Raw genomic sequence first — 138,054 nt, 5'->3', positions numbered from 1 at the left:
ATAGAGCCACACAAATACAGTGGGCTGAGACTGCAAGCCGTATTTCATGATTAAAAGACGCACACCTGTGCATCAATGCCTTATGACGTCATGAATACCATGAGGTCATGTCACTGATAAGTCAAAGTGTCCGTCTTATTTACCCTAACATCTAGGAACTAGTGTTCATTTCCAAAATGATGTTCTTATTCTGTCAATTAAGATAAATATGTTCGGTTTTGAGATACAAAAAGCATATATGTATGATGTATTATCACCCTTATTAAATATTCACTAAACTTTATTGCTTTCCATCTAATATCCATGTTTATGGCAGTAGCTTATATTTCCATGATACATCCTGCAAGACACGAAGTTAGTATTTATAAACCATACAGGTGTTCTGCTGTTGGATCAGGCGTTCTTTGAGACAAGCAATCTGCCGCGAGTTGCTCTGAAGTGATGTTGAGCTGGAGGCTAATGAACAGATTGGGCTAATCAGGATTTTCAGAACACGTAGAGTGAGTGACATTTGTAGGCTTGCTGGGATTTAGGCGTGCCGGAAACCTCTGTTCGTGGGGTCGAATCCAGATTCGCCCTGACTAGCTGTGTTGGTTTGTCAGCACCATATCCATGCTCGTGGGTTTCACGTCTAAGACATGCATCACTTTGGGCTTTCCTCTCAGATCAGGCTGACACGCCGTGATACAACAGGGATAAGGTTCAAAGCGGCCTAAACCTAACTCACTCACTTGGTCTTCTGCCTCCTTCTTTGGCGCTCTTCTCGTTGTTATTTGTATTCTGCACTTCCGTTGGCATCCTGCCCTCAGAAGAATAGTTTTTAGAATAGGGTTGTGTGTATGATGTAACGATTCGATACAGCTGTGGTTGTGAAAAAAAACCGAAAGCGTTTTTAAAATGCATCCCTGCTCTATCTTGATTCATGACATCATATTGACCTGTCAGATCACTCGTATAAGCTCCGCCCAGCAAAGTGCGGCAGTTCCTACCGCAGATGCCCCTTTAAAGGATTCTATGAAACCCTTTTTAAGAAGATAAAGCGCAACTTTGCACGAAGTATTCCATCTTACTGTTTTGACGACGCATGGTGCATCATATTCTTGTTTACCGAACTCGTTTACAGAACTATTTGCAGGACGTATTATTGTAGGGCCTGGAGGACCGTAATAGCTGATATATTATGGTAATCATAGATCGTTCGTATGACAGACGCAAGCCGAAATGACCAGAAAGTTGGAAATTTGCATGCACACATGTGTGGTGGCCAGCTGTAAATAATAATTAAAACTTTGATCTTTGGCATTTTTGTTTAATGCCGCAATATACCATGTGGGTCACGACGGCTATCTGTAAATAACGAGTCTAGAACTGACAAGAGGATGATTGATATCATGAGCATCGACCAACGCAACTGAGATAAGATTATATGTAATCAACCGAGTCCATATACGGTATCAAACTCAAAACAGATTCATGAACACCTTCGTAGATGTTCCGTTATTTCTTTCTACCAGCATCATTACATTTGACCATTCCCGAATACACATGACGTCAGTTTGTTTGTTTGTTTGTTGTTTAAGGCCGCACTCAGCAATATTCTAGCTATATGACGGCGGTCTGTAAAATAATCGAGTCTGGACCAGACATTCCGGCGATTAACACCATGAGCATCGACCCACGCAATTGGGATTGATGACATACTTCAACCAAGTCAGCGAGCCTGACCACCCGATCCCGTTGGTCGCCTTCAACGACAAGCATAGTCACCTTTTACGGCAAGCATGGGTTGATGAAGACCTATTCTACCCCGGATCTTCACGGGTCACATGACGTCAGATATGAGGGACCATATTATTCTTTAATCGTCCTGGGCCCGTTCCGGTGTAAGCCTATATGTTGAACTGACCCTGGTTTTACTAGTGTATCAACCAATGAACCTAGACATCGATATGAGTGCATGGATACTCAGTGAGCAGCTGTATGACCTGCAGCCAAAGGTCACAGGGGTCTGTAACCGAGGATTACAAACCAGTGGTTGATGACACACAAGTAATGAAACACGCTACCGGGATGATATACGATTCCAGCCAATAATTACCTCTCAAGTTTTTGTTTTTTGGTTTGTTATTTAACACCGCACTCAGCAATATTCCAGCTATAGGACAGCGGTCTGTAAATAATCGAGTCTTGACCAGACAATCCAGTGATTGACATCATGATCCACGCAGCTGACCACCCGGTCCCGTTAGTCGCCTCTTACGACTAGCATGGTCGCCTTTTACGGCAAGCAACCGCCTCCGTGGTCTAGTGGTAGAGCGTCCGCCCGGAGAGCGGAAGGTCCGGGGATTGATCCCCGGCCGCGTCAAGACGTTTAAAGATGACACTTGTTGTTACCCTGTCTGGCGCTCGGCATTAAGGGGCTAAAACAAGGACTGGCTCGGAGTCAGTTTATACTGTGTCTGAGTGGGGTATTCATGTTAAACTGCGGCATGGTATCTCAGTGTGCTAGCACTATAAACCGGCATCAGTCCGGAGTAGTACAAGCAGCCACACAAACACACACACGTTCATGCATGTCGCTATATAAGTGCAATAATCTTGGACATGTTAAACCCCATTCACCTCACCTTTTACAGCAAGCATGGGTTGATGATGACCTATTCTACCCCGGATCTTCAAGGGTCTCACCTCTAAACAGGGTATGGGAAACACTGTGCTGGGTACTAAAAGCACCGGAACGTAACAAGAAAGCAATGCCGAAATAATATGTGTGTATGCGTGTGATCTGTATGGTGTGTGTCACACACCTGATCCCGTTAGTCGCCTCTGATGGCATGGGTTGCTGAAGTCAAATTGGTTACCCGCCTCTTCACGGGGTTCATCCGCAAAGAGTGAGTGAGTGAGTGAGTATGGTTTTACGCCGCTTTTAGCAATATTCCAGCAATATCACGGCGGGGGACACCAGAAATGGCCTTCACACATTGTACCCATGTCGGGAATCGAACCCGGGTCCTCAGCGTGTCGAGCGAACGCTTTAACCACTAGGCTACCCGACCGCCTCTCATCCGCAAAGAAGATACAAGGTGCAGCAATACAATGGGGCTAACGTCGCGTTCAATATTATTGCACTAATAGCGACTCGGGTAGACTCAAACCTTCCGTGATATTGGTCGCGGTGTCGAAGTGTCGAAGGCTCCATAACAAGCTGTGCAGAGTTACGTCCCTTGTTCGAGCCGGGAACCGCTTGTTGTGGGTTTAAATCTAAGATTGGTCCCAATTTATTCAGCGCGACCTTCGACCAGTGTTTCTTTAGGTTTCTTCACGCATAAAACTGGCACGCCGTAATAACTCAAAGTCACGCATCCAATTAGATATCTGTTTTGTCCTTTCAGTGACCGAGTAAATGTGCCGTTTTAACTGAGGAAATCTTAAAACTTCTAGTTCACTCTCCTACATTAAACTGACACACCGTTATATCATTGAGATAGGTCAAACCAACAAAACTTACACACGAGAACTGAAGAAATTAATTCCGGAATATTGATTTGTAATACTGTAGAAAGTCTTTCTTGACCCTACAATTATGAAGCTCATTTCTGGTGTCCCCTGCCGTGATATTGCGGGCATATTGCTAAAAGCGGCGTAAAACCATACTCCCTCACTCACTTTCTTGACCCATTAGCCAAATAACAGAAATATACTTTGGTTGGGGGAATTCGCGGTCGTCATCGGATGTGATTGTTCAGATGCTTTTGCAAATGATTTCACAGATTTTCCTTGTTTTCAGACTGAAGATTAAAAATGTGGAATATGTTTTTAATATTTAATATTTTCGCTAGATTATTTTGCTAATATTGTTCATATTGTCATTAATGACCTTTTCATCCGTTACAATATCTACAACGGCTAGCCATGCGTGATTTACAAGATATACTAGTATGCAGAGCTCTAGATAAGCCTTTGGTTATTTGAGTATTTTACCAAGGGCTTTTGATTGGGAATCCACAATTTTTTTAGCGTTTTCAATTTTCTTTACCCACCTGTTTCTTGAATGTAACTTTTGTTAAGTGAATCGCGATCGGCTGATACACACTCATATTATCTAATAGTTGTAATATACGCATTTCTTATATATCAGAATTTATAGTTTTTGTTGCGTATTTGATTTGCGTATTCAGTATATTTTATAAAAATCAGATACTACTTCTCGCTATCGCTAAACAAAGATCTAAGGACATCCCATTAAGGGTCACGTCAGAGCGACCTTTCATCCGACCAACCAGGGCGTCGCTTACCAGATCATGAAAGTGACAGTCGGAATGTGTTTCCTAATCATGCAACCTCGAAAACGTCGACACGGGGTATTCCGAACGACAGTTACGACTCGTTCGACTCATCCGTCAAAATAATCGTCTATCTCTCGCTTCAGTGGGAAAAACATTTAAACGAAGGAGGCGTTGAACAGTATGTGGGAAGCATTGCTATACAATCTCAACCATATATTAGACATTCCGGAATGTTCGTTTGTTCAGTTTTCAAAATTTTAATCGAAAACTGTCAACATATTTTTCAAACGTAATCTGAAGTCGCCAGGTCACGTTTCGTTTCCGGAGCATAACTCAGAAACCGTTCATTATTTTTTCATGAAACTTTGCAGGTCTGTCAAGTACATGCTGAACTGGTGCCTTTTGCTATTTAGAAATTTTAGAAATTTTTATTTTTTACGTTTCCATGGCAACAAAATGGACTTAGGCTCTGTGAGGGTAGGGTTCGTTTCCGGAGCATAACTCATAAACCGTTCAATATTTTTTCATGAATCTTTGCAGGTTTGTCAGGTACATGCTGAACTGGTGCCTTTTGCTATTTAGAAATTTTCGAAATTTTTATTTTTTTTACGTTTCCATGGCAACAAGAAGGACTTAGGTTCCAAACTCTTCTTTTTTTACAATTCCCATGACAAGTTCCACCTCGGTTAAAAAAGGTTAGGGTTTGTTTAGATTTAATTATGTCATTTATTCTGCAACAGGGCCGGGGGATATAGCCACGTTAGTGGCAAACTCTTGTTTGTCATTTCAGTCGTCGGTCAAAGTTCGCGAAAGGTCGTTCTGACGTGACCCGTAATGGGATGTCCTCAGATCTTTGTTAGCGGCAGCGAGAACTCAGGTCAGATTTTAATGAGATTGATTGAATGTGTATTTTACGCAAATATGGAGCTTATCTGGAGCTCTGATATATGCAACTTCAATACATATTTTTGAAAGGAGTGCAAGGGCTCTGTTCTATTAGCGTGTAAGTGACTTGCTGTTTGTGTATAACAACCATGTAGACCTTGTAGGAAAATAGACTGTTAATGACGTCAAAACCTTGCCCTAATTGGATGTTCGTCATATCCCTTGAAAAAAGAATCTTGCAGATAGCAGCATTTATCATAATAATAGATAGTGTTATGGATGTGATAGACCAATCCGAAAAACTAGGTATCACGAACCGATAATTATAGAAATGAGGTCACCTTTCAGGATCTTCTTTTAATCTCCATACATCGATTCCACGTCTGTTTGGCTAATAAAATATTGACCAAAGTTCCCAGTAAGTTTAGATAATAACCATAGTTCGTTATAAGCATATAAACAGCATATATACATCAAATGGCCGGGACTAAAAAATAAGTTCGTTATATCCGTCAGTTCGTTCTAAGCGTGTTCGTTATAAACGTAGTTTACTGTAGTTTGTTTTATGAGGTATTGGTGGTTGGGTGACAAACATGGCTGCAAATCATTTGGCACTGTTTTATAATTGTGTTGGTTCATTCAAACATTGTATTCATAGCCGGTTTTTAAAGTTCCTTTATTGAGCGAAATTACGACTATTAGCAACTCTCTTTCTTCGCGTACTCGAAAAGCATTGAGACAGTCTCGAATGCTACGAGATCACTATACAATGGATTACGTCACATTTTAGCATGACAACTGACTCCACCATGTGAGGAAAAATCAACGGGTTTTCCGTTTATATATATTGAAACATATTGAAGTCAGTTCACATTAATAAAGAAATGAACAATAATAGCTTCACAGAATTCTTATTTAATCATGAACAAATTTTTTCAAGACAACCCTACGATATCAGTGACGTGGTTCAAAGCAAGTAATGCACCCCAAGTCTTGCATATCCAGTTATCAGCCAATCAGAAAACAGTAGACCGTTATTAGGCGTGGCTTACTCTTTGTCGGTTTATAGAAACATAAACGCAAAATATATTCCTTCGTTAGTCAATCAAATGGCATGAACTGACTTGCAATTTATTTATAACATTTCTTTCCATTCACTTTACGTTTAGTATTGGTGTATTTTCATGTTGTTTTTTTTGGTTCTTTTTCAAGTGTTACCAAACACCAAACCTAACGAGTGAAATATCTCCGTACAAAACCTATTTTTGAGTGTTAATATGGCATCACCAAGGGCTACAATAGCACGGTTCTGGTACCGTGAGCACATATGACACACCACTTTTCTGAACAAATATCTGTCAGCAAAATACTTATATGAATATATCATAATTAAGTCAATCGGTTAATGACCGATACTGTATGCCATGCCATTCAACATCTTCCCGAGGCAAAAGAGTTAACTCACTTTAAAAGTCCAGTTTCCACTTTTAAAGTCAGTTAACTCTCTTGCCTCGGGAAGATGGCCATTCAAGGGTTTAAACAAACTCGGCCACTTTTACTTGTTTTGTGATTAATGTCATGAACCTCCACACTGATCTCACGACATTTGTGACATCATTGACCTCGATTGTCCGGCATATAATAAATACGCATTGTTACGTGTTGATTCCCAAATTCAAACGCGAAGGTTAACCCTAAAATCGGCAAGTACAGAAATATGTTGTGAAATCAGCAAATAACCGCAAAAGATTAATGAATATTTAACAAATTATATTGAAACACGCAAGTTTACAATCATAAATGGTAATACAATGAGTCAAGATATATGGCAGCAACAATAATTAAATGTGGCACATGCTCCGTACAAGAATCCAGGAAACAGTTGAAACAGGCAGAAAAGTAGCTAATTCGCAAGTCAGATCGTAAAGGGTTGGACTCTTGCTCTTGGATTGGTACAACCAGCCTTCTAGAAACTGTTTCCTAATGAAACATCTTGAACGATGTAATCTATACCAGCGTCGATAGTCAAAGTAGGACAACTCTCAGCCGTCGTTAACAAAATCTAGAAAAAAACGGCACTTGACATTTTACGACCGTTTCAATCTGCTACCACTAATATAATAATCACCACAAATAGACTTAATACATCTACTGCCTCATAACACCATTATCTTTCATGACTTTTGGAACGTGATTCCCAGATAATTAGTCTAATTTGATTGTACAACTATATTAGCCGTAAAAGGCGATTATGCTTGTCGTTAAAGGCGACTAACGGGATCGGGTGGTCAGGCTCGCTGAGTTGGTTGATGCATGTCATCGTGTCCCAATTGCGTGGATCGATGCTCATGATGACAGCGATGGATTTCCTGGTCCAGACTCTATTATTTACAGACCACCGTCATATAACTGAAATATTGCTGAGTGCGGCGTTAAACAACAAACAAAACAAACAAAATCATTCGAATCGTTCTCAAAATGAGGCTGTAACAGCATTAGATCCAGGATGCACAATAGAATGGAAATATTCTAGACAGGATATAGTCGAAGATGCAAGAGGGTCTCTTCCCCGTGATTCCTACATTGTATTATCACTGCATGGCTCAATAAAAAGAACAGATTAACATTGTAAATCAATCTATAAGTTGCGTTTCTTTATTTCTTCAGTAAAATGTCTCTGCTTCTGCCTCGACCATATTTGCTAATTCCGAATGTGCAGGAAAGTGTTCGTCTATTAAGCCTATTAAGAATCTGGGGAAAGGAAGTGACACTAGTTTTGTAGAATAAATCGCGTATCACTTTTATGATTTTAAAAGCGGTGCCAATGCAGCATCTGTGAAACGCAACACTAAAATACATTAGTGTTACGCTCATGTTCCAGGACGGTGTACGTTTTCACATTCGTAGAGATGCAGCACTATGCGACAGGACAAATAAAAATGTGCTTGTACAAACACTTGTCATTCTACCACTAATAAAATATTTACAGATAAATTAAAACTAAGAGCAAATAGTGTTAGACTGAACTAGAATGCATGTATTGATTCCTCTATGACATCAGTTTGGCTTTAATGTATCTGCAAACTGCAGAGACCCGGGTTCGATTCCCATCATGGGTACAATGTGCGAAGTGTTCCTCGCCAAGATATTGCTGGAATATTGCTAAAAGCTTATATTGTAAAACCATACTCACTCACTCTAATAATATGGAGCAGAGATTATTTGAGACTAACAACAAAACTGGGGGAATTACGGCGTATCTGTGAATGTGATCATTCATATCCCAAGTGAATAAATTGTGTAAACCACTGGCCTTTGGCAAATATGACAGGTAATCCATAATTCCGATTTCAATGGGGTGATTTTTTATACATTGTACCTTTAGTCATATATTTAGTAAGAAATGGAAAAAACCGAATGAACATTCAACTCTCCATAGTAAATTACAGCTTCCTTCCTTCCTAGTGGTAGAGCGTCCACCCGGAGAGCGGAAGGTCGTTGCATCGATCCCTTACCGCGTCATACCAAAAGACGTTAAAAGGAGGTACCTGTCTGGCGTTCCGTATCAAGGGTCTAAAGGAAGGACTTCTCGGTTAGGAGTCAGGTTTCTGTGTCTGAGCAGGGTACTCATGTTGAAACTGCGGCATGGTGTGTTAATGGGCTATCACTATTAAATCTGCATTAGTCCGGACTAGCACAAGCAGCCACGCATACAAACCCACACACACGTGCATGTACGTCGCACTATAAATGCCTTCATCTTGGACGCGATGTTAAACCCCATTTCACCTAACCCACGTCCTTGCAGACGGCCACCACTACAGAGTAGCATATGTCTATTTGTTTGTTGTTTAACGCGGCACTCAGCAATATTCCAGCTATATGACGGCGGTCTGTAAATAATCGAGTCCGGACCAGACAATCCAGTGATTGACAGTATGAGCACTGATCCACGCAATTGGGATACGATGACATGCATCAACCAAGTCAGCGAGCCTGACCACCCGATCCCGTTAGTCGCCTCATACGACAAGCACAGTCGCTTTTCACGGCAAGCGTGGGTTGCGTGGGACCTATTCTAGCCCGGATCTTCACGGGTCGACCGAGTCGCATATGTCTTAGTGTAGTCCTAGTTGTTAACTGTCAAGGCGATGTTTTCAGTTTGTGAGTCGGTTAAAATTTATTCACATCCCTTATATTTCAGCCGTGGTGTAATATGGTTTCAGTTTGTGACGTCGTGAACAATTAATGACGTCACATCGTATTTTATCAACGATCGAGCAATATTATTATATCATTATATGGGTGTTTTCATATAGGTCTTGTTATGGGTCCAATACAGCCTGCCTCGGCGTTGCTTTAGGCATATGACTAACCGAAGACCTATAACAAGGCAAATATGAGAACACCCATTTTATGACATATTTATTAATTGATTACCTGAACTATAAGTTTCCAAGTATTAATTGACTTCCTAAACTGTATGTTTCTTAGAAAAAAGGATCCACGCTCTTACGGACTGTGATGGCGGCAGTCTATCGTCTTGTCGAGCTGCAGAGAGTTTTTCATGTTAAACACATATATTGGTCGTAATGCTGAGATCGCTTTGTGAAATAAGTCCCCGACTATTATCAGTTACATTCTGGAAGAGAAGTGAATGATGTCCGGGAATACCTGTGACGAGCTCTGAGTTAAAGCTAACTGATTGTAAAATTAGCGATTTTATATAACTGAACACCAGAAATTGTTATTTGGGGTCCTTTGGGAGCTTTCCTAATGTAAGCTGGTGTCACAAAACAGCTGGTGATAAGCCAATCAGACCATTCTCGGCACGGCACAGCATGTAATAGAGAATGGCCATCAGTGAGAGGAATTGGGACCCATAACACGAATTACGGTCCGAGCAAGCGTTTCTAAAAGGTTTGGTTCATATATTGTCACCAGGGACCTATTTTCATCATTTTCACACCTGTCTGGCGGGGTCATATACTCTGGTAGATTGCCTTAATTGCCCAACAGATCAATACGTTCTATATCGGCCTGTGAAAAACAATGGACAACCAATATGATGCACATGACTGACCAATGTCTTCAACGCACCCAAATCACGATCACGTCTGCTTCTAAATCAAGAGTTTATGTGATTAGTTTTGACTTCTGTTCACGTCACTAGCAAAACAACATGTCATGATGTTATGAAAGCGCTAAACATAGAAATGTATATTCGAGACTCGGATAGGCGAGCACATTACACATGCGCAGTTTTGTTAAAGAGATCATCTCTCAAAAGGTCAACTGGTTTTGACCTTTAGTAAAATCGTCAACATCTTTTCTTGCAAAGATCAGTGCTCCCGCGTCATGCAAAGCTAACGATGGAACGACATGTGACCAGACGCTGTAGGTTGCAAGCTCGGCTAATTCTCGTCTGTAAGTGTAGCGGCTGCTCGTCACAACGCGCTGCCACCATCTCACGATCAATAGTCACCGGGGCGATATGACGTCACAGCTCGTGCTCGCACCAGTAGAACAATACCTTCTAAATGGTTATGACGTCATTAGCTCGTATTGGGACTATCTTGTAACATTTCCGTGTTTTTCTGGGAATAACTCTTGTGAATCGGTGCCGTGCAAGTCTGAAGGTCGGCAGGAGCGACTCTAGCGCGTCTGATATGGCGTGGTACATGGAGGCGCACGTCACAAGGTTGACAAACACATTAGCGTCGACAGTGAACAACTTAATTCCAAGAACAATATGGACATATACAACAAAATGCATGCTTTGAAAATAAGCTGTCTCATTTAATTTTGGGTATGATGTCATCGTGATCCAGAGGTTTATCATGGTTATCCCGGGGTTACCATAGCGTATCTTTTATTTTATTTTACAGGCACATTAATTGTATCTCAATGATGACAAAATGGAGAAGATATTGGACAAGTCCAATGCTTCCGTTACCGACTGGACCAATGACAGACTTGCAGCAAGATGTTTACAGTTTCAGAGCAACACACAACAACGTACATAGATTTTGGAGTTAAACGTATCTACATTCGGTTTACTGTTTATTCAATCACATGGAAACATACTAAGGATTTAATGAGGATTTTAACAAAGCTAGCTAAAGGAAATATATTTTAAAAAACAGGAAACTTTAATTTACTTACCCCCTATTTTTCTCAAGTTAGCCCGTATATATATTCGTGTGTCCTTGAAAATGCCACGAGCCCGCGGCAAGCATGTGTCGTTGTGTGTCGCCTGCCCACGGACAATGAGTGTTATTCTTCTAATAATAACCTGTGCATCTTTATTTATGTTACGGCTGCCAAATATCAACATGTTTACTAATTCCGACATCAAATGTCTGCCATGACTTCACAACGCGCTGATGACGTCAGAGACCTCGATTCAGTCACTGATCAGCGTACGTCGCCATTTCGGGAAATATGAACATTGATTTGTTGGCGGTAATAGTTTTAAATAGATGCGGGTGTCTGATTTCTAGATCTTGGAAGAAGGACATCGGCTCAGCGAAGCCCAGACAGACCGTGGTGTTGTCAGACATGTTTGAATGAACAGCTAGTGTCCTGATGCTCACCTACATATACACCTGCATGGTGGCGGAGTGCACCTATACCATATACAACAGGCATGGACGATTCTCACTCAGACAATTTTTCTAATCGATCATTGCAGATGCTCGTTTGGAATGCTTGTAATGGCGTAAATGTATACACATCATATATTCCGTGTGGGGATTCCGGTTGTTATTGTTGGTTTGTTGTTTAACGCCGCACTCAGCAATAATCCAGCTATATGACGGCGGTCTGTAAATAATCGAGTCTGGACCAGACAGTCCAGTGATTAATATCATGGGGAGTCCGGGCCAGAATTAATCACCAATATATATAAAAAGCAACTAAATGTGAATCGTGTTTTTGTTTGTGTTTTGTTTAACGCCACACAACATTGTTCCAGCTATATGACGGCGGTCTGGAAATAGTCGAGTCTGGACTAGACAATCCAGTGGTTGACATCATGATCATTGTCAACGCAACTGGGATACGATTACGCAATGAAACATGTGACCGAGCCTGGCCTGCCAATCTATGTAGTCTCCTCTTACTACAAGCAAGGTTGGCGCGGGTCGATATTCTTATCCGGGACCCCGAGTAAGAATGGAGATAGGGTGGTCAGGCTCTGTGGCTTGATTGTGTGCGGCATGGGACATTGATCCGGCTCATATATCAGCCACTAGCGACAGGCCGCCTTTAGAATTGCCTTCGGAGCGTAAAACAAAACAAAATGACAACATGCACCGTTCGATATAAAAAATAAACAAAACAAAACATTATGGTGAGGAAAGCCTAAATTTGGATACGCAAAGACCGGGTTTTGGACAACATAATTTTGATACAATTTTAAACATGGCCGTTATGGCAACCATATTGATTGTTTTTTGCCCATTACCATTTGTGTTCGTATTTGATATGCAAATTAATTCATAATATGCAGAAGAAGTTATGTTTGGTGTAATTTTGATTATTTTTTTACCCTGCTTGATTAGGCCTTTTGGCCATGTTAATTTTTAAAATGACCGCCGTATCAGCCGCTTTGAAAAAGGTCTTTTTTTAGGGCGAATACATTGCCGTTACTTCTTATATCCCTTTTAAATTGTGTATGATGTTGTGCGATGTTACATTTGGTTGTGTATTGTGATACTTGACACATCAATCTTTCACCCAACTTTTCTCTGTGTATCAATATGTAACGTATGCTGTACGTACCGTGAAGATATGTTACTTTCTGGCATATTCTTTTTAACCTTTGTAAGACATTTCCCATCTCATGTAATATACCGGAGTGTGAGTGAGTGAGTGAGTGAGTGAGTGAGAAAGCCCTAAGTGATGCACGTCTCAGACGTTTACCACATTTGGTGAAACCCACGAGCAAGGGTATGATTCCCTCCAAATTTTGAAACATAATCAGAGCTAACCGGAATTCGAACCACAATCATAGGTTTCTGACGTACCCCAGGGACGCAACTCTGCACAGTGAATTGCGACGACTGGTCCACCCGATCCCCTAATATTCCGGAACAATTAATGGTGAGGTTGGGTGCATTCTGTTTTTATTTTTATATTGAATGCAGACATATAGGTTACTTTTTTCAGGGACCGCCTCCGTGGTCTAGTGGTAGAGCGTCCGCCCGGAGAGCGGAAGCTCCGGGGTTCTATCCCCAGCCGCGTCATACCAAAAGACGTTAAAAGATGGTACTTGTTGTTACCCTGTCTGGCGCTCGGCATTAAGGGGCTAAAACAAGGACTGGTCGGCTCGGAGTCAGTATACTGTATCTGAGTGGGGTATTCATGTTAAACTGCGGCATGGTATCTCAGTGTGCTAGCATCAGTCCGGACTAGTACAAGCAGCCACACACACACACATACACGTGCATGCACGTCGCTATATAAGTGCAATAATCTTGGACGTGACGCTTAACCCCATTTCACCTCACCTACTTTTTTCGGTCATTTGTTTCCTTCATCATCCGTTCCGGGTTTGTGTTGAGTTTACTGCTAGTTTTCTATCAGTGACAGCCTACTCATTTCATGGCGGCCCATGTAAATACAACCGCTCAAAGGTTGTGAGTAAAAATCATTTATACCAAATCAAGGAAGGTTAAATGTATTTTTATATTATCTGGCATCAAACACGATAACACGATATTTACCTGTCCAAACAAAAATTGTAAGACCGCCCTTATTCCACTCACTCAGTCGACGGTATACAGTACGGGGTCTAGCTTTCCACGTTGCCGTAATGCTTTGCTTGTCTCCGCCTGCTGAAGTTGGTGTGTGTTGAAGTAAGCGTTCATTCACGACAAATTTGATAATTTTCTACTATGCACATTTCATCTATATCTATGTCATTAGGTCGGTATTTAATCTGTATTTAACCCATATATACACAAGTGCGATAAAAATACACGGCATTCTTACCACGGTGATGTGAATGTCCTGGGGTGTGATAGCTTTGATCTCTGAATAATCAATTGTAGGATGTGAAGGTAGTGTAGCCGACCTCGCGTGGATAAAAAAAACCATTTGACTATTAATGATAGGACGTTTTCATGTAAATCCATGAAAGGTATTGAAGCCTCTTTACGTTAATGTTACTGAGTGCGACTAATATGGTGTGACACGCGACTTCATACAGGTCATGAAACAAACACGGAAGAGTAGTGAGTGAGTTGGGTTTAACGCCGCTTTTAACAATATTCCAGTTATATCACGGCGTGTCAGCTTGGAGGAAAGCCCGAAGTGATGCAGGTCTCAGACGTTTACCACTTCGGTGAAACCCACGAGCACGGGTATGGTGCTGACAAACCTAGAAACATAATCGGGGCAAACCAGGATTCGAACCCACAATCATAGGTTTCTGGCATGTTCAAGGGACGCAACTCTGCACAGCGAATCGCGGCGCCTTAGACGACTGGGCCACCCGTGCCCCCACACGGAGGAGTAAACAGACGAACACATGATACAAATATTCCAGCAATATGACGGCGGGGGACACCAGAAATGGGCGTCAAACATTGTTCCCATGTGGGAAGCGAATCCGGGTCTCCGGCGTTACGTGCAACCACTTTAACCATCAGGCTAACGCGCCGCTCCTCGATATAAGTAAGGAGAGGAAAAGGAGAATAAGAATTAAGGAGAGATTGTCAATCTGAATTCCTTGTTAATGATTGTTTCGTTCCCAATTTTCGTGGGTTTTTTTAACACACTTACGTGAGAACGCCCTGATTTCCCACATTACATCAGTTTTGACCATTTGACACAGAGATCGGTGTCAAATCCAATGTTCATGTATATACTCTCTTTTGCCCAGCAGTTTATGATTAAAGTAAAAACTCCATTAAGAGGGGTACACAAAGTACGTGATCTAGACTACCAGTTGTCGGACTTTCATTTTTGTGGAAGCCTCGGTGGCTGAGTGGGTTGGACTTTGTGTGTGGCGATTAGGTGCCTCACTCTGGCAGTGTGGGTTCGAATTCCGGACGGGACTCAACCCGAAAAAGTACGAGAATCTGTACTTTACTCAGAAAGTGTTATCCCAAATATAACATTTGGTACAACTCCATTAAGGTTACATACGATTAAGATGACTCATTAACATTGTCTTGAAAAATATAGATCTTACTGGGTAACATGAAAGCCGGCATGCCAAATCACAGATCCTTCAACATGCATCGTGCAATCATGACTTTTACCCAAAATGCAACACGGCTCCACGGTTCAACAAGTCAGGAGTCCCTAATGTAAACAGTTGAATAATATGGACGGTGATCTCCGCTCTGCAAGTTGCCGTTACTTTTAGGAAATAGGTTGGGGGAACTAATTCCTGCCCAGATCCTGTTAATCCTATTCAGTTAGGTTATTGATACCGTATTGTGTTGGGCTGTCAAAACAGCCTGGCGGGCCACCAAACCGTGACCTTCAGCTCGACTTATGCGTGGGAGGGAATCCCCCGCATGTGACGGAAAAGGCCGAACACATCCGAGGTGTCTCGAAGAAAAGAAGCACTGTGCGAACTGCCATGTACTTGATGAAAACAGTCACTGAGTGGATTGCTTCTCAAGTGAATATCGGTTCGCATCACAAACATTCACCGCATTCCTGCATGGTTTGAATGGTTTGGTAATCAATGTCAACGAGGAACAAAGGCTCGACCCGTGTCTCAGCCAGCTAGAACAATGTCATTGATATTATTTAAATGACGTTTAGCTTGAAAATATTATGGGCCTGATAAATAAAATAAAAAATAGTTTATTGGTAGAAATGTATCGAACTAACTATAAAATGTATACGAACTAAAACATTGATAAGAAGGAATAACATTATTTATTTATAATATTTAGTATCATCGTGGTATTACATTACGCATGGTAGCAGTACAGTTATTATGTCGATACATACACACGAAACGTCGTATCTTTTTATGATTTAGATACATACAAGCGCGGTCTACAGCAACCCACGCTTGTAAGAGGCGACTAACGAGGTCGGGTGGTCAGGCTCACGGACTTGGTTGATGCGTGTCATCGTATCCCAGTGTTGAGCAGTCTTACAGCTATTTGTTGTGTAAGTTACGTGTGAGAAATATGTGGTTTGATAGTTACTAGTTTTCCAGTGTTGGGTCACCTTTATTTTAAATGTACAATACCATTATGATACCTGCACGCTTCATCTGCATCTGTCTTCCTTCGTGGTATACTTCTTGAAACTCTCACACTATTTATTTCGGTATTTTCTCAATAACCCGTATTATATTGAGTGCCACATTTTTAAGTAACCGTGTCCCAATATAATCAAAGTTAAACCCCCCAAAACGTATTTGTGCTTTTGCTGTAATACTTATATTTCAAGTTTAAATAGCAAACACATCTTATACTGGTATGATTATCAATTTTAATTGTCTTTTGTTAATGAGAAAGGCATGTGTTCGGATATTGTGTTTTTTACAAAATGTGTATTGAGTGATACAGAATAAAGGTTGGTACCCCTTAACCCACACGGGTCACTGTTTTAGGTGTATTATTTTGCAATGCAACCAGTCGGCAAATATGAAATTAAGATTAATACTAATCCACAACTGTAAATGAAAATTTGGAGTCTTACTTGAGTACATGAGTGGGTGTTTTCACCATTTTTGAAATTCACTGCTGTATGTGGAAACCCATGCACACTGATACATGTCTTACAAACTGATACATATCTTGCATGTTCACCACTGTAGTTCAAGACACACGCACAGGTACACGATGCTGTCAAACCAAGGACATTATCAGGAATCTGGGATTCGAACCTTCGACCAACGGATCCTGGTACAACAAAGGGGCACAAACTCTGCATATACTATTGGCTTTTCCGATCTACCATTCCTCACAAAAGCGGTAGAGAGCAGTATGATCTGAATTTAATGAGATTGTCGACGATGGCGAAGTGTGTGGGCTAAGTGCATCCAGGGGAATGGGATTAAGGTGCCATGACGACACTGTATTTTAATACTGGATGAGATTTGGCAGCATCGGAAATATCATATCTACACTATAGACTCATTCCTATTTCAAGACGACTTCAATGGGCAGCTATAATGCAGTGAGTTATTATATTCGTTTGTTGTATAACGCCGCACTCAGCAATATTCCAGCTATATGGGGGCGGTCGGGTAGCCTAGTGGTTAAAGCGTTCGCTCGTCACGCCGAATACCCGGGTTCGATTCCCGACATGGGTACAATGTGTGAAGCCCATTTCTGGTATCCCCCGCCGTGATATTGCTGGAATATTGCTAAAAGCGGCGTAAAACCATACTCACTCACTCACTCACTCCTCCAACACACGACCAACGAATCCTGTCACAACTAAGGGGCGTAGCTCAGCGCAGACGACTGGCATATGTTTGTGACTGTAGTCAATGATTATTGCCATAAATATGTTTTTAAATAACGAAGAGTAAAATACCGTATGAGTATCAGATTCAGATTCTTTATTACAGTATGAGTATGAGTATCAAGTTGATCCGCCATAGCCATTATATAATTGCATAGACGACAAAAGCCTATCGACGTATTGATCACGACATGGATGATCGCAGCTGAAGATGGCAGATATGGTGACTGTCAGCCCAAACTGTTTATATTGATGGGATGAATGGTTGTGTTGTTCTGTTGGCGTGTGATACCCAACTTTGTTGTGCCAGCCACCCTGTCGGCTCATTAAGCTTCTCCGCCCAGATGAAACAGCATGCATCAATGACCGAGGGCTGTTGGTGTTGCGTGCATGACAGGAAATGCGGTAGTTATTCCGATCATATAATCATATAGTTATTATATTCGGTCTCTTTTTTAGCTGGACTTTTTTCAACCATATTTTGCACATCTTGCTTGCGTATCAGGACAACCAGTACCTGTCCATTCTTCTGGTTCTCTGCCTATATATCTATCCACTCGCCAATCTGGCTGCCTATTCGCCTGTACCTGTCCACCTGTTTTCTGTGCCAGTCCACCTGTCTGTCTAAGTGTTTATCTATCCATCTGTCTATCTATATATCTGTCCCTATGTCCACCTGTCCATCTAGCCGCTATCCACCTGTCTATCTGATCTGTTCATCTATCCATCTATCAACCTGTCTATCTATATATCTGTCTCTATGTCCACCTGCCCATCTGGCCACTATCCACCTGTCTATCTGATCTGTTTATCTATCCACCTATCCATCTGTCTATATCCTCGTGTCCATCTGTCCATCTGGCCGCTATTCACCTGTATATTTAAATATCTATCTATCCACCTATCTACCTATCCATCTGTCTATATCCTAGTGTCAACCTGTCCATCTGGCCGCTATCCACCTGTATATTTGTATATCTATCTATCCATCTGTCTATTTTCGAGTGTCCACCTGTCCATCTGGCCGCTATCCACCTGTATATTTAAATATTTATCTATCCACCTATCTACCTATCCATCTGTCTATATCCTAGTGTCAACCTGTCCATCTGGCCGCTATCCACCTGTATATTTGTATATCTATCTATCCATCTGTCTATTTTCGAGTGTCCACCTGTCCATCTGGCCGCTATCCACCTGTATATTTAAATATTTATCTATCCACCTATCTACCTATCCATCTGTCTATATCCTAGTGTCAACCTGTCCATCTGGCCGCTATCCACCTGTATATTTATATATTTATCTATCCATCTGTCTATTTTCTAATATTCACCTGTCCATCTGGCCGCTACCCACCTGTATATTTAAATATTTATCTATCCATCTGTCTATTTTCGAGTATCCACCTGTCCATCTGGCCACTATCCATCTGTATATTTCAATATTTATCTATCCACCTGTCTACCTATCCATATGTCTATATTCTGATATTCACCTGTCCGCCTGGCCGCTATCCACATGTATATTTGATTGTTTATCTATACATCTGTCTAATTCTAGTATTCACTCACCTGTCCATCTGTCTACCTAATTGGTTAGATATCCACCTGCCTACCTTTCCTTATGTCTATCTGACTGTTTACCTCTCAACTTGTCTAGTATCTAACTATCCCCATGTCTGTCCAATTGTTGACACTCAATCCACCCCCCCCCCCCCCCGTCTAAATGACTACCTCTCAACCTGTCTACATGGTAACGTATCCACCTGCCCACCTTATCTATCCCCCTGTCTTCATGTATTAGCTATTTGTTCACCTATTTGTCTATATATCTGTCTACCTATTCACCTGTATATCTAGCTACCTATCCACCTGTATATCTAGCTACATATTCACCTGTCTGTCTAGCTACATATTCACATGTCTATCTAGCTACATATTCACATGTCTATCTAGCTACATATTCACCTATATAGCTAGTTACATATCCACCTGTCTATCTAGTTACATATGCACCTGTCTATCTAGCTACACATTCACCTATATAGCTAGCTACATATCCACCTGTCTATCTAGCTACATATGCACCCGTCTATCTAGCTACATATGCACCCGTCTATCTAGCTACACATTCACATGTCTATCTAGCTACATATTCACCTATATAGCTAGCTATATATCCACCTGTCTATCTAGCTACATTCACTGGTCTATCTAGCTACATATTCACCTGTCTATCTAGCTACATACTCACCTGTCTATCTAGCTACATATTCACATGTCTATCTAGCTACATATCCACCTTGCTATCTAGCTACATTCACTTGTCTATCTAGCTACATATTCACTTGTCTATCTAGCTACATATTCACCTGTCAATCTAGCTACATATCCAACTTGCTACCTAGCTACATTCACTGGTCTATCTAGCTACATATTCACCTATCTATCTAGCTACATATTCACCTGTCTATCTAGCTACATGTTCACCTGTCTATCTAGCTACATGTTCACCTGTATATCTAGCTACATATTCACATGTCTATCTAGTTACATATTCACCTGTCTATCTACCCCCCTGTCTACATGTATTGGCTATTTTTTCACCTATTTGTCTATATATCTATCTGACTACCTATTCACCTGTATATCTAGCTACATATTCACCTGTATAGCTAGCTACATATTCACTGGTCTATCTAGCTACTTGTTCACATGTCTATCTAGCTACATATTCACATGTCTATCTAGCAACATATCCACCTATCTATCTAGTTACATATTCACCTGTCTATCTAGTTACATATGCACCTGTCTATCTAGTTACATATCCACCTGTCTATCTAGATACATATTCACATGTATAGCTAGCTACATATCCACCTGTCTATCTAGTTACATATGCACCTGTCTATCTAGCTACATATCCACCTGTCTATCTAGATACATATTCACATGTATAGTTAGCTACATATCCACCTGTCTGTCTAGTTACATATTCACCTGTCTATCTAGCTACATATCCACCTGTCTATCTAGCTACATATCCACCTGTCTATCTAGTTACATATTCACCTGTCTATCTAGCTACATATCCACCTGTCTATCTAGTTACATATTCACATGTCTATCTAGCTACATATTCAACTGTCTATCTAGCTACATATTCACCTGTCTATCTAGTTACATATTCACCTGTCTATCTAGTTACATATTCACCTGTCTATCTATCCCCCTGTCAACATGTATTGGCTATTTGTTCACATATTTGTCTATATATCTATCTGTCTACATATCCACCTGTCTATCTAGAGACATATTCACCTGTCTATCTGGCTATCTATCCACCTGTCTATCTGACCTTTTTATAAATTAATGCCCGATGTGCCTATGCTGTTATGTTAACACATAAATGTCCCTATGCTCAAACATAAAGCCTCCAGCATGTGTATATTGACTGATCCTTTCATCTGGCACAAGCAGACGACTCGAATGTGCAGCGAGGCGATGCAATGGGCCACACCCATGCAATGATTCGTCACTCGTGTTGCACCACCGTCATTCAACTAAAGCTATTATTTATATTCACTATCAATATACATGTTCTTCGCATAGTCAGTTCTTCAAAATAGGGATGTCCATGTTTGATTAATCCACATATAAACCTTTGCGTGTATGTTAAGACAAGCGATGTATGGTCAATCTTGCTTGTGGGACGGGCGTTCATAGTGATATACAATGGATAAGCATGCTGTACATTATAACAGAACCAAGTAAACTACTCCTTCCTCGTGCATGTACCACGTTGGCATCTTGTTCCCTAATATACACGACCGTGAAATGAAGTACGCTCGGTGTATATTGAGCGTACGTTGTGTAATATATCCGTGTATAGGGTGAATGCAATTTGGAGGGAGGTGGTGGAGGGGTGTGAGTGTGTGGGAGTGTGTGTGACTGTGACTGTGAGTGTGTGTGTGTGTGTGTGTGTGAGTGTGTGTGTGCGCGATTATAGGCTACCTGCAGTATACACCTTATCTGTGCTTGCCATATGATGATGTAGTCTGCTGTCGGGCAAAATAACGTATTCACCTATGTTTGGTTGCGGCTAAAATGAAACAACCAAGAAAAGGTTTTTCGATAATGTATTTGATACGGGTATTGTAGTTGTTTTTGGACCTTCAAGAGTTTGCATTGTTTCGGCGACTGTTTTCAACCTAGTGACGTTTTGATAACGTTTGTAATGCAATTATTTATATCCATTTTTTATGTGTATACTTACTTTTGAGAGGCAATTTATATGTCAAAAGAAATTAATTGCATTATAAAATCTTGAATAGTATTTACATATTGCTAATTATATCTATATTATATTTCAATTGCGTCACTTGTTTTTGTCAAATCAATAAATATCGAAAGTACATATTATAATCAAAAGTCTGGTGAAGCAGACAATATATGCTTGATAGCAGCCTTCCCTAACACTTCAGACTACAATAGATGACATCTGAAACAAAAGCATTGGAAGTATTATTTTCACCGTATCCGACTTCGGGAATACGTTTTTGAGATACGAACTTGCTACTGTTTGGAGCAAGCGCCCCCACAGCAAAGCTCATGATGTCACGCGCGTGAACGCTACTTCCTGTGACGTCACAACAGCACTCGCCTGCCATTTTTCAGTGAGAAAGGCACATCTATCGTACCAGCCAGGTATTCTACTTTCAGGCCAGGATTGGTTGGCCTTTCGGACCTCGTTTTACCATGACAGAAAGTGACAATGTAAACAGAAGCAATTTAACACCATTGTGTAGCTTCTAACACCTTATTTCCCTGACAGTCCCTCAATTTTCCACACCGATTTTTACCGGAGAGTGCATGCTTCACATTGAAAAGTGCATCATCGGATCACATAAACTTCGATTTAGGAGAAAATCCAAGGCGGATTGCACAGGGCAGTTACAGGTAATTATTCGTTATCCGAGAGACCAAGTCTACCCAGTTAGTCTAAAGTGAACGTTTATGCCGCTGTCAGGTGAACGTTAGTCCAAGAAATATCAACAGCCAGCGTTGTTGAGTTGTTCGCTGTCACATGGCAATTCTTTTTATTTCATAACTTCATGCATTGTCATGCTTTTGTCTATGTCTACCTACACAGGTACACTATTATTTGAAAATAGCCATTTGCCTACATAATTCCCTTGGAAAGTAAATCCATTCTTGGCCCAGACCATGATCGTAACGTGAGATTTTAAATGTCAACTTGAGATTTTATGTTTACTTCACTCCTGTGTAAGTGCCCTGCCATGTGTTTACATGCAGAAATTGATGAAACGAAGATGCCATACTTGAATTAACCTATCCCTATTGGTGAAAATGCACCTCAGCACCAATATTTGAAGTTGAATAACAAATAAAAGCATCACAACATCTGATTTTCTTTCCATAGATGTTCTCAAAAACATGTTGATAGTTCTGCATCACAAATAATTTACCCACCAACCTCTACTGGATACATGAAAGTGTATCTGAAACATAATACATTAGTGTCAGTATGTGGATAAATGGGATGTCTATCAAATGGACCAGCACCAAAATGGACATGGCATTTTGATTGGTCAAATTGAACAACCACATTTCTCAAGTCAAAATTGATATTGTGTCATCAAAACCGACCTGTGAAATATGAAAAAAGTGCACCTATATCCATTGATTGTAACACTGACACAGTCTTCTGGTTTATGATGTTCTCACACATTATATGCCTTCAGGTACATACCGTTCTGGTGTTCAATGTTAGTGTCTGATGGATGTGTACTAAGATATGTGAAAGTATTCTTTTTGTTGAGACCATTTCATGAGCCAAAATTTATGATTATTGATCCAGACATTTCATGAGAGACAAAAGACATTCAAATCTAGCTGAAACATCCAATTTTATATTTAGTTATTGTAATAAACAATCGTTTAGATATCAATCTGGTAGTAGTAAACACCAAGCTCTAACCAGACTAACTAATAAGTGATGTTCAGTTAAATTGAAATTCTTTAAAATAAGACTCTGTTTATATTTTAATTACTAATGTAAACATCTTTTCACCCTACTGTTGGGAACCAGTGGTCTAAGGCAATATACTTCACCATGCAGAGTCATGTCCCTTAGTTGTACCTGTAATTCACCATGCAGAGTCATGTCCCTTAGTTGTACCTGGATCTGATCGGCATCATCACCACTAGCTTTGTTACCACTTGTTTCATTATGTTCATCTTGGAAATGATAATTAAGAAATTTACAATTTTTCATTATTCCCCACGATGCCATTCCTACAGACACACACTTTTCATGTTATCTTTTGAGTCTATGAGCCCAAATTTGGATGTTAAAAAAGTGAAACCATGTTCCTGATAAATCATCTGTATTAACAGTTTTAAAGATTATTAATTCATTGTAATGTCCATGTGGTAAGTGGGATTTCTAGATTAACAGGGTTCAGTAAAATGGGGTTTCACTGTTTATGGGCTATTATTGTATGCTGAGTGTTCCAGACAAAGAAATTTTTATCAGACTTGGGCTTTGGACAGTTGGAGACTACTTTCCTAGTAAACTACAGAATCTGGAAAATGGACCATTTTATGTATATAATACAGTATTTGAAAGGTGCCCATGGAAACCTTTATTCGATATCTGCCGTGATCTTTCTGTCACAGTAAGTTTAGGGAAACTACTATGAAGCTCCTTTGGTAATCCTAGCATGTATGATTTGAGTAATTAAAAATCAAACTAGCAGTCAGTGATTACCTTAATTACACAAGAGAATGTCTCAGTTTCACACATGGTGCGATTGACATCAGCTACGTTAGAACTGATGTCTCTAGAGTCTACAGTGTCTAATTGCAACAAGAAGAATTATGAATGAAAATAATAATATTTTGAAGGGTCATTCTCATAGAAACTCTGGAGTTTTAAACCAGAACAGTGTACAACTTCATCATCACTAATGCCGACTACTTCCTGGTTCCATAGATGATATTCACTTTGGATATCCCTTTCGTGATCATTAAGTGGTTGGTCAATTATCAGGAATGATAGCATTGTGTCTCGTTGATTCTAAGTCAACTGTATGACTGTTGAATATATATTTGCTTATTTTTAAATGAAAGAGAAGATCCACTCCATTTTCCCCATTGGCATGATAAACACTTCAGTGAAGAGAACTGATTGCTAATGTTAGTTATGGTGCATATTGGAGAATGTTATGCAACACTGACAAATATTCAACATAGTTTAGTGATCTCATTTCATGATTACCTGAGTTCACTTTGTCTGTTGAAATTCATTGCTATGATTTAATACTGAAGTGTTTGTGTACACACGTACAAATTGGCACATTGTCCCTGTTATGCTTCAGTTTCTACAGTTCTGGTTCCAACATTTAAGAGTTTGGTGGCATGGGTCAATAGGAATTTATATCATTGGTCCACTTGATAACTTAATAAAATTAACATGCTGCATTGTTGGGTCTTGATGTAGGTTGCAGGTAGTATGCATCAATAAAAGTGCTAATTGGTGAAAACTAGTCAGATTGTTATAGTGGTGTCAAATGGTATCATAAACTGACAATAGAAACTTGTTACTGTCTGTCGATAATGTTTCACACTGGATTTCTGAAAGGCGACACAGTTTCAGGTACATATAGACATCAATCTGAATGGCTCACATTAAAAGAATAACCATGAATTGATAGCTTACTCTCAGTGAACTTTCTAAGTGACCTTGAAGAACGCACTAGTGATTCAAGTGACTACCAGAACTTATCACATTTAAGCCCCGGGCCTAATTACAGAAAATAGCACTTTCTCATTTAAAATATGTTATCCGAAATTAAGCGCAGGGCTCAATTTTGGAAGCTAATACTTTCTATCCTAAATAGGGGACACCCTTGTCTGAAAGTTGTTTTAACTGAGAAAATATAAAACATGAATTTTTTTATGAACCGGACTTACTGTTGAATGCACACTAGGATTTGCCTCATGTAGTGCATCACCACATATTAATTTTCGAAGTGAGTAAGTTATAAATTTATGGAAGATCACTCCAAAATAAATGTCCGATTTTAGGCCTAAATACAGAATTATTTCCGTTTTTGGGCCCATGAGCGTAATTACGCAGGGGCCTTAAATACAGGAAGTCCCGGTACTATCCAACTTGCAGTTCCATTGCCAAGGCCACAACATTGAAACCCAATATGGATCTATGGGTTTCAGCAGGTGATGTTTGAGACTGTTTGTTTGCATGTGTAAATTGATCTTTTCAGTTAGACACATGTTAGAAGCTATAGTTGCAAAGGATATACAGTGAAATGTCTTTAACTTGAACTTCATTTACTCAGTGTATGATTTAGGACATTGCAACTTTAAGGTCTTGTTGTGTTCAATTTAGTTTGCAGGGCTTGACTAAGCTGTATAAAACATGCACCAGTGCAACCTATTATTGAAAAGTGAAACCTGGTATGTATGTCTACATGCACCAAGTACATGTCAATTTTTTGGGTGTCTGACTAATCCTTACTTGTCCACACAACATCGTCCTTTCAACACACTCTATACCTCTAAGCTCTGTTTACCATACTACCTCACTAATCCCTGTGTTTTGCGTGTAATTTGTCATGCTTCCTTGGGCTTGACGTCATCAAACTGTGGGTACTTCAATGCTACTGTTAAATTTTACAGCAATATGTGTATTAATGTGACACTGGAAGCAAACTGTCCTGTTTCAACTTCAAATTTATGCGACCAAGGTGCAACCTGGTTTTGTCTGGTGCAACTAGGTTTTCATGTCAACATGCTCCTGGTGCAAGTTAAATCAAGTTCCCTAAATCGAGCTTTGGCTTGGCATTTCAGTAATGATTTATTGGTTTCAGTTTCTAGCCAAAGAAATGATGATGGAAAAGCTATGATTAAAATGTCTCCAATTATTCTAGTTTGTAATTGGGATAACATAATTATGAAATTGAGCATTACATTTTTAAAACGGATAAACAGACATGGCATGTTGCAATGTTTCCTACTACTTTTTAGTAGCCTAATCACCATGGTCACATACAGTCTCAAAGGCTAGCCTCGTGGTGAAAGCTATTGCTTGTCACAGCAAAAGCTGGGGTTACGATTCCCAAAATGGGTAAAATGTGTAAAGCCCATTGCTGGTTTCCCCCAAAGTGATGTTTCTGAAATATTGCTGCAATCAGCCTTACCATACTTTCTTACTATGGTCTAAGTAAGTCTGCACTCAGCTGATCTTTAACTACCGGTACTTCGATACCATGCCACAGTTTTACATGAGTACCCTGGACACAGTACACTGACTTTGAGCGAACCAGTCCTTGTCCAGTCCTCTTATAGCCTAGTATATCTACGGTTTGACCTCCAAATATTGCAACAGAAACAAAACTATTAAATTGTGTATGTAAAACATACTATAAGCCTGGACAAATCTAATCAGGGGAACCAAGTGTATTTTGCTATTAAAATGTGCAATATAAAGTTGAAAACATATGGCGCCAATGGGTTGTCATACAGGTAAAGGGAGATAAATCCTTATAATGTAAATATATCTTTATTATAAATATTAGGGGATGATTGCACTTTAATGTTGATATTATTGTGCAACTGAAACAAATTGTTGTGAATGAGTCTTGGAAGTATAACAAGTTTCCAAGATTTTGGCCCTCAGCATGCCAAGTTGATGAACTTCATGAAGGCCCTTATTTATTTGTTGTGACATTGACATTCTATAAGCTGTATCGTAGGTTCGATTTGTCATTTGCGTAATTGCATGGTACATTGCATGGTAGGCTTATCATGTGATTGGACGTTTCATTTGTTTGTAAACAAACAAACATATTCTGAAATAAGAACAGATGGGCCTTATGCAAGTATTTCGGTGAGCTTTACATATTGTTTTGTATAATTATATTGATGTCTTACTACAACAAGGAGGATAAATATGGAAATAGTTTTTTCACATTTAGTATATTTTTGTCAATAAGAGTTAGTTATTTCATGACATATGTTTATCCAAGTGAGTAGACTTGTCTAAAATGAAACATGAAAAACACATGAATGAACTGTGTAAGATGTGACGATGTGACAGAGGTACTCGGCTGGCTGCAAGGGACTCTGGGTAGGACATTGATTGGCTTCATACAACCGAGGCATATTATTTTATTTTGTAATCTAGGCTTTGATAAACACTTGCTTCTATTAATTTATCCTAGCAGGCACTTAGTATTTTGTTACTCAGCTGTAATAGAAACACACGAGCTTTCTCTTCAATTTGCATCTATTAAAAAAACCAAGACTGAAGCCAGTTTACTCTGCACATTTCACTGTGCGGAGCTCTATTGTTTTGGTTTGAGAACTGAATCGGGCATGTGATGTCACACTCTGAAATTATTTCATGCGTGATTCAACACACAGAACCGTACTGTCCCTTTGAATGTATTACATAAAATAATATCTCGATATAGAGGTACTCACAAAGTGAACTTTATAAATATGGCTTGACAAAGACAGCTTTCGACATTCAAAATTTATGTTGATCTTGGTCCTTCCGTTTCAAACCGTTCAATTCTAATTTGCAACCTTACAACTTTACTAAACAACACTGTGATGTCTGGTTATGATATCATTAATACTAGAATAAATTTACTCGAAAACACTAACATAAAAATGTCCTCATGATATATTTGAATGGAATTTCTGCTAAAGAATTTGCCACGTAATATTTCATGTGATACTGATCATAATAAAAAAATACATGCCATGTTGCCAAAGATTACTGACAAAGTTAAACGTAACACATCACGATGTACTTGACATCTAAATGTTCCCGTAAAATAAATTAATATTTTCTGTTTTGTTTTCGAATGTTTTTTATTTATTAATCGGAATGTTGGTTTTCTTTGCATAAATTACCAAACTTCATGTATATTTTAGACATTGATGAAGAAGCAGAACATTCATTGCATATTTGTGATTGTGAAGAGACTTTCAACAAATCTGTCAGGCAATAAGTATTATCAATTTAGAACAATCTAATATGTAATGATTTAGTGATGTTTCACAAAGCAGATACTATGTAGCAGTTTCTGTAGGTTCAGGCAACCATATATTCATATATTTGATGTCAAGCAAGTATTTATACTAAAAACAAATGTCATTTAGCAGATAGTGTTATGTGCATAACCTATATTGGTCAATTTATGGATTATTTTAGTTGTCAACTGATGCCATTTTGCTATTTAGAAATTTCTTGTAAAAGTTTCCGTTTCCACGGCAACAAGTTTGACTTTGGCTGTTGATTGTGGTGTGTTTGTCCAGACCATATGTCCAAAACTAATCGGTATTGTTTCATGAAACTTTGCACACACAAAGACCAGGTTGTCATCTGGTGCCCTTTGCTATTTAGGGGGAGAAGGGGATTTGTCATCTGATGATGACTTTTATCTTTTTAACAGTAACTTTAACTCAATATAATTTGTTTCAAATGCATCTATGATTATCATGGAGGTCATAGCTTTCCATAATATTGTACATAAAGCAAAACATAATTTTTAACATGTTTAAGGTCTTCCCCAATTTAGTTTTTACATACTTAAAAAAAATAAAAATAAGTTTGGTTGAAAGTAGTTGGAGGTTTTGTTTACTATTCTGCCTGTTTATGACTAGCACCAGGCAGGGAAACAACAAGTATCATCACACACACACACACACACACACACACACACACACACACACGCACACACGCATGTAAGTCGCAATGTAAGTGCAATAATCTTTAACCTCATTTTATCTCACCTGAAGACTTCAATCTTACAAATATTCACTTGTATCACACCAGTATGTGCCACTACTCTGTAGCCAAAGTCTTGTAAAATGTCTTTCAGGCTAGTAAGCTTTGCTTATGAAGGCCATTCATTAACACAGAGTCGACTGAAAATGTTGTCAAGAGACATGTTCGGCCCAGTAAAATCAGAAGTATTTGGTAAAGACTGTCATACCAGGATATTCACTTGTTCTCCAGTCTGTGAGTGTAAGTTTTCTTTCAGTCTAATAAGTTTTGCTGATAAACATCTAACATTAACACTAAAATCTTCTGAAAATGACGCCAAGAGACAGGTTTGGGCCAGCAGAAATTTAGTAGGTTCCTGAGGCCCATAAGGGTTTCTCTTTCTCCTATGGTATTTGAAACTTGGAATCCCTCAAATCTAACTTAGCATAAGGCTAATGGTAAGGACTTCTTGACTTTCATGCTTGATTTTGAACACTGCTTGTAAACTCAAAACAAACTGATCCTTTACCGTCCAGGATTGGATTGCTGATTGAGATGTTGTACTTCAACACTATTGCCATTACTGGACAAGAACATACCAGACAGATAATCAACAGGTTTCACTTTCATTATCTAATTGCAGTAGTTTACTCTATTGATCATTAGGCGAGGGGCACTAATTACATTGATTATGGTATACCGAAAGTGAAACAAGATCAACCATCAGCAAATAAGCATCTAGAACTTGTACAGGTAATGAGCAAGTCTTATTGTAGACCAAGTATTAAGCTGAAGTGAGGTTTATCATGCCCTTTGATGTTTCTGTTGTCTGAAAACAGTTTCTGCCCCAAAACTGAAAGAACTGTTCTGAAGCTATGTGTCAGTATCCTAACTCAATAATTAGAATTCAATCAAGGCTGTGCCAGAGACACACTGAGAATCAGCTGGTTATATCGTGTGACCGGGATGATTGTGTGTACTAATACTGCAGTGTGTATTGTTGTTTTTGTTTTTGGTCCTACAGGCTACTGTGATTTAGTGTTGACTGAAAGGAATAACAATTTTCACTCAAATTTTTCAAGCTTCTCTGGGATTGACAAATGATGCACAAGGTGCACAAGTGCAGATTATGTGTAACTTAGTGACATGTCATGTATTACAGGAAATGGGGTGTGTGTCTGTGCGTGTGTGTGTCAGAGGTTTTTGGTGCACGAATGAACAGAAATATGTACCCTCCGCTAATGTTTGTCATGTTTATGGATGATCCTAACATGTCCTTGTATATATTTTTCATGACCCTCCCAAATGAGTATCATTTTTTATGACCCTCCCCAAGATTTATTGGTGACCATCCTATGCTTCCCTCCTTCCCCTCCCCATGTCCATGTATACTGAACTGCAAAAGAAACATCACCCCAAGTAACATTGCATGAAAAGTTGTCATTTAAATATCTGGGTAATTTTTGTCAAAGTTTCTAAAAATTAACATTACCTTGTCTGAAAAAAATGAAATTTGATGATAAATAAACAAAGCAGATGACAATAAAACTGATCGCCAAGACGGCCATGGTTCTGGCAAATTGAAATGCACATTTCTTGCCCTATAAAGATCCACCCAGATTGGATAATATTCATTCCTTTTTGAATTGCTGAAATGACAAGAAATCAGCGACACAAAGCCCTTTGGCGATTGCCAGCTGGACAAACCGTCCGGCAAATAGCCAATGCATTTTAAGTCCACGTCAGGACCATATACAGGCTCCAGCAACAGTACCAGACCACCAACACTACAGATGACCGACCATGTAGTGAAAGACGAAGGGTCACCACCCGACGTCTGGATTGTCAGATTGTGCGACAGCATCTTCAAGATCGCATTGTTACTGCTGCTGAAACTGCTTGACAGACCATGGGGACACACCAGCGACACATTAGTGCGGACGCAGTGCGTTGACAATTGTCAAGCAGACACTTCCACTGTCACAGGCCACACTGAGGACCCATTCTGACACCACGTCATCGCCGGGACTGTCTTCAGTAGGCAACACAGCACAAGCATTGGCGCTGCCAGCAGTGGAGAAGATTTCTCTTCTCAGACGAGAGCTGTTACTGTATCTCAACAGCAGATGGCAGAGAGAGTCTGGCGACGCTGTGGGGAACGTTATTCGGATGCTTGTGTTGTCGAGAGAGATTAGTGGGGTTGTCTGAGCATCATGGTGTGGGGTGGAATTGGTCTTGCACTGAGGGTCGGCTCTGTGGTCTTCCAGGACATTGGTCCAGGAGAGGCAATGGTGTCACAGCAGTTGGTACATTGATCAAGTCTTGGGACCACACGCCATACCTCATTTGGCACGTCGCGGCAACCACCAGTTTCAGCATAATATCGCCCGTGCCCACACTGCGAGAGCGACAAGAGACTTCCTCCAGGAGAATGGCATTAGAACCATGCAGTGGCCTGCCCTCAGTCCCGATTTAAATCCCATTGAACACCTGTGGGACGAGCTTCAAAGACGGCTGAATGACGTCTGACCAAGGCCGACAACTGCAGCTGAACTATGTCAGGTGTTCCTCAGAGTCTGGGCTCAAGTGCCTATGCCCTTCATCAACCGCCTCATCCATTGTATCAACGTTGCACGGCAGTTATCAATGCACATGGCGGACACACAAGATACTGACTTGTGATGCCATTTTCTCAGAAACTAGTGTTGTGATTCACTTTCAGAACATTTGACACTTTCATCTTTTTAATATGTCTCAAAGTATGTTTACAGTGTTTGGACAAATAAGGTTTCTCATATATCTATCCATGATGACGTTTCTTTTGTGGTTCAGTATATATATATCCATGTGTCCATGGTTGTGATGATTGGGGGCACAGTTCACATCATGGCAAATTCTTAAGTGATAATATTGCCAATGTGTTACAAGATTGAAAATGTGTTAGTATAGTTACTTATAATGTCTTTGCTAATTTGTCTTAAAGAAAATTTCTTTTTTTCTTCACAGTATTAAATGCGAAACATTTTTAATACCATTGCATGCTGGACAATTTCTAAGCGACATATCCCTCATTTGAGAACCTTTTTGAAGAACATTTGCTTTGCGTAACACTATACTTATACTATTGTGAAAAAAGACATTTTTTACATCTTCTGAAAATGTAAATTGTTTATTTTACCTTCAGAAGATATAACTTGTAATAGCTGCTGTTCTTACTGTGGGTTTGTCAGTTAGGAAGCTGACTATATTCAATAACAGGGTTTGAACCTAAGCCCGCTTTCCTAGAGCGGGCACATATTTCTGTGGGCTAGAACAAATTTCTGTGGGCTAATACAAATTTCAAAATTTCCCCACTGTTTTGACATTACAAGGCGAGTAAAGCCTTAGAGTTTATTTCAAACCCTGCAATAACTTGTTCTATTGTTATGCGTTATCTCTCTTGTCATCTGTCGTATTATTGGTAATAAAAGTAATCTAGCGCAGTTTGTATGCCTAAAAGTTATCAAAGAGGGATAAAGTGAACTGTAGAAGACATCTACAGATATTGCACATGTAAACAAAGTGTTCATATGCCGTTTGAGGCAGGTGCATAGCATAGTGGGTAAAGCCTTTGTCCATGTTTGATTCGCCACTTAGGTACAATGTGTTCAGCCCATTTCTGGTGCCCCCCCTTGGTGATATTGCTGCAATATTGCTAAAACCGGCATAAAGCTGTACTCACTCATATGCCGTCTTCATGTTTAACAGTTGTCTTTCTTTTTATGGGTTTTGAGGTTATCCATCCATCCGTCTGTGTGAATTACCTTGATATGTTCTACATGTTCCTGCTAAAGCAAATTTTGGTCAAAAATTGGAGATATTGCTTTCATTGTTTAGCATATTTTCATGACATCCTCCTGTACAATAATAAATGTTATTTATTGTGAAAAAATCAAGTAATGGACACCATTGCAGTTGTCTGAAATAGGGTTTATCAAATCAGCTGAATATCTAGTTTTATCTACCACATGCTCACTTCAAGAGTTCACACTTAAACCTTTGAAGGTCAAGGTCATGTCTTTTGACATATCATTCAAACAGCTTATGACCCCAAAAGCCTGAGGTTCTATTACAGGAATCACCAATCCCGGCAAGTGTGGTATCCTAGACAAAGTCATCTGTTATAAAATTTGGTTGACTTTTGTATGGTGATGGCAAAACGTCAATTGTCAGAGGTTTGGAAACCGAGCAGTGTTTAATATGTAAGAAGAATTTTCCATGGATTTCTCGGATTTTGTTTTCCTTTCAGAAACAGTTTTTAAAATGTAATATGTTTTCAGGTGTGTAGGTCTTAACAGTACCAGACATTAAGGGTGGTCATGGGGTCTTCCATGGTATTCTAATCTAGGGATCCCCTACATGTTTTGACATTAGGGTTATCACTTCATGCTAAATTTCCAACACTGCTTAACATATGCAAAAGCTCTGTTACAACACTTGACATAATGCTAAAATCATAATAACTGTACAAGGAAAAATGGCTTTCATACGTAGAAACGCAAATTACAATGTTTTTTGAATGATTTGAAGATGGCTTTTAATCAATACTTGACGGGAATGAAATTTCACTTTGCCATTCATACAAATACAGGAATCACTTGAACTTTGAGTGATTAAATATCATTTCTTAAGTGCAGTTGCTTCATTTTAATGCTTATGTTTGGATTTATTAAACAAATATTGATATTGAAATCATAAATTAGTATTGTATGTGTTGAATTGAAGCAAAAATGAAAATGAAGAAATATAACTATATGTTTGAACGTTGCATAAGACAACTTCAATTTAATCAGTAATATATCTCCTGGCCTTTGTTCAAATATAACCAACAAAATAAATTATGAAAATATTCAGAGAAATGAAACAATTATCAATGAAAACTCATTGTATCCTATCCAAGCCATAAAGTGGGTGTATGGTTTTAATACAAATTATCTGGTTGAGTACATTATCACCACCCTAGGTTTGTTTCCATGAATAATGGTGAACTGTTCATATTTCTCAAGGATTTACTTGATGCTCTTTCTAGTTTTCATAACATCTAAGATGTGATCAAGGTAGTATTCCATGCACATTTCTTTTGGAGACTGATTACAGGTATCTGTTGATGAATTATGTCATAGTCTTACCTGATTTAACTCAAATATAAGGACTTTTTGATTTCATTAAATCTAGTCGTCAGTATTTAGCTGACTTTGATCTTGTCTGTGGTCTGTCAATCCATTCATCTGTCTGTTTGCACTGAACTTGATAGCTCTTCTTCAAAACTTTTGAACAAATCAAAATAATATTCTTATGTACCTGTCTTGAGATTTTATGACAATTCAGTCACCAAGTTTGACATACATCACACCTTACAGGAGCTCTCCAGTTCTTGTAGACTCCTATAGATATTTGTTAAAGGTCAGTGTCACTACAATATCGAAGAAGGTACTTTTCAGACATGTGGTCGAACAATAAGCAAATTTATTCATGCTTCTACAATATAAAAGAATATAAGTGTACTACATCACTTCTGAAAACTTGTGGAAAATGTGGAAAGTCAAATTAGGACTTTTTTTGAGAGTGCAAAGGATGTAATGTATGAAAATATCACTGGTTTGAAGTTTCCTTGTGCCATTCATACAATAATAGGAATCGCTTTGTTTGAACAGTACATTTCTCAAGTGCAATTTCGGCCAAATGGCTTTTAAATTCATGCCTCATATTTGGAATTTTCAACATGCATAAATTTTTCAAATCATAAATAAGTATTGTATCGCTCTAACTGATACAAAGCAAAGGATTACAGTAACAAGTGAAAAGTTTCATGTTATAACAAAAACACTTTAACTCTATTAGGGGCAGGGGGCCACTGGTTGCACGGGTGATTGTGGGTTCGAATCCCTGTTACCCCTGATTATTTTTCAAGGTTTGTCAGCACAATACCCGTGCTCGTGGGTTTCACCGAAGTGGTAAACGTCGGAGACCTGCATCAATTCGGGCTTTCCTCCCACATTAAGCTGAAACGCAGTGATATAACTGGAATAATGTTCAAAGCGGCGTAAAATCCAAAACACTCACTCACTGTTAGGGTAAGTCGTCTAAGGCACTGCAATTTGCTGTGCAGGTTTGGGTTGTCGGCACCATACCCATCATGGGTATGTGGCTTGTGGGTTTCAGCAAGTAGTAAACGTCTAAGACCTGTAGCACTTTTCTTTCACATCAAGCTGTAGTGATGTGATATAACTGGAATGCTGTTGAAAGTGGCTTGCAGCCTGTAAAATAAGGTATCACAAAATGTTTAGAGAATTTGACCCCAAAAAAATGAAAGCTCATTCTATCATATCTAAGTGTTGGATAGCAATTTTAAGACAAATTTGCATTTGTAGCATGTCCTCATCCATTCTACTTTTTATTCATTGCTATGCAGTTGCATCCCTAAGGCACACCATAAACCTATGATGGTGGGTTCGATTACCGGTCCTGCATATTATGTTTCTAGGTTTGTCAGCACCATGCTGGAGCACCCACATCAAGCTACATTTTTGTGATAAAATTGGAATACTGTTTAAAGTGGCGTTAAACCCATCTTACTCATTTGATTGAATTTAGTGAGCTACTATGTCTCTGGTACCATTTGTGTTTTTTTGTATATAATCACAGTGTGTTAGATTTTATCTCTTTGTATGTTTGTCATTTTTCCTAGAAAACACAGATTTATGTCAAGTATATGTATATATTACTTTGTCTTTTGTTTATATTTGGATTGTAGATCAAACATGTAATTAAGAGATTAACCGCTTTCCTGTGGAAAAGCAAAGTTATGAGTCAAAAGTATTTTCTCTGTTGCACTTTGAATTTGACCAGGTGAGCTAACAATTCTTTGCCTTGCTGATCTACCTGTCTAGCTGCAACTTGAAATCCCGAAAGCATCATTTTGCAAATGCATTATCTATGCAGAGAAAATTTGCCATGTCATTTAAGATATTGAGATTTTGAATCACTGTGGCAAGGACCATATTGACCCTTATTTGCTGCTTGTCATATTGCAGGGCTATTAGCCATGGTGCATGTATTGACCCAGTTCCGTCTGTCGTACTGTTTCCTTACAACTGACTCAAGGTGTGTGGCTGCAGTGTTCTAACGTAAAGCGAGTAATTATGGGCTGCTGAGTGGGGAAATGTGTTTCTGGGGTATGGGAGACTGATCATTGATTTTCTCGATGAACTTAGTCATGTTGACTTAGCCAGATCAGTTGTACGTAGGCAGACTGTGTTTTGATCATGAGTCATGCGCTAGTTGCCAGTTGCATAGACTAGGTAGGGGGAGCTGAGGGGAGAGCCAGGCAGAAGCATTGGTCTGGTAGTTCACACGTCCCTGTCGGTGTGTTTACATCCTTGTCAGCTGACTGTTGAATACACACAGGGACCTGCCCAACTTAGGGTGGCACGACTTTCACATCGCTGGCTGTGTGTTAATTACCATTCCAGGTTCACAGTCCTCTCGGGGCAATTTGTGATCAAATGATTTTACTTTCTTTTATCATTGAAACATTGCTTGTAAGCATTGTTAACAGAATGGTGTTGGTATCTCCCCTTCTCACTTCAGACAAACATCTTGTATATGATAAACAACCGAGTAGCATGCTCACAGTTAATGCAGATAATGCATTCAGTTCTCACTGAACTTGAAAATTGCCATATACTGCTTTATGTGACCTTTGAACTAGAATATGCGATGGGCAAATAGAGTAACTTGTCTTGTTATAGCAGCGTATTTGGATAAGGTTGATTATGTTATAGGTAACCAGGAAGTGTTGGAGTTGCAGTTTGTTCTGTGTTTGTTCCATATGTAACTGAGCATTGATATTGAAGATAGCTTTTGATCACACACCCACACATGTGTAGAAATGTGAATATGAATGAACTAACAGGATTTTCATTGTTAACAGAACTACTGTTCACCTGATCAATATGCTGTGCTGAGTTGGGTCACTTTGGCATGTGGCAGGCACTAGGATCTGCATTGGTTTGCATCCCACATTTGCCTTAAATATTATCCTTTGTCTGTCAATGCAAATGTCTGTGCTAATAGGTTTCATCGAAGTGGTCAACATCTACTATCTGTATTGCTATGGGTCATCAGTTGACACACTGTGATAGAAATGAAATACTATTCAAAGCAGTGTCCGTCAAAACTCCCTCACTCCTACACGTGTGTACTGATATGACTGTTGTTATTCATCACTGAATAAGAATCTTCCTTTCTTGGAATTTACACTGCTGTAAAAGATTAAAAGCAATCTGAACTTGATCGTCAGTTTTATTAAGTTAAATCTTTTTATTTGCCATGATGGTCATGAATATCCAAACAGATCATGATGATGCAGATTGACAGACTTACATATTGACATAATTATGACGAAAAACAATGATATAAAATGAGATGTATGAATCCGGTCCAGTTCTTTTTACAGTGCATATGCACTGAAGTAAATAAACTTTCATGCCAAGATTGTGCTGTTTGAGGTTTGTTGACATCATGGCCACAAGGGTTTAATGTTTAGGTCACTAGGTTTGAAGATGCTTCACGGTTATGTTTGGATATGTCCTTGTAACCCTTTGTAATTGTTTCACATTCTGATTTCTTGATTGTTCATCGACACAGTTCATAAATAAGATCATATCCTAAAAACAATATAACATTATCATATGATTATGGCTTAAAACCGTCATTTGTGTGCGAATGAAGGTTAGGGTCATCCATTGAAATTTGGAAAACTGAATTGTAGATCAATAATAAGACACATCACAATAAAAATGATTGATAAGATACACAAATAAGCTTCATCTGTCAAGTCATTTCGAACAGGAAGCTCTGTATATCCATGAAACTCTTCATACGTATCGAAATTGTTTTCAGAGATTGCTGTGAAAGATGTGTTTCAATGTCTTTCTTTTTAATTGTATAAAGACAATGTCTTTCAGAAGATAACATAAATTGATGCATCTATCTACATCTGCCATTTGCTTTTGGTAAGTGTACAGGTGTAATGGCAGATGTAGATAGGTTCTTGTTTGCTGTTTTTAATGTCAGAACCAAGTGTATTTCCCAACAACATCACCAATACCAGGAAACAAGTACTAATATATGGAGAAGATGTCACAGTACATCCTCTACAATCAATAATGTTTGAAAGTCAGGTAGGAGTTTTGCATTGTATCGTTGGCATTTTCTACAGACTTTCACATTCATGTATTATATACCAAACGGCCAAAGTGGGTGGGAGCTGAAAGATGATGCTTCTTCAGGACTATTGGCAAAACCTTAATTTCTGTATTGAGTTTCTTGAAGCATTGCCCTTTGGCCTTTCAAGCAACCAGTGGAAGCAATTGGAATTGGAATACTGGCAGTACACGCTTTGTTAACATATCCCTCCCACTCACTAACAGATCCTGTTTGCAGACCTGTCTGCTTGCTTGCCATACTGCTTATGATATAATTTAACATTTGACAAGTCTTCTCTCTTGACCTGTTTATGGATTTTCAGAAATTTCTAGGTAAGTGGACTCAGCACCCTAGGCCTTAATGGTTAATTTCAAACAGTGGTTTATCCTGTATAGTTTACAAGAACACTTTCATTGTTGTCATTGTTAATCCATATTGAGCACAGTGTGGCATTGGTCAAAGTCAAATTTTGTTAAGGTTTGTTATCAATATCGATTGATCAGTAATATCATTATGACATTCCACAGCAGTACGTAATTGACAAGAAGTCAAATTGATAATGGTAGAAGCTATAACTCATCCAAGTGACTATATATGGGCAGATGTTTCTCAAGTGACCTTTGTGACATTTGTCATTGGTTGAAAATTGCTTTATTTCTCTAAAATTATCCATATGGATTTTGAAATAAGGGAATTAATTTGGATGGAGTTGTAGTCCATGAGCTGAAATGAACCATGGAAATAATTCAGAGCGAAAAAGGAAAGCAAGCCAAGGAGTGTGCAGTGATTCATAGTGTCATTGCGTGTCAGCATTTGGCCATTATCAAAATATTTGAATTATTTTTCATGGAATGTTACTTTGATAGTGATGAGTTACTTCCCATCCATAACAATTATTGCGATATATAAATATGACCTGCAGTTTAATGGGTAAAGGTCCATAGGGACAATCTGATTTATGTATCAAGAGTGAGCTATTACCAGCGACATACCCTAAATGTCTGTCATAAAAACATTACCCAACCTTCAAGATGTCCACCATGTCAACACAAAACGCCATTTTCTAAAATACAATTAATTGCGAACAATGGCAAAAGACTATGGTATTGTTAGCATTGCTGCCAGTGTGGTTCTGATACACTGAATAACTGGATCCCAATAATGGGATACCAATAACAGGATCCCAAATTGACAGTATACCTAAAAAATCACTCAGTGGTACTTTGATCTCAAATAATTATGAATAAACAAGACGATAACCATTCACACTGTACAGATGTGACACAATTGGAGGAAGTCTCTCGGTCATTGAAACTGATAAGTATTGGTTGTGTTGAAGTGTCCAAATATGTAACTGGCCATTATTCCAATTCAACCTTCTCTGTTCTTTTGATGTACAGCAAACAATAAACAAGAATAACAAGCCAGTAAGATGACAATTATGTCTCTCTCTCTCTATTTCTGCAAGATACCATTATCACTCATCAAGTTTGACTTGAGGTAACAGTCAGATGATTTGTTGTTTCAAATTTGTGGGGTCCGGGGGGATTTTTCATCTTTTGATGACTCTTATTATATTTGGAAAAGTCTCCTAACTCTCACCTCAAATGTCCTTAAGAATAAAGTCTGTTTAGGACAGATGTCCCAAAGAGAGAAATATAAGCAGCTGAATCACTGACTATGTACAACTTTCTATTGCAAATTTGCAAAATTAATTATAATTTAGCAGCATGCTATAGAAACTTGCTGAACAATAACAAGATCTCCAATTTTGATTTAGTATATGGTGAAGGTGATTATTTATCTTTTTGGCTTGTTTGGTTAGTTCTAGTTTGAATTCCATGCATTACTAAACTAATGTATGAAAGTTGATCTTTTTCCGTATAAACTGATAGAAATCTAACATGAGAAAGTTGCTACCTCAGTGACCAAAGGGAGATAACTCAGTTTTGACTTCTCAGTCACTCCTTGACATTTGGAGGTAGGTAATTGAATTTTAGTGCCTACACATACAGGTATATAGTTTAAATGCAAAATTATTATGCACAGAGCATTCAAGATATCTGGCTTGGGTTCTTAAAAGTCTGCAAGGTAAGATGTTGTGTATGTGCTTCAAATGCTAAGAGTCCCTCACTATAAGGTGTGTGTGCATGTATCGTCACACTTTGTCCATTGTGAGTATGAGATGGAGCCAGCCCAAGATTGCAATGAACTGTTTGTTGTGTTGTTACACAGTGCATTGATTGTGTACCTTTTTTTTATTAGACTGCAATCCTGTATTTCTCAGAAATCATTGTCATTTATGAATTTTTGTTGAGGCTTTTGATTCACTATTCTGAGTAATTCACCTTTCATACCTTATTGTCTAATTATTTAGCTCACCTGACAAAGTTGTTTATTTGGTAACTTTAATACAAAATGAAGATCAACTGGACGAATGATTCATTTCTTCTTTTCAGTATTGTTCTAATATTTATTAGTTATTTTTTTCTGTTTCATGTTATGGTTGAAACATTTGCTTTTGAAAATACTTTTGTTTCTGAATCCTTTTCCTAAACTGTTAGTACAAGTCACTTAGATTTCTTGCAAGCAATTCTTGCAGGCAGTTCTTCAGGCACAAAGATCTGGGCCCTGTTCCACAATGTGATTTCAGTGCTATGATGATTGAAACACCAATACTTTGACAAAGACAGTCTTAGCGCTAAGATCGCTTTGTGGACCAGGAACCTGGTTAGAAACATTGGTTAATTGGGTAACCCACTTTTTGTGTCACCTGCTGCCATACAGTTGCAAGGCTTTTGGTTACAGACATCAATCATTTTTTGATGAAACAATTCATGGAGCTGCAGGAGTGCAGGAACTTAATCTCATGTGACCTCATTTCTAAAGCAAAGAAAATCAACCTTTGGCTGTATTTTATGAGGCAAGCTTTTGTTATCTTTTTATCATCTAATATAAGAAGTGTAAACTAAAAGTAAATTGAATAATTTTATGTGGGTCTAATGGGTTTGAACACACTTGATCAATCCTTAATGTGAATCCTCTAATCTTTATAATGAAGCTCCCAGCCTGCATGGTGTCTGAAACAGTCAAACACCCTGAACATTATAGTCAGCTCGGATTCAGTATGCTGTGTCTTAGTGAGGTATTCATGTTAAACTGCGGCATGGTATCTCAGTGGGCAAGCACTATAAGATCAGCATTTGTCCGGATTAGTACAAGCAGACACACACAAGTGCATGCATGACGCTATATTAGTGCAATAATCTTGAATGCGAGACCTTGATACTGCAGTAATCTAGACTTGCCCACTATTATAGACTTGCTTGGGCTTTTTTTATGTATTTGTTTCAGGGTCTGTATGACACTGACTGACTAATCTTGGAAGTGCATGGGGGAAAGATCGGTTCTCAGAGCTGGAAGTGGTAAACTGGTGATATTTTCACAGAACAACCTCATTGAAGATTGGAATATTGTGGAATGATACTTTTCATCTTGTTGATCAGCTATTAAATGGTAGCATGATAAGTGTCAGGTTGATATGGTTGTTCTGTACTAAGGGTGACCCTCACATAGACTGTTGGTATCATGATCATAGAGATCCCATAACTGAACAATTGCTATAAATGTAATGCTCACGGACCTTGACTCAGCATTATGTTCATTGACATGTCTCATAACGCAACCACACCTTTCAAGGATATGTTGGGTGGATCTGGATTACATGCAACTTTTGTCTACTCTTCCAGTGCCAACGTTGTCAACACCATTGGCTTCTGGATGCAATGTGGTGACCAGTCAGACATGGCTTTAAACGTGGCTGTCAAACAAGCTGATGAGTTACATGAAATTGTTTTTTTAATGGTGTCCCCACCAGTATTGCTGTGTAGGTGGTTGGTGATTGTTTGTTTGTCGGTCTGTGTTTCCATGAAGTCATGGTTCTGATGAGATGATCCTTGACAGGTGTGGATTTAGGGCATTGGGATCTATAGTCAACATTTTGTGTTGGCAGAATCTGTCCCTAAATCTACTACTAGAGGTGACACTTTAGGTGTATGGCTATGATGTGCTGACTTGTACCAATCTGAATCATGTCTAAAGCCCAAGAAATATTTGTCATGTTGCAGACCATTGCATTGTTGGACACCAAAGTAAGATCAGATGGTACTCTGTGTATTCTAAACAGTAGTGTGAGTTACAAATGTTAGTTGTATTCAGGACAATGACTTAGTGTTAAAATACCCTAACCTTTGTATCATGAATGCAAACAGCTAGGAGAAAATCATGCGCATAAGTCCATTCACACTACAGGAAGCAACAACAGCTTAGGTAATAACAAAGGTAGCACTGGGGAGAATCCTTGCATTGAAGCAACTCTTTTCACAGAAACTTGATCTGTGAAGCTAGTTATAGCAAAAGCATCTTCTGAGTCACTGCTGCACTGCTGCATTCAACAATATTATGTGGTCCAGCAAAGTGTCTTGGAGGCTGTGTGTCAGGGTGTCAAGGTGCTACTACATCAACATACAACTGATGCCATTGGTATGCTGTGTCTGCTGCAACTATTATGCTGTATGTCTACTTCCACCAGTATGCTGTAGGTAGACCTGTTGCCATCTGTATGCTGTATGTATATCTGCTGCTATCAGTATGCTGATGCCGTATTTCTGCTTCCATCAGTATACTGTATGTAGACCTGCTGCCATCTGTATGCTGTATGTATATCTGCTGCTATCAGTATGCTGATGTTGTATTTATGTTTCCATCAGTATACTGTATGTAGACCTCCTTCCATCAGTATGCTGCATGTAGACCTGCTTCCAATAGTATGCTGTATGCAGACCTGCTTCCATCAGTATGATGTATGTAGACCTGCTTCCATCAGTATACTGTATGTAGACCTCCTTCCATCAGTATGCTGCATGTAGACCTGCTTCCATCAATATGATGTATGTAGACCTGATTCCATCAGTATGCTGTATGTAGACCTGATTCCATCAGTATGCTGCATGTAGACCTGCTTCCAATAGTATGCTGTATGCAGACCTGCTTCCATCAGTATGATGTATGTAGACCTGCTTCCATCAGTATACTGTATGTAGACCTCCTTCCATCAGTATGCTGCATGTAGACCTGCTTCCATCAATATGATGTATGTAGACCTGAATCCATCAGTATGCTGTATGTTTGTTTAATGCCGCATGCAGCAATATTCCGCTACATGACAGCAGTCTGTGAATAATTCAGTCTGGTCTAGATAATCTAGTGATTAACATCATGAGCACCGATCTACACAATTGGGATATGATAACCTGCATCATGAGTCAGCGAGCCTGGCCCCCTAATGTTGTTAGTTGCCTCTTACAACAAGCATATTCTCCTTTTATGGCAGCATGGGTTGCTGAAACCTATTTTGACCCTGATCTTCACGGGTGAGCTAAATGTAGGATTGCTTCCTTCAGTATATATGTCTACTTCCATCAGTATGCTTTGTCCGCTGCCATCATTATGATGTTTGTCTGCTGCTGATAGTATTCTGTATGCTTTAGTCTGTATGTCGTGATCAGCATTGCAGCTTGATGGAGGCAGTGTTAAGGTGGCAACTACTGTCACTTCAGCAACCAACAATTACTGCCATCAAAAGGTTGTAATAGCATTGAAGTTTAAGGAAGTCTGCTGTTCTGAATTTGTGTTCACTGTGCATCTAAAACTATCTTCTGTGAGGAAACCTTTAACGACATATATCAATCTATCATCAATATGAAATGATCAACTTGAGAATCTATGACCTATATCCAAAGTCGTTAAAAAATACACCCTGCGTTGTAGAATGCACACTAAGACCTTCTTTTTTTATTGGAAAGTTAGGTATTTATTAGGTATATGATGTTATCTAACTTAGAAAAATACCCCAGTGTTCTGCCCAAATGGAGAATGTGTGTCAATTATGTACATTGAATTGTAAAAACATGTTTTGATTCTTTTGATGCAAGTTTTGTTCTACCATTTAATTGAGCTCATCTGGTTTACTTTCAAGACATCAGTTGATAATCTGCTTTATAACATCCTTTCAATAGGATATCTTTAATGGCTTGAGTTTATTTTATCAAATATTTTTTATTGACATTTCCTGAAGGAGGGAGGTTAGTCATTTCTTTCTTCATGCTTAAGGTGTGTCGGGTATAAGCTCCCAGTTGAAGTCTTTCATTTTTCTATATGGTTTACATATTGTTATGTTGAAGTTGAATTGTTGTGAAAACCACAAAGCATGGATGTTCAAGTACTTTGAGGGAGTGAAACAAACAAGACGCCTTGGAGCGTATTTGCTTGACAATAAGCTATGAGTTGATTAAAGGGTGTAACCAGAGCGGCATTTTACTGCTACTTGCCTGTGACGGCTCCACCCTTGTCTCCCACCTGTCCTCGTTGTAACATCACATAGTAGTGGTATACAGCAGCTGCCCCATGTTTACACTTAGAATCTACAGGTATGATAGGGATCGGAGAGCTGATCGAGGTGGCAAGGGCACATCTGTTGTATGTCTGTGTGTGACACTCATTGCTTTTAGAGGACATCACTCTATTTTGTTCTGATTTATGTTAATAATTAATTCTTGGAACGAGGGATGTTCTATGGAAACAGACCCAAGCTTTTGTCTTATGTCAGATACATATCCTCTGATTGTCTGAAGAAACTAGGTTAAGGTAATATGACAACATATGTAACATTCGTTAGTGAAACTCATGTCTACGTTGTGGAGGGTGTGCAGGAGTTTATGATGAAGAAAAGATTTGTAAACTTTATGCTGCGTTGCTTTCAATTTTATTGTTGACGTCATATGTATGAGATAAGCATTTTTGTGAGATTGATTTGTGGAGATTATGTCAGTGCATATCTATGTTTAACATATTTATCTTATTTAAATCCAACCTGTGTCCAATATGGAAGGCTAGAAATTAACACTAGCCTGGCTCTAGCCAAGGGCAAGTACAAATTTCCCCATTGATCTAACATTACAAGGGCATTTTGTCTTCACCAGGGTCAGTAAAGCTTTTGAGTTTAGTTCTGGCCCTGAATATGTCCATTTATGCACTGTACTAAGAGTGAATTGTGAGCAACTTTCATGACAGACACTGTATGGAATGTATGAATCTGTGGACACAGAGATTATTTACCGGTGAAAATACTCATGCTTCCTTTCATCATGTACAAGAACAACTTCTACCAATATTGTTCTATTTCTCTGCATTACATCCCTTGAAATGGAAGACAGACAAGATAGTAAAGGAACCAATACATTTATGTGGGCCCTTTTTTTTTTCACAAATAGCATAAACATTAGGATGAGAATGAGTGTGTGGGACCCCCCAATCCCCCCCCCCCCAAATTATATTGATTCGGTTATATTTGACTCCTCAATGCATGCACAAATCTTTCAGATTATCTCCCAACTTTTTCAAATCTATAATGTATACCAGATGTAATTTGCGTAACCAGCTCAATATTTGGTCCCAATTATCACAATTGCAGTGTCATCTTTGTTGTCTTGTGTTAATTGTTTCAGGGTAGTACTATTGGTGCCCCAGCCACTTTGATATTTAAATTGTGTCCTCACTGCCCCTGTGTGATGTCAGTAAGATGGAGGCCATGCTGCCATTGATTCGGTGACATCAGTACTACTTGTGAACAATGAGAACACTGTTTAGTATCCTGTTCACTTGTGACACACAAATCTAATGTGTTCATATACTTTTCAGAAACCTCATATTTTTGTAGACAGGGTGGGTAATAATACAAGTCTTGTGATGTATATATGTTTGTTTCATGCCATTTAGATTCAGACCTAGATAACTGAGATATGACCCAGTACATACCACATCAGTGGAAGAAGCGATATGGACTTGAGATATGGTTTCACATATGTACATACAATATTAAAACATTGTGAATTTATTCTTTTCCTGTCAGGTAAAGCTACTCTGATTGACTCAAGCCTGCCTTGCATCTCTAATACTGATATGTGTCTGTCTTCTGTTCGCTGTCTTTGTTTATGTTGTATTGATTTTATGAGAGGTTTTGCAGGAAAGCTAACACCATGCTGTGATACTCATAATGAACTCCATACAAAGTAACATGAATAAATCATATGCACATACATTTCAGACACAATTATTTTATGAAACGTCGATCATCAACATTGGCCTATTTTTTAACCAGGAAGTCACAATAACAGATCTTGGATTATTTTCGAGTTACTTGACACAAACTAAAATCATTAGACCTAGATGTGCCTTATGAGTTTGTTATGTGAAGTTTACATTTTATACGTCATTGGATGAGACTATTAGCATGATCCTGAATCTGACTCTCATGGGCATAAGAATTACATGTGATGTTCATATAAGTTTTTTCTGTGAAATTATTATAGAAGTGATGTACACAGTGCAGGAATACTTTAATATTCATGGGCAGTCCCTGGTCAAAAAGGTACAGTATCAGTGTTTGATATCGTTCTTCAAATACATTTTATACCCCCATTGGGGATTCCAGGTTAGAATGCTGAGTGTTGCATTATACAACAAAGAAACAAATGAAATATGTTTTTCTGACGTTTGAAAAAGTAAGTGTTTTTGGCTGCACATCTGATAATAAATACATTTACTATCCCTGATGCTACTTATGTGTTCAACTCTTTAATAATGTTAATATAGTACCTTTGAGTGATCATACAGTTCAGTCATGGTGTTCAACAAGTAATATCGCCATACTGACATTGATAAAACTCTCCTGTCGCAGTTGATCACGTCTGTCATTTTGCATGTACTGAAGTCAGTGTATTACAGTGGACTGGAACTTTCTTGTGAGTTAGTAACAGAAATGATCAACAAATGGTATTGTTGTTGAAACCTAATTGTTGTAAATAACTAAACAAGTGAACTTTTACTGAAATGTTACTGAAGGATATTTTTGAGCATATTTCGGTTTATATTATCTCTTGTTTTGGGGAACTAAATGTTTCTATGATACAACTTGTGGTTATGTGGCCATCAGTGTACACTTCGAGGTAATACACTGCAGTGGTGTAAAATCAGATAGAGATAACAGAAAATTATTAGAATTTACTTTTGCTCTGAGTTAATGAAGAGTATGGAAGCTTCATGGAGTGTAGGCAAAACATGCTGTGGCAAACTCGGATGTTCAGTTTCGTATTCACTGTATTCACGTTCATACTGGGGCAGTGGGGTAGCCTAGTGGTTAATGTGTTCACTCTTCATGCCAAAGAGCCAGCTTTGATTCCCCACATGGGTACAATATGTGAAGCACCCTGCCATGATATTGCATGAATGTTGCTAAAAGCTGTGTAAATCAACACTCACTCACTCACTCACTCACTCACTCACTCACTCACTCACTCACTCACTCACTCACTCACTCACTCACTCACTCACTCACTCACTCACTCACTCTGGTCGGTGGGATAGCCTATTAGTTAAAGCGTTCGCCCGCACGCCAAAGACCTGGGTTCGATTCCCCACATGGGTACAGTTTGTGGAGCCCATTTCTGGTGTCCCCCGCCGTGATATTGCTGGAATATTGTTAAGAGTGGCGGAAAACAATACTCACTCACTCACTCACTCACTTGAACTATAATCACAAAATGTTTAATAATACCCATGTATATGATAATAGAGCTCTACAATTTCTATATGCATTATTACAAAAATTGTAATTTGTTTCTCAGGTTAACAGTTTGAAGTCAGTATTTAGCCTCCACAGTACATGATGTTATACATTTGGTCTTTTAGCTATGCAGAAAATGGTTGGTTGAACGTGTCACTGTGTTCTTTAGATAATTGTATGTTATTTCAGTATGTTTCTATGTTAGCAAAGATACAGTTTATGGGAGCACTGAATAGCTTTAATAGTACAGCAGAGTACAGCAACATGACCACACCTTTAGGAGTAAATATGTCTAGAGCAAGACTTCCTGATCGGTATAAGATGATATCTTGAGGATCAGCACAGAGTGGCGTTTACTCATTTTTACGCATCAAGAGGTCGAGGTTGCCTCTTACATGTACTGAACAAGGAAGTAATCAAAGTAAGGTCTAACAAAGGTGCCTCTCATGGAACTGCAGGGTTTGTGTACGCTGGTATGTACAATTGATCAGCGTGTTAATCTACATGCAGGTTAGTGTACGCCCAAGTCTTGACCTGTTAACACAGTTTCATAACAAGAGTAGCACCCCTTCTCTTTTATGGCTCACTTTATTATTAATAACATGCTTAAGTAAAACTTTGATGACCTTATTCTTATACTGTTATAAAAATTATTATGATTTTAAGATTTTGTGGTTGAAAATGTCATTAATTCTGACCTTGAATCTTTTTGTTTTGTTCAAGGTTTCATGATAACTATTTGTTAACTTTTTCCACTCCATACTAGGTTATGCTGTAGCAAGCATTAATCGTTTGTTCCCTTTATAATGTATTATGTATTTGTGTTGAAACAAGCAGTCATGGTCTGTTGGTATTTGTTCTTGGTATGCTGAAAAATGATGGCATTTGAGGGGAAGTATGTCTGTAGCTTGGCCACAACTCAGAGGTGCCATTTATTTCTCCTGTAAGTAATTTCTCATCGACTAGAGGTATTTCTTCGCCGCATGTGTTAAGCATTATTGAACAGTGTGTGACGGCAGGCAGCAAGTGGTTTTACCTTAATCCAAGCATGGTAATATGGGTTGTAATTGTATGCATGTCAGTCGGTTAGGTCAGGTTATGAGGGTAAGTTCAGCATCACCTGGAACTGTTCCAAACCCGTTTCCATTCTTAGAAGTTCCATTGTGAGTGGTGTACACACGATCAGAGTACTACTACCTGGCGCAGCAACTGCTGGGCTGGCTGCTGCTGATGCAGCCACCGTCTGCCAACACAACACCTGCTCAGACCCCTTAAAACATGTAAACACAGCTCCTACTCGCCCTCTCTCTTATTGTATTACTTGTCTCTGACTGAGGCTGTGTATCACTGAAGCTGGAATATAGGTTTTGTGCATATAGAAACCAGCACATTATCATGGTGGAGTGTCGAGGATATAGTGATCACCAGGAAGCCTCATCAATGTGTGACCTACCATTCTGAGCATATTCATCATCATGTCTTTGTGAGTGTGCTGGCCAGAAGAAATGTGTGTTCAAATAAGCGACAAGTCATGTGCTGATTCTTCAAATGGTTGGTTTACTGAGTGTTTTTACAACAATATCTGTCAATTATGTACCTTATATACATTTACCTAAAGATAGAAAATGTGTTTTCAATTTGTTTTGATTGTATGTTTTGTCCAGCCTAGCTCTCTCTTCCTGTATATATGTGACCATGTCCAGGACCTGTTAAATTTTGTCAATGTGTTAGTGAATCCTCAAATGTTGAATATGACAGTGTAGATCTCAGGTGAATAATTTATTTTCTTTTGTTCGAAAAGGGTTCTGAGTGCAAATTGTGTTCATTATTCTCATACATTATTTGATTGATTGCAAACACATACTGACATAGCACATCTTTTAGGGTTCTGCACTTACCTATTGATAACTGAAGTGTGAAGTGCTGACGGCAGAGAAGGATTATTTAGTTACTTTGTGTTTTTTATCAGAAAGGATACACCCAAAGTCATATTAAGTCATGTTAAATCACTCAAAAGGAATAATGAGTGGTTGGGGTAAACAAGTAACTTTTGTGTTCATTGGGTTTTAAGTTTTGTTGCGATATACCAGTTGCCTTTTGATGCATACAGCCTGTAGCACTAGTTATTGTACTGAGTCTGAATACTCACTGACATTACTGCTAAGATTTGAGCTCACACAAGGCACAATTTATCCATTGTAATTGTTTTTATTCTCATCGCAATTAAATTGCAATTTACTAATACTTGTCATGACAAAATTAACTGAGGTTTGACATCTGCTCATATTTATTTCTGTTTAAGGGTATGTGCTGGTGTGTTTTTATTTTAACTCTGCAACATAGCACAAGTATGAAGGGGTGCGATCAGTCATCATAAACTAACAGTCAAATCATCAAAGATTCAGAGTTCAGTATCAAACAAAAGGGGAATTATTTCATGTTTTGCAACAGATCCAGATTTCTTACCTCAAAAGTGAATGAGAGTAGCATCAAGTATGATTTGACCAAAAGGCTACCCCCCACCACCAACAAATACTATGAACTCTGGTTGACAATGGTTGATTACAATTGTTACAATTGGCTGTTGGTCTTGTTTATTGAAATTACATTGTGGTTTTATTGTACAATTTTGATTGGTCATGAAATTAGATCAATATGGATGTCGTCCAGATAGAATTATTGTCTTGTTATTGATCAATCTCTCCAATCACTGCTGTCAGTCAGACATTGACTATTAAGAATTGCACTGCTGTTCTATTTTTGTATCGAATCTCCAAACTATCATATGCATGATAATTGCCTGTTAGGGTTTGTTTCAATCCTCTTCTTTTTTGTCATTCCCATTCACAACAAGAATGATTCTTTAACCTTAGATATTATGTATGTCAATAGTCTATAGCCTTGAGCTCCCTTGTATGAAATTATAACCGAAAATCGGCACATCGTACAATTGTAATGTTTGTTTGGAACATGGTACTTGCACACATCTTTTTAATGTGAACAGCACGCAATGATCATTTAGCTATCAGGTGGCCTTAAAAACACTTTTGTTCAACCGTAAAGAACGCTTATGCAGTGCCACATACACAGCTTGCTGAAAATCAACGTCTACACGTTGTGGGTATGCTGCAAACAAAGTTGCCAGACATTTTAATGTTCGTCGAAACACAATATCATCTCTTTGGAGACGTTATCTACAGCAGGGCGACACTGATGACCTGCCAGGGGCCGGTAACCCAAGTGCGACGTTACGTCATCAAGATAACAATATTCGGTTGCTGCATCTACCGAATCGATTCCAAAGTACCACATTAACAGCTTGGACAGTTCCTGGGTTGAGACCAATTAGTGGCAGAACCGTATGCAACCTGTTCAGGGAGCACAACATCCGCCCCACATATCTAGCGATATCCTTAGTTTGCTTCCACATCACCGTCAGGCATGCCTAGCTTGGTGTAGACAGCATCTGAGATTCAGAAGACAAGACCTGGGCAGTGTTATGTTCAAATGAGTCCAGGTTTCATCTGGAGTTGTGCAAGGGTCTAGCGGCATCCAGGACAACGTTTTAGCAACACTTGCGTTACCCAACATCATCAGTTTTGGGGTGGAAGTGCAATGGTATGAGGTGGCATGACACTACACTTGCCAGTCTTGGGAGATCATGATTCATCATTTTGAATGGCATACGCTACCGGGATGACATCATTTGAGATCATGTTGGACCCTTTGTTCAGGTGTGTAACGTCACGTTACAGCAGGATATGCACACCCACATGTTACACATGTTGTAACAGACAATTTGAGACAGCTTAACATTTCTGTACAGCCATGGCCTGCTGCTTCTCCAGACCTCTCCCCAATGGAACATGTCTGGGATGAGATGGAATGACGGGACCAGAACCAGCAAGCAATGCTATCTCAGTTGGGCCAATCTTTGGTTGACATTTGGAACAACATCCCCCCCAGGCTGTGTGGTGTCTTCAATGCGCCCCTGCTGCCTTACCTGTATCAACACAAGTGATGGTCACACCTCATATTGACATTGTTAATTGGGTTGTTACACCACCCCTCTTGTAAGGTGTGTTGCTGTCTCCTATTACCAGGTATGGGTTTTGTCAATGAATTTGTTATGATAAACCAATGATCAGACAAATGACCAAATATTATTTTGTTGCTTTCAATAACAAAACATTTACAGAACAGCACCTTTACTTTTTCCCACAAGTTTATATATATCTATGTAGCTAGTATTTATGGTATGTGTAATACTTATCAGAGTTAGAAATTAAGGGAGGTCCTGGGGTCCTTGATGTCTATTGCTCGAATTATGTTTGAATCTAGAGACTCCTCATATCTTTAACTTTTGACTTTGAGGTTATGACAAGGCCCCATTTACTTTCATGCTTTTTTAATTTGGATCACTGTTTATACTGCAGGACTTGAATCAATGGCGTATCTCAAATCTTTGGTGGATGGTCCTAGTAAGGGCAGATTTCGAATTGCATTGTTAAATGACATCGATGATGTCATGTATGTAGATTTGTCGTCATGTCTTAAGCTCAACTTAAACAGTAAACAGCTGAGAGAAGGTCAAGTAAAACTTTGCCAGAATCTGATGAAATATCAATAGGATTATCATGATTATGTTTCCTGAATTATAAAAAGATATATTTGTTTGGGTAAGATGTGCTCTGTCAGTTTCTACTACAATATGTGAAGTCCATTTCTGGTGTCCCCACCGTGATATTGCTGGAATATTGCTAAAAGCGGCGTAAAACCATACTCACTCACTCACTGTCAGTTTCTACCAATTATTTATTCTATCACAATGGGCCATATTCTGTTCCGTGAGTTCTCCTTGGATTCTCACTGTTGCTCAACACATGGCACAGGACAGGATATCCTTTCTGTAGCAGACAAGGGATTAAGCCGTCTGCAGACTGTTTTGTCTCCAATTCTTTGTCAGTAACCAGCTGTTTGTCATGGGATGTAGACTTTTTACACTTATCAAGATGTCAGTAATCCAGTATTCACAAGTTTTTGGGGAAGTGACTGATGTATGTGATTTGAGAATGGGGCCTAAGTGGGGCTGTAAACCCTTTTCAGTGTTTTGAATTTATGTTAGATAAGAAATGTAATTGTCAAGAAAAGTGTACAAGTCTCCCTGTGAGTGATAATACAATGACCACAGAACACTAGTTTCATTCCCTCCCTCTTGGAGACGTGTAGTAGTATAGATATGGAAGGTGCCATAGATTTTTTAATTGGCTCTGGATATCTGAATGACATCATTATTGACATGATGACATACAACATTAAAAATGTCATTGACTTCTCAATCTGACGTAAATGAGACAGTCTGCCATGGATTTCACCTTTACCATGGATCGGAGGCTTAAATATATATATTTTTGCATTCAAATTGAGGTTCAGCTGACACTGACAGACAGCTGTTAAGAAGATTTTCAGCAAGGTAGAAATAACATTGTTGTATCTATTGTGTATACTCAGAACTTCCATTATGGATATTGTAGCCAAAGATTCCAGGGTGAAATAATGCACATGTGATGCCATCTTAACTTGCTTCTATACTGCTGATTCTGTAACATTTATATTTCACAAAGATCAGAATTAGTAATGGGAGGACTTCCTTTGTTGAAACTGATAAAGTGAGTTATCTGATCTTGGTTGTTATTGGGGGTGTAATCATTCAGTCAGTGTAATAGTGAACCAGTGGGGACCTCAAGTTGAATGTGTCCCCAACACCCTTTGCTTGTCGATAGATTCCGGGTAAGAATTGGTCCCAAACAACGTATGCTAGTCATAAGAGGTGACTGGATCGGGTGGTCTGGCTCGGAGATTTGGTTGATTGCATGTCATTGTAACCGTAGTCTTGTGAACTGTAGTACAACTAATTTACAAGCAACACACAAGGTGTTGCTGTTTCTGACTGTTCTTTTTCTGTAGTGTTACTATGTCAAATTGTTTTCTAGGTTGTAATGTCCGAAGTGCTCGAATGGGCAAAAGAAACCTGGACAATAAATTAGAACAAATACTCCAGGAACTAGCCAGCAGGTGTAGTGGCCTTCTACATTCAATAGTCTGTTAAAAAATAGTCGTTTCTGATGCTGACATGTCCCAGCAGTTCCATATGTTTTTGTCATTATTCTGTCATTCGACATGTTTAAGGACCTTCTCAATATTAGAAGTATAATCCATCTTTGTCCTCAATTGCCATGTCAGCAGTAATTAGAAATATTGCATTTTTTTTTATCTCCCCGGCATATAATGCGGTGGGATATAGCTATGGGTATGTCCGTCTGTCTGTCTGAATCGTGTCCGGAGCAGAACTCGAAAACCGTTAAATATTTCTTCATCAAACTTTGCATTTATATCACTTAAGTGGTGAAGTTGTGCCTTTTGCTATTTTAGAATTTTTCCAATTTTTTTATTTTCCAATTTTCATGAAAGCATGCTGGACATAGGCTCACTTTGTGAGTGATCTTAGTTTCCGAAGCAGAACTAAAAAACTCTTGAATATTTCTCCATGTTACTTTTCATAGGTTTAAACTTCATATTGAACTGGTGCCTTTTGCTATTTAGGAATTTTAGAAATTTTTATTTTTTACGTTTTCATGGCAACAAGTTGGACTTAAATTCTATAAGGGTGGTGTTCGTTTCCAGAGCGTAACTAAAAAAAACTGTTAAATACTTTCTTACAAAACTTTGCATGTCTACCAGGCACATACTGAACTGGTGCCATTTGCTATTTAGGAATTCTATAAATTTTATTTTTTACGTTTCCATGGCAACAAGTTGGATTTAAGTTTTAATATAAGGTGGGTTCACTTATGGAGTGTAACAAATAAGCTGTTAAATATTTCCTTGCCAAACATTGCATGTCTATATATAAAGCACATACTGAACTGGTGCCATTTGAGTTTTAGAAATGTTTAATTTAGAATTTCCATTGCAGCTATTTTGACATGGGCTATGAGAAATGTTGGGTCAGTTACCTGGTTTGGGACCATAACGTGTTAAAATGGGCGGGGGATATAGATGACTTCGTTGACTATATGCTTGTTTAGTTATTGTTTCTTGTAATTTGTCATTTGTTGGCATAAAAAAACACCACAGAAACACATTTGTTTTACTTTCCATTTCAAATGGATGCGACCATGGTGGATCTTTTGTGGGTAAACAATGTATGCTTCTTCAAGAACATTCAACTCTTGACTCATTACATACAGAATTGCACATTTACTTGTGGTTACTTTACACACAGTTGTCGGGAGGGGGGGGGGGGGGGGGGATATGTCATCTTTCTGATGACTTGTTTTATTTTCATGTTGAAATTCGAGAAGAACTTCAAGACAAGACCAGTTTCATCTATTCATTATATTCATTTTACATGCCTTCATAATAAGCAAGTTGTTATTTTTGTTTCAGTGGCCCTAAATGACCATGGCGGAGTCTGAACGTCGGTCGGGCAAAACACCGCTGAAAAAACAACCAGAGATAGAAGAGGTGGAGGAGGGAGATGAAGAAACAAATGGAAGTCCGAACTCTGACGTGTCTGACACGACCATTACTCCAGGTAAACACATGATCCATAACAAATGTACATTCATCATTCACAGATACACACAATAGAAGTAGCCAATGATTGCATCAATATACTGCACAACCTGTAGGCTCAGATGCACCAGATAGCTGTTAAGTCATATAGAGATACCCTTTTTTCTCTGATTGAAAATACATTTCTTATAACAGATTCATGACAGCCATTAGAACAAAATCATTGTTGACTCACCATCATTGATAAGAAATTCAATACACTTGATCTGTTTACTCTAAAGGTGAAAGATTGCTATATTATTCTGCGAAATGTATTTTGATTTCTTTTGCCTTGAGATATTTTAAGCTCTGGTAAATTAATATGTCATCTGTTTTCTCAATGTTGCAATGAAATGTTGTTTTTCTAGAACAGTAAAATCATGGCAAGGTTTTGTTTCCCATAAAATAATCCATGTATGAATAGTCTTCAGGCTGCGAATTAGGCCACGAGTCAGAAGCCCGAGTCTTGTAAAAATCTGATCTGTGTTATAAACTCAACTAGTGATATTCCATATAATAACATCGTATTCTTCAGAAAATGGTGATAAGAGGCTGAGTTTGGGCTATGTTCAAGCCAGCAGTCTAAAACTGTTTTAGCAGAGTCCGAATCTTAGGTATGATAACAAATAAGAATAATTTAATTGTTTAAATGATCCAGTTAATCCAGCATTTGGTGATGACCCACCAGCAATTGAGTGATCACCACATTACTAGATTTGTAGGCATTTAACAGGAGAGAGTACATTATATTATCACAGACACTTTGGCAATGAAGAATTTTTTTTATCATTATCATGATTGTGCTAATTACCGTATTCGACGTAATATCAAAAGTTGAATTAAGGGGCTCTTATAAGAATATAAATTTGGAGAAAAAAATCCAGAGTTGAAAGATTGTAAATGTTGTGGTTTATGCTGACAGCCTGAAATGTTACAAAATAAAAGTCTGTGTGTATTATACATGACAGATATATTTATCCTGAATTTAATTGCCCATAATTAAGGGTGCATATAACACAAGAGTGCGTATTATACACGAATAAATAAGTCTTGTGTACATGGATCAGTAGGAAGGGGTGCTAATTGGGATTGTTCGCTAGCCAATATATTAGCAAATATCACAGTGGGCGCTTATTACAGCGGGCCGCTTATTACATCGAATACGGTATGTCATGTAAGAACTGGATTGAACAGCACTGTCTTTAGTTTGCCACTGTTTCATCTGCATGTTCTGGTAAGTGCTCTTAATCTGATTGGGAAACAACCTTCAACAATCAATTTATTATCCCCCGGCCCAACAAAGTTGGCGGGGGATATAGAAACGCTCCATCCGTCTGTCACGTTTCGTTTCAAGAGCATAACTCAGAAATCGTATTTTTTCATGAAACTTTGCAGGTCTGTCAAGTACATGTTAAACTGGTGCCTTTTGCTATTTAGAAATTTTAGAAATTTTTATTTTTTATGTTTCCATGGCAACAAGATGGACTTAGGTTCTGTGAGGGTAGGGTTTGTTTCCGGAGCATAACTCATAAACTGTTCAATATTTTTTCATCAAACTTTGCAGGTTTGTCAGGTACATGCTGAACTGGTGCCTTTTGCTATTTAGAAATTTTAGAATTTTTTATTTTTTTACGTGTCCATGGCAACAAGATGGACTTAGGTTCCAAACTCTTCTTGTTTTTACAATTTCCATGACAAGTTCCACCTCGGTTAAAAAAGGTAAGGGTTTGTTTAGATTTAATTATGTCATAAATTCTGCAACAGGGGTGGGGAATATAGCCACGTTAGTGGCAAATCTTGTTTAAACATCTATCAACATCCATCAACATCCAGGCAGTTTTAACACAAATGAGATAATAAACAGGTGGTCACATGCTCACTCATTGTTGCTATTTCAAACCTTTGTTAAAGCTTGATTGATAAGTTCTTAGCCTCAAACAGGAAGTTAAGTATAGTTAAATCTTTCGTTGTGGACACTACATGATGTCATAGAGGTATATCCACAGAAACTTGAGTCAACTGAGCAAATTGTTTCGAACTTGTGACTAGTAAGTAAATTAGCAGGGGTCTGTGACCTTTGGAAAATTTACGTACTTGAGGAACGTGCAGTAGATCAAGTAATTACCGAAAAAGGGCCTAGCATCAGTCATTCATGAAGACATGAGTACAACTCGAGGAAAAGATGCTCCTCCCTGTGCCACCTCAAAGATGTAGGCAGCAGAGTTTGAGCATGGCAGGAAGAGCCTTGAAGACAACCCATCCTTGAAGGCCTGTGGCGTCAGCAACACCAGACACGATCAAAAGAATCCACAATATCTGGGTGACCGACCGGCAAATAGCTGAGCCCAATCGTGAGATTACACTGTTATCACAGAAATTTTGGCAATGGTAAAAGTATCCCCTCCTTGGGTTCCAAAGCTTCTGACATCTGATAAAAAACACACGCATGACGTCTTGTGATGATTTAGCTATGCTTGAAGCTGTTCTTGAAAGGTTCTGGCAGCGATTTGTGAATATGGATAAAACCTTGGTTCACCAATTTCGGCCTGAGTTCAAACAACAATCAAAATGTGGAAGCATTTGACATCACCACCAACAAAGAAAGCAAAGACAGTTCCATCAGCTGGAAAGGCTATGGCCTCCATGTTCTGGGGTGCTGAAGGTGTCATCATGGTTGACCTTCTTCCAAAAGGCATATGATGCCATTTAGAGGATGAAAATATGACTAAGATATTTGGGCTAAAACGATAAGGCAAGATCAAGATGCGGTTTGTATTATGATATATATGGTCACGATACGACAGATATCGTGATAAGCATATCTATGTAAAAAAATTCATATTTATGTGGAAACGTCTTGACTATTAATATTACAGAGCAGGTTCAAAAGGAAAAACTAGCTGTAGACATGTTCATATTGCCTTTATTTAATAGTGAACATGAAAGCTAATTACAACACATTTTGCAATATTTGACTCATGATAACTCTGTGGTGTCAGTAGGTAATATAGTTTAGCAAGTGTATCGTTTTGTATCGATACAGTAAAAATGTGTCGTGTATTGTATTGTCAGATGAAAGCTCTCGATGTAGTGTGAGATATTAGATATGTGGGAAGCTGAGAAGGTGTGCTCAAACATCTGGATAATGCGCCAGTGCGCGTATCAGCCATTGCCATCACTATAATCCATGAGTTTGGCTTTCAACTCCTTCAGCAACCCACCTTGCTTTCCTGATCTTGTTTCCAAACTTGAAGAAGGTTCAACTGGAAGAAAGACGTCATAGCAGCTGTGGCGAACTTTTATAACAGCCAAGGGAAGGACTCCTACGAAGCTGGGTTAAAACTTGGCAGTGTATCAATGTGGAAGAGGATAATGCTGAAAAATAAATGATTTTTTTCTTCAGGTGTAGTCTTTCTGTGTGAGGCGCAGAACTTATCAATAACTCCCTGTATCTCTACATCGGTAAAAAAATTTCTATTGCAGTCATCTGTGTAACTAGCGTGTGCTGAATATTATCTTCAGTATTAAAACTAATGTTTGTTAGTTTTTTTGTTGTTTAACGCCACACTCAGCAATATTCCAGCTATAGGACGGCGGTTTGTAAATAATCGAGTCTGGACCAGACAGTCCAGTGAGCACAGATCCACGCAATTGGGATACAACAACATGCATCGACGATGTCAGCGACCACCCGATCCTGTTAGTCACCTCCTAGGACAAGCATAGTCGCTTTTTATGGCAAGCATGGGTTGCTGAAGACCTATTCTACCCAGGATCTTCATGGGTCATTAATGCTAGTGAGATATTGTAGTTGAATAAAATGTTACGATTGTATCCCATGAGGTGTCATGATGTACATCCTGTCACAGTCTTTCTACTGTGTGTGGGGGGGCGCATTCGTGTGTTACGAGGTATTGTGATTGAAATTTGTTTTCACTTCTCAACTTAAATGGAGACAAATTTTACATAATACCTTCAGGAAAAATAATACTCCATATGAGCACACTCGGAATTAATTACCGTATTCGACGTAATAAGCGCCCCGCTCTAATAAGCGCCCACGGTGATATTTGTTTATATATTGGCTATTGAACAATCCCAATTAGCACCTCTTTCGATTGATCAATGTACTCAAGACTTATTTATTCATGTATAATACACACTCGTGTGTTATATGCACCCTTAATTATGGGCAATTAAATTCTGGAAAATATATATCTGTCATGTTTAATACGCACAGACTTTTCTTTTGTTTCATTTCAGGTACATAAACCTAGAAATTTACGATCTTTCAACTCTTTTTTTCTCTCACCAAAATTATATTCTAATAAGAGCCCCCTATTTCTCAATTTGAGAGCGCCCTTGGTGCTTATTATATCAAATACGGTATGTCCAAAATGAAGATTTGACCTTTATTGTCCCCCGCCGCGCAAAAGCGCGGAGCGGGGGACATAGTATTCACAACTGTCCGTACCTCCGTCCGTATGTCCGTCCGTATGTCCCACCTGTTTGTTGTCGCGATATCTCAACTAAACACTGGATTGTCTTCATATTTGGAACTATGGTATATATACATACATACACCGCAGACACCAATTGGTTTTGGTGACCTTGACCCCATTTTCAAGGTCACAGCAGGCAAATCTGCTTTTGGAGTTGGAAAACGGTGTTGCCGCGATATCTCAAGAACTAATCTCTGGATTGTCTTCATATTTGGAACTATGGTGTATATACAGACACCGCAGACACCAGTCGGTTTTGGTGACCTTGACCCCATTTTCAAGGTCACAGCAGGCAAATCTGCTTTTGGAGTTGGAAAACGGTGTTGCCGCAATATCTCAAGAACTAATTGCTGGATTGTCTTTATATTTGGTACTATGGTGTATAAACAGACCTCGCAGACACCAGTTGATTTTGGTGACCTTAACTTAATTTTCAAGGTAATAGCAGGGAAATCTGTTAATCGAGATGGAAAACAATGTTGCTGCGATATCTCAAGAACTCATTTCTGGATTCCTTCATGTTTGATGATATTGGCTTTTGGAGTACGACAAATAGTTCCATGGAGGTATCTAGCACAGAAAATAATATTATTCAAAAGGAATAAAATATTTGAAAAAAACCCACATATGGCATAAGGCGGCGGGGAACATTTCGTCACTTTGTGACAAATACTTGTTGATTATGTACCAAGACATGAATTATTCGTGCAAACACAACCTTATCGTCGATTATCCCTTGACTGAGTGAGTGACCGTATTCAAACAGCAAATTGGCAATGAGAAGAGCAGGTAGCGGGTTATTTAAAATAAAGAAAAGGGTCATTGTTTTTTTTTATGTTGGAGATGTCAAGTTGCCGGAGACAGGGTTAGTGACGAGGCTGTGAATGAAGAAGCTGGTCCAAGTGAGAACTTGATATATGATGATGAAACCAGGGTTAGATATTGGCACTAGTCCTATAGTCCTTGCCAAACTGCCCAATAGTAAAGGTATCCTAAGGACTAGTAGAATTTTGACATTTTTAAAGGTTTTGCTATATGCTATCATTATAAGGACTAGTGGACTGAAACTGTTAGTTTCTACCGCTGGAAACGATATAGTCAGTGAACCTTAATCTTGGAAATACTTGCAATTTGACTGTGGATGTGCTGCTGTATAAACTGGAAGAAAAAACAAATCAGGATGCCATTTCAGTGCGAGAGTAAGTTATATTTTCAGTGCGAGTTGACATTATTGACTTCTTCAGATTGTGACTTTGTGTGATTAGTTTCATTAGAAGTGCAGATTGTTGTGATGATATGTGGTTAAATGTTTGGTAAGTGAAATTAAAATGTTTGAAAGTTATATAGTTCTGCAGAAGGCCAATTTACCCCCTGCATCACTTCCTTTACCCTGATTGTCAGTCTCCTAATTCTAGATATTTTACGTGTAAGTTTAAATTTGAGTGTGCATGCAGTTGAGTTATGAACACAAACTAGTAAAACCATTCAATTTTGGGTCCCTGACCCATTTTCATATGAGTGTTGGCCCACTTTCTTAAAGTCAGAGGGACAATGGGCCCAGTTTGTTTATGAGCTGGATGCATCCCTGCTCTTCTGTACACTTGTTGCAGAATAGAGGAGTAAGTGAATGTTGTTATAGCCACTGTCTGCAATAACCCAGCTATATCACAGCACCCCATTATATGTCCATCTGATTCTTGGACCTACCACTCCTTGGTCAACAATGCCACGCCTAACTCAAATTCAGAGAAACCAGGCTATCGGACGATTGGAAGCTGGAGAGTCTGTCCAAGATGTTGCCCGTCATTTCAACGTTAACATAACCACAATTTACCGTCTCCTGCGCCACTACAATGCTACACAGACCACAGATGACCTTTCTCTGAGCGGTCGTCCTAGGGTCACCACACCTCGACAAGATCGGCAGATTACCCGTCAACACCAGTGACATCCATTCCTAACTGCAAGTGAAAGTGCTCGACAGACCATAGGGGCACAGGGTCATCACAATTGGCGTTATCGTGAGTGGAGGCATGTCATCTTCTCTAATGAAAGTCTCTTTTGTGTCTCCAATGCAGACGGAAGAGTCAGAATTTGGCGTCGTCGAGGTGATCGTTTCGCTGACAGAAACGTGGAAAGGGATCCATGGGGGTGGACCTAGCTTCATGATATGAGCAGGGATTGGACTTAATGCGAGACTTGGACCCTGCAGCACTGCTCAGCGGTATATCGACCAAGTGATCCATTTTTTGCACAACATCAACAACACATTTTCCAGCAGGACAACGCTCGTCCGCATGTTGCCAGAGCTACCATGGCCTTTCTGCAACAACACAACATCCGTGTTCTACCATGGCCAGCCCTCAGTCATGATATGACCCCCATCGAACACTTGTGGGATGAGGTTCAAAGGCGTCTGCACAATGTGCGCCCAGTCCCTACAACTGCTGATGAACTCTGCACAGCTGCTCTGGATGTGTGCAGGAGGATCCCTAGGGCCTTCAAAAAACGTCTGATCCACTCAATGTACAGTGTCTCAAATATAAGCAACGATCCATGCCAAGGGGCAAGGTGGCAAGCAATCAGCCTGACCACACAATCCATTTCTGTCAACTCTTATGACAAGTATCGTTTCTTGGGAGCAAATCTACCCTCAACCCGCAGGGTGGCAGCCAGTACTCCATTTTTGTGTAAAAGTTGATTAAAGTGACGTTCTAGTGGTTATGTGGGGTAGATTTAACAACAAATTCGTATTTACCCAGCAGGGCTTGCTCCTTTTAACCTTAGGTAGCATAGTCACCTAGCAAGGCTCTGAAAATTATAGAACTCCTCAACCCTATGCCCTTTTCTGCACTCTAAGGGTAGGTAAATCTTGACTTCCATTTACCTAATTTCATGGTGATTTATAAGCAAATAATGATGTACACAACATGACACAACATTACTAAATGGCGGCCAGTTGTCATTTCACTGAGATGAACGACATGTCTTTCTTTGAGTTTACCACTCACACAACTTCATCCCCCTCTCAGAGAAATTATATGACTCATGAGCAGTGACCAATTAAAAAATGAAACGTGGAGAAGGGGTGCAATTTTGACTAGCCAGACGGGCCATCTACTTTAGGTTTCATGATGTGTGACTGTTCATGACCATTCCATGTGCCTTTGTGCATGAACAGCATCCATGGTTTAGTAGAAATGGAAGGTCGAGGGTTTGATTCCCTGGACCTGTCATACCAAAAGATATTGAAACATGGTATTTGTTGTTACCCTGCCTGGCACTTATCTAAAAGGGGATACAGCTAGGACTGTTCAGTGCATTAATCTGACGTGAAGTCCCATTTCACCAAACCTTTCTGTGAGACCGCCTCCGTGGTCTAGAGGTAGAGCGTCCGCCCGGAGAGCGGAAGGTCCGGGGTTCGATCCCTGGCCGCTACATACCAAAAGACGTTAAAAGATGGTACTTGTTGTCACCCTGTCTGGCGCTCGGCATTAAGGGGCTAAAACAAGGACTGGTCGGCTCGGAGTCAGTATACTGTGTCTGAGTGGGGTATTCATGTTAAACTGCGGCATGGTATCTCAGTGTGCTAGCAGTATAAATCAGTCCGGACTAGTACAAGCAGCAACACACATACACCTGCATGCACGTTGCTATATAAGTGCAACAATCTTGGACGCGATGTTAAACCCAATTTCACCTCACCTCACCTCACCTCACCTCACCTCACCTCACCTCACCTCACCTCACCTCACCTTTGTTCATGCTATCAACCACTGGTTCTCCAGTTTAGACTTGATTATTTCCAGACCACTGATAGATTCTCTCAAAAAGTTAACTTAGATACTGCTTTATTTTCTTGTTGATTATCAATTTGTATTCAGATTCCCTGATACAAAAAGAGATAGTTACACCCAGGGCGATGCAACCTTTATGCTGCATATAAAACAGTAGTTCATATTGATTTTGGATATTGTTTTCTGTCCACACATTCATAAATCAGTTTCATCATCTTTTGATTGAAACAGTATTTGTAACTATGGTCCATACAGCTGGAAAAAATTATAGGGCTAAAATATATATGTGGGTAGTTCACATAATTCAAGTTACTCAAGGGACAAATTGGGGATCATATGTGCTGTTTGAAGGAAAAATGATAGTTCTATATTTATTTCAAGTGATAACCCTAAATAATATAATACAATTCAGGCATGGTATCTTCTTGAGGAGAATTTGAATTTTTGTAAAACAGGAAATTAATGCGAGCAGAATATTAATGCGAAAAAAGCGAGTGTTGGAAGGTCGTATTAATTTTATGAGCATTAATTTTGTACCATCAGAACAAAATAAATCACTTCAGTATTATTTGCTAGTATTACATCAAAAACAATGATATCAGATCATTACAAGTTGATAGCAGCCACTGACAACAATCAGTCACAAAGGTAATAGATAAATAAATTACTAGACAAAATAACAAAGTCACCTACACAAAGTGAAGTTGAGTAGTGGTCAGTTCACATCCCGTCAAGCAGCCCAGATTGGCGTCAGCCACGAATTATCCCATCAGTGTCCTTAACAAGCTTGTCAAGAGCAGACACGAGCCAACGCGCATGAATGGGTTGACAATCTTGTGGTTTTATTTGAGAATATCCTATCAACATAATCCCCTTATTTCATACACTGATCTGTTTTCTACTTCTTTTCATCAAAGGGAAGAACGTATATACTAGTACCAACAGACTGTCAACTGAAACAATGATAACTGCAAGGAAACCATTCTCACGCTTGGCCATCAAATATACGGGCAATTAGCTTAAATAATATTAAAATAAGGAAGGAATCTCACGCTGAAAAAACATGGACAGGGGATTTAATGTGCACAGTTATTTTATTTATATCTGTCTACTCACAGTTCCTGCTCAAAACGTCATTTGAAACAAACGAAGCATTTTCAGGTAAGGCTTTTATTTACGTAGGTTACATTAATTAAAATAACACTGAACAAATCCAGCACATAAAATTTTAGGAAAGGGTATGGGCACTCGCATTTTTAATATGCGCATTTATGTCTAAAATCAAGAGCTCGCATTATTTTCATGTCGCATTAAATTCCTGTTTTACAGTAGAAATCTTTTGTAAAATGGTGAAGCACATTTTGGTGTGTGCCCTGCTGTGATGTAGTTTCTTCCAGGCAACTGTAATCCTTATGCAATCATTCAACTTATTATAATACTTATATGAATAGTGCTATTACATACTTCAAACTTTTAAATCATGCTACAGGACTTGAGTTAGCTGTACAAAACATGCACCAGTGCAACCAACCTATTATTGAAAAGTGAAACCTGGTATGTATGTCTGCATGCACCAAGTACATGTCAATTTTTTGGGTGTCTGACTAATCCTTACTTGTCCACACAACATCGACCTTTCAACACACTCTATACCTCTAAGCTCTGTTTACCATACTACCTCACTAATCCCTGTGTTTTGCGTGTAATTTGTCATGCTTCCTTGGGCTTGACGTCATCAAACTGTGGGTACTTCAAGATAATGTGCTCATTTTACTATTACATGTTGCAGCAATATGTGTATTTATGTGACACTGGAAGCAAACTGTCCTGTTTAAGCTTCTAATTTATGGGACAAAGGTGCAACATAGTTTTCTATGGTCTAGTTGGTTTTCATGTCAACATGCACCTCAGCGTTAGAAATTGGTACAAGTCCTATGATCCTTGCCAAACTGTCCAAAAGTTAAGGTATCAAAAGGACTAGTAGTTTTGCTGTATGTTATCATTATAAGGACTAGTAGACTACAACAGTTAAGTTTCTGTTGCTGCACCTGGTGCAAGTTAAATCAAGTTCTTTTAATCGAGCCTTGTGCTGATTTGTGATGATGTTTCTTTTTGTGTGAATTTCTCTCGTTGGATGAATGGTTTTTATTTTGGATCTCTGTTCTCTGTTAAACATTGCTGTTTTTCTATACTTAGTAAATACAAGTACTCTCCTGTATATTACTATCTGAAGTTCATCAAGAGAAAAGTGACATTATGATCCTTTCGTCAGAAGATTCTTATAAACATGGCTCCTTATTCAAGCATTTAGGGACAATAACAACCCATGGGTGATGACATTGCTGAAGAGAGCTATTTCCACCACAACAGCATAGCTCAAACTTTATTTTTGGAAACATTTACACAGCTGGTTGTGTCTGATACATGCAAGTCCTACTGCACCTAACTAAAGCATGGTGCAATGTGGAGGGGTATCGGTGATGAAATATACTCTGAGATACTAGATTAAATTGGATCTGGCATGCAATGTGTTACATCTTCTTTGAAGTATATTTGCTTCCAACACCTCTCCTGTACATATTAGGAAAAGTAGCAAATTAGATCTTTTCTGGTTGGACAAGTAATGTGACACCTATGGCCATTTTGCCAGTTAGGAGTAACAACCTTTGGTATTTTAATGTCAGAAATTTTGATGGGAACTTTGAGACAGAAAAAAGGGCTTAGCACTTGCACAGATACAGTGTTCCTTTCACCATGGCAGAAGGAAAATGGCTACATTAGTGACTCACCATAGCTGAGAATAGATTTATGGTTATGATGACAGAAGATTTCTCTTAATTTTTTGCTTGCAGAGAGTAGTCAAATTTATGCAAGTTAAAACCGTGATATAGATAGAAAACACAGAATCAGTGACGGTGAATGCACTTTGCAAAATGAAGTATTATTTTCACAATCCATTTAGTTACAAATAGTGTACCATCAAATCTGCAAATGTCGAAATGAAAAGGAAAATTGTTAGCTTTATATGTTTATGACATGGCAGATACTCGATTGTCAAAGATTGTAAATAGAAGACTTTTGGATAGGAATAATACTGCCCCAGAAAGTTTAATTTTGGTTTTCTTTTGTTCAATAAGCTGCTGCCTTTGGTGCACTGTGAATTAGTATAACCAGGGACCTGTGATCGCTTCAAATCAGTAGCCTGGTCGACCCCCTGTTGATAGATAGACTGACAGTTTTCAACACATTATTACCCAATCAAGTTGTGAATAGTGTTCATTGTATATAATCATCCTCTTAATTGGTTAAATGTAATGTCATCTAAAATTGTACTAGTCATTTCCAAAACTTCATTTATAGGTCTATGGGAACTCATATTTTGCATGAAACAGATAAGAATCAAAGCCTTGAAGATAATCTAATTTCATCATATTGCATGATATTAGCATCAAGCTTTGTGATGGCCAGTATATTTTTTAGTCTGTGCCAATGAATAGAGTTTTGGATTCATGGAATCATAAAGTTGAAATGAGATAATAAATATATACTTGAGATAATGAATATATACTTGTCATTGAGCTATTTCCTGACCTAATTTTCATGGTATGTTCAGATGAATTCCGTGGGAGTAGCGATTCATAAATTTATCAGAGCATCACAAATTTGCATCTGACAATGCTGCGGATAATATTTTGATCCCTTGTGAGTAATTACTCATACGAAATCACACATTGGTATTTCAGTCTTTCTTTGGGTATGTAATATAATTTTACGACTTAGGTCTTGTATATTTTGGTATTTTTATAATGACTTTGTAAGAAGTTAAATTTTAATAAATATTCTGCTGTAAATTCCATTAAACATGTACAAATATGGTGGGGTTTTTGTGTGCCTCATTCGGCAAAGTTTTTCAACCATGGCAAGTTGGTAGCCATTTTGTATGTGCTTCCTTAAAGTCTTTTACATAAAGTCACGTAACTCTCACTTGTCACATGTTACAATATGAGAGAGATAGCGCTTTTGTGCATTATTCTCTTCAGAAGAGTTCATGTGTGTGATGCCAGCATGAGATCAGAAAAAAGGATCAGTGAGGATATATTGGTATGCAAGCTTCAAAGGCTACAGTGGGTTACTCACGCTGTTGTTACGTACACCATTGTGTTTTAGAAAGGTTTCATACATATTTGTATGCAAGGAACTTAATTGCGTAATGGGGATTTTTTTGTGTTCATATTATTTTGCAGGTACACAGCTTGTCTGGAGCCATGATCTGACATCATGCTTAACTTAGTATCAATTCAAATTTTAACTATAATTATAAGATTTTAGTAAAATGATTGCTTGAGCTCACTTTCTTACTATATACAGTCTGAACAATACAGTCACGCAAGTTGTGATACAAACTTATTGATAGCAACAATTGCTTGTCAGACAGGCTGCATTAAATAAATATGCTGAAACTCATGCAAGAAGAAGGTTACCGTACATGATATGTATAGTGTCACGATTCAAGTTTTGATATGTGTAAAGTTGGGTAGGTGTATCTGTAAACACTAATGATTTCTGCATGGATTTTCATGGACCCATTTATTTTCAAGTCCAGGGGAATCATAGACATGTGACAATCTTCTGACAATCATAACACACGGCTTAGAATGCCTGAGAGAGCTCAACCCTTGAATGGACTACCAATTGCAAGGTTACAGATTGTGTCATCAATGTTTTTAACTTTGATCAGAAAAACGTTTCTGGCAACAACAATTTCAGTCAGGGCATATAAATTTTCCCAAAAGGAAATTGAGTCCCTGTTCAGGACTTGCAATCTTTTGAGGCCTAAAAGTTGCAACTAAATAGTTGCCAATGTGACCTGATTTTCAGTAGTTTCACTATCAAATGACTATCTTGAAAAAATGTCTTGTGGTGACTGAATTTTATTACTTTTCTTTATAAGACACATAAATAAATAACTTGATTGACATTTGCTACACAGTTTTCTCATTTTCCTGATTGCAATCTTGGAAACTTGTGTAACTGCACTCGTCATCTGTGACAATGAACATTTTGATAGCTCCAAGCTGTAATATGTGGCAGTGAACAATTTCATAGCTTCATGCAGCGATGCAAGGATTTGGTTATGCTAAATAATTTTACTGTGTGCATCAATATGAACTTCTGATATGTGTAGACCATTTCATTTTTCTTGACAACTTCATGGCAAAGTACTGTTCCATCTCAGAACAGCAAAAAATGACCTTACCACCGAATGTTGTGAGTGAAAATGATGACAGTAACTTTGGAACTGATAATAGTGATGGGTGATGTTATTCTAAGCCGATGGACGAAAATAAGGACATGGAGAAACTGTCTATGCCGATGACATTTGAAAATAAATCAAAATTGAAAACAAAACAAAGAATGGCTAATGAAATACCGTATTCGACGTAATAAGCGCCCAGCTCTAATAAGCGCCCACGGCGACATTTGCTCGTGTGTTTTATGCACCCTTAATTATGGGCATTTAATTCTGGAAAAATATATCTGTCGTACATAAACATTTCAGGCTGTCGGCATAAACCACGAAATTTATCTTTCAACTCTGTTTTTTCCACCAAAGTAACATTCTAATAAGAGCCCCCTATTTCTTATTTTGAGAGCACCCAGGGCGCTTATTACGTCGAATATGGTATGTGTGGTTAATAAACGATTACAAGACTAATGCTATAAGTTTTACATATAAGTATTTGATTCATAAGATAATTTAAATGTTTTGCTGACCTACGATATTGACTTCACTCGAAAAAGTATTTGTATGGCTACTTGGTAAAACATTCAACTTTGAGCCCTGCTTTTGAAACCGGTATCACATTTTAGGCTTTTCTCTCACATCAATCTTTGACAATCTGTTAATACTGAAATGTTATCCACTAACAAGTGCATTTATGGTTAACATGATGTTTCATGTGTTCAAATAAAGTGTTCATTCATCTATTTTTCATATTATTTATCTTTCTGAAAGAAATCACTCCACATGGCCACACTTATGTATTCACTCAATCTATGCTGCATATCATCTACACAATTCAAATCTACTTCTTTTGTATTACACATATTGAATTGACTGTTGAAGAAATGTCTCGCTTGAATAATACCATTATCAAGTATTACCATACAGCCTTTCCTGTGTAAACTTGCCAAATTAGGTCAGACCTAACAATCAATGGACAGATGTTTCATATACATATTCAGGCTTTAGAGGTTTCGTTTAGCTTGTATCCATGGTAACTGAAAAGTGACGACAAGAATTGATGAAAAGATTCTTCTTATTGTATTATAATAAGTTTTTTCAATAAGCACCAACACCTGATGAAACATACTTCATACTTGTTTATGAATCAGTGTTTGTGGAGGACTTATTTATCGGTGTTGAGCTGTTGAAAACAGGTAGACACACTGTTGGAAAATTCCAACTTGTCCGCAGCTGATATTGTAAGATAGCTAGATTTGGTTTAAAACAACTAATCCTTTGGATTTTTACTTGTCTCAGACTGACAGAGCATCTAATAAGACTTTGTCCTGGCTACATTTAGCTGATTACTGATTCCATTTAGACTTTGGGTGCAGTTTCTATTGAAAAAGACAGATGAAACAGTTTATGTCATTTGAAACTTGTAGCACTTATGCCATGCTTTGGCCTGGCTTGGTAACTTTGTATTGGACAGGGTGAGCAATTAAGCTGTGTCCTTGAGGAATTTGCCTTTATTTCTAAGTTTTTAGGTCTCTTCATGTTAAGAAGATTTTGACAAGAATCCTTGATTTTTATCCCTGCTTCAATATATAGTTGTTGCTAGGTTTTGATCAGAAGATAGGGCATCAAAACAAAAGATTCTCATTTGACATAAGGAACAGAATCCTGATACTGAACATGCAGGTATTGTTATTGCAGGTATTGAAACCCCTGTTGCCCAGTCAGCCACTGGTTCTCCAGATTCTGAGACTGGAGATGAACAGACAGCCTCGCCCTGTGATGGAAAGTCCGACATTCAAGAGCACCATCAGACAGTACGAACAAATTCACAGGTGATGCCAGCCATTTTGAAGTAAAGATCATGCCATTTGGAGCAAAAGAAAGCACTTAGATTTCATAGGATGAAATAAACTTGTGCACCATGTTTAAGTTGCTGAGATGTATGTCTGCAGGATACTATTTAGTTGCATGACACCAGAATATGGTCATGACTGTGGATGAGATGAAGTTGCAAGTAACATGTGAAGTAAAGTATTGGCTTGAACTTCTATTGGTATTATTGTTGATTCTATTCCGTGGTATATATTGTTTTACCATTCAAATCAGCTTGAAATTGCGTCGAATTTTGACATTTATCTGAATTTTGATGTTCATTCAAAGGTAATTAAATTAGGCACAATTGACATATCTAGACATACACAGGAAAATGATTCTTTGTTTTGGTGAAATAGAACTACAGTCATCCAAATCTTGCAAGTGTTAGATTGTCAAACAGCTACAGTTGAGAGTTACTCCCCATCAGTGTGTACGTTCTGTTGTAAACCAGGGGCGGTCGGGTAGCCTAGTGGTTAAATCCTGACATGGGTACAATGTGTGAAGCCCATTTCTGGTGTCCCCCGCCGTGATATTGCTGGAATATTGCTAAAAGCGGCGTAAAACCAAACTCACTCACTCACTCACTGTTGTAAACCAAATCAACAAACTCAAGGGTTTTAGTTTGCTAGCTGAAACTTTATGTGAACAATGTAGTTAATCTAATATGGATGTCTGTTGAATAAATAATTTCAGAGTAAAATGAAAACTTTACAACGAGCCGAGGCTTTGTGTGATGACAGTTCCCCCCCTCCTGATGTGATGTACCCAATAGAACATCTGGAATCCAAGGAATCAAAGGTGTGTTGGTCAGTCAAGACATCATATTGGAAAATTGCGGAAAGCAAATTCAGTATCCCATTTGAGCATTTTGTCATCATGTTAAAGCTAGTTGTCACATTCTTGTGTCTATTATGTATAAGACTGATAAAGGTTTGTGAGGTTTTTACTTTTTTTTCTTTGAAACAAAGGAAGATAGGTTTTGGTTAGGATCAAGAGGATAGCAATGTTTCTTGTTTCAAACTATCCTCTTTGGTCCAGTTTGTTGCTGTTGAAGTATGATGCTCCTCAGAATATCAATCACTGGTTTGCGAATCCAGACTCGATTATTTACAGGCTGCTGTCATTCCAGCTAGAATATACAAAAAAAACCAAAGTCACTTTTGAACCCCCCAAATAATTTTGAGCACTACAGAAATAGGCTGAAAAAATGTTGGATAAGCCATGAACGTTCAGTGAAAATGAAGAGAGTTTCATTTGATTTTTCGCTTTGATAAATCTTCTGTGGATATTATTGTGGACAGGATTGCCTCATATTCAGCTTGCTGCTGTTCAGGGAGGTTTGTATGGACATTGACACAGAGTATGCTGAACGAGAATAGTGCATGGATATGTTGCCATTTGAGAAAATGTACTTTTAGCAGTAATCTGGCTGATTTAGAGTGCAATTATAGCATGGTAATGATAATTGATGAACAAGTACACAATGTATGTTGTTAATGCCACATTCACCAGTATTCCAGCCATACCACAATTTCCTGTAGATAATCAAGTCTGGACAAGGCAAACTCTCTACTTGGATATGATAGGATCTATGAGTACAGCACTGTGGGTAGATTTGAAAACAATTTGTTTGTAGCCAGCAGGGCTTGCTCCTTTAAAAAATTACTGACCCTTCTCCTGGCCTACAACTACATGGCGGAGGCCGCTTTGTGGCTGAATCTAAGGTTGTGTAGCCACCCAGCGGGGCTCAGAAAATTTGAGAAATCCTCACCCCTGAAATGCCTTTTCCTGCACTCTGAGGATACATCTTGGCTTCCATTTGCCTCATTTCATGGCGATTTATGAGCAAACAAAGATGCTGTCCACAACATTACAAAATGGCAGCCAGTTGTCGATCTACCAAGATGATCAACATAAATCTTTCTTTGAGGTAATCATTCACATGACCCCATCTCCCCTTAATATTTTCTCATTGAAATTACAGGATTCACAAGCAGTGTCCAAATTTAAAAAAAGGAAACATACATGGAGAATGGTTGAAATTTTGACTTGCCAGATGTGCCATCTACTTTACGTTTCAGCAAGCCCTTTGTAATTTTAACTGGCCACAGGCCAAAGGGTCAGCAGTTAAATCGACCACTGATGATGATGAGGACTACATGTACCCTGTTGACTACTTGTTTTCTTCCTTCACCTTATCATGATTAGAAGTTCATTTGGAATTGGAATGTAGTATGTCAGATAGTGAAGAAAAAGAACAACTTTTGAAACAGCCAGTCTTTACTGTCTGAATTTTATCAATTTCCAGATAAGGAGTGAGAGAAGGTTAGAGAAAAGTGGATCGCAGAGTTCTGAGGCAGGAACCTCATCAAGTTTATCTAGAGGTAGGGGAATATTGAAATTTTGCCAACACGTCATTGATAGCATGCACATGAAAACGGGAGATTCCAGTCTGATATTGACAAGAAGATCAAAATATGGCACTGGTCTGACATTGTGTGACTATTGCAGGTGATCATGGCTGGTACATTGATGATCAACTTATCTATGATGTGGCTGTGTTTGGCTTTTATCACAGACTGACTGCCTGGATTGATTGTATCAGCCATTAGTCTGGCTGCTGCAGATTCTGTATGCTGCAGATGCTGAGATATTGCTGACAACACCCAATCACTTAGTGTTTGGCTTCAAATTGTTATGAAAAACAGTATGACAGATAAATGATGTCATAATCACAATCTACTGCAGTTTATAATGACGGATGTCTAGAAACGTATATGAATATTGATATTCTCATGCCTTTCATGTTTCAGAGTCAAGTTTAGATACACAGTACAAAGACTCCACTGGGATTGACCTAGAAGAATTTATAAAAAGGACTTTAAATAAATCAGTCAAAGATAAGAAAATGATTTTACAGTTAGCTAGAGATCTCAAGAAATTTGTCAAAGAACCAAAGTAAGTATTGTGTGTGTCTGTGTCTTTGTGTGTCTGTATCTCTGTGTCTCTTTGTGTGTGAGCATGCATGAGTGAGTGCAAGAGAGAATGCAAGAGACAATGCAAGAGAGAATTAACAAGTAGAAAAGGGTTATTGGCAATGATTTTGGAGGTTTTCTTTGACAGTTTTAATTGTTCACTAAAACCTCATAAATCTGAACAAGCCATTATGTATTGCTTAAGGCGATATGTCTACCTATTATGCTGATTGCACGATACTTTTCCCTCATTCTGTTGAAATATTCATTCTCATGTTGGCTTGAATTTTGAACTGAATTTAGGCATTTTGATTTAAAAACATTTACTATATAACCAACATTTTGCAATTCATGTTTTGTGCTTATGTTCATTCAATCATTTCCTACAGACATCAGTTTCTCCAGTTTGCTGAGATGTCGTCGTATGATCGTATGCTGGTTCATCGAATTGCGGCGTTCTTCGGCCTGGACCACAATGTTGACCAGAGTGGCAAAGCTGTAATAGTTAGTAAAACTAAAATCACAAGGATGTAAGTATTTCATTGAATCTTCACCTAATATCTTTTTGTACTTGCTTTGGTACATGCATATATTTGATCATTGAAACTATTTTAAACATTATTTGTGTTGGAGATGCACTTTTCTTTGTTATGTTAAAGATTGCATGTGATTCAATTGTGTAGGCTTACATTTCTATGTAATTATTTCCTAATTATTATGAAAACATACACTATCTATTGACACAAATATGATATAGATATCTTTATATTTAATAATAGAAAATTGCACTTTCATCTATGAGTTTAGCATCAATCTCCGATTGTGAATGAGTATGTTCAAATTAGAAGTGTTTTTTATGTTGAATTTAAGTCTATCCATTGTAATGGTTTGGTGTCCATGAAGTTTGTTTGTCATGATGTTGCAGTATTTCATCATCTTTCCAGAGAATTATGTTTACACCTTCCTTCTGTAGTTCCTAAATTCTGGCAGTATTTCTGAGTGGTAGCCTAGTGGTTAATGCATTGGTTTGTCACACTGTGAGCCTGGGATTGATTTCCCACATGGTGACAGTATGCGAGTGCTCAAGGGGAATTCTTGCAGTAAATTTGGATTTGTTTTTAAATTGATGTGAAAGCATTCTTTTGCTTTTTACAATCAAGTTTGAAGAAATGCAGTATAAATCAAGGAAGCTCTCCATGACAGTGAATTATGTGTACACTCTCCAGGTCTTAACATCTTTTTGATTTATTTTCAGACCTGATTTTTGTTTTGAAGATCATATACAGAAGGGTGGGGATATGGGTACAAAAAAGAAAATATTACCTAGGAAAGCACCAAGTTTAGATGAAAAAGAAGTAAGTAATTGATTATGAGTTTGTAGAAAGCTGATTTCAATAAGGCTAAAAATGTTCAGTGTTCAGTACCATCAAACGTTACTAAAGTACCTTTGCAAACATGAAAACATTGATTTAATTATCAGCCTTCTATGGATCAGTTCATTTTCTAGGGCATTGACTGATTGTCACCCAAAATGTCTCTAAGATATTTTTCATATTTGGTTAAAATATGAAAGAATGTCCTGTTGAAGTTGATAAAATTGTGAATACGTCTCAATGCCTATTATTTCTAGCAGTATCACTCAATGTGTGAAACCAACAAAGTTGGTTCCCTGTTGTCAGCTATTTTTAGGTAAAGTCTATAGGCATCAGTTCAGAGGACTGTATATAGGATAAGAGGTAAAATATGCAATTCATAATTTTTGTACTTTTGTGGATTTGCTACATTTAAGGATCTTTTGATTTTTCAGAGTAAAGGTTTAGAAAAGCACCTATTTGGTAGCAACCGTGCCAAATCACTGGAAGAAAGACAGAAGAGCTACGAAGAAGCCAAAGCTAGAATATTCAAGAATGGAGAGGTAGATAATATGTTCCCTGACAGATATGACCAGTTTAGAAAATAAATAAGAAATCTGTGGACCCCCTAAAGCTGTAGATTTTGACATAAGTGTTATGACAAGGCTTATTGTTTCTGATGCTTAATTGACTGTTGACACAATGCCGCTGTTCAAACACAGGGAACAACATCAAACTTACAACATTCAGGATCCTAACTGCTCCATAGTTTTGTCATATTGGACTGGGACATATTTCTAAATTTTGGAAGATTTTACTGATATGCTTTTCAAGAACAAAAGTGTATAGGTGATATTGATGCATTTATGAAAGAGACACGTGAAAGTAATGTCAAGAGTTCTCACATCTCCCTGAGAATACATTTGGAAACTACTGGTATACACCTTCCCGATAAGGGAGTTAACTGATTATACAAGTCCACTTTCCACCCTTGCCGAACTAGGCTGGAATTTCCAGGCACAACCGTAGCACTACCAGTGGCTATTATGAGTTATGTCCCTTCTGTGTCCCTCCTATTGACCTTTATCATCCAGTCAAGACGATTTGATGGATAATCAAGATCTATATTGTAATAAAACGAGCCCTACCTCACGAAATGTGTATCAAATCACTTTAGTTCCTTGAATAAAAACATGAAAAGATTGTCAATGCCCAGTTGGCAGTGCACATGCTTTGCAAATCCTTCACTCTACCGAAATCTGCATGTTGAAATCCATGTTTACGAATCGGATGTCAATTTTGTTACGCAATTTTGATTGCACAATGCATCGACTCGTTAGTCCAATCAAAATGTAACCCCGGAATTCCTGCCTAGTTTGGCAAGGGTGGAAACTGGACTTATATAGTCAGGTAACAACTCCCTTGCTTTGGAAAGGTGACTGGTATATTGCGTTTCTTTTTCAAAATCATGCAGTGACAAGTTGAATCAAAATTATGACACTCAAGATTAGCAACTTATTCCTGTTATCGCAGAAGTGAAACTATTCAGGACAAGTGTTCTGTATATAAAATGTCTGTTTCTCATGCATGGAGACCAAAGCAACATCTTACAACATGGTGGACGAATATAAAGTTGTCAGAAATGTGTGGGGAAAGGTGTTTTTTATTCAGGTTTGAAACAAATTATAGATGAAAGAACGCCTGCAATGTATGTGGTAGTTATCACAATACCTGAATAATTATTACAATAAATTGCAATACAAAATTGAGGCCAATACCCATCATTAGTTACTTCTCACATAAAATCTGGTTATGATTTTTCCTTTCTTGAGGAGTATGTACAAGAACATTATAAAAACTGATGACACTTTCTCATTTGCCCTTGACATTAAGATTCATTACTTGTTCTCAGCCGTGACTCATTGTAGTGTAAACAGCTTCACAAATTGTTTTCTTAGTATATTTTTTTTCATATCGTTAGTAGTGGCTGTTTTTGTTCATGTTGCCTGCATGGACTATAATCTTGTGTCTTCTTCTTACAGGGTGGCTCTGAAGATTACCTGTCTTGTGCTCCATTAGTGAGGTATGTTTCCATCGAGTCAGCTCACATGTTGATCCTGGATGCTTTATATCTCTTCTTTCAAATTCTACATTTTTCACACAATAGAAGTTTAAGATTTATTTCCAGTAAAAACCAGAAATTTTGGTTTAATTTAACAAGTAATTATGCAAGATGGTTTATGATATTTTATTAATAGTCGATCGGGTAAATCCAGCCTTGTGAGCAGCAAGGAAGACCTTGGTTCGCGGCAGCCAAGTACAGACTCCAGTGGGTATGGGTCATGTGAAAACACGGGTAAACAGTCTCGGCTGAGTATACAGAAAGCCAACAGCTATGGTGGCATGCCAGGACATCCTTTGGTGAAAAGCCATGGCTCAGCAAGCTTCTCCAAAGCAGGTATGGTAACCAGTTGTCATGGTGAAGGTAATATACAAAGTCATTTTGATCATATCAGTAGCAAGGGGTGGCATGATTCAATTCCAGTTTATTTCTTTATCTTGTTTGATCTAAAGTTCTACAAGTGCTCAGAAATGTTACTTTTAAAGAAAAAACTACCTGAGCACCAAGGGTTCCTTCACTGAACATTGTTTTCTGTACTTTCATTAAGAGATGATCAACTGATCATTTAATAGTCAACTCTGTAAAGCAAATTTAAGTTGCATCATATTTTCCGTTCTATCTTTTAATAGTGTAAAAAATATATTTGATGTTGTACTTATACTGTTTCAAGCTACTGAATCTTGAGTTTTGAAATTAATCAACCTTTACAATGATTTAAAGAATTCTAGTTTTGAAGTTTGTTTTTATGTTTTATACATTCTATTACCGTACAAATTTACAAATGATGAAATTATGAAATCTGGACCCCACAAACCAGTGATTGAAATCAGTCAACCAAGTCACAGAGACTGATCACTCAGTCCATATTGTCACCTGACAGGTTTGGGTTGCTGGGGACCTTTCCAGGAACCCTTTGGGGGTTGTCTATCATGAGGAAGCAAGATTTTGATGTGTGCTATTGTTTTTCTTTGTAACCTCAGTTTGTATTACCTAAAACATCTTGTATAGTTTGTATTGAAAAACATCCTCTCATAATAGATTCAGTAAGCAGTGGCACATCGGGTAGCTTTGACTGCGGGTCTGGTCGGCCGTACCCTGTGCCAACATCCCCACCAGGCAGCCAGTCGGATCACTCGCCACTCTCCCGCAGCAGTTCCACTGGCCCTGTTCCATCACCACACACCTCAGGTAAGGCAATTATTTTTGACTCAATTATCTATCCGCATCACAACGCATCTCAGGTAAGGCAACAATCTTTACACACTGCAGGTAAGACAACAATTTTTAGTCTCGTGGCATCATTTTTAGTATTTTAGTGTTGTCATATGGCCTATTATAAGCTGAACTTATTAGACCAAACAGTATTTTATTATACTTGTGTTTCTGGCTTGTGGTAGGATTGTAGAATGTAGGTGTAACATGGTGGAACATTCACAGGATCAGACCAGGGCTGTGATCGAGATGGCTCAACAGGAACCAGGTCAAGGACAGATTTCAAATAATTTGAGAGAATCTAACTTGGTAACACAGGACAAACTGAGGTGACATTCTGTACTTGGTGATAAATACCGTGATGACATTCTGTACTGTTTTGGTGTGCCTGTCCGATCCACTGATCTGTCCTTTATGTCACATCTGGAACCTATTGGATTGATGTGACTGTCTGAGGAATCCCCCTGCTGCAGACGTCCGGACTTTCTAGCTTCAAGAAGGAACAAGCATCAACATGGAGTCCAAATTTCTTTCATTGTGCGAGGTCAAGAAGTCATTATTGTATGTGGAGGACACACCTTGTATTGAATTTGTGGGAAGATGTTTTTAACAACTGTATTTTAACTTTTCTTGTTGCCTTCAACTCAAACTTTGGATATGGCCATCATCTGTTAACTGTATGAACACTCTATGAACCTTTTTCTCTACCATTAGCACATGCTTTTCTTCCACATCAGTAAAGGCAACTGTCATCAGTATCAGAATTCTTTTCTCTGCCATCACCACACAACAGGGTAAGGCCACATTTGTTGCCGGGAATATGAACCTTTGTTGTCCCCTGTCATCATCTCCACACACTCTGGATAAAGTTGATACTTTGTTGTAGCAGGCATGTGGAAAGAGAGGTTGAGAGGAGTAGTGTAGGAACCAGCTGTTTTGGAGGCATGGATTAGTGTATGGATGATAACCTCCAAGTTGGATAGATTTGGACCTTCTGTGGTTGTTATGTGCTATAGTCATAAGAAGGATGTTCTTGAGATATGATGTCTGGGTGGCGACAGTGATGACAAATATTGATAGACCTTGTCATTGTTTGCTTTGCAGTCTCATTAATTAGAAGTGGTGGTTATTGTCGTAAGACCATACCAAATCTGAACTGTACAAATTACTGTCTGACAAGTGAATAGTTTCAGGTGATGCATGTAAAACATCGCCACTGAATTATTTACAACGGTTATGTTGAATTTCTAAATCCTTTCTTTATACCTCCCCGAATTAATCACACCTACACATGAAATATGTCTCAACATCATGCTGACTGATTTTCACCTACCTCAGTTTGAATAATGATGTGGAGAGATATTGCAAGGTTGAGGACTCGAGTCTGAAGAACTTTGTCCTCCATTGCAAACTGCAGTGATGTGTTAACTATTTTGCATCTACCCACTGGGTTAATGCCTTCTTCAAGTGATTCTATAGCTTGAGTAGAGTTCCGATATGTTTGACAGCAGCTCCTTTACTTTGTTCAGGTGGTGGTGGACCGGGCCCAAGTTCCCAATATGCCTTCCTGGTAGCGATGGACCCTACCAACATCCCGCCTGGAAGTATGATAATCAACCCACAAACATGTGGGTGGGATTTGTCTGTTTTAACAAGCATGAATCCCTTTTCTATCTTTTTGCTCTTTATAACTGTCTTTGTACATGTTGATTCTGTTTCTATTATCTCTCAGGTGTATGTCCATCAAGCTGCTATGCATAGTGGAATGTTTCAGATGGGCATTTATGGGACTCACTGATGGGACATTTCTGGAATATCAAATGACTGTATTTAGTAGTATTTGTTTAGCTGTGAAAGTAACCATGGTTATCAAGTTTATCATATGTTCTCGTCAGCTGATATGTTTTCTAAGTAATACTGATGAAAAGTTACAAGCTTTAGACAGTTGACTAGAATGTTTTCAATGTAGAGAATTTTAATTGTGTTACTCTATCACTTTGTCATATTTTTCATGTAGATACATACATTCATTGTGTGCTGGTTTTCAATGACTGTCATGTAAAGACAAGATGAGTAATTTGTCAAATATAGTTGTCCTCAGAAAATAATGTACTGACCTATTGTAATAATAGTTCCCTGCAGTGTAAATGGTAACATGTGGAGCATTCTCTCTCATTTACATGTATATCAGCTTTTGTTATGTTCAATAAAATATGTGCCACAACGCGGAACATTAGACATCTGTTGCCGGTCCTTGTCGTTGTCTGTTAAGATCCCCAGGAAGAATCTGTCATCACAACAGTCGGTTATATTCCATGTTTGACGATGCAGCTGAGGTAGTAATAGAAATTAAGAATGAATAGTTAAATGATCCAGAGCCGCTTTCCACCAAATGGTCTTAACGCGAGGATGATCAGAAGGTCATACTTTAACATTGACTTAATCAGTCATAGTGCTCGGATTATTTTGTGTAATGGGGCCCTTGTTAATTAATGTTGAAACTTTAACGATTGAGGGTTCCTCAACCAAAATACAACAGCAGAAAAATTCAAGGACATCACCCTTAATTTCTATCACTGCCAGGTATAGGCATAGACCTGTGAGATTATTTCAGTTAACATAACCTCTTGTATAGTGTCAGTAGCTGCACATATAGTGGAACTATCATCTATCACAAGCTTGATGTTTCTAGATGTCTGTGATAGCCCACATACATTATACTGTATTTGTTTGCAATTCAGTGTGTGTGCATGCTTTTTACCAACAAAAGATACATGTGCCTGTTTTCATACCATTGGTTTCTGTGACTGTACTGCTTGAGATGCTAATTGGAAAATGATTGGTTGTCTTTAATGATGCACTTGGAGTCATACTTTTTTCATGTTTGTTTATTTGATTGTGATTATTTATATTTTTAAATATATTTTTTTTCGATTGTGATTAATGTTTTTTTTTGTGTGTGTGTTTTTTTGTTTATTTAACTGATTGGTCACATTTATTTGTTGCATTTGATAAATTAATGTTTCTTTTAAAGAATGATGACCCTGTTACTTGTCTAAAGTAAGATTGTAGCAAATACTTCAATGATTTCATGTTTCAGTACAACCCCATGTGAATCCCGACGGGTCTTTGTATCGGTATGATCCAGCCCAACCCCCACCCTGGCTACCCAGTGCAGGGTCATCAGTACATCCATCGACACCTTCATCAACATCATTCCCAAATAGTCTACCAACACAATATTCTAGTGTATGTACCCATGTTGTAAGTTGACAATTATTTTGAATCCCATTATATACCTAATTATTTTAAATATAACAGATTGGAACCTCTCATTTGTTTACTTTGACTGTTTTTGACTCATTTACAATCCTTGGTGTAGGATTGTTGCTGATAAAAATACAACCCCAAAATATAATTTAGTTGGGTTTTTTTATTTGGCAATCTACATGGCTAATGTTAAGGCTGGCATGATAGAGCGTTGGATGGATGTCCATGCTGTGATACCTATGACGTACTGCTTAAATGGTTTATAACCAAAGTTGCTGCCTCAAACTGTTCTTGATACTTACCTTATGCATTTTTTAATTTCAGGATCAAGACACCATACATCAGTTTTCAAACATGCATATGTCAACCGACATAATAGATTCCCTGCAGCAGCGTGGGCCTGCCCCCCACACCCAGCAGGGCTCCCACATCATGATGAGCACCCAACAACCCTACCAATCCCAACCTCCGTATATACAGGTAACTAGACATTGAATTGTTTGCAGTAAATATAATATTTCATTACCACTTTGTCTTATGGCAGTAGGGGCCACGGGTGGCCCAGTCGTCTAAGGCGCTGCGATTTGCTGTGCAGAGTTGCGTCCCTTGGACACGCCAGAAACCTATGATTGTGGGTTCGAATCCCGGTTCGCCCCGATTATGTTTCTAGGTTTGTCAGCACCATACCGGTGCTCGAGGGTTTCACCGAAGTGGTAAACGTCTGAGACCTGCATCACTTTGGGCTTTCCTCCCACATTAAGCTGACACGCCACGATATAACTGGAATACTGTTAAAAGCGGCGTTAAACCCAACTCACTCACTCACTCTTATGGCAGTTACAAAAGGCACACCTGAGAACAAACTTTGTATTTATGTTATTTTCTTTGTTTCACAGTGGCTTTTGCTCAGTTATATGATTTCTGTTATCTGTCTTCAAGATAAACTATCCCCAGCCCTCTCTAAAAAGACCAGCACTGAGTCTGTTAATGGAATGTCATTTTGTAACTTGAAACTCCACAATCTCTGCTCAGATCCGAGCAAATCCTGATCTCTGAAGGATTTGATATATTGCAAATTGTGTTCCTTTACAAATTACTTGTATCCAATTTTTGGTGGATAAGATATCTTGCTAGTTTCGCAAGGTAATGCCATTGGTTACTGAAAATGCACAAGAAAGTAAATGGTAGTTTTGCATAACATTGAACTATACAGCTGACCATTGTTGTTTTGATATGACTTAAACAACAAGGGGTACCTCAAAAGCAGCCCACAGTAATATGTTAATTTGGTCTTTGGTGTGACTTGTCTAATTGGAGTATCCATATTTCAGGAGTTATTTTGTCTCCCAGAGCACTTGATGGCAACCTTACGTGCTCTTTCATGCCATCATTTTGATAACACTTTGAGAGCTCACAAGATTATCTCCCTTTGATGTCCACTGGCACATTGCTTCATTTGCCCATTAACAATTTTACTGCAAATGTATGATCTCTTCCATCCTCAACATTCAAAGAAATGAGTGTAGTTTGTTCATTGTGAGAGAAACCACTCTTTATAATTAACACTGAAGTAGCTTACATGTATTTTGGACTTTGTTGTGCTTGTGCCTGTTTAAACAGTGAGACTGCATGCCACACATTACACTCTATCTATATCTTATCTCGCTTGTCTGCCACGACTGTTGTTATTGCTTAGGAACATCTTGTTCTAATGACTACCCCTAAAGCCTCGAAGATGTCGTCAGATGTTTGATGTAAAGGTTGTAGGTATTTAAACTTATGGATGTGTAACCAAGGTTTTTTCATTCTGTGAATCTGTTGAATGTATCCACACAAACTTTTGAACGGTTCTCTTAAATATGAATTATTAATTATCAAATCGTGTCATGTATGGTGAATGGGGCAGACATTCAGAGTGTAATGATATGTCTTACTTTTTGACCTTTTGCACCATGATAGTACTGTATCGATAGGAATTTTAAAATACCAATATATTGTCAATAGTATGCATAACAATCAATAGTTTCAATAAGTTATAAATAAAACATTATTTAGGCCTGTTTCAAACCTGCCTGTATGTTGGTAAGCAAGGATTGTGACTACTTCAGACTCAGAGTAACTGCCCTTTGGTTTGAGTTCTCAACAGGGAGAAAAATGCCTGATTTTGGAATTGTCAGCAATACTTTATTCATTTCTGTTACATTGATTAATATCATTATTAATTCTTTAATCTGGTTGACATATGGTTGACATCTATTGCAATACTATAACAATAGTTAGGGCTTCTATTGAAAATAGCTCCAATAGTCACCCCTAGTAGACATCCTCTATCTGTTATTTTCCACAAAAGACCTGTTAAGTATTAGTTATGTATCACTTCATTGCCAACATGGATATCAACATCAGTATAATATAATGTTAAAGACCTGTGAAGAGTCGGGTTAGAATTGGAAACACGTGAAAGAGGCCACCCCAACTGGGTAACATACGATAGTGCTTTGCTTTGGGGAACAATATGGTTTTCACAGGAGGTGGGGGATGTTCAATTAGCTCTGAAGGTATTTAAACAAAGGTTAAAGGATTGCTTTGTTCAATATTGGCAAGGATCAGGAACTTCATCTAAAACTTTAGAATTCTATGCTTGCTTTAAGTTCTTGTTTGAATGTGAGATATACTTGTTACATATCAACATTTTACATTTTAGAAGGGAATTGATTAAGTTCAGAAATGGATATATTTCTTTCGAATACAGGATTGTCATAGGGGTCAGTGTTGCTATAAATAATTTAGAATATATATGTCCAGTATGTTCAGTATCTGGAACGGAAAACCATGTGCTGTTTAATTGCCCAGTATGTGATCTAGATCACACAAAGCTAACACATTTAATGAACATTAATATGCTCGATACGTTACTAAGACCAGAAATTAAAAAGTTCTGTTTGCAATATCGATATTTGTGCATGCAGTATTCAACTTAGAGGAGATCTGTAACATCATTTGGTTGGTAGACTGTAATAATATAAATAATGCATCACTCATGTGAATTGTATACAACTAACAATTTTGGTCCACAAGTCCTTATAATGATAACATATTTCAAAACCCTTAAAAAGGGCTAATTTCTACCAGTCATTAGGATACCTTAACTTTTGGGCAGTTTGGCAAGGACTATATGACTAGTGCTAATTTCTAATGCTGCATATGCATTATGGGCCATATGGTCTTGAAAATAAATAATGCTTGACTTGATATCTTATCTACCATCTGTGTGTTACAGCCTACATACTACCCTGGGCCACAAGGTGTGACAGGCCAACCAGTGCGCTACACGTATCAGGTGCCATATCAGATGCAGAGTCAGAGCTCTATGGAAAGTCAGCCACAGCCACATCCAGCAAATGTGCCCCATATAGGACAGTACTCACAGGCCTATGTTCAAGGTTACCCAACAACAAACTATCCTAATGTTGTGGTTCAACAGAGTGCTTCTCAAAGTGCAGACATGTCAGCATCTAGTAATGTGTCACAGACTGGAGTGTACACGGGTCCTCACCAGGACAGTAATGTTCCCTCATACTCTATACAATACAGCCCCTATAGCCAGCAGCAGCAACAGCAGAGCAGCTATGGGCAACAGGCCCAATCCCCAGTGTTCTATAGTGTATCCTCCACTAATCCTCAGCTGGGCTACAGCTTTACTGGGCCAACAGGCTCCACCATTAGACCCACTACACCTCCTAGTCAAGGTAACAACATACCCAACCCTAGCATAGCAATAAACATGGCCCAACCTGTGAACTTTCAGCAGCAAGCAAGCGGGTCTGGTGGTGGGCACAGTACTGCCACCTCGCCGCAGTATGGAACCTACTACCCCCAGCTTCACCAGCAGGCAGCAGCAGCCATCAGGCCCGTCAATCAGGTCATGCAAATTGCCGGTGTTCAGTCTCATGCTACACCAGGCCCTTCAACCCAACAGCCATTCTCCATCGTTAGACCAAGTATGCAAGTAGGCCTCCCTGCGGGGAACATCCCGCCACAAGCAGGTAGTATCGGGCAGCATGCAGTGGGGTACAAGGGATACTCTATCAACACCTGTTTTCAGAAGCAGAGTGTTGGAGGTGATGGCAGCAAGGACACGGCACCCACTCCCACCGTGTTGCCAGGCAACCTCAGTCATATTACTGGTCACATGCCATCAGGGTCCAGTGTGAGACCACAGCAACTAGGAACGGGTAAGTCACATGACTGATGAACACAAAACTAGTTTGTATATTAGCGGTCACCCATCTTTCTATGTTTTATTGGGGGCGGTCGGGTAGCCTAGTGGTTAAAGCGTTCGCTTGTCATGCCGAAGACCCGGGTTCGATTCCCGACATGGGTACAATGTGTGAAGCCCATTTCTGGTGTCCCCGCCGTCATATTGCTGGAATATTGCTAAAAGCGGCGTAAAACCACACTCACTCACTCACTCACTCACTCACTCACTCACTCACTATGTTTTATTGGCCAGACGACTGCTTGAAGTGTTTATAAAATGTGTTTTTTTAAAGCAATTTTTTTAAAAGATGCTACCATTCATAATGAAAGGAGTTTCCTTTAGCAACCATTTGCAAGATGAAATGTCATTGTCATTAATCAATTATTCAGTTATGTTATCAGTGTAATTGTCCTGGGTAGGACCATGACCATATTTAATATGTCTTGGATGTCTTGTTTCTGAATGGCAGTAAATGTTAAATGTATGGCTGCTGTGTGCACTTTTCATTGGCAGATGGTAACTTGGTAAACACAGATATTTTCCTGCTGTTAGTGTTAGGTGTAGAAGTCTTAAGATGTACCATGACAGAATTGCTAAAAAATTTTCTCTCCTTAATTCAGGTGACATGCGAATGTATGGGCAGACATTTCGCCCACAGCTACAGCCTTTACAGTTACAGAGAGCCACTGGTCAGCAGCCCCCAAACCCACAACAGCCCAACAAACCAAGGTGACGAGAATACAAACACAATCTAAGCAGGCTGCTGCATTGACTGACTGAAAAATATCAGTTACATTTGCGGTGATAGATTTATCCACAAGACATAGTTAGAGGGTGGTCAGGAACTATTTTCTGTCCCGATTGCGTTACAGGAGGTTGTCATATAACTGTTCAATTGCTTACTGACAACACAGTCATTCCGTGGTAGAACTTGCAATAAATAGTTTCTTACCACCTCACTATTGTAACCATAAGCCTGCAGGTGTTGTAATTATTTGTCGGAAGCATGCTTCCTGAAAATGATCATATATTTTTATATTGAATTCATGTAACTTATGCTAATGTCCAACCTCCATTACATCATAGCAATAAATCCTGTCATCACACTGTAAAATCTTCAGATTTTTATCAGAAGTCTTCTTCCCCGTCAACTTTCCATAAGCAGTTGTGCAAGTAATAGTATCTTATTTCTGTATGTGATTACACACTTTTAGGGTTAAGTTGAATCCATGTTTTTGGGGTACAGATGGCACATTGTTTAAGGTTACATCCCTTATTTCAGAAAGTTAATAAATCTAGCACCTGCATCACTTTGTGGTGGTTTCCTCATTAAACTGATGGGTGATGATATTATTGAAAGACTATTCAAATTGTCTTTATCCCAACTCACTCGCCCCCTTATTGTGATCATGTTTTCACCTTGTGTTGCAGAGAGTGACCTGTCCCTGTTGGGCGTGTGAGTTCACCTCGACCTGGAGATCTGATAGAGCAATGTCGTCGTCATCGTTGTTGTCACAGGGTGCCTATCTCTAGTTTCACATCATCTGCCACCGCCACAGGCACTATCGTCTGCACCGCCGGCCGGCAATTTCGTACCTGCGTACAGACAACCATCAGTCGGGGAACAACAACAATCAAATTTTACCATATCACAGTTGTAAACACCATGTTTTAGCAATATAGTGAAATACAGGAGAAGCTGCCTCACCTTGACATGTCACCTGAACTGGGATTGTGGGCAGGTCAAGGTCATTAGACAAGGTCAACATCTGCGAGACATGAGCGTATCAGGTCTCATTAAGATAAAAGAAAGATCATTATTTTTATAGGAATTTTTAAAAGTGTTTTATTCAGAGATCAGCTGAGATCTAAAGAATCGGATGACACATTTCAAGTACATATAAATGTAAAACAACTACGAGACGATGTCATTAGAATGAAAGATTGTGTGTTTCATGCATTTGTCAGTCTTCTGTGTAGTAACTGGCTTATGAGGCACAATACTTGTGATGGAGATGAATTACTTGTAGACTATTGACGATAACAACTGATTGGGATCTGGTGTCGGATGAGCATAGAGTCACAAGAATCGGCTTCCTAGAATTGGCACATTGTGTGTTGATAGCAGTAGACAAAATTACACCTGGTACATCCATAAGACATATATTATAGCACCAAGTCATTCCTGTAGTCTGTTGTTACATTCTCCCAGTGAAACTCACACCAATGTACGCACCAGTTATGTAGTCAGTTGTAGGGCACTTTACAGGGACTGTGCAAGATGTACTATCTGTTGCTGGACCAGGAAGTTCAAGCCAGACTTCTTGGTCAGATTATTAATGTGTTGAAGTGCTCAGCAGTTGGTCATCTTTTTGAACAAATTGTATAGTTAAGGCCTTAATTCTTAAAAGTGTATCCAAAGTCATCTGAATCATTTTGAAACGTTCATTGCTGTCAGGCAGGATTTTAGTTTAAATCTGATTTTGTTCAGTGGATGCAAATACATATTGGTAGAAGTTACTATCCCATGAGCTAAATCTATCCCGACTATGAATTTGCACTTAATGTTGTGATGATGTGTATGTTAATGTAGCCAACTGGAGACTTTGTTGTATGTCTTATGTATAGTTGACTGTTGAGCATCATGTTGTTTTATCACACCAGTCTGGAATACGGATCTATTGTCTGACTATGAAACTGATCTGGACACTGAAGCATGCAATCTTGCACAGCCCCTGCTGTCCCATGTGCCACATGTACCTCAGTCTTGGGCTACATAATTAGCCATGTGTTTCATTCCTTGTCAACCAAATACACTTATTTACCTAACTCTGTTCTCAGACATGGGTCAGGTTGAGCCAGCCAACCAATGTGGAATATTCGATATCAGTTCATATTGTGTTTGTGAAATTTTATGACAAGTTTGTTGTTTTGCTGGCCCCATGTTTAGGGTTGAAGTCAGGTAGGAACAGATGTGACCACCTCTCCACAGTCTAAAACAATCATTGTTTAAATTGGTACATTTTGAAATTCTATGGCTTGGCCATTATTTGACCCTTGTAAAGGGAGGTAATTCATAAAGTTTGAAAGATGCCTGTCAGAAGCACTTTTGTATCTATCTGTTGCACTTTCAGTTTATCATAACTACTCATATGAAGGTATCATGATGAGAAACAGCAGCTGGTTTGGGACTGTGGAGAAGTGGAGTTAGAGTATGTTGATTACTTTATGCCTTCATCTCTTGTTGGTTTGCACACTACAATGTATGTCCGGACTTGTGACTTCTTGGTGCAATATTTACTTGCAATGTTCCTGTCATTTACACTTGTGTTCCTAACCGTCAGTGTCAAGGTAAAATCTGAGAATAGAACTGCTGATAGCAATAGGGAGAACATCGAATACACACACTTTAAAAACTTTACTTATTGATTTCTTTATTAAGCCTCTTTGTTCTTTGCTGAAACAGCTGAGACTGTTGAAAGTAAATAACTTTGATTATTGACATTCATTTTTTCCAAATTCAATCACTTTCATTTTTGAGATAAATGTGTCCTAAAACAGTATGTATAAGTTATTAGAGTGACATTTCTTGTCATTATTTTTCTAAATTATGCTTTGTATTGGTGCAGAATACTGATTGTTTATGATGGCAGGGATCGCTGCTCTTATTCACCTGTTAAGATAACAAAAGAGAGTGATTTTATAATCTATTTGTTGTAAGTATGCTATCACCTTGATCATCATGCAGTTACTTCAGTTTTAGCAACTCACTGTTTTAATGGTTCAACATAGCCAAAAGTGTTTGGATACTTCTTGAACATACATTCAAACAAAAAACTACAAAAACTGACCCTCATTCAGAACTTGTTTGATACTGGCATATTAGCTGACTGGTCTGCCACAACTTGCTGAAGAAGCAGAACATTTTATCAAAATATGTCAATTTACCTTCACCACCAGAGTAATTTTATGTTGATCAAGTGATTCATATTTACACTTGTTGAAAATGTTATTATATTGAAGTCAGTTTGTTACTTTATTGATATATTTTAGATTTACCCATTAGAATCATTTCAAAAGAGCGTTGGCTGTTATGAAATTCTGACAAATTTTGTTTGACAAACAGAACGACTTTCAGAAGTATTTTTGATGCATTTAGTAGTGAGTAAATGATACGTTCATCATGCTACATCAGCTCTTCCAGTAATAGACAACGTTAAATAACAGAGTTGCTCAATTATCAAAATACAAGCTTAATTTTCCTATGCTGCCAACTTGTGGATGATGTTCGGATATTTCTGCAGTTTGGTCGATACAAGATAATTGCAGGAATTTTTTGTGAGACCAAAATTCAACAGTCACAATTACTAGTGCATGGTATCATTGAAATGAACATCAATTTGTAAGCAAACAGTGAGTGAGTTAAACTTTAACCTTGCATGGGCAGTATTTCGCCATATAGCAAGTATATATTTAGTTTATCCTTGAAAACCGTTTATGGGACAAATCTTTTCAACTGAGGCAGAATAAGTCTGCCTTGTTTATGACACACAAAATGATAGGTTCCATTTTTGAGTTCTTTGTGAATATTCTACTGGGCTACAGTGAATGTTAGAGACGGGCAACATGTTGAATACAAATTTGAAAGTCCACCATATGATATACAACTAGTTGTAACATGACACGATAAAAGAATTAATAGTATTGTTACACATACTGTGTGTAGTTATCAAACCAGTCATTGGGATGAAATTGTTAAACTGGTTAACAAGAATCAGCAAGTTCTACAAGTATAAAAGAGGAGTTCTGTACGTGGTGAGACTGGTCAGATCTGATCACATGCTCTGTGTTGAGCTGTTGTAGGAACTGACCCAGTACAACACACACCAGAGGTACTCCTGAGTAAGTGTCATCTGCAGGTGACATTTTCTAGATAATCACAGTGTATACAGTAAATTACAAGACATTCATTCTGCATGATGTTACGGAAATTGTACAGACAGAGCACAGGGTGGTGATCAGGGAATATACAAAGGTATTGATAATTTCTTACACCCTTTCTTAGATGGGTTCAAAATGTGCCACTTCTGAAGAAAAAAAGGCGTTGTGGAAAATATTATTTTCAAGTAGATAGGGTCTATCGGTTTTTGCTGTCTGTGAGACTTTCAGAGCAGTTGTTACAATGGGCAAGATCACAGTTAAATATGAAGAGGGGTATCAGACTGGTGTGTGCCCAATGTCTTTACTCACATGTGGCAAGAAATATCTAGACTCTTGGGGGATTTAGTGACATCCATATGTGAGAGGCTAAGTAATGTACCGTGCAGGTTCATTAAATCATTATGATCTGATTGTTGATGACAGTGAAAGATTTTATGAGAAAATATGTCTTGATATGTAGCTTTGATGCGACCCTTGGATGTGATCTCGAATTGCAGATACATGGAACCTAAGTGTCCTGGGTTGTAAGGGAGTACAGTGTACTTGGTTACCGAACACAAGTGAAAACAAAAGATTGTGATAGTTTCACTTGATTGTGACGTTCCTTCTGTACAGTGATGTGAACCAGTGTATGGAGAGTAGCTGGTATTCCAAGTCTGGCAGTCAAGCTCACACCCTTGGGTACTGTATTGTAGCATGAGATCTCATGTACAGATAGTCTCTCTGTCCCTCCTCCCTCCCTCCCACTGTACATAGAACTAATTTCTCTCTCCCTCAACCCTACCACCTGTGTGATGATTGCCAGTGGTCCATTACTTGTGTCCTGTCGTCGCTGACAACCTCCATACTTTTGATATGTTTTCTTATCCTAGCATTGTGTGACTGCATTGTGATGTAACGGTATGTTGAACACCAGGCGCCTCCTTCCTCACCAGGGTTACAAGCCACGTTGCCAGCCAACCATGCAAGCCATTCCCATAGGCTTTTAGTGTAGTCATTTGCAGCCATGTTCATCTGGTAATGATAATTTATCACAATTCTTGTCGAGGCATAATCTCTGCTCCAGGAAGGGTTTGAAGTTGCTAAGCAGAACTTTATTTTAGAAAGGACAGATGTAAAGGAGTCAGTTGTCTAAACAGACACCATAGTATATGGTCTCTGATCTAAACTTTCGAAAACTCACATTAATTTGGTATGGTAAGTTTGTTGCAAAGGTATTAACTTGAAAATATCAAGCTTATCTGTATTTCATCCAGGTTTCTACACTTTGAGTACACATGCTATCCTGTTTGTGTTAGGTCCAATGTTCATACCATGTCTGCAGTTGTCTGTTGAGTTGCCCTCGCATACCGGTGGTTTACATATAGAAGTATTGTCCATGTTCACCTACTATGCACATAGTGTAGTTGGTTGTAGTTAACCCTTTCAGTGAGAGACACTCTAACACAGTGAGTTTGTCGTTGTTATTTGGGATCTGTCATTGCTAGAGTTAAGTGTACCTGTGAGTGAAGCATCGTGATGGGATAAGAATGACTCTCTGGTTTGATCAGAGTTCATTTTATGAATTAGTATTAAATGACACAACCTCTTGACAATTTCTTACATGCAAGTGTCAGAAGGCTAGATTGCTGTTAGTCCTGTGACTCCACAGAGATGGACAATCACACTCAGAGGTTACCTGTGCCAAAATTGTCAGAAAGTGCTACCTAGTTCTTAGTTGTTGTTCTTGCTGTGTCCAAGTTGTCTGCTTACACTTGTACAAGATATTGTGTCCATTATTGTTGTTGTTTGTAGCTGTTGTTAGGGAGGAATTAGAGTCCTTGTTGACACTCGAGGCAGACACTATTGTGTGAACATGAGTATGAATCTTGTGACTCAATCTACCAAGAAGTGAAGCTGGTTGAGAACTCTCTTTCAGTACCTGTTGATGTAGGCAGACAGAAAGGGAAGGATATTATCTGGTCAGAGGTATCAGCGAGAATACACAAATCTATTGATAACCTATTCACCAGTAAATTATTTATTTAAAAAAACAAGTGTGATCTCAACAATGTTTAGAACGTTGACATTAAAGCCTACGTTATGGTCCAAGGGTACTGTTCTTTTAATTTTCTGGTTAATACAAACTTTCACTTTGTGAGGAGGTTACCAATAGATCATCAGTTTCTACTTGCATGACCTCTGGGTGTTGTCACAGAGAATCTGTGTATGTTAGAGACCAGTTAGGATTGTCCCTACCCATGCTGTTTTTCAGCTACTAGTTTTGCCTAGTTCCAATGGTGGCTGTGACCCTGGTGGGAGGGTGTGTGCTATAGTTCAGCTATTCTACAGTTGAGTCTGGGTTATCTATTTCATGTTGTATTGCGTTGACTCAGTATTGTCAGCCCACTCTGGAACTCCCATGCTCTAGTAAAATTTATTTGCCTGTTGATTCTGTGTTTGTTATTTATTTATGAAGTCATGAAAATGTATGCTTTGATGTGACAAGCAACATGCACTAATTGTTGTTGATTGTAAGTTTAGCATTAGATGTACATTGATTGTTCACACAGAAGACTTGGGTTCAATTCCCCACTTGAGTAAAGTGTGTGAAGACATTTCCTGGTGCCTCCCTTGTGGTGTTGCTGAAGTATTGCTAATGGCATGTATTTACAGTGGAAAAAAGCTACCTGTACATAGGCTCTTGGGAAGAGGTGTTTGGGGTTGGATGTACTTTGGTGAGACTGATGACAGTAGTTGGCTCACTCACATGAGATAGTAACTTGTTCTTGTACTGCTAAATGGCTCCCACACTTTTTTCTGATTAGGTGTGGAATAAGGCTGCATTGGACTCTGCTCATATCAATCTTTGTTTGTCTGGTAAAGATTAGATGTAGGTGATGTAGCTTAAATATTGCTGACAGGAGAGAAAAACAAAAAGACACACACTCACATTTTATACACTGTGAAAACAGATGTTATGTAAAACACAACTCTTTTTAATCAAAAAGAAGGCGCTAAAAGATGGGATGGGTATCGTGTATTGACCTGTGTGGTTTCCTTGGTCACTCGGGGGCAAGGCGGCGCCACAGTCCGGTATGCAGAGTTTCGTCCCTTAGGCGTGCCAAACAACTCAATGTGAGTTCTATACTCATAATGTTTCTTTGTTGTGAGCAGCAGTGCTTATTGGTTACACCATAATGTAAAACCTGAATCACTTCGGGCCTTTTTCCGACATCAAGCCGACAGGCTGTAATACATATCTGTCCAAAGCGCCCTTATACCCAGTCCCCCTGTGTATTCCTATTTAGGGGCGACTTAATGGATGGGATGGTCAGGTTCGGTAATTTTGTTGATGGCGCCTCAACGTACTCAGACGGCGTGATCATTTCTCACAATATCAATCACTGGATTTACAGACCGCAGTCAAAAATTATTGCCGAGTGCAGCGATAAAAAAAACATTGTAGAGGTAATTACTTGAGTGTGTTTTGAGATGGTAAATCTCCTGGGAATAAACATTGCATTTAGCGAACCTCACCATCCCAAAACACAGGCGATGCTTGAAGAGGAGGGACATACACGTGTTATGGGTTATTAATTACGAATGTAAATACACATCGAAGTGCTTGTGTTCCGCAGCAATATTCCGTCTATATGGCGGCAGCCTATGAATAATCGAGTCTAGACAATCCATTTATTGACATCATAAGCATTAGTCTACGCAATTGGGATACGATGACATCAGACCGAACAACTCTCAAGCATACGGTCTCCTAACGTCAAGATTAATTAATCTCAAACCAAATCCAAACTTTTTATCATACCTCCATGTCAGAATGATGAGATCTGATTGGTCCACGTGATCTTCATCAAATACTGCGTAACCCGCTTTGGAGGTTAATACAGTTCTCAGCGGGGGAATAAATCTCTTATACCCCGCCACGAGCAATACAGGCTGCACGTGAATTTCTGAGAAGCAGAGACAATTGCCTAGGTCCTCCATTCCCAGTCACTTGACATAGTAGTAGTTTTCAATCAATGTTGAATTTGTGTTAATTCTTTTACGATGTCACAATTAAACATGTCGGTATGAAAAAATCGTAGCAAGATCACTCGGGCCTCCGGCTCATGGTATAAAACGTAACGCGGGAAGAATAAAACCCCATGTACCCCTCGTGATCCTGCTACAACTTATGATGTCAAAAACAAATTTGTAGGAAAATAATCTTGAGTAGTGATGCAAATGAGACTCTTTGGGCTCTTGAATACAGAGTTAAATAACAGTTGAATGAGGTGTGATATTTTCGACTCCAGGAACAACTTTTCTCAGGTGGAAAAGTCACAAAAATCGGAAGGGGTTTCAGAACTCACTCGTCACAAAAGGCAAAATAGAAGTTGAATGGAATGGATTAATTTTGGGATCACTGCTCAACCAACTCGCCAAGTCAGATCTAATAAATCTTTCAAAATCAGTGCAAGAACAGATATACGTCATATACGATATATGTCAGCAATGAACTGTTATACATTTCTGCATACTAATATTTTGCTTCCTCAAATAGTTAGTTGTATTGTCAATCCATTTCCTTATTCCACAGTAAGTGTGAGTGTGTTATGCTGATTTTCGTACTATTCACTCAATATCACCGCGGGGGACACACCAAGTATGGGGGAAATCGAACAAGGGCGTGTGACGAGCGATCGCTTTACCCACCAGTGTAAAAAAAACATTAAACATTTTAACCTATGTGTGTGCGTGCGTGCGAATCATATTCTTGTTTATGATATTGTGTTTTAAGGAAGAAGATTGGTTAATCTGTTAAGAATAAATTTATGGAATCACAGGCAGCAGCACTCGGTGCACCGTAGGTGGGCAAATAGACTTCCATAATTCAACACCTGGTTTCATCACTATGTGATCGTGATTCATAAACACATGCTCATGATATAGTCGGAATCGTACAATTTACTCTTTTCTTATTTTTTCGGTTTCCAATGAATATGGAAATGGGTTTCTCACTTTTATTATACATGTAGTTTTACTCAATACATGATATATGTGGGTACTTACATGACATAGAGGTGAAAATCACTTGTAATTATAGACTGGAGCAGTTTCAGTTGTATAATAATAACACGTACCTAATGTCTCCATAACCCTGATTAAGTATTATAAAACACACAAAATGCTACAAATTTGCTCCAGTGGAGTGATAAAAACGAGACCAGAGGTGTGTGTTCGTTTGGAAAACACCGGGCTAGAGGAAAAGAGAACTTACCTGGCATTTGTTATCTTTTTTGAATTCATGTTGGAAATTGCAGATGTACAGGTGTATCCACGTGTGGTGAGGGTAAATCAAGAACTGCCAGACATATATAAATAATAAACTCCGTGTCAGGAAAGATTGGGGCATCTGAGATGCTTTTGTTTTTTTCAGTCAACGCCTCCATTCGTCACCACTCGCCCCTTTCCGTAACCTGCAAGAAGACTTGTCCCCCTATCGATGAATGTTATGCGCGAATATACCACAAACCAACCAGAATGCCAATAGGAAAGGTCAAAGTATCCATCAGGAATATTTTTTTATTTTACATATGTCTTGCATTTAAAAAAAAAATACCCAAGATACTGTTGAGTGTGTACAGCCATACTGTATAATACTGTAAGTCCCGATGTGTCCCCAATGGCATCTGGAACGTATATGATATATGAGGCAAATATACGTGAATCATGACGCAACGAGTTGACAATTCTTTTAGCAATGCCCGTTTGCGCTTAGACGGAACCCAGTCGCGAAAATGGCCACGAGAGGGGCACGAGTCGCTATTCGGCTTGTCCCGGAATAACACGAGTTAGTCACGAATGGCAAATAGTAAACACGATTTAAAGTTACCTCCCTTTGACCATCAACGGCTCAGCTCCTCAAATCCAATGGTGAGTGAGTTAATATTTAACGTCACATCGGCAGTATTTCAGCCATATCGTGACGATCAAATCCAATGGCTTATCGATGTTGTTAGTCTGTCTTATAAACAGACCCTGATGCAAATATATCAAATACAGCCAATGCAAGTCTATAATGTTTGGCAAGTCTAGATTACAGCAGTATCAGTATCTGAAAAGTCTTTGGGGTCCCTTTTATTATATTTTATTAAGATAACTGAACACCTGTTTTTTCTGTACAATATGTTCATTTCAGAGACTAGATGTTAGTCTACGATGTAGTATACAGGTAACAGAATAAGCCCGGAGACCCGAATGAAACATGAAACTGGAAACGTCAGTGCGCGATCCATGAAACCATACTTGTGTCCACTCAGCAAACAAAACTACTACTACTACTACTACTACTACTACTACTACTACTACTACTACTACTACTACTAAACACTAAGATAAGTGAAAGCAGCTGTTCATTGAGTTGTACTACTACTACTACTACTACTACTAAATATATGACAGATGCAGTTAATAAAGTATGTAATTCATGTCTTCAAGTAATGTCTTCAGTGTACAATAATGATGGAATTTATTCAGTCATGTTCACAAATATGCAAATATAGAAAGTCAGCTAGGTGGGTATTACATTTCAGTGCTTACAAACGCCCATGTCCATCAGCGAAAGAGTCAAATATGACGATCGGGAGCCTGTACAAATTTCTAGGATAACTGTGATCGTTATCAAAATAATAGTCTAAGGTCACCCTTCAGTAAAAAATATTAAAACATTTTTGGACAATTAGTCGCGCTTAGGATAAGTTACATTTTGCTTGTTTTTGTAAGAGCTACAAGGAGACAATTTCCCTTCTAGGATACCATACTTTTCCATACTTTTGAGTGTTGCTGTTATATCAATCCGAAATAACGGTGTGTAAAATGTCGATACCACAGCGCGACCGATATTCTACATTCGGAACTGCCCGTTTAGGTTCATTTTTGAGATACAGAGTTCAGAAGTGCTAACAGTTCATCTGAAGTGACGTATGGGAAATTTGTCAGATCATGACTGTGAGGGGTATCAAACATAAGGATCTGACCTTGATGAGATTGCTACAATCGACCATGTTAACAAGAAGTACAATACAAATCAGAGTCTGTTTCCATTTTGTATTACACACACACACACACACACACACACACACACACACACACACACACAGGACATATGTACAATTACAGTAAAACAGAACACTAATTGATACGACCTTACTGTGAGAGGGAAGCGTACACCATGTACACCAGAAAAATCACTAAAAATACTCTAACATTATACTCAAGTTTCGTAAGTTTGATATTAGCACATGTGTTAAAATAAATATAAGGGACTAGTCGTATAGATATTTGAATAGGGAGACAGTATTACCCTGGGGGCGAGTTGTCTCCTCTGTATGAGCTATATAGCTTGAATGATAGACAATTATTTTCAGGTTCATGCAGTGAAACAGTGAGAGACACCCAAACGCATTATGAGGACCCGTACGAAGTTAAGCTCACAAAATGACCCTTTGCCCACCGTGTCGGAAACCATTAACTTCAATGTTTATTTTACGCGATCGATTTCTTGTGTTCTGTTTTCACTTATATATATTTACCTAGTTCTAAACTGTCTACCGTTTAAAAAATAGGAATATGTGATATTGCTATACTAGGAGCTTCAATCCAGGTTCTTTGTATAAAATTGTTATCCAATCTACAGTACATTAATGTCACCAGGGTCTGAGTGGAGTGAAGCGACCGAAGACTTGTTTACTCCGTGACAAGGTAAGTGCACACATAACAATTAACGATACATCAAACCTAAATGTAGAGATCGTACCCTGCTCTGCCCCAAAACAGGCAATGTAAACTCCTAAATTATGATATACCTTTTGAATATGTTACACCTGAGGTGCTGAAAGGTTTAGCTTGTGTGAAAGCGAGCGTTGTGGTGTGTTATACGCTCTGAATTAAAGCGACAATTGACTTCCAATAGGCTCGCTGATAATGTGGCCAAATCAACAAGCCATGGACGCGTGGTATTGTCCATGTCAACAGTCACCATTTAGAAACATATTCAAAGACGGACTTGTCCAGAATGAATGCTGCTATACAAAGTCTCACTGACACGGAGGGTAAGCGGCAATTTTCAGATTCTCTCTATGGTGGTATTGAGGAGCATTACAACGTTAGATAGTTGTGAGCCGGGGCTGTCAACGATAGAGATGACCTTGTGAACAGACAAATTTTCACCTCGGAGGATGTGGGGTGAACTTGAAGATCCCCACCTTTGATGACTCGTGGGGCGTCAATTAACCTCGCACACTCATCGCGACACTGCTATGTATACTTCTAGAGCTCTGTAGAAGGACTTTACCGTGATAGGAATTGGACAGTCCTTCATACAAGAGTGGAGTATTCGAAGTGTGAGGTCCATTTGCCGTTTTCATGAAACTGTAGAAGTGTTACTATTGGAGAGGACGAGGTAGACTTGGATTGAAGGCACCTTGACGTGTAGTGGCAGGCCATGGGGTTTGCCCTCTGTTCTTCTCTAGCATAACAAACGTCACGCCTGTACGTCACGTAGCTTGCCCCGACCTTGATATAAGATCAACTGTCGCATTATACGCCTGTTTTATCTATAGAGAGAAACTACTGTCTGACACTTAAAGCAAGCTGGCCCATTCTTTTTGTTTTGTTTTCACATTTAAAGCCGATACACCGCATGCATTACAAATTTAGAGTTCAGTTTGGCACTCATCTCAGACATGTCGTGGGATTTTAATCGACATCATGCGGCCAAGAAGGTTCTAGCCAAGCACATGGATGACCTGGACCGGAAGCAGGCCAGCATCTGTAACCGACGAGACGAGAGTCTTCGAGACTTGCAACGTGAGCTGATCAGTCTCCAGTCTGTGTCTACGCCAGATCTCGGGAAAGGTGAGGTTTGAGAGAGAGAGAGAGAGAGAGAGAGAGAGAGAGAGAGAGAGAGAGAGAGAGAGAGAGAGAGAGAGAGAGAGAGAGAGAGAGAGAGAGAGAGAGAGAGAGAGAGAGAGAGAGAGAGAGAGAGAGAGATTATTCTGAATTCCTTGTTGATGGTCGTTTTGTTGCCAAGTTTCGTTTTTATACACTTACTTGAAAAGGCCCCGATTTCCCACTTTACATCAATTATATGTATGGCCACTTGACACAGAGATCAGAGTTATTTTCATTCTAAAAACACGTTTAACGTAATTGTTTCGACTAAAAAATACTTTATAGCAAGTGAGGTGAAATAGTGTTCAAAATGTTTGTACTTATATAGCGACGTGAATGCAGGGTACTGACATGGATGCGACCAAACCTTTTTTAACGTCTTTTGGTATGACGTGGCCGGGGATCGAACCACCGACCTTCCGCTGTCCGGGCAGACACTCTATCCAAACAGAGGGCCAGAGCATGGTCCAATCTGATCGGATAATGATCCTTCATAACCAGGGATACCTTATTCAGTGGTCCGATCAACATGTGTCGATGTCATATGACAGGTCAGTGACTTGTTGTTCAGGAATGTCACACTGAGTGCCAACAATACAAGCATGACGCATGTCCCTCGCAGACACCTATAGTCAACCATAAAGGCGCACTCTTATATAGCCTGGCGATCAATGTCTACAAGGAGTGAATAGTGTAACGGGCTTATAACTCTTGGTTCACAACACGGTAAAAGATATATGAACCGTCCAGTGGATCGTCACTACCTGTGAATGTATTTCTTTAGAGATCTTTAGTTAGTACAGCGCCAGTCATTTCCCCGCACAGATGTCTTGGAAGTACTTAATCTAATACTGGGCTTTTAGCAATATTCCAACAATATCACGGCTGGTGACACCAGAAATTGGCTTCACGCATTGTATCCATGTCGGGAATCGAACCCGGGTTTTCGGCGTGACCAGCGAACGCGTTAACCACAAGGCTACCCGACCGCCCCCAATTATATCATAATGCTGTGACAGTCTGTTATATACTCCCTTGAGATCATTATGATATAATTGTAGTATTTGATAGACTCTCCCAGTATTAAATGGTCCAGTTTTTCTAACAACACAGATTACCCTGATATACTCTGTACAGGATCTTTAAATCAACAGACCGCCTCCGTTGTCTAGTGGTAGAGCGTCCGCCCGGAGAGCGGAAGGTCCTGGGTTCGATCCCCGACCGTGTCATACCAAAAGACGTTAATAAATGGTACTTGTTGTTACCCTGTCTGGCGCTCGGCATTAAGGGGCTAAAACAAGGACTGGTCGGCTCGGAGTCAGTATACTGTGTCTGAGTGGGGTATTCATGTTAAACTGCGCCATGGTATCTCAGTGAGCTAGCACTATAAATCGGCATCAGTCCGGACTAGTACAAGCAGCCACACAAACACACACACGTACATGCACGTCGCTATATAAGTGCAATAATCTTGTACGCGACGTTAAACCCCATTTCACCTCACCTCACCTTTAAATCAACAGTTTTCGTGTCCTTGTTCCCTACGACTACCCGTTCCCCACCTTTTAGCATATCATAAAGCACTAATTTGAAATGCAAGTCGCTATATAAGTGCACAAATCTTGAGCACGACGTTAAAACCAAATTCACCTCACCCAGACACAATCTGTGACGCCTTGGCACACTGAGAGAGGCCAACAGACTATGTCCCTCTGTCACAAAACATGCACTGGTGTCTTTCATTTCGCACACAGTTCCTACCACGATCCACGATGTTATATCTGGTACACTGTAACATATGTTTAGAATGTAAGCATATACAAAACATGTTTAGATCTAAACATGTTTAAGAATGTGTTTAAATCCTGAACAGAATACACACGTTTAGGGTCTTAACACATGAAATAAGCTATGTTCTCACAGCTTAAACACCACCTTAACACAACACCCCCATGACCTAAACATTTTAAACATGTTCTCAACAAAGTGCACACCATTGTGTATTATCCCCTGAACATGTTTAGATGTTAACATAACAAAGTGAAATGAACACAGATCTAACTAGCCTCTTTACGAAGGGCGACATATTCCTTATGAATGAGAGGCAGTTTGGTCTGCCATGTCTCTGTGCAGCTGTGCAAACCTCACGTCGAGGTCAAGTATTCAGGTTTTCACTCATCTTGGGTTTAAATCTCGGAATCGCCTGATTATGACCCTTGGTTTGTCAGCACCGTACCCGTGCTCGCTCGTGGGTGTCGCCAAAGTGGTAAAGTCTAATACCTGCATCATCAACACCGATCCCCCCCCCCCCCTCCCCCCCCCCCCCCACACACACACTTATTTGATTCGGGGGGCATGGGAGCCCCAGTCACCTAAGGCACCGCAATTTGCTGGGCAGTGTTGTGTCCCTTGGGTTTGCCCCGATTATGTTTCTAGGTTTGTCAGCACCATACCCGTGCTCGTGGAATCCACCGAACTGGTAGACGTCTAACACCTGCATCACTTCGGGCTTTCCTCCTACATGAAGTTGACACGCCGTGATATAATTGTTAAAAGGCTGTTAAAAGCAGCGTTAAACCCAACTCACTCACTCAGTAATCTGACTCTATGGCTAGAATATTCACCTTGGACAATGTAAATATCACGAAGCGTTTCTGACATGAGTCAGTATATGAACACTAAACTTTGCCGACCTCTAGGTTTACTGTAACATTAATGAGTGGAGCCATGAAGGTGCGCATGATTAAAGAGGTGATCCGGAATAAATACAAGATTATTGTCCGACCCACTGGTATTCCGTTATATACAAATACATACTCAGTACATCAACATTCAACCCTCATCCCATTGTTACACGCATGATCTCGCCCAGTAAATAGATCCTCCTTGACGCTTGACTATCTGTTCGCTGTTGTGGTTCATGTGAACTAGGAAAAACACGTACATGTATTAACGTCATTTCAAAATAATAGAATTGATCAATTGGTGTGAAGGATGAGGATTAATAGATTATCCGCAACTGACCTGATTAAGACTATGAGAGTGAGATTATATGGTTGTGTGGATTAGAGAGTATATAGCACTGGGGGCACGTGCGCATTCTGAACGCCACTGAAGTAGTATCAGCACATACCCCAGCTGAGTTGCACTCTTGTCAAACGTAGGTATACACTTTACTATGCAAACAGAAATAATTTTGCGTATTTATTTTACATTGTCGTTGAATTAAAGGCATGGGGTCGTTTTGTGTTTAATCTAATTTATGCGGCCTGTAAGAAACTGATATATTTTTTAATCTCCATCTCAGAAGTTTAACGTAATTAAACAGGTTTCTTGCGTTGTTTTAAAATCAAGGTTGCGGTTCCCATTCTGAGCTGACCGTCTATGATACGGCATATGGCATTTCTACATTTTGGAGGAGCAACGATTGTGTTGACAGACCAGTAATAGAAAGCATCGCTGTCTCAGGCGTCATCAATGTAACATTCGATGTAAAACGTAAAAATGTAAATACACTGCCGGGCAAAAGAAAGTATAACAAACGTTACCAAAAAGTCACTAGGTTGAAAACAGTCGCCGAAACACTCCAAACGTAAGGTCCAAAACCACGACTGGGATAGCCTTATTAAATACATCACCATCGAATAAACAATTTTTGTTTGTTCCTTTTGTATCCACCATGAAACATGCGTGTATACTTTCTTTTGCCCTGCAGTTTACAAGACGTTTTGCTGTTTGTTTGTGTGTCGCTTTCCTGCCTGGGGTTCTCACCTTGAAACAAATGAAGTATTGATAGTGTAACGGGAATGGACAGGCTCTGTCTTACTGTAGGTATGTCTTCATACAAATATAATGTGCGTTGGATGTTTTTATTATATCCTTATTTTTTGAATGAAATAGATGTTTCTTCTTTATGTAATACTATTAGTCTAATTGAAATGTCATCCCAAAACTTCATCCTAATTATTTGCAGGTTTGGGGAGTCCTCGAACCTACAAAAAGAGTCAGCATAACTTGAATAAAGATTCTTCAAAATACTTGATCCTCCCTCCGGCGGGTAGGGCCAACGTTAGCAGAACCCCTCCCTACATCCAGGAGCCCGACGCCAGCTTCCTGCCCCTCGCCTCGCGCCTTCTGAACAGACGGCAGTCAGAGCCAGTGGCGGTCAGCACACAGGAGGCGAGCGACCTTCAGCAGCTCATGAGAAAAGCCCTGAATCTATCTGAGGAGCGACCAGACGAGAGTTGGAACAGAGTCTTGGAGTCTACATTACCCGTTGCAGAAAATACCGGGGCTAATAGTCGGCTGACCAAACGACGAGGAACCATAGCTCTAACTGAAGGTATCCACATGATGACCTCGAAGAACAAGAGTCATATGCATACAGACAGTTCCATGGCGGAAGGCTCAAAACTTAACAAGGTTCGACCTAGGCGGGGGTCTCTGCCTGTAAATTCTCTTAGCCTGAATGTGATTCACGAACCAACTAGAGGTGCGTCTGCTCGATCAAGGAAAGGTACAGACACTAATACACAGGCCAAACGTACATTCGGTAAAAAGACAAAACGCGGAAGTCATTCAAAATCTGCCAAGTCGTTCAAGGAGCAGCGTGGCGTGAGTGTGATGTTTTACAATGAGGAAACGGGCGAGGAGTCCATTCCAGCACCCCTGCCGGTCATCCCCGGTTTGAAAGAAGACGGAGACGACAGACCGGAAGCAGATGAGACCGGAAGTGTGGACGACAACGATGAGAAGCAGGGTATGTGGGATGAGGTGGCCAAGTGCAGGTACATCAGAGGATACGACCCACCCGAGATGAGGATCCCTGATGAAGACTCGGCCACGTATGTGTTTGGGAGAAGCTACAACGACGTGTTTCATGCCCAGGATCTTCAGCCACAGTAAGACACGAACCGATATTTGCTGACGCCTAAATGTGTTGACCTCACACGTCCACGCGTCGACCACACTCACCTACATATGTCGACCTCACATGTCTAGGTCTACAGAATAAGAACATTAGTTCCATACGTATATAGCAATGTACTGTCGGGTGGTCATCACTCGACTGTGAGCCAAAGAAGGCTTTTTATCAAACACTATGGTCATTAAGTTTTGTGTTTAAAATATAGTGTTTGTCTGTTGAAACACGTCAGACTGCCCTTAATGTTTTGACTTCTGACCTCTGCTTTCTGCATTGAAAATAAACAAAATGTGCATTTTGGAGATGATCTTCGGCGCCTTAATGTGACTTCCGGCTTAAGCGCATCAAACAGGGAGATGAACCCCAAACAACATGCTCCTTTCGCTTGATAACAGTGCAAATAGACGTCATCGCGGTGTGTAGACGGAACAATTAACCCAATATAGGATCTACTGACATACACATATACAGGTTGACAAATTCTGCGAGGTGCATTCGTGGGTGTGACAATATATCTGCTTGCTGTAATAGTCCAGTGTTTTCTCCACAGTGGGACTTGCCTATATACTTCACCTGTGTGTACCCAGCTGGGTTGTGGAAGAAGTCGCTATTGCGTGCGCGCCATCTCCCGAGAGTCTTCTACACGTTCACAGCACGCAATAGCAAGATTCCGCACCTATCTTAATAGCGAGAATTACATTGTTTACTTTGAATAAATTAAAAAGATAAAACATACAGTTGGTTTGCTACTTCGACTGAGGCTCTGTGTGCCAGGAACAACAATCGCAAACCTGTCGAGTCAGTAGTTGTATTTGACGTAGAGAACTGATCCCATGAAATAGCATTGCATATTTTTATAAGTCCGCCAATCAGAAGTTTGTTAGCTGTTCGATGCTATTGATAGAGATGGGTTATAAGGAGGGTGTATAAGGGAAAAGGTCACGATAGAAGAAAAGGGGGTTTGTGTACATCTTCCCGAAGTAAGAGAGTTAACTGACTATAAAAGTTCAGTTTCCACCCTTGCCGAACTAGGCTGGTATTATGGAGTTAGATTTTGGCTGGACTAACGAGTCTATGCATAGTCCAATCAAAATCGCGCACCGAAATCGAAATCCGGTTCGTACACTGTCATGCAGAGTTTGGTCAATTGCAGGATTTGCACAGCATCTGCACCACCAACTAGTTGTCAACAGATATTTTCCAAATCGTTTCATGTTTTTAATCAAGGTGCTCACGTGATTTGATGATCTTCGCGAAGTAAGAACCGTTTTATCACAATATAGATCTTGATGGTCGATCAGATCGTCTTGACGGCGCCACCATTTTGTTTGAAGCAAATGCATGTGACTCTGTGAGGTGGAATCTGATTGGTCCATAGAATGGACATAACTCGTAATAGCCACCGGTGGCGCTACGATCGAGCCCAGGAATTCCAGCCTAGTTCGGCAAGGGTGGAAACTGGACTTTTAAAGTCAGTAAACGCTCTTGCCTCGGGAAGATGAGTTGTGTAATGAGGGCTTTGACATACTCTACTTTCATAATCAGCGCCAGGTTTCACAAAATGATCTTAGAGCTACGACTGTCGTACGTTTTTTGCATATACAATATTTATAAAATAATGAACTAGAAATTAAGGAGACCAGTGAAACCGCTTCATCTGTTTTATATTCAGATCAATGCATAAAGATTCAAAGTAACAAAACACTCTCCACAAGACTGTATGAGAAGAGGGATGACTTGAACTTTTCAAAAGTCAACTTTCCGTTTATGTCGAGCAGTATTCCAGCAGATCCAGCCTTTGGTGTCTACATGTCACAACTTTTTTTAGGTAAAATGGAGCAAGCTCTCTCTACCAAGATTTCAAAGAAGGTCAAACGAGTGTTGCTTAGAGGTTATTTGATCAAGGTCACAACATTCAAGCCTCAGTAAAGCTTTCAAAACGTTTTAAGGTAGACATGTGGACATCATTCCAAATGTGTCACATCAGTGGTAGAAATGAAGTCCGATGTAAAAAGAATCCTTATTTTTGCTCGTACCACATGTTCCCGCTTTTCTTTCAAGCGAACAGTTGACTTGCCTTTGTATGTGTTTGTGACGGGTGTTACCGGCAGAGCATGATATGCTTACCTTTTTGCGAACACCTGGTGTCATCTCTATTTGATAGTGAGTCATAAACACATGCTCATGATATAGTCGAAATCGTACAATCGACTCTGCTTTAGCCGAGATTTCTTATGAATACGGAAAGGGTTTTTGTCGTTTTTAATATTCAGTTAGTCCACGATCCATGTCCCTCTTTTAACGCCGCACTTAGCATATTCAAGCTATACAGTCGGGTCTGGGCAAGACAACACAGTGATTGATAGACCATGTAGGTTCTATTTAGAGTGCTGACAGACCATGTAGGTTCTATTTAGACTGATGACAGACCATGTAGGTTCTATTTAGAGTGCTGACAGACCATGTTGGTTCTATTTAGAGTGCTGACAGACCATGTAGGTTCTATTCAGAGTGCTGACAGACCATGTAGGTTTCCATCTAGACCACTGACAGACCATGTAGGTTCTATTTAGAGTGCTGACAGACCATGTAGGTTCCATCTAGACCACTGACAGACCATGTAGGTTTCCATCTAGACTGCATCTCACACACTGATCCCAGAGGTGAAAGCAGGGTGGGATAGACGTGGGCGGCAACGACTACCTCTCCCGCCTCTACTACATCCTCAGCCGTCTGCCGTCAACAGACCCAAACCAACTCAATGAACAGTTTTGTGGCCGTAGTCCCGAAGGTCTGGCCAATGGTGCCAATGGGACTGACAACCAGGGTCACGTGTTCTGGGACATGGAGACGTGGATGTATCCGTCCATTCTCATGTTATTTCCCGGACTTGCCAAGGACATATTCTCGTACAGGTATTTAGCCGTTCTCTTGGTATCACCGTTGTGAACGCCTTCTGAACCTATAACCATTGGATTGTTCGTCAAAACAGGAATCGTTTGCCCTTTATATATTTTGAAGAGTGTCTCCCTACCGGTGATTGACATAATACGTAATAATCTTATTGACAATCATTTAACATTCCAGTTTAATTAATTATTTTGCAGTCAATTGAGAGACATAATTTGGAATCGGATAAAGTTTTGTTGCACGGTTTGGTTTTGTAAGAACAAGTTACAATCAACACAATTGAGGCCCGTTAAAACAGATCATTTCAACGTTATAGAATATACGGAATGGATCTTGCCTATGATGGTGCACGGTTCGGTGGATATAAGGGCTTGCCTACACAGGGGACGAGCAGACCCAAAACATCTGTGTCCCCTGTCGGGATAACCAGCAGCACTTCACGGAGGACATCGCCCTGGCGGCCCTGCTACCAGGGACATGGAGTGGCTATGGCAACAGGAGGGGTACATCTTCATTAGAGACATGGCCAAGTTCTGGAGGTCCAGGCCCTCGTGGAACGAGCAGAAACTGGGATAAGTAGCATTAAAATCTGTAGCACATACAGACTTCAGACAGGATAGACTTCAGAAAGACTTAGAACTGCCCGTTTAAGGGTGACTAGTCTGGTACAAATGGGAAGTCTTAGCAAGTTTGCGGTCTAGTGGATGTCTTATTTAAAGACGTTGAGATATTGTACTTGTTGGTACCCTGCCTCTCGCTCATTATTAACAGGATAAAACAAGCATTTAGTTCATAAGGAAATATTCGGAGGAACAAGCTAGCATTTAGTCATTTAGACTTGAAGTTGCGTCACACCTGGTAAACATGGGAACGGAATTGACTTAAATTAACCAGGTAATGATGTCTTAGAAGGTTCTAGCGACACCCATTGACAAGAGTATCAGCAGTATTTACAGTGTGATTCTACTGGACCTACTGTCAAATATAGAAGGGAATGTTCTGGAGGCAGAACTCGCCGTTACCTCTGGTATATTCTGTCAATGATGTAATAGAGGAAGAGAATTCGTAAGAATTATCAAAACAATAGTTATCATTGTTACCAATTCTAAGAATACTACCTCTATTACATCAGAACTACTCCCTATCACCTCCTCAATCATCTGTCTTTAGTGATTGATGTTTGGAAACAAGTGAGAATTTTCCCGCCTTTGCATATGGAGGCTGTAGTCCAAAGTGCTGTTAGGGATACAACTAATACGAATAGTTGACAGTGAGGAGGACTTCTGTTGAAAACCTGAAAGTTCTGTTTTAGTGTAATTGCAAAAAAAACCCAACCAGGATTGTGGTAATGATGTAATAGAAGACGTATTCTTAGAATTATTAACAATTTAACAGTACAGAAAACACTGGGTCAATAGCCCCATATTAATGCTGGTATAAGAAACCACTGGGTCACTAGCCCCCTATTAATGACAGTACAGATAACGCTGGTTAGGTAGCCCTATATTTATGCTGGTCCTAGAAACCCAGGGTCAGTAGTAGCACCCTGTCTGTACTAGGACTATAAAATCTTTCTCAACATTATATAACCATGAATGTTGACATGTGTTTTTTGTATATGTCGGAGTAACCATCAAGAGGGGGGAGAATTCCGGGACCCTGAGAGTGGAAGGATTCCTACTCCCCTCCATCATCACTCCCCACAGACAGCCCTGGACCCACCGTGACATGGGGTGCTACATGTGACGCCATACTCCCCGTCGTGTTCCCCTCACATGTATCAATCACACTGCTGAGATAATGAGATAATGACAGGACCCTTGAACAGTTTAAACTGTATGTGCATCCATTCTTATATGTAAGCCATTTCTGGATCTTCATAGAAATCATCAAAGAGCCTTACAAAATAGAACACTAACTTCAAAACAGCGCAATATGAAAATAATTACACTCGGTTTCATCTGCTTAGTCAGTGCCTCGGCCCACAAAACTACTGTTGTGTTACAATGATTGTAACGTCTATACTGTAACATAGATTCACACTAGATGTAACATTGCAGAATGAAGCCCTGGGTGTTACTGTTCCAATTGAAATCATCCATATTATCCGTAATGTGCATTGTCCATTTGTATTTCCGATGGACCTTGCCTGGGTCTCAGGAATAAAGGGGTTTCACTGCGCAAACTTAAAGGCCTTTAATAGCTCCAATCGGTACAACATCCAGGTAATGTCCCAACCAGCAATCCCACCAAAGCTTGTATCAGTGAGTAAGTGAGTGAGTTGGGTTTAACGCCGATTTTAACAGTATTCCAGTCATATCACGGCGTGTCAGCTTAATGTGGGAGGAAAGCCCGAAGTGATGCAGGTCTCAGACGTTTACCACTTCGGTGAAACCCACGAGCACGGGTATGGTGCTGACAACCCTAGAAACATAATCGGGGCGAACCGGGATTCGAACCCACAATCATAGGGACGCAACTCTGCACAGCGAATCGCGGCGCCTTAGACGACTGGACCACCCGTGCCCTAGCTTGTATCAGAAGGAACACTGTTACCATGTACATACGGCTGTCAACATTGACACATCATGGGCTGTGTCTCAGATAAAAGACAGGGCGTCAAATGATTTGCTTTGTTTATCTCGTTTTTAAGTGTATGTAAGCTAGATGTTTTGGACAGGAATATTTCTTATGTTGCCAGTTTGTTTCATTCGGTCTGTTTTAATAAAAATCGAGCTTTTACTTTGACTACAAAGTCAACACTACATCTTGAGATTCTTTTTTCAGCTTGACATGTGTATTTTTTCTGTAAGCATATCTTCGGGAAAACATTTTTCAATTTATTTGTCGATGTTGCCATCAATGAATTTCGCTGGAGATATTTCGTATGTTGAGCAAGATAGTATTTGGGTATGGATTCACACATAGTGTATACACTAGAAATTAGAATGTAGACGCAAGTAAAGAATAGCCAGAACTCTGTTTTAACTAATTACATGCAACTCTACGCAACTGTATAAACACCGCCCCATACCTGTATATATGCTTGTCAACCATACTCTGCACACCACTTGCTTGATAGGTGTTAGAACCTACACCGAAACGACACTTCTTATTGTAGTGGGTGAGTAAGTATGGTTTTACGCCGCTTTTAGCAATATTCCAGCAATATCACGGCGGGAGACACCAGAAATGGGCTTTAAACATTTTACCCATGTCAGGAATCGAATCCAGGTCTTCGGCGTGACGAGCGAACGCTTTAACCACTAGGCTACCCGACCGCCGCTCTTATTGTAATAAAGAGGTTGGTCGTCTATATATCTTATCCTTACGTATGATTAATCTGCTTTTCCCATTATCTGTGCTGTGCCCCAGATGGTATGGTATGGTATGGTATGGTTTGGTATGAGAACCATATTGTTACCCTGTGTGCGGCCGTCGCTCCTATGGATACATGTAATTGTGTAGTGCATCAAAACATGTACCGTGTATGTAGCTTCATGTACAAGACAGATTTATCATGTGATATTAACGTGAAGAGAAAGTATACATTTGGGTTCAATTCCAGTCATAGCCCATATGTACATTTTGTTGTTTTGAATATCCAAATGGAATACATTGATACTGATATATTGCTCATAATGCGCCGTGTTATCCACAATTCAAGGGCGTTTGGCATCGACAACAACATTCAATTCGTTAACAAATAAATTGCAAGTGAATCCATGGTATTTGATTGGCTAAACAAGAAGTTTTATGTTTAGGTTTCCGTTAACCAAAAAAACAAGCCCCGCCCACTTACGGACAACTGTTTCCTGATTGGCTGATACTTGAGTGATATTATATGTGTGTGTGTGTGTGTGTGTGTGTGTGTGTGTGTGTGTGTGTGTTAAAAGATTCATGGGAAGGAATAATATTAGCTGTTATCTCATAATGATCAAATATTGGATGAAAATGTATATACTTGTTTTAAGATGACGTAAACAGGAACTTACAGGACAAGACCAATTTGTCCCTCAAACCCTATAGCTAGAACCCCATGTCGGGCCGGGGGAAACGTGCATGTAGTACTGAGAGTTTTTTTTATAGAAGGTTGGGGGCGGTCGGGTAGCCTAGTGGTTAAAGCGTTCGCTCGTCACGTCGAAGACCCGGATTCGATTCCCGACATGGGTACGATGTGTGAAGCCCATTTCTGGTGTCCCCCGCTGTGATATTGCTGGAATATTGCTAAAAGCGGCGTAAAACCATACTCACTCATTCACTCACTTATAGAAGGTGGTTCACCGTCGGGACGATGTAATTGACAAAATTTATACGCTGACGCAGTGATATATCAAGTCAAGTACAGGAGAACAAGTACTAGACATGGAGAATATTGCCATCGTTTTTCGGGACAAAATAACCACACTGAATTTTGAAACAAATTATGTAAGCATGGCATATTCAACGTCGCATGTGTGAGTTTCAGCTGGGTTATTGTTTAAACAGAAAAGAAGGCGAAGTGCACAGATAATACCTGGAGTTACTTATATGTACAACTATCATCTCTATTATAACTTCGGGGCGCTCGGGTAGCCTTGTGGTTCGCTCATCACGCCGTAGACCCAGGTTCGATTCCCGACATGGGTACAATGTGTAAAGCCAATTTCTGGTGTCCCCCGCCGTGATATTGCTAAAAGCGGCGTAAAACCAAAATCACACACTCTATTATGACTTCAATGGAAATACAAATAGTCACCATTTTCAAAGAGGACAAAAATATGCATATACGATGTATTAGTGTTGTATATATGGCAGACAATCTGGGACTAGTCATATTTTCTCAACCGCACCCGGTATTTGTCTCTGAAGGTGTAAGCATGTTCACGATGATTGATGACTGTATCAACATATATATGTGTTTGCCTTATCACACGACAAACAACATCAGAAGAAAAAATGACTCACAGTCTTGTCGGTTTCGTATCTTGGATTGCTAGATGAAAGTGTTCATCTGGATTTATGTGTGTGACGCGCCTGTGCAAATAGAACTTTCATTGCACAACATGTTCTTAGTCACGTCCTTAACCCTTGAGTCATATCCCGATCATCTCATAACTCACAAAGTCAATAAGTACGTGAGACCTAGGCAAGTGGGTGAGTGGGTGGTTGAGTGAATGGTTGAGTTTTTCTGCTTCAGTAACCAGGTTTACCGTTACATCACAGGACATATAAACCAGTGATTGATAGCATGAGCAACGGTTTTTGCTTAGGATACCACTTTATAGGGTAATACGTCAAATTGTGTGCATATCTTGAAAAAAGCTTAAGACAATATTGCGTGATGACACGTTTAATTAACAACAGTCCGTTGTCATGTGCCACACAATGTTAAAAACAGCATGTGGCCAATAATCAGGCAGTTCACACGTCAATATGAGAACATCAGTAAGAGCATTGCCGGAAGGATCGGGCGTCGCTAGAGGGCGATCGGCAGCTCTTTCCAAAAGTGTTCGATAGAGTTGAGGCCTGGTGACCGGGCTGGCCACTCCATGCGGACAATGGCCTCCTGCTCTAATAGTTATAGTACATGAGGATGAAGTCCGGTCCCATTGCACCAGCGTCATCCCTGTAGCGCACACCTGTAATCGCGCCCGCTGAAGGACATGGAGATCAGTTCTTCAGCTCTACTGATCCCACTCCGAATGATTGACCCCCCCCCCCCTCCCCCCGCCCCACGGTCATGTTCAATCCTTAAATCTTTCTGATCATATACGCCACATTCTGGCACGACGATATGTGAAGTCCAGACAATATCTCAATTCATCAGTGAAAAGTACTGAAGCGACCCCCAGCCCAATCCAAACGTGTCTACCTGAAATGTCGGGTTAGTGGGAGGCAAATGCATCCCCTCCGTGACCGGAGACGAGCCTTACGGAGACGATTACGCACTGTCTGAGAAGAAACTTTAACGCCACTGGAGTTCCGCTGATCATTCCTGAGCGTGGTGGCAGTCACGAAGTGATGACGTCTTGCTGCAATCAGGGGAAACCTGTCTCCCTGCTGTTTGGTGTAACGCTGTCGACCGCCTGCATGTCGCTGGGTAGCTGATCCAAACGTCTGGTGTTGCTGATCACACTTTGGCTGGCACCAAAGACTTTTGCAACATGACGTTGTGTTGACCAGTTTCAAGCATGCCTATGCATCTGCCTAATTCTTTGACGCTGAGCGGGCATACGCGGATTCAGTTGTTGCAATCCCCAGTAGTCATTCTTGATTGTGACTTTGATTTTGATTTTTTCATCAGCCAGCGTGACAGTAACATGAAAGCCCCCTACTCTTGCCTAAGTGAAGTATTTGTGATCAGATTGCTAATGCGTCGTCTTTTTTTGTTCTTGATTATGAGTCGTTAAAACACGACGTTACTCTGTCACCCCCCACAGCACATCGGACGAGACAGAGGACAGCAGGACAGCAATATCCCAGCATGCACTGTGAGTGAAGACACTGACCTCCACTGATAATAATTGTATTTACTTATACCAGCTTGGGAATCTACTGAACTTTGGCTGATATGGTGACACATATTTGTACACTCCCTCGTCTGTGAAATAGGGTAAGGCTTGGGTCTATCGACACTTCTCGTTCAAGTTTAAATCATGTAAACCCATTTGGTTTAATAAAATTCTGCTTATTTTGTACTGTGTTATCAATGAAGCAGTTACTCAAAATCCTTACAACACGGAGTCTAAGTTGGACGTTCGTCACTAATTGTCATCCCTTAGCATAGTCTACAGTAGCAGTACACGCGGCAATAAGTGAACGAGGCTATCTAGAACACCAGAAGTCTGTGAGGCAGCACTACGCATGGTAATACGTGAACAAGTCAAATATAGGACACCAGAAGTCGGTGGGGTTGCACTACACAGTGTAAGCCCATGACTGGTGTCCCCAGCCTTGATATTGCTGGAATATTGCGAAAGGCTCTTAAAGCTTACTCACTAACCTTTTCACTGGAGCACGTCTTACTCGGATCTGTGTTGTGACTAAGATTTCAGCAAGATTTTCAGATATCAACATCGGTTTCACACATTGTTCCTATTTCATTAGACCAACTCTGAAAATACATGATTTTGATAGACTAACATTTCACTGGACCCGGGGCGTGCGAGCGACTGAACTGCTTACCTGCAAGGCTACATATCTTTCTGTAAAACGATATAACAGTACTTTCATATTCTGTTCATACAATGAAACAAACACTGTGTCAGCGACATCCGTGTATGGATCAGTAAATATGGCCTGTTCAAAATCTACTGCGTCCGTCCGTCCGTCACCTGGGATGGTCAATACGTGTTCGCTGGACAGAAAGAAAATGTTTCGAAATTTAAGAAAAAGGTTTGGCCTGAAACACAGAAATATGCGCATTTTTTTGCATTGACCGAAACTATATTCTGTCTGCTGGTATACATGTGGAAGTATTTCGAAAGCACACTTATAGAAATAATGCGTACACAAAAAAACCCCCAGAAATCTCACACCTTGTGAAACATGGGTCATATATCAAATTAGTGGCGAAATATATTTTTTGTGTATTCAGTTTTCATGCACTGGACCAATGCAAACCAATAAACATTTTAACGTTTACCAACAATGAACTACTGAAGTAGTCATCAACGGGTCAATGAACAATGATGAAAGCCTTCAAACATGTCAAATGTTATGCATTATGTAACTCTATCTTTCTTCAGACGCATCCAAATGTCAAATATTTGATAAACACTCAGTGATCTCATCAGCCAGCTGTGGAGCTTCAACATAACCAAGGCAAAAGCGTCTCCTTACATATTGCAGTATCGTATACTGTCACTTCTCTCCTACATTTCATTTGATGTTCTACTTCATACAATCTGAGAAACAACAACTGAGGCATTGTCCATTTTTCATTTCAATGCTGATATATTTGGTATCAAAAGACACGAGGGTGAGATTTTATTTATCTTCCAACATCATTCTTCTAACTTTTTCAGTTTGTAGACAGTAATAAGCAGTGTCTTAAGTGTAAAAAGTAATGCTTACAGCTTCAGTAGCAGAGCCATTAGTGATGTCATTTGACTGTGACGTCATGGTAACAATGACGTCACAATTGTCTGCAAAGCATTGTGATGCAATTTCATTGCAGCGATATCTACAGTGTTGATCTCACCCAAGCGATATATCCCGTGGGAGCCAGTTTTGGATGATAAAAAGTATGTTTATTACTTGCCCGTGAAGAGATCACCCGTTTAATAAACATACAGCTTTATTACACATTGTGTAATACCAAAACGCGTGCTTATGTACTCTCGGAACACGTTTCACGAAGAAATATTGAAAGCTCTCAACACCCCTTGGCTTATTCAACGACATTGTGTGTGGAGATGATAGATCACTGGGAGGAGCTTATGCACACTCGATGACCCAAGCAACCTTGTTGCTAGGCTGACGCCACATGGCATTGTTTCGCCGATGGATCTTGCAACGAAATTCAACAAATTACGTCATCGGGTATTGTGACGTGATTGTAAACTTTGAGGTGCAAGGCCCCGTTCCACAAGGAGATCGTGCTGTAGCGCAACGACAGTCGTTAGTCTAAGTTAAATAATGTGAGCTGTGATAGCCTTAGCACTACGATAATTTTGTGGGACGAACGCCTGAATTCTAAAGGTGGACCATTGTATGATATTAAATTCATACGTTTCAACTTTTGACGTGTTTGAAGTATTATTCTGTTAACTCAATTGGATTATGCCATGGATCGTGTAGGTGTCAGCCTATTTACACTCAACAGTATAATTCTAAAAACATTATAAATGACAAGTAATAAATAAAATACTAAACTCGCTCTCGTGTAAAACCAATTTTATGAAACTCGTGAATAGTTGTGGTATCTGACTCGCTTTCGCTCGTCAGATACCACAACTATTCACTCGTTTCATAAAATTGGTATTACACGGGAGCTCGTTTAGTATTCTATATTTCTATAATGTACCCCAGCAAATAACATGCAACTTCTAGGGTACGTTGCAAAGCGCCAATCGCTTGTAAGCGATGTACAGCGATTCGCCTCACAACAGTGCGCTAACTTTCAGCCGCTTGAAAGCGAAACAATCGCTGGCTGAGGTCGCTTCGTTGTCAAACCAAAATGGCGGCTGACTTTGACAGCGGAAGAAGAAATTCTTGACGAGGATCAACGAGGTAATGAGCAAAGGCAGCTAACACACCATCATCCTCAGTCTGCTCCACATTTTCAAAGTAGTCATAAATTTCATCAGCTCGTCATCGAGCCTCTTCTATTATGATCTTCATAACGTCAAGGCAATCAAGCGGTAGTTGCGCCGCCATTTTGGAAGAGTGCGCAAGCGCTTCCAACTGTTGCAGACCCCGGGATGAGCGATTAATTTGCTTTCTCTTAGCGATTCGTGGCTTGCAACTCTTGTATTCCTGGTAAACTGTACCCGTGCTACTTTCTCTTTCTCCTGAACAGGTTTGCTTTTCCGTTTGCAGAAAAGAATGCTGTGCTTCTAATTTAACACTCGAAAGACAAACTGAATACAATGCACTGAATTCTTATTCCCATATCAAAACAGCTTCATTAAAACTGATAATGTGGTGGCAGTTAAAAACAAACCTATCTCCAATCTGATGACATTGTTTATCAATACACTGAAAAAAACCGCCTTTGACATGGAGAGAAGGGTTTGTTTTTTCATGTATATATATTTTGGTATAAAAACTAATATGTTTGAACAATGTGGCCATCTCCAAATAAACAAATAAGCAGTAACTTTATTAGATTAGACACAGCTTAGGATGGTACACAATGAGAATTGCACTGTTTCAGTTTAACAGTTAAAACAGAACACGTAATCCAAGAAAAATAAGCAGTTAACGTTAGTTGTCTCCCCTCCACATAGCCTGTGGCTAGAATAACAACTTTAACTCGAAATAGAAGGTAGCCCTAAATGTGAAGAGTTTTTAAATGGTTTTGTGTCATGGAGCAATGGATACATAATAACACATTGCATTAATAATGATGCCCAAAGCAATAACCTTTTAGTTGGTGCTAAAGAAAGAAAAGGTGAGTGAATTGGAGTTAGCCCACTTTTTATTCTGACCCCTTCAGTTGATTTTTTAAATTTTATAACCGACTAAAGAAGTTTGGTCTCATCTTAGTCCTCGTCTTTACTCTACCTTGATGACAAAGTACTGAAGTAAACAGACACGCTCACTATATCCACTTCAACGCTTGGAGCAAGAGGAACGCTTCCCGGGATTCGGTCACCGCGAGAACCTGACTAATTGCTATATGTAGCAGCAGTTGATACCTTTAAGATACAAACAGAGACAGGGCTTATCCACTCCACACCGTCGTGTCCTCCAGGCGACAGGATACACCTTCAGGGGCGGCGTATACAGTAAGCAATGGTACCCGCTCTTTAAAACCACATGTGCTCATAGCTAAAACGAGGGGAAATTACTATAATTGTATTGTCGTCATCCCTTGTCATACATATATAATTTGGAACCTTACAATTAGACTCAACTGCACAATGAAATACAGCACGGTGTTTGTGTTCCTTTGTGTCTTACTACATAGGACGTGTTGTTCAGACTCTGTTTCCCCAAAGAACACAGCCGGGAACCATACTAGAGCTGGAACGACAGCTTCTCCGAAACTAGGAACCTCTGGATCAAGTAGACATATTTCTTCAAAAAATGCACCGAATACCACCCCAACAATCAAAGCAGCCTCTTCCAAATCTACCACTGATGCTACGGTAGTCATTGCATCCGGAACCTCTCTTTCTGGCGGCGTGTTGCCTACGAGCAACGTCGAGGCGACGACATTAGATGCAGTCACGTCATCTTTGAGTAATGCCAACTCCAGCAACACTGTTCCAAGACAAGACCTTTCCCTCTCCATGTTGGTCAACATGTTCCTCTCCGCCGCCAACACCACTCCCTCTACCAACACAACATCCCCGACGTTCTCACTTCCGCTCTCACTCATGGCCATGCAGAATAAACTTCCAGGAGGGATGGGGAACTCCCTCTTGCCGCTTCTCATGGGGGGTGGGGATGTCAATCTGGAGTCTATCGCAGGTCTCTTTGAGAGCCTTGGTCCTCAACTGCCGTCCATCTTGAAGGGGCTTATACAGTCAAACACAAGCGGACTGGGAGCGGACGAGCGGACATGCTCTGAAGATGTGGATACTTTCCTGGTCGATCTCTTACAGGGGAAGCCGTGGGCTCTAAGCAGTGAGTACAAATACTTGAACACATGTGAATATTTTACTTATCCATACATTTTCCCTTCCCTATCACTTATTTTGTGTATCAATTACATTCGGAATATATCACGTGACGATCATGGTTAGAATTGGTTTTCAGCAAGCTATGCCTGTAAGAGGCGACTGAAGGGGTCGGTTTGGCTCGCTGACGTGGTTAATGCAGACCTTCTTCATATACCTGTAGTGAGTGAGGCGTTAAATAACAAATACACAAACACACATTCGGACTCTTCATGCTAAGATAGGTTGTACTTTGTAGTGTTGGATGCGTCCGGAAAACCAGGCACCTCCATCATGGAAGGGGCAACGACCTTTTTCGGCAACTTTGACGAATGTCTTGACGGACCCAGGAAGGTGGACCCAACCTCGGGTAGAGAAGTAAAGGGGGACACCTGCGTCGTCTCCATTAGTCCACCTCCACAGCTGATAGGCATGGTGGCAGGAACGGTATGTATAACCCTGTAGAGGTTCTTGAACATACAAGGAACGCCAGAGAACAACCAGTCTCAACAAATTCCATTAGGCGTAAAAGGCAACATAGCAGTGAAAATAATATGAATGGATCACTGAAAATCTGTGATGACACCAGGTGTTCGCTAAAAGGGTAAGTGTGTCACCTTATAATGTGTAAATATGACTATTCAGTGTTTTTCTATCCCGATTATTAATACTGTAATTAATACTTATTAATACTAACTCACAGTCATGTTACTATGTCTGTACAGGGTGGCAACGTGTTCTCCGCGATGGCAAATAACATAATGATCAACTGGCATCTGTGTGTCCCTGATACGTGCGGCAGTAACAGTGTCAAGACTGGTATACAGAGATGTGAGTAGATGGGCATAGTGTTATCAGTGGAATGTTTGTAGCTGAGTGTCCCTGATACGTGCCGCAGTAACAGTGTCAAGACTGGTATACAGAGATGTGAGTAGATGGTCATAGTGTTATCAGTGGAATGTTTGCAGCTGAGTGTGGTCACTGGTGTTTGTTGTGAGAATGGGGTCAGGGGCCTATACACAGTACTAGGAACTCCTAGTACAGATTAGCTACTTGAGCAATAGATTTGAATCACTGTCACCCTTAAAATATGGTCACAGATATTTTATTTCTTGCCCTTGTCCTGCATTTATCTTGCCAACATTGCAATGATAATCTTTAATAATTATAATTTAATATTTATTTATACAGTGCACATAAACCACAGTTACTGAAATCGATCAAACACTTTACTGTAATGTTATCATTGTGTATCCAATTTACGGATATGACCTGAAGTTGGTAAGTTTCCAGATTGCTGAACGTTCAATGGTGATTCCCACTGATTAACAGAGACATAGTCCTAGCCCAACAACCATGGTGAATCACATTGATTAACAGAGGCATAGTCGTAGTGTTATCGCCAGGTGACAGGGAGATTTTATGGGTATCCTGAGGCTTAATTTGATCATCAGTGATACTTTGATCATAAGAGGCCAAACCAATAACGGGTCATATTTTAGTACCAGTTTGCGATGTTTGCTTCCTGGCATGCCCTCAAACACTGGAGTTCTGCCGAGTATTGGTACTTGGTATATCCGCCCTTTAGCTGAAACCTTTTGTCTAATCACAGCGGGCCCTATTTCACGGGTGACAATCTATTCAAACCAAATCATAGAAGGAAGAGAATATATGGATGTCAACTTCTTTATGATGAGGAACACAACGTTTCGGCCCCTGCTATGTCCATTCTTACACCTATCAGTTCTAATTACCCCCCACCCCCATTTGCCCAGTGTCCATTACCAATTACTTATCTATGATTACTTAAGTGTTGGCTTCCATTGTCTATTGCTATTCACCTATCAGCGCCAATCATCTGTTGGCTTCCTTTATTAGCTTCTACCCTTTGTTATTTCCCACCTTTTGTTATCTTATTAATTTTGATGTCCTTACATGTACATATATATGCTCTCTGCCTCATGGCATTCATTCACCTGATGAAGGAGCAAGCATATACTCCGAAACGTTGTGTTCCTCATAATAAAGAAGTTGACATCAATATATTCTCTTCCTTATGTGAGTAACTTCTAAATGCCTTTCAAAGACCTCATATTCATAGACATTATTCTCTTGTAATATTACCAGACGTTGCATTGTCAACATGTGTGCTAAATGTGACATCGACAACCTTCATGTATGTTGTCATATGCGTAGTCGGAAATGCAGCATTTGGATGATTTACTGTGAAAGGTTTATGTAGGTCCCTTTGGGCTATTATTATGGAAATGATGAAATTCTAAAGTTTCTTGTCTTATGTTTTAACTGTATACGTATGTCTGTCCTGTATACTGCCAATCCTATTATGCCGTGGACTTGTTGATGTTCTAGGGTTATCACAGGTCAACATGACTGTAAAGGGTGTGGTGTGCCATGCGGAGATCAAGTCTGGCCCCGTCGGTGATGACAGTGCCGCAGTAGGAGCTATGTAAGTGCAATACGGCGAATCTGTCTAAACCGGACTCTTAGTAATCAGGAAGAATTTAGGGATCATAAAGATTTTTGAGGATATTTTTATGAAATTGTGTGCTCAGTCTTCAGAACATATCCCCCCAAATATTCCCCTTTTTGTTCAGAGGAGATCTTTTCGATATACGGAATGGTAATAATTGTCACTACAGAGGCCATTGTCAGAACCATGGATTTCTGTGTTCTTTCCGTACAGTAAAATTATATTTCAAATGTCTATTTCTGCACATGGAAAACCTAGTATGGAGATGGAGACATTATCTGTGAAGTAAAAGATTCAGACCATTTCCATTATAAAAATAGATAAGAAAACTGTATGTGAATTTTTTGGGACAACTTTCTGAATAAGTGCACAGTTGAAATGTGTACAATAAATACAACATTATAAGCGAAGTAACATCGGCAAGCGCGATTTCCGCTATGATATCATGAGAAAATTAAATATCACAAAGTAATGCAAACTATTTGCAATACTGATATTTCTTGACAACTGCAATGTAGGCGTCCTTGCGGCGTTCTGGAAATGTTTTGACTCGTGTGGCTTCTGTTGACAGATCTCATTTCGTATCTGTTTGAATAAGTGAAGGAGTTGGGTTTTACGGCGCTTGAACAGTATTTAAAGTGAGGAAAAGTGGGGTTCAAAATTAGCGTTCACGATTATTGATCTGCATAACGACATGTACTTGTCCGGACAATATAACAAGGAGTGGTCGGCTTTGAGTCAGTATAATGTGTCTGAGTGGGGCATCCGTGTGAAACTGCGCAGCGTATCTCAGGTAAATGGTTACCACTGAACATTACATACAAATAATACGATTTCACTAATTTACAGCACTCTGACGGCCATCTTGGGCTGTCTGGTCCTCGTGGGGTCAGCTCTAGACATGAACATCCGGGCTTCCAAAGGTCGTCGTGATCAGGTTCCTGTGTCCCCCCGACTGGATTCAGTTCAACTCTCTAAGATCAGCACACAGCTTCAGTCTCACGACGTGGGGGTGCCAGAAACGTCAAAGGGTAATGGGGCAGTAGATGAACGTAAGCTGATGGACGAGTCACGACCCAACGTGGAGACTGTTGGAATAGACAACCCTGCTGGTCCGAAAGTACAGGAGACGAATGGTGGACACTTTGTATATCCTAACGGCGGACAGCAGCTCCGATCAGCGGACAAACAACATGACAACAAATATAAGCCCATGTGTAGGTTATGCATCAATATTGTAAATCTCCCTACAAGTAATTTCAATTATGAAGACCGGTCTATAATAAAATTTTATCAATATTGTTTCGAGGTGATTTCGAAAAGTAAGCCCTCTGAACTCGATTGGCGCAGAACTAATCAGAAAATTTCAAATGTACAATGAATATGGCACTTCAATGAGTCATTTAAGTGGCAGCAGCATCAAGTAAGAGGCCCTGTATCTAATGTTAGTACACTGTCGAATACAATGAAACAGGTCTGTCTTTGTTTTCGAATCCAGAATAGTGATGGAAGCTCTCGTGAATTTGACCTTTCCAAATAGGTACTATCTAAACCGCACTTGGGATTTAGATTAGAAACAAATCAGGTCCAGAAACGTTTCGAGCGATGAAATCTACACTGTTCATGTAAACAACAGGGCAGATAACTCTAAATTCTAGTACAGGACTATTCTGACAGTCTCCACTGACTGCTGTCGACTGCTGCTCAAATGTCGTTACGACAGATCTTGACATATATTTTACCAGTTCAATTATTTGCTGTCACTGACAATTACAAAACATATAGTTACATCATTTTCTACGGCCACTTAAAACATGTCAGACCTGGATGCTTCTCAAAGATTCCTTCTTTTCAGTATGGCAGCGTGTCCTGTTGTGTTTCTCTGCCGTCAGCAATGGGGAGAAGATCCTCAGCGTCAAACGCTCACCTGGATCTCTCACCTGTCTAAACGGCATCCGGGTCCTCAGCATGGGCTGGGTCATTCTGGGTCACACGTTCCTCACTCTCCTGTCTAACGCGGGTAGGTCGCCATTGTGTGTCCAAAAATCAAGTATACCGATTTACAATAGTTGGTCTCAGGCAAAAATCCAATATACTTTTGAAACCCATGTGAGCTTGCCGCGCAGATTTGCCTCCCTTAGCTGTCAGAAAAATCCGCATTCGTGACCAACTCGTGTTATTCCGGGACAAGCCGAATAGCGACTCGTGCCCTTGTCATGGCCATTTTTGCGACTGTGTTCCGTCTTAGCGCAAACGGGCATACCTAAAACAATTGTCAACTCGTTGCGTAATGGTTCATATATATTTCCACATATATTATATATGTTTCAGATACAATTTAAAGCACATCTGGACATGTGGAATTATACAGTATGATTGAACACATTTAACTGTGTCTTGGGTATATTTTTAGATGCAAGACATATATAAAATTAAAAATTATTTCTGAGGGATTCTTTGACGAAGAACTTCAATTCATACACTCATTCTGATTGGTTTGTCGTATTTTCGCACATTATATTTATCGATAGGGGACGTGTCTTCTTGCAAGTTACGGAAAGGAGCGAGTGGTGACGAATGGAAAATTCGGTGACATGTTGAATTTCTGGTCAAAGTGGTGGAAAATCCCTATAGGCTTACCATACACATACACCGCTATCTGGATGAGTAACTACTTTCCTAATGTCCTATTTTTTTAAGTATTCTTCAACGAACTTTTATTTTGATATAAAAAAACATAATTTGTAAACAGCTGATATGAATTGCACGTTAAGTACACATTTTAACGAAGTATATTTTATACAAAAAATATTCAACGCGGTATGGCACGAGGTAGACGATTCTGCGCATGTCCGACTGATCACATGACACTTCCCACCATGCAACGGTAAAAGCCCAGATAGTACTTCAAAGTACAACGACTTGTGTCAGCTATTTACGTTAGACACGGTTGCTAGGATACATTGCAAGTTAGACGTCTTCTTATAAAAACAAATCTCCGAAGTAAGACTTTATGGAAAACAAGGTGGTGTTGTATTATGTTTTGCAGAGAACACACAAACATTCGGCAGACTAACACAGAGCTTCAGTTTCCAAATTATCACGAACGCAACTCTGTCAGTCGACTCGTTCTTCCTGCTCAGGTAAGGTCACAGTAAATGGCACATACATTGTGTTCAGATTCATATTTTCCTACAATTAGCTGAACCATGTTTTGTGTTTCATAACCCAGGAGGGACATTATTTTCACGATGAAAGACAAGCAAACAGCGTTAAAATAAATCCAAGCGAAACATCGCAACAGCGCGACATTTTGAAGAATTGTCGCACTTTGAATAATATATTTTGTTAACCCTAAGGACGACAATGCGACAATCAAAATATCAAAAGATCACGATAAACATTTGTCACGTCGCTTTTCGCCACATCTAAATGTGTAATGTGTTAAATGTGCGACATAGGCACATATTGATAACGACGCATTGTCGCCCATTTTCCATTTGTGGGTCGCATGTGTAGTAAGTGAATTAAATCAGCACATTGTTCAGACATGGTTACTCCTTTTTTGAGCTCCAATGATTCTAAAACCAAAATACCAATGGCAATGCGTTAAACCCAACTCTCTCACTCAAACTGATGAACTCGCTGTGCAGAGTAGCGTCCCCTACTAGGATCGCTGGTTCGAATCTCTGACTCGTCCTGATCATATTCCCAGGTTTGTCAGCACCATACCGATTCTTGTGCCAAAGTGGTTAAGTCTAAGACAAGCATTACCTCGGGCTTTCCTACCACGCCGCGATATAACCTAAATACTGCTTATAACAATACTCACTCACTCATGATATCCCCATTACCGATAAGACAATTTGAGATCTTGTTAATTTAAGAACATACTTCACAGTAATGTTTTTTGGTCTCTATATACTTAATGCATGAACCTTAAGATAACCGACTTTTCAATGCACATTTGTAAATGTTGTAACTAAGTGAGTGAGTGAGTGAGTGAGTGAGTTGGGTTTAACGCCTTTAGAGGGTGTTCCAGTTTTATCACGGCGTTTTAGGAATAAAAGCCCGTAGTGATGCAGGTCTCAGACGTTAAACACTTCGGTGAAACCCACGAGCACGGGTATGATGCTGACAAACCTAGAAACATAATCGGGATGAATAGGGATCCGAATCCCCCATCACAGGTTTCTGACGTGAACTCCAAGCGTTGTCAAAGTGTAATCAAAGTGTACTCATTGTGTACTCGAAGCGTACTCCAAATGTATTCACTGAGTACTGGAAGCGTACTTAAAGTGTCCTCATCGTATACTCAAAGTTTACTGACAATGTGCTCACAGTGAACTCGACGTGTACTGAGTACATTCACAGGGTTCTCACAGTGCCAGCGTGTGTGTGCGTGTGTGTGCGTGCGTGCGTGCGTGCGTGCGTGTTGTGTGTGTGTGTGTGTGTGTGTGTGTGTGTGTGTGTGTGTGTGTGTGTGTGTGTGTGTGTGTGTGTGTGTGTGTGTGTGTGTGTGTGTGTGTGTGTGTTTGTGTGTGATTGGTCCATAGGAGAGGCATAGAAGGGACATAACTTGTAACAGCCACTGGTGGCGCTACATTCGAGCCCAGGAATTCCTGCCTAGTTCGGCAAGGGTGGAAACTGGACTTTTATAGTCAGTGAACTCGATGGCCTCGGGGAGATGATTTTATAGTGCCCACTGAGATACAAAGCCGCAGTTTAACACGAGTACCCCACTCAGACACAGTATACTGACTCCGAGCCGACCAGTCCTTGTTTTAGCCCCTCAATGCCGAGCGCCAGACAGGGTAACAACAAATACCATCTTTTAACGTCTTTTGGTAAGGCGCTGCCGGGGATCGAATCCCGGATCACTAGACCACAGAGGCGGTGCAATTTCAATGAAGGGGTTTATGATTAGATAAAGCTTCTTACATTAAAGACAAAGTGTAAAACAGGTGAAAATCACTGTGACTCAACCGAAATCCACAACAAAACACGATCTCCAAAATTAATGTTTTATGTTTCCAGTGGCCTGTTGGTGACGTACTTGTTCCTGAAGGAGACGGAGAAGGCTGGAGGTCTGAAGGTGAAGCACATGATCCTGTACTACGTCCACCGCTACTTGAGGTCAGTCAGCTCTCAGCTGCTGGTGTTATGTTTGTAAAACAGTCTTTTGTATTATAAGCACTAAAATATCCCGTACATGGTACCATATCTGTCAATTGTACCTCTAACAGGTTACTAAATTATTACCTTTCAAAGTTATTTGTACAACTCCAATTATGATGTTGTACACATGGGGCAATCCGCGCATGAACTGTTGTGCTGACACGGCCCTCTCATTGTAGGTGATGTGAAATGGGGTTTAAAGTCGCGTCCAAGATTATTGCACTTACATAGCGACCTGCATGCACGTGTGTGTGTGTGTGTGTGTGTGTGCGCGTGCGTGCGTGCGTGCGTGCGTGCGCGTGCGTGTGTTTGTGCTTGTAGTGATTTATAGTGGTGGCTCACTGAGATACTATGCCGCAGTTTTAACATGATTACCGAACTCAGACACAGTATACTGACTCCGAGCCGACCAGTCCTTATTTTAGCCCCTCAATGCCGAGCGCCAGACAGGGAAACAACAACCTCTCATTGTAACACAGACATATGTGTACGGAACATTTGGATAGGTTTTACCCATGTCTATAAGATATTTTTATTCTTGTCAGACTGACTCCCGTTTACGCCTACGTGATATTCATCAACACGTTCCTGGTGGTGTATTTGACTGACGGTCCGACTTGGGTGGGACCGTCCGACACCCAGTTTTGTGTTGACAACTGGTGGACAAATCTACTCTACATCAATAATGTATACAGAGACGAAAAACAGGTAAAAACAAAATAGAAAGGAAATAAATTGTTAAACAGTATTTTAAAAAGTGAATAGTAGATAATTCGGTAGGAAAAAAATAAACACTAACCAAACAAGTAAGCAACAGTTACAATTTAACACATATTTCCCATTTACACTATAACTGTGACGGGCCTCGAAAAATGGGTCTATGCCCATGTGACATTGTACCCCGTCGTTGTAGGTAGGTGTTGGGATGCGATTAACCACTTGTTTTTCCTCTGTTATATAAGTGAGTGAGTGAGCGAGTTTGGTTTTACGCCGCTTTTAGCAATACTCCAGCAATATCATGGCGGGAACATCAGAAATAGGCTTCACACATTGTACCCATGTCGGGAATCGAACCCGACTGTTCGGCGTGACGAGCGAACGCTTTAACCACTAGGCTACCCGACCGCCCCTGTTCTATACACACCCTATGACATACATTGCCTATTTTGCCGCTGCTTCAGAGAAAATGGATTAACTCACATACTCCTTTCTTTCAGTGTTTAGGCTGGGGGTGGTACCTGGCGAACGACATGCAGTTCTACGTGGTAGCACCAATGGCACTGATCCCGTTAGCTTTAAGGTAGGGAGTCACTGTTCCGTATGTTTTGTGTTATATTATATGTCTGTACAGTTCTCGAAACATGCCACGTTTATCCAATGATGACGGATGTGTGTTATTGGTACAGCCATGTCCCACTTCTAAACTGCCTGGCAAAGAAACTACACACTTTTAACTCTTATCAAGAAAAGATAAACAACACCGCTTTGGGGAATAGGTCAATATTTAATTGGCAATCAATTGTTTATGTGTTAAACAATGTAAAAAGACTGGGGAAGTCTGAGCATCATGAGTGAGTAAGTGAGTAAGTTGGGTTTAACGCCGCTTTTTTAACAGTATTCCAGTCATATCACGGGAGGAAAAGCCCGTAGTGATGCAGGTCTCACTTCGGTAAAACCCACGAGCACGGGTACGGTGCCTTACAAACCTAGAAACATAATCGGGGCGAACCGGGATTCGAACCCACAATCATAGGTTTCTGGCGTGCCTAAGGGACGCAACTCTGCACAGCGAATCGCGGCGCCTTAGACGGCTGGGCCACCCGTGCCCCCTGAGCATCATGGGTAAGGCGCAGTGCCCTCGCGATAGCAGAAGCACGTGCGGATCGTGACCTTAGCAGCGGATCGGCTGCGTTGTGCTTACCGAGTTAAACCTAAATAAAGCTTTACTCATTATTTACCACAAAAATATTACATTATCAGAACGTTACTAGGCTGAAAACAGTCGCCGACACATTGCAAACTAAAGTCCCAAAGACTACAGTATGATACCTGTATCAAATACATCACCATCGAATAACCATTTCTTGTTTGATTTCGACATCAAACATGGTTGTATACTTTCTGTGCCCGTCAGTTTGTTATTCCTAGTTTATTAAAGTCCTAAGTGAGTGGGTGGGTGAGTTTGGGTCAGCGCCGCTTGGGACAGGTCCACAGTTACATCACCGCCCGTGCCCTTTTAAACGGAGGACGGATCACCTATGACAGGTAGGCCGCGAGGAAACACAGTGTTTAAAGCGCTGCTCGTGACGTCGAGGGCGGTCGGGTAGCCTAGTGGTTAAAGCGTTCGCTCGTCACGCCGAAGACCCGGGTTCGATTACCGACATGGGTACAATGTGTGAAGCCCATTTCTGGTGTCCCCCGCCGTGATATTGCTGGAATATTGCTAAAAGCGACGTAAAACCGTATTCACTCACTAACGCACTCGTGACGCCGAACACCTGCGATCTATTCCCCAAAAGGGTACAATGTGTCAAACCAAGTGTGTGTGACCCAGGCTGTACTCTGACTGGAATATTGCATGAATCGAGTCGGCGTAAACCATTAGTCATTCAATCTTTTCAGCTTCAGCTTGAAGAATCGCACTACTCGCAAGATCCTCAAGGTGGATGGGTTATGTGTGATTCTTGGCTTTCTCCTCACCAGCATCGTCTCCACCGCCTACATCACCCACTCCATCGACGGTGATCTATTCCAGTACGTAGCCTTCTCGAGCATCTCACCCATTGATGTCATAATAGTTCATAGACAAGCCAATATACCATAAGGAGTTCTTTACAATGATATCTGATAAGCAGTAAGTGAGTGTACGTAATCCACACACTCGAGTACAGAGTAAATGTTTAACTTGGAACCGAGTGACAGCTTGCTGATGCTTACTGGACAAGGATAGTCTCCAATCCTCTGTTATTATTTGGTTTCAGTAATGGATTTGAGTTCTTCGACAAGGTGTATGTAAAACCTTGGTGCAGGATTGGACCATTCGCCATAGGGATGGCGCTAGGCTACATCCTTCAGAGGAAGAAATCGGAGCTCAAGATGTCTCCAGTAAAGGCGACCAACTGATATTTTGGGTGCTGGGGTGGGGTCGGGGTGTGGTGAGATGTGGTGGGGGGTTGGTAGATGTGTGTGTGTGTGTGTGTGTGTGTTTGTTTGTGTGCGTGTGTGTGTGCGTGCGTGCGTGCGTGCGTGCGTGCGTGTGTGTGTGTGTGTGTGTGTGTGTGTGTGTGTGTGTGTGTGTGTGTGTGTGTGTGTGTGTGTGAATATGTGTGTGTATGCGTATGTGAGTGTCTGTCTGTCTGTGTGTGCGTCCGTGCGTGTGTTGGGGTTGGTGGTGTTCTTGTTCATCTGTTTCCGAAAGTGCTAGAATATTATTTGACCCAAGGAATCTGCCTCAAACAAAAATCCAATGCAATGCAATAGTATCTCCGTGGGCTAACGCTATAAAATCGGCATACACCCGGACCAGCACCAGAAGCCACACACGCACGTCGCTGTGGAAGTGCAATAATTTTGAAGGCGATGTTAAACCCCATTCACCCCAAAAATATCATTAGGCTTTTCTCTTTTGAAGGAGCATATCCTGATTAAAGGAATATTTGGAATATTAGGTTCGTAACGGAAGTAGCCTGGTAAATCACTTGAAATAGGTTAAATTACCAGTTTCTGGTATCCAGTCACAGAGATACCCTAAGGATCTCAAAAATGTATTTGGAACCTGGGGAAATGTTTCGCGCACACTTTGGCAAGTTTAAGTGTACACGCATTGACTGTTTGGTGACTCTTTGTCCCATTCCCCTCCCTGCAACCCCCCCCCCCCCCCCCCCCCCCCCCCGGACCTTTATTGGGGTGTATTGAGAATGTTGCCCGTGGTTTGCTCCTACTGCAAATTGTATACTGTTTGGGGCTTACGATATTACTCTTGAAGTTAAAGGGGTTACTGAATTAAAAATCACCGAATTTTGTTCACAACCTCCAATAGCTATGTCATTATTTTGGTGATTTTGATATATCTTAGTCATACTGTCGAATGAACATTCGCAAGATATTTCCATATATCTACAACACATGGTATGGTTTCCAAAAGGGGTAGGGACGGTCGGGTAGCCTCGTGGTTAAAGCGTTCGCTCGTCACGCCGAAGACCCGGGTTCGATTCTCGCCATGGGTACAATGTGTGAAGCCAATTTTCTGGTGTCCCCCGCCGTGATATTGCTGGAATATTGCTAAAAGCGGCATAAAACCATACTCACTCACTCAGTCACGTGACCAGCCCATAATGCCTTATTGTCGGAAATTACGTTTGAAACCGGTTTGGACGTGCCGAGAATATGAAGAATAAGACTTTCTGTAGAGATATTTGTTACACGCAAGCATCTGTAACCCAACTAATGGTGTTGTTTCAATTCCAGTTCCTGCAAGTTGTGGGGTGGCTCCTGGCGCTGGTGGCGGCCGGGGCCTGTACACTGGACACCTATGATAACTATGGTGAGGGGAGACCCGGATGGGGGAATGATGCCAGGACGGCTCACGAGACGCTGTATAGACCCGTGTGGGGGCTGGTCTTGGCGTGGGTCATCTTCATGTGCTGCAAGGGCAAAGCAGGTGCGTGTGTATCGTTGATACAGTCCTAGTTTGTTGTCTGTGGTTGTATACAGACGCGACACAAGCCGTTCCTAAATCGTATAAGAAATCTCTGCTAAAAGCAACAGAGGCCATTAAACGATTCCGATTGTATCATAAGCATGATGTTGCCAGATGTTCGCGTAAAGGTGAGCGTATCATGCCCCACCGGCCGCATATGTTGCAAACACATGCAAAGGTAAGGCAAGCGTTCTGAAAATCCAAAATAGGGAATTGCATGGGACATCATTTTCGTTACTGATGCGTCAAATGTAGAAATGTCTTCCACGTATTTAACGTTTTGAAAGATTTACTTAGGCCTTAAATGTTTGGAGCAAGCGTCGTATGAAGTTCTTTGAAATCTTCGTAGCATAAGCATGCAAGATTGTATTTAAAAAAGTGTGAAATGTAGACTACAAAGGCTGCAGATAGTGGAATAGTGTCCGACATGAAGGGAAAATTGGCTGAGGACAACCACTTGAAGGACTTTGATTAGTTTGGTATTGAGGTAAGCGATGTTTAAGTCAAAGTGGATTACATAGGATTTGTAGGAAAACTGTGTTGTATTCAAAATGTGATAAGTGATCTCAAATGACAAATGGGTCCGTAATCAACATTTTTGTCAAGCATTTGTGTTATTGTAGTTGCAGTTGATTTCTCATAGGTATTACATAGTGTATACACCCAACTATTTCTTTTACACATTTTCACTTTAAACTTCCTCCTTCCCCAGGCATAGTGGACTGGATGTTGTCCTGGGACTGGTGGCAGCCTCTCTCTCGACTCACATACGGGGCCTACCTTATACACCTCATGTTAATCACGACGGAGTCTGCTACCATGCGGTCACTCTTCTTTTATTCATCAGGATATATTGTAAGTTATATGTTATTATTATGTTTTATATCATAGTGAGTGAGTTTGATTTTACGCCGCTTTTAGCAATATTCCAGTAATATCACGGCGGGGGACACCAGAACTGGGCTTCACACATTGTACCCATGTCGGGAATCGAACCCGGGTCTTCGGCGTGACTAGCGAACGCTTGATCCACTAGGCTACCCGACCGCCCCCCTACATAGAACAGATGATGTAAAAGTGACTAAGGTAGAGGCGGATCAAGGGACGCAAAATACACAAATTGATAAAACTGTAATTGTATCCTACCATGTCACCAAGAACGTCGAGCTCACACACATCATGATCTTTGAAACTACGACTAAGAGACGACAGAAATGTTATGTATTCCAGGTGTACCGCTTCTTCGGCTACGTGTGCATGTCGTTCATCTTCTCCTTCCTGTTGGCCATCCTGGTGGAGGCGCCCATGCTGCAGCTGGAGAAGCTGGTCCTGTCCTGAGTCACAGCAGCTTGCATCATGACCAGGGCCAACTTGCACAAAGCGATCTTAGCCTTAAGATGATCGTAACTCCCATGCTTTAACATAGGCTTACAATTGTCGTAGTGCTTGCTTTGTGCAAGTGGGCCCAGGCTCATTAAAATCCACAAAGCGATCGTAGCGCAACGACAGTCGTAAGTTTATGTTAAAGTATGGAAGGTACGATCACTTTAGCGCTACGGTAGCTTTGTGGAACGGACCCCATTTATTTACTCCGATATGATACATGTCTAGATCTGAGGACACTTCCATATAAGGTTGAATCAGGTGAACCCTAAGCAAAGTTTGACCGCCCAATTAAAATAGATTGTTGAGCCAATCTGATGTCAGCTTTTTAATGCAATTCGGCTTAATTACTTAACCGACACGATTCGGAAATTTCTGCCAAAGGAAATCGCCAATCCCTTCCATAGTAACCCTCTTGGGTAGAGATACAATGTACCATGGTACCACAAACGACAGCTTATGTTATTCAAACAATGTAATAGTGCCGTAATTAGTTTTCGCATTCAGATTTCCTACAATGTATCCGTTTTCGAGATCAAGAAATCAGATATGCTTGTCTCAGTCTTTCGCTCGCTCATACCGAAAATGTAGAAGCCTCTACGCCTATTGGTTGATAAGAAAGTTCAACCTTACAATTGACTATCCAGTCAAGCATTTCGTTATTTTGTAGATGAATAGCCAGCTACTACTACTACTACTACTACTACTACTACTACTACTACTACTACTACTACTACTACTGCTGCTAATGTTATTATTATCAATATTCCTGTTATTCACCTAACCTGATTATTTTGAAAACAACAATTGAATAAATAATTATATATTTCTCAGTCTGAGAAGGGTTTCGTTAAAGTGCACATAATTGGGTAGAGGACACTTTTACAGCCTTGGGGCTTGCATCTAAAGAAGTTCCACTGAGAAAGATTAATAACGTAAACACCGTGTAGAGTTTTTACTTTCAGCACCATTTTAACTACATCCCCATCTATTTTCCTATACGTTGAAAAGTACACAAATGGACATATTATCAAAAATTGTTTTTAACGTACTGAAATTAAAAGAAATATTTCAAATGTAAAACAGAAAAGTTAGAATTCATCTTTCCTAAAATCCATGTTCTATTATTCTATTATCTGTAATCCAAGTCACAAAAGAACCCAAGAAGTCGGAGGGGTAACACTACAGAGGGAAATACGTGAAGAAGTCGATGCAGTGTGGTTGTATAGCGCTTAAAGCGTTCGCCCCTCACGAATGTCCGGGTTCGATTCCCCAAATGGGTTTACTGTGTGAAGCCCATTGTTGGTTTCCCCCCGCCTTGATATTTCTGGAATATTGCGAAAAGCGCTTAGAAGCTTTCTCACTAACTAACTTATTCACCAGGGCCTAAAATCGGATCAGTGATTTTAGGCCTTTTTTAACATTATCCCATCAATATCACGGCAACAGTTAAACCGGCCCCACACATTGTACACATTTCACTGAACCCGGGACAAGCGTGACGACTTCCCTGCAAGGCTACCCTACAACCCTCGGCTCTTTGTAAAACGTGATAACTGTGTCAGTTGACGATTCCCAAATTGAAACAATATGTTAACCCAGAAATCTGTACGTAAAAGAATTTAGTGTGAAACAAACAACCAACCAACAAATGGTACACTATTAACAATTGGGTTACAAATTTATCTAGGTTTACAAACTAATGAAATTACTGCACAGTAATTACAATAGCAGTACACAATAGAATGGTAGTACAACATTATATGATAACAGTGGTCAGTATCAAATACACAAATGCAGGGGCGATAGCAAAAGTCAGTGATAATAATATATTCACCCAGCGGCAACAGTGGCCAAGCTTCCGAGAAAGACCTAGGTTGGGAATCCAGGTTGAAATGTGATCCTCACGCGAAAGCTGGTCTTGATGTAACAAAATATGAGAGATAATGCATGAGAGATCCAAGAGGTACGCTCCTTATATACAGTCTAACTAGCCGGAAATGTCCACACAGTGCCAGACCAGTTTAGCAACACTAGAACATTACAGAATATTCCCTCACGCTCCACAGGGTACGGGTAACACTTGACAATTCATCTGTCAAACTTTAGTTGGGAAAGATGGAAAGCTTGAAAGCCTGACAACGCTTCTTACTAGTTCCCGCTTCCGAAATCTCTTTGGAAAGAGCTCGATAGTTCCACATCGCGTCTCACTTCCCAATTCCGTAACATGTTTTAGAGATAGAAACCTTAAAGGCTCGAATGTTCTGCCAGTTTTCAACTTTATATTTCATAGTTTCGAAATCTATGATTACGGAGGCGTTTGTTTCGCTCTTTTACTCTCGTCTTCTTAAGATGTGAAAGACGAGCGTTTACGACATTCTGTTTAAGCAAAAGCTTCTAACTTGATGTGCTGTTGGCACGTGTTGCTTGGCATTGCCGGTAGTATCTCGATTCACTTTGACGACATAAAAAACGTCCCCCAAATCGCACTATATTAAAATTCACAGTGCAAAAAGCGGCGGCAAACACAATAGTTTTTCGTCACTGTACAGTATGATTCTTTAATAATTGATGCCTTCTATAGAATTAGTGATATATTTCTAGATCAAATACATTGAGAACAAAAAAGAACTTCTTACAATCGTGTACAGTTTCATATATTTGCAATGAAAGACAAACGGGAAGTTGCAGATGGCGCATTATGTTCACTTTCTAGTAATTATATTAATATTTGAACATCGTAACTATTGTCCAATCGTACCGGCCAGAAATTCGTCATCGCCAGTCTACTAGAATACACTAGACAGGTCCCCAGTCTTTTATTGCTCGTCATGTGTGAATAACGCGTACATATTGTAACTGACTTAAAATTATACCACCCCATGCAGAAGCAATATAAATTGTTTATGTGAGTTTGAACATAGATTACATTTGTTCGGAAATTATCATTTCTGTTGTATATTGGGTAATACATTTATTACCAATACTGCAAGTGCAAAAATATAACAAAGCATAGAAGCTTTAAAAGATACCATCGAGTGTCGTAAAATCTCATCTTTCTCATTTAAAACAGAATGTAGTTCCACAAAATGACCGTAACATGAGCTTCTAAAACTATGAAATAGAATTTAAAGTAAACAACATATTTTTGCTGCCAAAATGACACAATGACACAATGCTCTCATTTTTTTCATTGAAGGCTGTGAATACCCAGCGTTATTATTGAAGGGTGTCGAACGTGAACATACGTATGCCAACAAGCGTCAGTACTTGAGGTGAAATTGGGTTTAACATCGCTTTCAAAATCATTGCACTTAATTATATGATTATATTGAACCAGATTATATAGAATAGATTATATTAGCGTGCGTGTGTGCGTCCGTGCGTGCGTGTGTGTGTGTCTGTCTGTGTGTGTGGATGCTTGTACTAGTCCGGACTAGGTTTGTCGGTTTGTTGAAAGCCAAGTGACCGTATGTGCTACTGTCAGACCGAGAATCATAATCTAACCGGCTCTGGGATTCGAACATGAATGATACAAATAATGCGAACCCTATTCTAACTTCATGTCTGCATTCTTCAAATAAACGCAAAGATCAGTTACAGCCGTCTGACGCCATGATCCGACTGTGACTAACCGTACATCAATTATAACGTACCTTAGTTTTATAAATCCCCCAGAGCTGGCATTCTGCTTATCTACACAGATGAAGAATACAAGCTGAACACAAGGAATTTGGTTTGATTACATTTTGTTATGTCTGAATTTGTCAGATGAATTCCTCCTCCCCGCAATTAACAAAACACTAACGGCTCTGCAGCGCTCCTTGCACATCCCTGCTGCCACAGCTACTTGGAAGACACAGGTGCCAGTTGAAGGTCATGGGATGTCCGCCAAGCATTGCAGAACCCTGTAGATACAATACCAGTTTACATAATGTTCTGTGAATCATGTTCTGTCCAATCCTGCAAAAAAAAACCCCACGCACATCCTTCATACTATCCCCACTCACTACCTACACATAAACCCCACTCACAACCTACACACAAACCCCACTCACATCCTACACACAAACCCCACTCACATCCTACAAACAAACCCCACTCACATCCTGCAATCAAACCCCACTCACATTCTACACACAAACCCGCTCACACCCTACAAACAAACCCCACTCACATCCTTCACACAAGCCCCGCTCACACACTACACACAAACCCCACTCACATCCTGCAAACAAACCCCGCTCACACCCTACACACAAACCCCACTCACATCCTGCAAACAAACCCCATCCACATCCTGCAATCAAACCTCACTCACAACCTACACACAAACCCCGCTCACACCCTACAAACAAACCCCGCTCACATCCAACACACAAACCCCGCTCACACCCTGCACACAAACCCCACTCACATCCTGCAAACAAACCCCGCTCATAACCTACACACAAACCCCACTCACATCCTTCACACAAACCCCACTCACTACCTACTCACAAACCCCACTCACATCCTTCACACAAACTCCGCTCACACCCTGTACACAAACCCCACTCACAACCTACACACAAACCCCACTCACATCCCACACACAAACCCCACTCACATCCTTCACACAAACCCCACTCACATCCTGCAATCAAGCCCCACTCACATTCTACACAGAAACC

General features: G+C 39.8%; 3 protein-coding genes across 13 annotated transcripts; all 3 read left to right on the top strand.

Annotated features, from left to right (window-relative positions):
- Positions 1 to 22,278: 22,278 nt before the first annotated feature.
- LOC139465845 (cAMP-regulated phosphoprotein 21-like) lies at positions 22,279 to 93,979 on the top strand. Of its 11 annotated transcripts, none has more exons than XM_071247796.1 (18): positions 22,279 to 22,585; positions 55,831 to 55,978; positions 71,241 to 71,374; positions 72,111 to 72,215; positions 73,726 to 73,801; positions 74,231 to 74,375; positions 74,782 to 74,922; positions 75,648 to 75,747; positions 76,200 to 76,307; positions 77,787 to 77,827; positions 78,021 to 78,202; positions 78,905 to 79,054; positions 80,608 to 80,706; positions 82,179 to 82,342; positions 82,673 to 82,828; positions 85,629 to 86,583; positions 87,230 to 87,338; positions 88,041 to 93,979. In XM_071247796.1, exons 2-18 carry the CDS (start codon positions 55,840 to 55,842, stop codon positions 88,045 to 88,047), a joined length of 2,811 nt encoding a protein of 936 aa, XP_071103897.1. In that variant the 5' UTR covers positions 22,279 to 22,585; positions 55,831 to 55,839; the 3' UTR covers positions 88,048 to 93,979. The 11 variants fall into 11 exon arrangements, with proteins under 11 accessions (XP_071103897.1, XP_071103898.1, XP_071103895.1 ...); XM_071247797.1 differs by having other exon boundaries at positions 78,003 to 78,202; positions 80,608 to 80,682; XM_071247794.1 differs by having other exon boundaries at positions 78,003 to 78,202; positions 82,179 to 82,327.
- Positions 93,980 to 100,208: 6,229 nt separating this feature from the next.
- LOC139465356 (uncharacterized) lies at positions 100,209 to 105,507 on the top strand. Its single transcript, XM_071247060.1, has 2 exons — positions 100,209 to 100,448; positions 104,458 to 105,507. The coding sequence occupies exons 1-2, from the start codon at positions 100,277 to 100,279 to the stop codon at positions 105,387 to 105,389; spliced, it is 1,104 nt and encodes a 367-aa protein (XP_071103161.1). The 5' UTR covers positions 100,209 to 100,276; the 3' UTR covers positions 105,390 to 105,507.
- Positions 105,508 to 118,727: 13,220 nt separating this feature from the next.
- LOC139465355 (O-acyltransferase like protein-like) lies at positions 118,728 to 133,378 on the top strand. Its single transcript, XM_071247058.1, has 15 exons — positions 118,728 to 119,598; positions 119,890 to 120,077; positions 120,356 to 120,461; positions 122,001 to 122,097; positions 122,971 to 123,338; positions 123,977 to 124,141; positions 125,171 to 125,264; positions 127,159 to 127,257; positions 127,845 to 128,007; positions 128,517 to 128,599; positions 129,922 to 130,053; positions 130,281 to 130,404; positions 131,767 to 131,959; positions 132,711 to 132,853; positions 133,229 to 133,378. Exons 1-15 carry the CDS (start codon positions 118,890 to 118,892, stop codon positions 133,334 to 133,336), a joined length of 2,772 nt encoding a protein of 923 aa, XP_071103159.1. The 5' UTR covers positions 118,728 to 118,889; the 3' UTR covers positions 133,337 to 133,378.
- The last annotated feature ends 4,676 nt before the right edge of the window (positions 133,379 to 138,054 follow it).

Source organism: Haliotis cracherodii, unplaced genomic scaffold, assembly GCF_022045235.1.
Source record: "Haliotis cracherodii isolate W230 unplaced genomic scaffold, xgHalCrac1.p SCAF_18, whole genome shotgun sequence".
NCBI classification, from domain to species: domain Eukaryota; kingdom Metazoa; phylum Mollusca; class Gastropoda; order Lepetellida; family Haliotidae; genus Haliotis; species Haliotis cracherodii.
The sequence above is the reverse complement of the archived record's forward strand: the minus strand, read 5'-3'. Positions and strand labels throughout refer to the sequence as shown.

Coding starts and splice junctions, on each gene's coding strand:
- LOC139465356 (XM_071247060.1), top strand. CDS start 100,277: ATGTCGTGGGATTTTAATCGACATCATGCGGCCAAGAAGGTTCTAGCC. Junction 100,449..104,457: donor TACGCCAGATCTCGGGAAAG/GTGAGGTTTGAG, acceptor AATTATTTGCAG/GTTTGGGGAGTCCTCGAACC.
- LOC139465845 (XM_071247787.1), top strand. CDS start 55,840: ATGACCATGGCGGAGTCTGAACGTCGGTCGGGCAAAACACCGCTGAAA. Junction 71,375..72,110: donor CAGTACGAACAAATTCACAG/GTGATGCCAGCC, acceptor AAATAATTTCAG/AGTAAAATGAAAACTTTACA. Junction 79,055..80,607: donor TCCATCACCACACACCTCAG/GTAAGGCAATTA, acceptor TACTTTGTTCAG/GTGGTGGTGGACCGGGCCCA.
- LOC139465355 (XM_071247058.1), top strand. CDS start 118,890: ATGAAATACAGCACGGTGTTTGTGTTCCTTTGTGTCTTACTACATAGG. Junction 120,462..122,000: donor CAAGACTGGTATACAGAGAT/GTGAGTAGATGG, acceptor TTGATGTTCTAG/GGTTATCACAGGTCAACATG. Junction 125,265..127,158: donor GACTCGTTCTTCCTGCTCAG/GTAAGGTCACAG, acceptor TTATGTTTCCAG/TGGCCTGTTGGTGACGTACT.